This window comes from Saccopteryx leptura, chromosome 3 (assembly GCF_036850995.1).
Source record: "Saccopteryx leptura isolate mSacLep1 chromosome 3, mSacLep1_pri_phased_curated, whole genome shotgun sequence".
NCBI lineage: Eukaryota > Metazoa > Chordata > Mammalia > Chiroptera > Emballonuridae > Saccopteryx > Saccopteryx leptura.
Window position 1 is genome coordinate 241178813 of NC_089505.1, and position 144179 is coordinate 241322991.

The 144179-nt window shown below is 41.5% G+C and overlaps 1 protein-coding gene across 1 annotated transcript; it reads left to right on the plus strand.

The window, feature by feature from the left end:
* The first annotated feature begins 23739 nt into the window (after positions 1-23739).
* Positions 23740-88779, plus strand: EVA1A (eva-1 homolog A, regulator of programmed cell death). The gene is made up of 6 exons (XM_066372707.1): positions 23740-23746; positions 26030-26185; positions 26338-26571; positions 60922-61044; positions 70477-70644; positions 87511-88779. The coding sequence occupies exons 1-6, from the start codon at positions 23740-23742 to the stop codon at positions 87882-87884; spliced, it is 1062 nt and encodes a 353-aa protein (XP_066228804.1). The 3' UTR covers positions 87885-88779.
* Positions 88780-144179: the final 55400 nt, after the last annotated feature.

Sequence of the window (144179 nt, forward strand, 5' to 3'; positions counted from 1 at the left end):
CGTTGTAAACTCAAAATGGCTTTGTTGAGGATCTGGAACTTGCACTTAATAGAGACTCCTCAATCTCCTCCCAAATGGCTGGATCCTGGCGTAACAGTAGGCCATTTCCCCTTATTTTTGCCATCATTTTATATTAAGCAACTTTTATTTCAAAGATGAAAAAATATTTCATTCCTATTTCTCCAATTAATAGTGAGGTTAAACAGTTTATATATATATATATATATATATATATATATATAATTTATTTTTATTATTATTATTTTTTGTATTTTTCTGAAGCTGGAAATGGGGAGAGACAGTCAGACAGACTCCTGCATGCGCCCAACCGGGATCCACCCGGCACGCCCACCAGGGGGCAACGCTTTGCCCCTCCGGGGCATCGCTCTGCGGTGACCAGAGCCACTCTAGCGCCTGGGGCAGAGGCCAAGGAGCCATCCCCAGCGCCCGGGCCATCTTTGCTCCAATGGAGCCTTGGCTGCGGGAGGGGAAGAGAGAGACAGAGGGGAAGGAGGGGGGGTATAGAGAAGTAAATGGGTGCTTCTCCTATGTGCCCTGGCTGGGAATCGAACCCGGGTCCCCGCACACCAGGCCGACGCTCTACCGCTGAGCCAACCGGCCAGGGCCTGATTTTATATTTTTATTTGTATAAATTACTTCTTTAGAATCTTTCCTCATCTCCTATGGGATTGTTTCTTTTTCTTATTAATTTATGGAGTTCCTAATACACTCTGCATATTTGTCCTTTATCTATCATATTTGTCGCAGTTATTTTCTTAGTATGTCTCTTTGAACTTGGTTTGTGGGTTTTATTTTCTAGTTGCCTCATCCCCTCTGTTTTCCATTGGTCAAGTTCTTCTATTCCCTGAGTTTGGTGCCTCTTTTTAATACTGTTAGCTTTCCTCAAATGTTTAATGATTTGTGACTGTTAGTAATTCTTTGTTTTTCCCTGTTAACTGCTCTGCATACATTACCTGCTTGCAAGCCTGTATAGGATAGGGTGAGAGGTGGCAGAGAGGCCTTGCTTGCTGCCTTGCTTGTGTGCTAGTGTGCACAGGGAGCCTAGGGAGAAACAAACTGCTGTTAGGTGTGTTACTCTGATAGTTAAGCTCCTAGGTAGGAGAGTTCCTCATATTTTCAGGGGGTGATAAGTTGACCAAGGCAAGTGTCTGCTTCTCCCTCCAAGCACATATGTTCATGGCTCATGTTTAAGCAGACAGCTTTGTTGTTTGCTGCCGGATCCAAGTAGAAGATGGGAAAGAGGAAGGAGAAAGGATTCCACACACCTCTGGTTCTTACTGTGGAATCACCCTGTCAGTGAGCTCAGGGCCCCTCCTACTCTACTGGCTTGTACCCAAGGTTGCTGGCGTGAGCAAGGGGTCTGTCTCAGTTTAGCTTGAGTCCTCTGGTAAAGAGATGTTATGAGAAGCAATCAATGAACAACTAAAGTGACATATGATTTGATGCTTCTCATCTCTCTCCCTTCCTGCCTCTCTCTCGTTTTCTCTCTCTCAAAAACAACAACAAGAAAAAAAAAACAAGTCTTGTCATTTCATCAAGGTTGTAAAATTCTCTGAGCCATCGAAAGCCTGATAAATGGGGTCTCTTAGGATATATTTATATCCCAAAATTCTTTTTTTTTTAATTGAATTTATTGGGTGATACTGGTTAACATAATTCTACAAGTTTCAAGTGCCCAATTCTAGAACACATGTCTGTGCACCGTACTGTGTGCTCACCCCCACCCCATTCACCCCGTTTCAAGTCTTTGTCACCATTTAATCACTCTGTACTGTTCTCCACCTACCCCGCCCCGGGGCAATGACCACACTATTGTCTTTGTCCATAAATTTTTTTTTCTCTTTTTTTGCTCAATCTCTACACCTCCCTCAACTAGCCCCCCCATGTCCCAAAATTCTTAATCTGAGAACAAAATTCAGTGAACCTCTCTGACAACATTAAATAAAATAAATGTTAATTCTCTGCTTCTACCAGTTCTAGTATTCCTCAAAGTATAGTCCCAAAGCAAAATTCAGCCTTACTCACTCTCTTTTTCCCATAATGTAAGAAAACCTTCATCGAGAAAATATCCTGATAGAAGATTAACAGAAACTGGGGTCACTCATCTTCTCTGTTAATGTAAATGTGGGTTCCAGTTGTCCTTTTAATTGCAGTGGCCCATTTGTGATGTGTGGACTAAATTTATCCAAGGTATTGTACATATTAGTAGGGAGGAGCCAAACCCAGGAGGTATCACTCCAGGATCAAATAACAACAGAAATTTACTGAGATAACAGAGTTGATCTTTTTCATCCTTTCCCATTCTCATTGGTGGGAGAGAGTATCAGAGAGTATCAGAGAGAGGTATTAAGGGCTGCTTGCCAAGGCCCACCTGCAGCAACGAGAAGTTACAAGAGCACATATTTGTAACAGGCATGGGAAACTTATAAAAATATTGCCCCTGAGGCACGAGCCACAAGCCACAAGCCAAGGCTGTTCTGTGAGAGTTATGGCCAGTTTGTTTTCACTTCATTCAGCCAGGTTTGTTAGAGGACAGTTTTGTTCTCAGAAGACTTATTAGTGAATAAGGGCTATAGTCAGGTTGCAACTTGTAAACTGACTAGGATATGAATATGTAAATTATATTCTAACACAATCGAAACATGCAGCTCATAAGTCAGATAGGGCCTTTGGGGAAATTCCAGTCAACAAAACTGTCAGAGATAAATTTGAAGATAGATTTTTTTTTAATGCTCTCTGGATTTCTTCCTTTTATTTACCCTCTTTATTGTACCTAGTTAGCACAACTATGGTTAGATAAGAATATTTACATTAATGAAACAAACCATCTAATCTTCCTCTCTTCTCTATTACTCAAGAGAAGCATTTACTATCCCAGAAATATCAGACTGAATAGTGTAATATAAACCAGAAAGGAGGACTTATCTTCTGAGTCAGGATGGCTGATAGATTTCACTGGGCAACCTCTCCCTTCACTCCAAATTCTTAAGAAGGACAATCTACTCTGGAAAACAAGATATACCCTCAATGGACCAGAAACCAGGGAGGGAAATCACTAAAACATGGCATACATATAGAATTGAATTGAAGAAGAAAACCACAACCAAAATGCACATAGGAGAGCAAGCAGCTACAGAAGCTAAATAAAGCCAAGACAGGGAATAGAGTAGGAGGGGAGTAGAGTGATTTTGAACCTGGGATCTCAGCGTCCCAGGTCAATGCTCTCTATCCACTGTACCACCTCTGCTCAAGTGACAAGACATTTGAACATGTTAATCTTGAAATCGCAGGGGAGAACAATTCAAATACTTCTAATTTATTTATTTGTTTGTATTTAGAGGAAATACAAATTTGTGGAAATTGTAGATATTTCATGGGAATGAATTCTAAATATTAGAAGAGAGCCCTAGATTTTTTTAGTGCATACAAATCATTCCTTAATAGGAATGCTCTTGGAATGAAAAGTTTAGTATATTTAGAACTACAGAATATCATCTCTAACAGTGTGACTGTTGGGGTTAAAAGTGTATTGTATCCACTGGGAAGAAGATAATTTGAAGTTTTAGAGACAGCGATATGCCTAGTAGACTAAACTAGGAATATATATACACCATAGGTTTAATAACAACAAAGCCTGTTGATACTAGTTCTATAATTAAGAGGGAAAAGAATTGAACTGAGACCAGTATCAGGCATATAAATGTTTTATAGAAGCAACATTTATTAAAATGTTTTTTAATTTCCTTTGGTGTTAGAGGTAAAAAGCCCACATTTCAGGCTTGCAAACAGACTATCAGTAAAACTTACATATAGTCTATACACATACATGGTTCATTACTGGAAAAAATAAAATGCCCAGCCTGGTGGAGCGTTACTGATTCCAGGCTGTGTCTGCAATAGCCAGTATTACTAAAACCTGAGGATGATTGTGCAAGATGGACACAGGTGCTGGTATCATTCATCAGACTACTTTTCCTCATCAGTGAGATGATGCTGTCTTTTGTGCAGGTGTTTTTCAACCAGTGTGCCGCGGCACACTAGTGTGCCGTGAGACATGGTCAGGTGTGAGTATAAATACATTTAGAAACTATATTATTAACTATATGTGTAATATATACTGTGTTAGAGTGTCATTTTGTGTCATTTTGGTAGGTGGTGTGCCCCAGGATTTTGTAAATGTAAGAAATGTGTCGCCGCTCAAAAAAGGTTGAAAATCACTGCAAGGAACACTTGTGGAAAGAAAGGACTGGCTCATCTAAGTGCAGGCTCTCTGGGATACAGTGCAATCCTGTATACTCTGTGTTTGGTGTTTTGCCTGTGGCATTTCAGCTCCCTATCATGGATTTTTTCTCTGCTCTGTATTTGACGATTGCATGAAGCATTTTTGGTAATGAGACTTAAATCTTTGTTTTGGACAAATGCCACCATCCTTAAGTATATGTTTTTCAGCTTGGATTATTGCCACACTTATTTTATGAACATTTGTCTGCACTAAGATGTAATTTTGTTTTTTTGTCTAAGGTCTGTGACAGATTCTAATCCTTCCCCCTCTGGCTTTATTTTTTGTCTTTATATATGGAACACTCATCAGTGGTTGAAATATCTTTGGCACACTCTTAGATCTTGATGGCTTTCTTGCCTCTAAGCCATTCGTGACTGCTTGGAAGCACGTAGACAGTTTTTATTCCTCAGCTCTAATGGATTAAGCCATAGTTCATATTCTTAAAAAAAAATCCTTTTGAGTTACTTTATGCTGTGCTGTCTTCAGAATTTTATTCTCAGTTCTTTAACTTTCTATAGTCAGGCAAAGCCTGGGGGGAGAGAAGAGTGACTGACCTCTAAACTGTTTACATAATGAAACTAGCTGAACTCTTTTTATGAATCTCTTTGATTATGAAAGTAATATATAAATATGCATCTACTAAATAAAGCTAGAAAATAGAGAAAAAGCTAAAGAACCCAATATCCAGAGAATATGTGTATTAGTTTTAGTGTCTTTTTTTTTCTAATCTTTTTTTATTTGGTTAAACTGCATAATTGCTTAATAGCAGCTGGGGTTACAACTCAGATTTGTAACCAGCTTTTAAATTTCATATTACATCATAAACAGTTCCTCATGTTGATATCAACTCCATAAACATTTATAATTGCTTCAAGACACTAAATCATAGAGATGTAGCATAATTTAACAACTCCTATATTGTTGAACACCGTGTTCCAAATTTTCACGAGTGTGCATAATGATGTAATGATTATCTTTGTGCATAATTTGTGCATTGTTTCCTAAGTTGGTAGTTTACTGCCTGGAACTTGACTCAAAACTTCAGAAGAAGCCTTGCCAACACAGTGTTCAAATATTTAAAGTACAAAAACATGGAAATCTGAATAAACATTTACAGAACCATGGTATATTTAACAAAACTAAGAAAATTGATGTGGTGTCATAATTGACTCAAGTATAGATAGATTTCACCCAAATTGCCCCAGATTTACTAGTATATTATTTTCTGTTCTAGGATGCAATGAAGGATACTAGATGGCATTTAGGGTTAGACTTTTAGAACATAATATAATGACTGTCATTTTTTCAGCAAGGGAGCTGCATTGAATGTTTTCTGGGTCGTTGCATTGTTATGTCTTCCTCTTACCCTGACTCATAAATGGCAGCCTTGCTGTGCTGTGGGACTCTTGAGTCACACTTTCCAACCTGTCTTCCTCCTGGAAATATTTGACTATAATTATCATGTTCCTTACACATTCTTTTTCTTCAGTCTTATCATTCTGAACCCCTTGAATTTTTCTTCTATGATCTGGTTCCTCATGTGATCTGGCTTCTCGTGTGATGATATTTTGCAAGGCCTCATAACTGATTGTGTGCAGCTTGTCAGAACCTCACTGATGGTCTGCTGCCTAGAACTGGATCAACACTCAGGAAGTCTCACTGACACAAAGTGCATTAGAATTTTCACTACTATTATCTCCAGTACTTGGCTTTTTGACACAGCCCATGGCTATGATGCTTCCTTTAGTAGCTGTATTTCTTTGTTGACTCAACACTGAACGTCTTCAAATAAAATGTTAACACCAAATAGAAAGTTGATATTAGTATGAGGAAATGTGTATGATGGAACATGAATTTGAATATTCCTTAATCAAATGAAATAAAGTGTGTGTGTGTTATTTATCCCATTCTTCATCCATGTATTCTCACTGGGAGTGATTAGTGAAAAAATCCTCTGCCTTACAATGGTTTGTGGCTCTCCAAAGCTTGGACTTACCAAACAAAATCTTATTTTTTAGTATTTAATTTCTCTCAGGGAGAAATTAAGTCAAATTAAAATGTTCTTCTTAGGGGAGGTGATAATAAAAGTTACACAGTTATTATCAACAAGTCCCAATCTGACAAAATAATTTTAATTTTATGGAGACTTAAATGTACAAATATCTTAACTATGAACTGATCCAAATCATCAGTAAACAATAAACATATTAAAGAAGGAAGCACCTTGGTTATAAGCACCTTGACTATTCTCAAAATTGAGAGAGTTAGTGGTTTAGTATGATTATTCATAAATCAAAGATTCTTCCTCATGGAAAACATGGTATTGTTTTGAGTTCAAAAATACGATATAATGGGGAGCCATCCTCAGCGCCTGGGGCCAATGCACTCAACCAATCAAGCCATAACTGCAGGAGAGGAAGAAGGAGAAATAAAAAGAGGGGGGTGGGTGGAGAAGCAGATGGTTGCCTCTCCTGTCTTCTCCTGGGTGCCCAAACTAGGAATCAAACCTGGGACATCTGCAAGCCAGGCCAACGCTCTACCACTGAACCAACTAGCCTGGGCCACTTATACACTTATATTTCAATAAATCTTTTTTAAGCAAAAAAAACCCAAAAACAAACAAACAAACAAAAAACCCCAATGATATAATGAAAGACTCTGATAAAATGTTTTAATAAAATAAAGACAGATTAAGGTCAATAGTATTTCCTTGGTTTATCAGTTTAATAACCAAAATTAAATGAAATCAGTTTGAAACAGCTATTAATAAATCTTTCCCAGTTCCTAATGCTTACTGAATTCTCTTTGGAAGCTTATAATTTCTCATCATCATTGTCATCGTCATCATCATCACTACTTTTTATTGAGCAGTTAGCATGTGCAGGTTCATTGAAATTGACTTACTTTTGTCACCACTTTTAATCTTCACAAATACCTTCCTGTGAGGTAGGTATTAATATCCTTATTTTACCAAAAAAGAAACTGTTGCTAAGTAAATTTTCAAGGCCATATTTCCCTTAAAGGATGGAAGTAGTATCAGAGGCTTGCCTGATTCAAAAACTCATGTGACCATTGCCTCTCATTCATACTTTTATTTTTTTCATAGTTACTAATATGTCCTAGACTTCATTGAATTGGTATAATCCCTAGGATCTATTACTTTATTCCCTATTTGAAAATTTGGATATTATTTTATTAATCTCTACTCTGATTTCTTGAGAAGTACTACTTCTTTAAACATATTCTGCATGTTCCTTCAGCAAATTGGTCTGGTATGGATTTGGGCCTGGAGAATAAACCTGGCCAGGGTCAGTGTGTGAGGTAGGTAGACTTTGGGAACAAGAAGACGCCTTTAAGGCAGCTACTGTTAATAGGTTGGTAGAATTCAGGATGGCTCTTGCAGGATATGGAGCCCTCTGACCAATCTGGGCCACCGACTCCATCATGGCTGTTTTCTCTTAGAACTGAGATTTCTAACCCTGTCTGGTTAGCTCAGTTGGTTAGAGCATTACCCTGAAACACCAATGTTGAGGATTCAATCCCCAGTCAATCTTAAAACAGTGAATCTTAAAACAGAAAATCATTAAAATATTTAGATGGATTCACATGTTTTGATAGAAAGGGCAATAGCTCTTTGACTTTTTTAATTGGTGGAAAAATACAAAAGTATAGAGAATAAATATCAATGTACTCAATGCCAAAAGTAAATAAATGCCAACATTTTATCATATTTGCTTTAGTTTCTTTTTAAAGTACTAAAACATCACAATAAAGTTGAACAGTACTTTGCTCACTTCCCCATTTAATTTATTTCCTTCCCTCCCCAAAAGCAAGAGCTATCATGAATCTGTCGTGTAAAAGCATAAATACATATATATTCACAACCAATACATAACTGATATCATAGAATGTACATAAATGATATCACATAAATGATATCATAATCTTCTGTGCTTTTCTTCCACTCAACATTATGTTGTTAAAGTTTATTTTTGTTGATATAATAAAAAAATACAGTTCAGTCATATAAATTGTGTTATGGTATTATATAATACTTATATACCAATACTTACTTACCTGTTTTCCTTCTGATGGACATTTGGGATATTTCCAGTATTTTGTGATTACAGACAGAGCTTCCTTCTAGAGCATAGGCTAAGAATATCACCAGAGTTATGAACCTAGAGTTGGAGCTTCCAGGGTTCCAATTATTATGTTGGGCTGTCCACTTCCAGGGTCCAATTATTATGAAACAGTTCTCCAAAGTCATTGAACTAAATTATCCTTGTATTTACAATGTTTGACAATTCCTGTTTTCCCTTATCTTGGCCAACAGGAATGTCCAACTTTCAGTGTTTGTCCTGCTGAGAAATGTTAAATGGAAGTTTAGTGTGGTTCTGTTTTATTTTCATGTACTAATTATCTATTTATGTTCTTCTGTGAATATAAATAAGAAACACTTGTCCTCTCAGTAAAGTGGCCTTACTTGTACTGATGTTTAAATTTAGTCAAATTAATCAAGGCTTTATAATTTCTTCTCTTTGTATCTTGTTAAGGAGTTCCCCTTTCCCTTCCAAGGTCATGTAAATACTGTTAATTGTTTTTTTCAGTCAATCGGAATTTATTTATTTATTTATTTATTTATTTATTTATTTATTTATTTATTATTTTATTATTATTTTTTGTGACAGAGACCAAGAGAGGGACAGATAGGGACAGACAGGAAGGGAGAGAAATGAGAAACATTCGTTGCGGCACTTTAGTTGTTTATTGATTGCTTTCTCATATGTGCCTTGACCTGGGGCTACAGCAGACAGAGTGACCCCTTGCTCAAGCCAGTGACATTGGGCTCAAGCCAGTGACCATGGGGTCATGTCTATGATTCCACACTTAAGCCAGTAACCTGCACTCAAGCTGGTGAGCCCATGCTCAAGCCAGCAACCTCAGGGTTTTGAATCTGAGTTCTCTGTGTCCCAGTCCAATTCTCTATCCACTGTGCCACTGCCTTGTCATTCTGGAATTTATTTTTTGAATGATATGAGGTTACAGCCAATGATATTTTTCAGCTATGGAAATTTCCATATGGGAATTACATTGTCACAGCTCCACTTATTGTATAGTCTGTCCTTCCTCCAATGATTTACAATGCCTCAACTACTTTATATCAAGGACTCATACTTGGGTCAATTTCTGGTGTTTTTAATCTATTCCATTGATTTATTTGTCTATTTCTGGACTGTATTATCTATCTTACTTGCTATATTACTTTATAGTAAGTCTATGTAGCTTGTAGGATAAGTTTTTTCCCCCCAGAATTATATTGGCAACATTGTGGCATTTTGTTCTTCTGATTAAAATTTCATAGAACTTATAGGTTAATTTGACAAGAATATTGTACCATTTCTTCCTTCATATTACCCTTTTTAAAGAAATAAACATTATAATAAAGTTGAATTCTTTTCTTTCTTACTTTCCTAATCTGCAAGGTTGACTTTACCAAAAAATCTTTCCGGATCTTAGTTTCCTGATCTGTAATATGAGAATGATAAGAGTATCATTATAAAATTGTTATAAGTAATTAATATATTTAGTACATAGTAAGTCTCTGTAATAGGCTATTAAATAAATAAATACACTATCCAAAGAATTAAGAGACAGAATAATATCCATAAAAAAGAACAAGAAATTGTGAAATAAAAACAATTTAGATGTGAATCCTGAACATAGAAAAATTTTGACATAGAAAAAAAGAAATCAGAAATCTTGGAAATGTTAGTATATTTCCTGAAATTTAAAGAACAAATCAACAAATCAACATATAGGATAAACACTAGACTGGGAACTCTTTTTTTTTTTTGACAGAGACAGAGTCAGAGAGAGAGAGATAGATAGGGACAGACAGACAGGAAGGGGGAGAAATGAGAAGCATCAATTTTTTTCATTGCAGCACTTTATTTATTCACGAATTGTTTTCTCATATGTGCCTTGATCATGGGGCTACAGCAGACCAAATAACCCCTTTGGTCAAGCTAGTGACCTTGCGCCCAAGTTGGTGAGCTTGCTCAAACCTGATGAACCCGTGCTCAAGCTGGCGACCTTGCGGTCTCAAACCTGGGTCCTCTGTTTCCCAGTCCAACACACTATCCATTGTGCCACCATCTGGTCAGGCTAGACTGGGAACTCTTTATTTATAATTGATGAATTCAGGTATAGAATAGAAGAAATCACATAGAAAGCTATAGAGCTAAAGAGACAAAAATATGAATGAAATGACATGAAATTCAGGCAAAGAGTTTCCAACACATATTAAATAGGAAATAAAAAAGTATGAAATAAATAAAATGATATATGGCAGAAAATCAGTATTAGAGGCAATAATACTAGAATGTCAGAACTATAGAAAAACATGAGTTTTAAGATTACAAGGACATATAAAGTGTTGAACAGGATGAAATAAACTCACAACTAAACATATTAATAGAGATTCTAGAACATGAATAATGAGAAATTATTAAAAGTTAATAGAAAAGTAATTAGATTGGCAAAAGACCTTTTATTAATAATTAAATGCTAAAAGGCAGAATAATACCTTCAAAATTATGAAGGAATATCATTGTCAACCTAGAATTCTATACCCAATTATACTATGATACAAGAGAGAAAAAAATAAAGATATTTTCAGAAATATCAAAAATACGAACATCTACCTTTTATAGACTCTTGAAGAGTTGCTAAAAGATGTACTTTAGCAAGAAGAGAAATACATTCAGAATGTAAGAAAAAAGGCAAAGATAGTAAAATATATTGATAAATCTAATGAATAATTTTAAGAAGTTTAAAAAAATGAAACTTGCCTGACCTGTGGTGGTACAGTGGATAAAGCATTGACCTAGAACACTGAGATCACCAGTTTGAAACCCTGGGCTTGCCCAGTCAAGGCACATATGGAAGTTGATGCTTCCTGCTCTTCCCCCTGCCCTTCTCTCTCTCTCTCTCTCTCTCTCTCTTTCTCTCTAAAGTGAATAAATAAAAAACTAAAATAAAATGATGAAACTAATATAAGAAAGTCATGGATTTTAGTGAGGAGATAATACATGTAGGACTTCCTCTACTTCAGGATGGGAAGGGTGACAACCACTTGGAATAGGGCCAGCAGTGCTCTACTTTAACAAACCATAGCCATAGATGTGGTCTCATTAGTAATCTTCTTTCATGCGGTAAGCCCATCTCTGGATTGTTGTCATACACAGGGTGCTTTTGAGTCGCATCACCCTTCAGGAGTTAAACTCTCTTGTCTTAATCATCTCTAACTGCTATCTTAAAATATCATAGACTAGTCTGACCTGTGGTGTTGCAGTGGATAAAGGGTTGATCTGGAACTCTGAGGTCACCAGTTCGAAACCTTGGGCTTGCCTGGTCAAGGCATCTATCCATGGGAGTTGATGCTTCCTGCTCCTTCCCCCTTCTCTCTCTCTCTCTCTCTCTCTTCTCTCTAGAATAAATAAGTAAACTCTTAAAAATTATATCATAGACTGGTAGCTTAAACAACAGACATCCCCCCCCCCCCATAGTTCTGGAGGCTGTGAAGTCCAAGATCAAGGTGCCTGCAGATTTAAGTCTTGGAAGGGCTGGCTTCCTGGTTTACTGATGGCCACCATCTCACTGTGTGTTCACATAACTTCTTTGTGTGCTCCTGGAAAGAGTGAGCTTTGGTTTTCTTCCCTTTCTTATAAAAACACTAATCCCATTATGAAGACTATAGCCTCATGGACTCATCTGAATTTAGTTATCTCCCAAAGGTTCTACTTCCTAATATCATCATATGGGGATTAGGGCTCCAACATAAGAATTTTTGGGGGACACAAATAGTTTATCACATCCCTTGAGAAGTAGAATTCTTAAAAAATTATATATATATATATATATATATATATATATATATATATATATATATAATTCTAATCTTCTCTGCCCATTTCTTGACCTACAGATTCATGGCTTTAGCACCTGTTCGGTACCATATCATTCCTGGAAATGTTTATCTTGCTTGTGAGCAAGTATTATATTACCTTACTTAAAAATTTTTTAAACTGTTTATTATCATGTTAAGAGTATAAGGATGAATTTCAAGCCAAAATACATAGTATCATGCATGTTTTATTGAATGAAAACCGCCCAACGCCTGGGAGGGATTATTTGTGGTCAGCTCAGAATTACCACCACCTGCTTCCACAAACTCCCTTTATCATTAAGGAGAGGCCAAGAGTAACATTTCCCAGAATCCCCTTCTCTCTATGAGCCTAAGGTAGTGTCATTCAGTGAGAGGCATTAGCATGAGATTAGAAGGCAGGTGGACAGGAGGAACCACACTCTCTGGAAGCAGTGTGGTTCTCAGCAGCTTCAGGGTACTGTCTAGTGAATGACTCTCCTTGTTACTGTAGGAAGCTGAAATAGCCTTTAGAGCAGGGGTCCCCAAACTTTTTACACAGGGGGCCAGTTCACTGTCCCTCAGACCATTAGAGGGCCAGACTATAAAAAAAAACTATAAACAATTCCCTATGCACACTGCACATATCTTATTTTAAAGTAAAAAAACAAAATGGGAACAAATACAATATTTAAAATAAAGAACAAGTAAATTTAAATCAACAAACTGACCAGTATTTCAATGGGAACTATAGGCCTGCTTTTGGCTAATGAGATGGTCAATGTCCAGTTCCATATTTGTCACTGCTAGCCGTAACAAGTGATATGACACGCTTCCAGAGCCGTGATGTGTGCGTCCCGTGTCACTGGAAGTAGTACTGTACAGGAGCGACGCCGCGCTTTGCACCACCAATGAAAAAGGTGCCCCTTCCAGAAGTGTGGTGGGGGCCGGATAAATGGCCTCAGGGAGCCGCATGCGGCTCGTGGGCCATAGTTTGGGGACCCCTGCTTTAGAGAATCTCTCACTCCAGAGCTGCTGGCTGAGATGGGTGGTTGAAATTTCTCAAAGTCTTCTGATATTTGAAGCAGCTTTCAAGTAAGCTCTTCAGAACCTCTTATGATGTCGACGCAAGCTGAGATCATCACAAATGGCCTCCTTGACCTTTGCTCCTAGCCCTGCAAAAAGATTTGAAAGCCTCAAATGTCCTTTAAATCCTATACTACCTGGAGTAGATTGAGGAATGTGGTAGCTGGTCTCCAAGATGCCCCCTTTCCACCCCAAATGATTTCTCCTAATGTTTGTGACTTTGTGGAGTCCCTTCACAGACTGAGTTAGGATGGCCTTGTGTAATCCACAGAATTAGGTGGAAGGGATGGTGTGTGACTTCTGAGGCTAGATCATAAAAGGCATTGTGGCTTCCGCCTTGGCCTTTTGAAAGAAATGCTCTGGGGGAAGCTAGTTTTTAAGACATGAGGACCATTCAAACAGCCCTCTGGAGAGGCCTACCTAATGAGAAACTGAGGCTTCTCATCAATAACCAGCACCAACTTGCCAGTGATGTGAGTAAGCTGCTTAGAGAGGCCCTATAGTTCTAGGACATTCTTCAGATGATTTAAACTCTTCTTGAGGAGTTTGACCTCTTGAGGTACCCTAGGCTAGAATTACCCAGTTGAGCAAATTCTTGGCTCATAGAAACCATGACAGATAATAAATGATTATTGTTGTCATATATCACTAAGTTTTTCGGGGTGATTATGCAGAAATAAATAATACAGTAGCTTCTATATTTTTGCCAAACCACCATTAAAATGTTTTCATTCTCCTTCTTTCCAAACTATCTTATGTACTTATATGGTCACTGAACAAAGGTAGTTCGACCCATTGCCATTTTCTTGCCTGGAATTATTTGACAAGCCCAGGCAGCTAGTGTTTTTCAAACTGGTTGCCAATTTCCAGCTGGAAGAGTTGTTTTTATCTCCTAAGATTAACAGCCTGCCCATGCTTATTCTCTTTGCAAGAACATGACAAGTGTGACCCTGGCCAGTTGACCCAGAGGTAGAGCATCAGCCAGCATGTGGATGTCTCGGGTTTGATTCCCTATCAGGGCACATAGAAGAAGCAACCATCTGCTTTTCCATCCCTCTCCCTCTCCCTTCTCTCTCTCTATTCTTCTCCCACAGCCATGGCTTGATTGATTCGCATAGGCCTGGGGCACGGAAGATGGCTCTCTCAAGCTTCCACCTCTGCTTCAGGCGCTAAAAATAGCTCAGTTGCAAGCAACCCGTGGTGGGCAGAGCATTGGCCCCAGATGAGGCTTGCCAGGTGGATCCTGATTGGGCGCATGCAGGTGTCTGTTTCTCTATCTCCCTTCCTAAACAAAAAGAAAAAAAATGACAAGTTTGACAGTGGTCAGAATGTAATTAGTTGAATCTCATCTCTACAATTTTCTGGCTATAATATCTTGTGCAATTTCTAAAACTTTGTAATTTTTAATTTTCTTGATTATTAAATATGAATAATAGTACTTACCATAGAGGTTCATAGCAAGTTAAAATTTAAAAATATATTTAAACTTACAACACAGGGTCTGGCACAAATCATCCTTTATTAATGGTTTCCATGATGATGACGACGAAGTGTAGACTTTGGTAGTTGGCATTCAAAGCCTCCCACAAGTTCCTTCCTGTTTCAATAATCTATTGTTGTAAAATATATCACCTCAAAAATCTGTATTTAAGAGCAAGCTCACTTATTGTGTCTTACAATTTGGTGGGTTGACTGGGATCATTTGGATGTTTTCTGCTCCATCTGGTATCAACTGTAGTCATCTGGGGGCTTGGCTGAGTTGAAATATACAAGATGGCTCACTCCCATGGCTGGGAGTTCAGTTGGGGCTTTGCTTGGGCTTCTCATAGCATGATGGCTAGATTCAAAGAAGCAAAGTCTCAAGAACAAAAGTTCCAAGAAGCAAGAAATGAAAGATACTGATTCTTTTAAAGACTAGTTCCAAAACTATCACATTATTTTTGCTATGTTCTGTTTGTTAATCAGTCAGGAAACCAGCCCAGATTCAAGAATAAGAGAGGTAAAGTCTACTTCTTGATAGGGACAGTGATAAAAAATTTGCCATTGTCTTTAATCTATCACATTCCCCCATTCCCTTTCCAAATATTTCCCATAGGACCCCTAAGGGCATCCTATGAACCAAAGTAAATCTATTAGCTTTTCCAAAACATGTCTGGTTGTTCCCTGTCTCTCTGTTCAGAGAAAGCGAACCCTCTACATAAAGCTTCCCCTCCCTAACCCCTAGGACTGACTGTCGGCATTAGTCATTGATAAGTGACTCCTATGCAGTTTTATTTATGACAATACATGTACCTGTTATTTGACACTTTCTGGACTTGATTACTTATTCTGTGAGTACTTTCCCATTGAGTAGATGTTATATGTCTTGGTTTTCTGTATAAACCTGGTATAGGTCATACAATTAATCAGTGCTTAGTAAGTATTTTCTGATTTGAATAATACACTGTAGGGAGACAGTGGTGGGAGGGAACCGGCATTTATTGAAAATAGAGTCAAGCAAAACGCTAAATTTACATGCATCATTTCCTATTTTTCATAACCATCCTATAATCAGCATTATCATTCACTAAATGCAGGCCTGTTTGATGCCAAGGCCCTTATCTTTCATTGGTATTGTCCTACTGCAACGCCCTTGAAAGAAAACTATCTGGGTGAAAAGGGGAAACTTATATAACTACAGACTGTGGTTTCTAGAGCGTTTGAACCATAAACTCCCCTCGGAAGAGGGCATGCTAACCCCAGCCTCCCTGTGTGCAGGCATTTACCACGGCCTGGGACCACAGCTAAACATTAACCCACTCGGGCTCTGATTTCTTTCCTTTCCAGCTCCCCTGCTCCTGGTAGCTTTGGTCACAGACTCTCCATTATTATTCCATTTTAAACAGCTCTGGGCTTCAGGATGACATGTTTGGAAACACTGTGGCATATTTGTGGTGATTAAACTTTACTGAAACAGTCCTTGGGGCTCCAGCATTGCCCAGGAGCTCTCCTTAGGCCTCCAGCTGAGGAATCTCAAGAGAGTGCTTGCGGCTCCTTCTCCCCAGCCTTGGAAGGGAGCAAAATTGCTCGCCAGGCATTTCCAGAGAGTTTCGAGGGGATCAAAGAGAGAAAAGCAAACATTGAGGAAAAATGTGCTATTTATTCTTGGAACAAAGTTACATTGGCAGCTTTCTCCTCTCCAGTAATACTAGTGTTCCTGAAAGGATTACACATGCGTTTGCTTCCTCCCATAGGATTTAACCACCGCTCCACTGGTGACCTGCAACTCCCGTCTCCTGCTCCCTCCCAACCCGGTGTGCAGTTTTCTCACAGGCTGGGCAAAAGTTAAAGAGATTAAAATCACCCATGAGAGAAAGTGGGTTAGTGCAGCTGCTGCAAATGCCCACATCAGCAATCCAAGGCAGCAGTCCCAGGCCCAGATAAGCTTGGCCATGTGAGTGGCGTTCTGGGGCCACCGAGGGAGGATCGGAAGTTTTAGGTCACTCTCCCGGGGCAGGAATGAGAAGGCTAAGGCTGATTGAGGAGAGCTGCCAGGAGGAGGTGTCTCTCTTTGGGACAGCAATTTCATTCATATTTTTGTTATGGACGTTTCAGCTTTTCTTAAATAACTGAACAAATTCATTAAAGGTGGTGGGGCTGAGTACTTCCCTGAGCTGTTGTATTGTGGCTTGTTCCCTCCGCCATAGGTACTCTTTTCTTCTCTGCCTCAAGGAGGTAGTAGGACCCTGGTGTGTGTGCCCTTGTCTTTGGGGTTTTGTTGTTGCAGGGCTGAAGAAGGGCTTTGTAGTAGTAGACATACTTATTTCTGATTTTGTTTAGCCACCTCCTATCACTGAGGGGAAGGGCGCTGCACCATGGCGGGGCTGTGAGGTACTGGGAGCGCGTAGCTTTACTGAAGACCGAGTCCCTGAGAAGCAAAGACATTGCGAGATCACTGCGTGTATTCATGAGGAATGAACACATGGACTCCCCACACCTGCCACCTGGGCAAGAGTTGGGGGCGGGGGGAGGGTGTAGAAAAGACTAAACATTAAGAGCTGTGGCCTTGAAAATCTGTGGGAAAAACATCCCAAGGCCTCGGCCTCAGAAGAACCTGCCTCCTGGTTCCATGCCGGCTTGGACAATAAGCCCGGATGAGGCGCTGGTGCAGACAGATCGGAGGGCCCTCTTTGCATGCTCTATATGGTGCAAGCCACCAGGGACCTCCCTCAGACCCTGGGGAGGAGTCATGTTTCAATAATGGCTGAGATTAAATTTCCAGGAAGAGAGTAGAAAGTTCAGGGCAAATTAAATTCAGTTTGAGAAATAAAGGTGAGGTTTCTGGCACCCTACTCAGTAGCACCTACTAGGTGTTAGGCACTGAACCACATTTGAGACCGATGAACAAGCTCCTATTACCCTCACAGGACTCAGATCTAGGTGAAGTGACACAGTGCAGAGCTCAAAGTGTCACAGATGCCAGGGACCCGGGAGGGAGTGCTGCCTCTATCTGGGGGCAGGAAAGACTTCCCAGAATTGCTCACCTTTGTTTTGAGTCTTAAAAGATGAGCTGCTATTCTTCAGGGGAGGAGGGGGGTGGAGTCGAGAACATTCTGTACAGAGGTACAGAAGCATGAACAGCATGGCACGTTTGGGAGACTGTTAAGTGCTGGATCCCCAAAGCGTAAGACTGGTTGTTACTGGATAGGCTGGAGAGGCAGGCAGGGCCAACTGCAAGGGCTGAATATCTTGTGCACAGAAATCTGGACTTGATCCTGAAAGAAAGTAGTTGACCCTTGAAAAATTTTAGTGATGTGAACAGATGTGTTTGTTATGAAGCCAAGGCAGTTAAGGAAGGTCACAAAGAAGGGGTGATCACAGCAGTGGGAGGGCTTTTGGAAATAGGGAAGTCCACAAATGAAAAGAGGACAGTCTGGGGAGAGGCCAACAGTGGAAACACTGCCAGAGGTCACCAACACGAGCTCAGGGGCAGGAAGCCAGTGAATTTTGAAATTTGGAGGCTACTGGTGACTTGAAGGAGGGCAGTTTCAGTGGAGTGTTGGGAACAGAAACCAGACTACAGTAAGTTGAGGACTGAATGGAGGTTAAGAAAGTGAAGATAACAAATACACCTATTTGTTTGAGGTTTGGTTATGAAAAGAAATAAAGATGGGAAATTATCTGTAAATGGGTACAGAATATGAATGATCTATTTAATAGCAATTTATTAATGTGTTTTAAATGATGGGGCTGGTTTTGACACGTTCAAGGTTGAAGGGGAGTAGGCAATGGGAAGATCAAAGACAACGGATGAGGAAGTCTAGGGAGGAAGAAAGGTCCAGCAAGCAGGGGCCTGAGGCACAGAGTAGACCCCCTGACCTGACCAAACTTCCCATGTGCCCCAGGGGTGGCAGGGTTGAGGTCACACATCTGTGTGGAAGCTCTGTCACCCTGTACATCTCATTACAGTTAGTTCTCCCTTATCTGTGGGGGATATGTTTCAAGACCCCCAGGAGATGTCTGAAACTGCAGATAATACCCAATCCTACATATCCTGTTTTTTTTCCTATACATACTTACCTATGGTAATTTATAAATTAGACATAGTAAGAGATTAACAATGAGAACTAATAGAACAGTTATAATGATATCCTGCAATAAAAGTTATGTGAATGTGATCGCTCAAAATATCATACTGCACTAAACACACCTTTTCACTTAAAGGAAGCACTTTGGCACTTCTCTTTTGCATATCTAAATTACCAGCATCATTACTCTTGCACTTTGGGGCTATTATCAAGTGAAATAAGGGTTACTTAAACACAAGCACTGTGATATTGAGGCAGTCAATCTGAAAACCTAGGTGGCTACTAAGTGGTTAATGGGCAGGTAAGCATATACAGCCTGGGTACCCTGGGCAAAGAGATGATTCACATCCTGGGTGGGAAGCAGCAGAACTGCATGAGATTTCATCATGCTACTCAGAGTAGCACACAATTTAAAACACAAATGATTTATTTCTGGGATCTTTCATTTACTATTTTGGAGTGTGGTTGGTCGCTTGTACCTGAAAGTGCAAAAAGAAAAAAAAAAAAAGACTACTGTACCAGTAAATCCTACACTTCTGAAAAGTATAGTAAACCTTTAAAAATAAATCATGCATCATATTATAAATACATTAACCATACTAGCTAATTTAAAGGATTCCTACTGTGGACTTTTTGATGAAGCAAATGAATCAGACTTCCATTTATGACCTCTTCTCCTTATATTTTAGATTGCTTGTTGACATCCAAAGTAGATTTCCCCCAACCCCAGAAAATAAATAGATAAATAAAGTAGCTCCCAAACTCCATCAGCAGTGGCTGGACACAGGAAGCTGACTGGATGTCGGTGGCAGATACCAGTTTCAGAATGGAAATTACTCCAAATTTGGGCACTGGGGTAATGAACAGCTTGCCATTCATTTAGTCTGATTAGATCTAACACACCTGTGCATAGGACACCATGTTCCAGAACTTGTTACCATGAAATTTATGAATCAGGAAACTGATTAAGTGAATGCTCTGTGGAGTTTTCAAAAGTTTCACCCTCTGCCACAACCATCTGTTCTAGTTTGTGCACACCCTTCAGGGAAATGAATAGTTTGGTATGTTTTGTCTTCTCTTCCATGTTTGCCCATTTATCTTTCAGAACAAATCACTTAATTTCTCAAGCTCACAACTTCACAGTTACAGGAAGGAAGTCTCTGAGGTGTTTGGAAGGGTTGCGGGCAGCCTTGGAAGGGAGCACTGAATCAAGACTCAGTTATGCTGTTGGGCTGAGCTACCTTAACTCAAAGTTTATACTTTATTTTGAACTCTAGTGTTTCTTATTCCTGTAAAAAAATAAAGTGACTTTTAATAGTTCGCTTCGCTGCATATGAAGTATAATGTTTAATAGGTCATGGGTGTCTCAATTTTATAAGAATCAGTGGTATTTTCAATTTAGACATAGTTATTTAATAGTGATTTCAGGTCATATATGTTGTGGTAGGGCTCTAACTTGCATTTTCTTGAAGATATCAGCAATTTTGCTGGGCATATTTTAGAGTTCCATTGCCTCAATTTTTTTTTTTTTTTAGGATTGAAACCTCTCGTTTTTACAGTGGCTTCCTGTTGGTTATAGCAGAGTATTTTGTGTGGATGATTTATTAAAGTGCTATTCATGCTTATTTAACCTTGCTGGCCTAGATGAAAAAGTAGAGAAGGTGTCAGCCTGGGCATGAAAACCTCCCTATGGAAAATGAAGGGAACCAAAGAAGCAAAATTTACACTCAGCTATGTTTATAGTTTAACTGGGGAATATGTTTTGATTTAAAACCCGCCATTAATCAGACGTAACGTTGTATTAGGCAGCAGCAACTGGCTAGAGAAATATTTTGATTTCTACTCTATTCCCCCAAGCAAGTTAAAGTGGCTTAGCCAAGACCATTTAGACCTCTGTCTCCTGACCGGGGCCATGAGGAAGTAATTCCATGAAAGATAAGCCTCCACTTCACAATAGATTGAAGACACGCTTAATTGATGCTTGTTCCTCATTATCTCATCTCTTCTGGGCACAAAATATTTTAAGAAAGGTGGGGGAGGTGATTAGAACACTGGGGGGAGGGGGCTGACCTGTGGTGGCGCAGTGGATAAAGCCTCGACCTGGAAATGCTGAGGTCGCCGGTTCGAAACCCTGGGCTTGCCTGGTCAAGGCACATATGGGAGTTGATGCTTCCAGCTCCTCCCCCCTGTCTCTCTCTCCTCTCTCTCTCTCTCTCTCTCTCTCTCTGTCTATCTCTCTCTCCTCTCTAAAATAAATAAAAAAAAATTAAAAAAAAAAACTGAGGGGGGGGGAACTCAGTTGTGCACTTATATGCCCTGAGCTTTTTACTTCTATTAGCATTTTATGGAAACAAGTGAATGGTGCTCCCTAGATCCCCTCATATTCCTCCGCACAGGTAAATAGTGCTCTCTGAAAAGGAAGAGAAGCCTGGTAAACATGGATTTTATAATTTAGTTGTCTACATCTGAAAACTAGAACTTCAGAGGGGGTATAACCATCAACATTGATTTATTTGATGATTAAAGGCATCCATTAGACCTTGTAAAATGTTGGTGAAAGGTTGGACTGTACAGGTGCCTTGCTGCAGTCCACCTTTAGTGTCTGGGGGTGTTAGTAGCTAATACTATCAGATGACTGGTTTCATTTCAGCACACTGTTATGGAATAAATGAATTTAAATGCCACCTGGTTAATGTCTATCCTTGGACCTTAGTAGAAATCCTGTTACTTGGCCAGGGAATATAATAGCAAAAGTGAGACAGTGGGTTAAAAAAGTAAAGAAAAAGAAAAAGCAAGCAAGCCAGCAAGAAAAATAAATTGTTCTTTTTGTCCAAACTAATATCTTAAACAAGTACACATTTTTTTACAAGCTTACTTTTGCTAAGATGAATAAATATGAAATGACTGTAGGGCAAAACACTTTTAAAAAGTCTCAGCCTCTTGATTTTCCCAAAGTGACATCATTAATGGTGACACATTGGTGTCCCTGTCTGCACATCCATTAGCCTCTCCTTGGGCCTTGAGCAATTTCGTTTGTCTTTCATGTTTTGGTTTACATGAGTGCCTTGCTCCATGCTCCTGGAGAGCACTGGCGACTTCTGGAATTCATAAGCGCTGGGTGTTTGAAGGCGCTGGGTGTTTGAAGGCGTCTTGTAAAGAGCAGTGTTATAGGATGAGGGGCAAGGATTCTGGTTTCAATCATTTGTACTTTCTGGGGTGGAACGAGAGATTTCCTACCCTTGACCATGTGGGGATGACCTCACTCACTCAAGGCTAAGTCCAAAAATTTTCGTCAGCTTGGGATTGTCTTAACATACTTTGGACAAAGAAGTGATTTCAATTTTTCTGTTCCTGATGACTTTTGGAGATTATTCCTAGACTGAGCTCCTTACTATTTTGTTAAGGTCTCATCTCATAGGATCTAAGCTTTGTCTCTGCATTTCCTATAGAAGTGGTTCTCAATCCTGACCTGCATGGTTTACTTACCTGCAGAGGTTTTTTAAAAAAAAGCAAAACCAACCTTAGAGATTCTTTGATTTGATGGGCCTGGAGCCCAACTTGTTATTTCAAAAAGTTCCCCAGGTGAGGGTCAAGTGTGACGTGCAGGTTGCCTATGGTGTCTAGAACACTTAAGAAACTTAGGTTGCCGGGACAAACAGATTTTCAATTTATGACGTTTGTTTATTTATAAAATAAGAAAATAAGAGTACTTAACCTGTCAGGATGCTGTGAGAATGAAAAGAAATATATGTGAATAGAGCTGGGGTTTGGCATCTAAGAGGATCTGGTTAAAAGGCAGTGCGTGCACATACATGCGTGCTCACACACACATGCATCATGCACTCATGAAGTGGGTAGCTTGCAGAAGTCCCTTTCCTAGGCTTAGCCATAGCCTATGGGTCCTCTGAGATAGCTTCTGGGACAATTTATTTCTGTAAAACCCTAGAACCAAATTCTAAACCTTTCCTTCAAGGTTGACCTCCATGCCCAGGTGCATGCTTGTGAGCAGTGTTTTCCAACTGCCGGTTCATGGACTGGTGCCAGTAGTCCAGAAATTTTGTGCTTGTCCACAGAGTTAACCACCTGATGTTGTGTAGAGTATAGACCCAATGATATTCTCTCTCTCTCTCTCTCTTTTTTTTTTTTAAAGCTAGAGAAACAGACAGACAACCCGACAGGGAGATGAGAAGCATCAACTCATAGTTGTGACACTTTAGTTGTTGTTCATTGATTGCTTCTCATATGTACCTTGACCAGGGGGCTCCACTTAAGCCAATGACCCCTGCTCAAGCCAGCAACCTTTGGGCTCAAGCCAGCGACTATGGGATCATGTTGATGATTCCATGCTCAAGCAGGCGACCCTACACTCAAGCTGGTGAGCCTGAGCTCAAGCTGGATGAGCTCGCACTCAAGACAGAGACCTCAGGGTTTCAAATTGGGGATCTCAGTATCCCAGGTCGATGTTCTATCTACTGCACCACCATCGGTCAGGTTATACCCAATAGTCTTAGTCGAATTCACTTATGCCCAGTGATTGCCACTTATCAGCCTGTGTCATTAATGAAAATACTTTTGAGGTTGTCTCAGATATCTTTGGAACTTGCAGGCTCATTCAAACAACCTTTTTGCACTGTGTAGAGCATTTACAAATTATGCACAATAGACAAAAAGCATTTGGACAAACTTATTAGTATTCAATGCATTGTACACGTGGAATTCAGAAATCTAGCAACAGCTTATACTGTGCTGCACTATTACATGTGGTAAGATAAAACTTTGTTGTGTGTTTCTGTTTGGGGCTGGCTTGGTTATTGGTCCCCAAGTGTAAAAAGGTTGAAAACCACTACTCTAGGAGAATGACCTGTAAGACCACCCAATGGGGCTTTTTGGCTTCTTGTGTCCAGTTGCACAAGAGGCAGAAGCTGGTCTAGATGACAGCTCATGTCCCTCCATATCTGTGATTCCTGAAACGCGTTGTAGTGCAGGGGTTCAACAATATCTTCATCATTATAATGAAGTGAAGCAATGCTAAGCAAAGCGTTTAGCACAATGCCAGGTGTATACTAAGCATTCAACAAATATTAGCAATTCTTAATAGTAATAGTTTTAAATCCTAGCTAGGTTCATGGGTCAGAGTGCTTCTAAATGTCTTTCCTCTGGTTTAGGGAGCAAATGCATAGGTTCTGGAGTAGGGCCAGTCCATTGGAAGTCTATGCCACCTACAGGCATCTGTGCCCTATTTATTTATTCATTCATTTAGTACACATGTATTGAGCACCAACTGTGTGTGTAGCCGTGGGCTCGGCACACAATCCTTTGACGTCTGATGTTCATGTATGGCTGTGTACATGGCTGGCACCCACAATACACAGGAAAACCCTCTTCTCTACACCACTTCTTCCTTTGCTTGCCTGCTGATAAAGCTGAGAATGTAGGGGAGCTCTGATAATGGCACCTTGCATCCTAGGTAGTAGACTGTAAAGTTAATCAGATGTGTATTATTGTAGATAAGGAAACAAGGCCTAACAGAGGAGTACTGGTCTAAGTTCAGATAGTAATTTAGTGGCCATCTGAGGCTAGAATCTGGTTTCCTGGTTAGGGAAGCAGAAAACAAAGGCTCTTTCCAGCTGACAGTTGCCTCTGTATTAAGGCCACAACTTGTCATGACAGTTTCACCCACACACAGGTGTTCTTTTTCTTTCGAAGAGCTGCAGTTCAGGGTTAAATGAAGTACTCTTGAATAAATCTAGAACAGTGATTCTCTTCTCATGACTATATTAGGTCATCTGGAAAGCATTTAAAAAATACTGATGTAGCCCCACCCCAAACCAATTAAATAAGCATTTGTGGGGGTGGAACAGGGGCCTCATATTGGTTTTTAAAGTTCTCCAGGTGTTTCTAATATACAGAAACTCTAATATACCTTCAATAATATAAACAGCAGTACTTCCAAAATGCTAATGAACATTTGTGTTATCTGGGGATTTGTTAAAATGCATATTCTGATTTAGTAATCATGTGAAGCTGGAAAGTCCTATATCTAATAAGCTTCCAATGAATGTTAATACTACCTGTCCCAGGACCACACTTGGAGTAGCAACTCCAGAGATGATCTGGGATTTTGTTTATCCACTATCACAATGACCTATGTGTTTCTTGGTCAATAGGTCTTATCAATTCTATCCCATTACTTTCTGCTGCTCCTATTCTCTCTCTTTTTATTTATTTATTAGCAAAAGAGAGAGATGAGAAGCATCAATTCTTCATTGTGGCATTGTAGTTGTCCATTGATTGCTTTCTCTTATGTGCCTTGATCGGGGGCTCCAGCAGAGCTAGTGACCCCTTGCTCAAGGGAGCAACCCTGGGCTTCAAGCCAGTGACCTTTGGGCTCAAGCCAGTGACCATGAGTTAATGTCTATGATCCCAAGCTCAAACCCACCACCCTGCGCTGAAGCCAGCGAGCCCACGCTCAAGCTGGTGAGCCCAGGGTTTCGAACTTGGGTCCTCAGCATCCCAGGTGGAGGCTCTATCCACTGCGCCACTGCCTGGTCAGGCTGCTCCTATCCTCTCTTGATCAATTGGTTCAACATTCTTTTCCCTGTTTGCCCACGATCACCTCCCATCCTGGCTATGCTCTCTGTCTGTGTCCTGATAGGGCTTTGTCACTCTTTCTTGCCTCTGCCCAAGCTGTTTTTACCCTAAAGAAAGTTCTTTCAGTCCTTGACCTATCTGTAAGAGACCACAGCTTCCCTGACCTCCTTTCACCCTGCACTAATCACCTATGACGATTGTCTAGGAACAATATGCCCTTCTGGTTCATTTCTGCCTGGTTCGGAGCAGATTAGGCTCTCAATAATCATTGAATTAACAAACAAAACCCCAACTCTGAGTGAGCAAGGCCAAAGACCTCAGCTGCTCTCCTTCCCATCAAAATGAATACCCCTTTGAGATTATGCATCATGCTTTAAACTCCTCACTGGAAAAAAAAAAAAAAAAGGTTGATAGAATTTAACAAAGTAAGTACTTATTTCCTGTCTGGGTTGAGTGGTTTAATACAGGCTTATAGCAGGCAGCGAGAAGAAATGAGAGGATGGATGCTGGCAGGAGTTTAGAGGTATGCTTTTAAATCTGGGCTCGTCCCAGCAGGGGGAACGACCAGAGCACCGGGACAGGGTGGGCACGGCCGACGGGGAGCCTTCCGGGGTGCTGGAGACTGTCGGAAGCGCGGGGAAGCAAGCAGGAGGCTGGGAGCGTGGAACCAACTTGGCGAGAAGGGAGGCGCCGCACGCTGCTGTAGTTCAGGTTTCCCTTCTTCTAAGCGCCCACATGGGCCGCTGGCTTGGGGAAGGGGGCGGGGGAGAGTGAGGGCAGGTCCAGAGCAGAGGGGGCGGAGGAGTGGGGAGACCGAAGGAAATGAGACAACCTTTTCCTCCCACTGACTCGGGCTCTTCCAGCGTCTCCGGGGCTCGGCGCGATCGCTCGTGAGAGCCGAGGCTGGGACCCCGCTCTCCGCGCAGTCCCTTGGCGGCTCTTCCACTGGGATATCTTTCCGAGGCGCCAGCGCCGGCGCAAGCTCCGGGCACCGATTTGTCGCGTCCTCCTGTCGGTGACCCACTCCAGGTCCCCCGGCTCGGCCTGCGCCCCCCGCTCACAGCCCCCGGAAGTACGTGCGGGCGGCCCCAGAGAAGGTAAGCGGCGAGCGAGAGCGCGCCCGGGGCGCCCGGCATCCCCAGCTCGCCCGGCTCCTCGGAGCGCCCCCTCTGCGGAAACACCCAGAGCACTTCTGACCTGAAGCCGCAGCTTTGTTCCCGGCCCCCCATCCAGGTGTTGTAGGCTGGGTCCCCTAGGGAACTCTGCTTCCCCAGCGCTTTTTTCTTTTTGCCTCTTCTTCCTCCTACTTTCCTGTTCTTTCTCCGCCCCAGGTTTCCCCCCAACCCTGATCCAATAACTCGCAGCTCCCAGCCTTTGCAGCCTCGCTTCGGGGACGGGTGCCTTCCAAATCTCCGCGCTTCTCTGCTCCTCGGTCTCCGGGAGCTTAGACTGAACTGGCAGGCCAGCGGCAGTGACTGGCTTCCACCCCGGGCCTGCTTGGTGCGGACCTGCCTGAAATTTCCGTGGTTCACGCTGAACTCATTTACCTGGCTCCTTTTGGAGGCACCCAGCTCGCTGAGCGCTTTTAGTGATTTCCATAACTCTGAAATCAGGGCGGATTGGGGAGTGACAAGGCTGTTGGCGCCCCCTAAGGCCCCAGGGGGACGCTGTGCTGGTGGAGAGAAGTGCAATCAGCTTCTTACCGCGCTAAGGGTCCCCAAGTTTGGGTTGTGGTGGTGGAGGTAGTGAAGAGGGTTACTGGATACCAACGCACATGAGGCGTGGAGGTAATAAGCATGGTTCCTAAAGCGAGGGAGGCCAACTTTATTGTGCTAATTTGCCATTTTGCTTTTATTCCCTGAGTTCTCACATCAAGTCCATGATTAGAAACTTTTACTCCTATTTTGTAAACGGACAAAGTGAGATGCAGAGAGGTTAACTAAGGAGCCAAGGGCCCCACATCTGGGAAGTGGCCCAGCCAGGATATTGGTATGACATATCCCATGCTCAGCCCTACAGAGGTGTTTCTCTGTATAGCTGGAGAAGGAACACACCGCCTCCTTCTGGTTTTTCCTTTTTTTTTTTTTTTTGTATTTTTCTGAAGCTGGAAACGGGGAGAGACAGTCAGACAGACTCCCACATGCGCCCGACCAGGATCCACCCAGCACGCCCACCAGGGGGTGAGGCTCTGCCCACCAGGGGGCGATGCTCTACCCCTCTGGGGCTTCGCTCTGTTGAGACCAGAGCCACTCTAGCACCTGGGGCAGAGGCCAAGGAGCCATTCCCAGCACCCGGGCCATCTTTGCTCCAAGCCTTAGCTGCGGGAGGGGAAGAGAGAGACAGAGAGGAAAGAGAGGGGGAGGGGTGGAGAAGCAGATGGGCGCCTCTCCTGTGTGCCCTGGCCGGGAATCGAACCCGGGACTTCTGCTTGCCAGGCCGATGCTCTACCACTGAGCCAACCGGCCAGGGCCGGTTTTTCCTTTTTGAGTCAGTACATCTTGATTCTATTTAAGAAAAGAATAGAAAGTCTAAAAAACAAACAACAAACAAACAAACCCAAAGGACTTATTTAATACTTCCTATTCTCCCAGTTTAGTGACAAGCACTGAGATTTCACCTTCGAACCTCACTCTTCCTGTCATCAGTCCATCACCAAATCTATAATTCTGCTTCAGTAGGCTGGGTTGAGTCTCTCTTCCTGAAAGGCAGTCAAGTTGGATGGCTAAGAGTGGGGGTCCTGGAGCCAGACCCCTGGCATTTGAATCCTGGCTGATGCCTTTCTGTGGCTGAATTTCCTCATCTGTAAAATGGGAATTGGAGGTTTTAAAGCAGTGGTTCTCAACTAGGGTTTTGATTTTGTGTCCCAAGTGACATTTGGCAATGTCTGGAGACATTTTTGGCTGTCTCCATGTAAGTGGCGGAAGATGCTATTCAACTGGTAGGCAGAGGCCAGGGATGCTGCAAAATTTCCTGTGATGAACAAGGCGGTACCCGCCCCGCCCCCTGCCAACAAAGGATTATCAGTCCCAAATGTTAATGGTGCTGAGGTTGAGAAACCCTGATATCATGTATCAGTTCATGAGGAGTGCTATTATTCCCAACTCTCACCCTCTTATCTGCTCCAGTTTGGTCAATTATTCTAGCTTCTGTCCCCAAATCTCCCTTCATTCCAGTGCCAGAATTCTGTTGTTAACACTTCAGCCAGCCATGCTATTACTACAGTCCCTTAACACCCTTGTTGGTTTCCAGAGCTATCAGCAGGGATGGGAATCTACACCTCTTTTACAAGCACTGAAGGTAGATCCTGTGCCTGTTAAAATGAAAACTTTTACAGAATCAAATCTCACCTCTGATGTTGGCACACATGGCTGTTCATGATTGGCCTCAAGTTACCTGCCCAGCCTAACTTTATGCAATGCAAGTTCCTCTGTTTGCCTCCCCTACCACCCAACTCATTATTCTTTCGGTATTCTAGGTTCTGACTTCTTGGAATGCCCTTCTTCCTTGACTGGCAAATTCCTCATCATTCTTGGGGATTAGAACTTAAGTCCCCTTCTGGGTGAAGCGTTCTTCAGGTCCTGCTAACTGATGCTCCCTGCTACACCAGCCCCAGCCCTTCTGCCTCCCCCCCCCCCTTTTCAATATATCTCTTCTGTAGTGAGTACTGCACTGTATAGGGGTCCTTTGTTCATCTCCCTACAGCTCTTTATGTACCTAGAAACTAACACAGTGGCATGCTTATGGTGGTGCTTAAGCTTGTGGGCTTTGGAGTCAGGCTGCCTGAGTTCAGATCCCAGCTCTGCCACTTATTAACTATCTGACCTTGAGCAAGTTGATTCGGTCTCTCAAAGCTTTATTGGTAAAATAGGAAGAAATAGTCTGCTTCTCTGCAAAGTAGTGTGACTAACTAAAGGGATAGTAATTGTTCATTTTAGTACTGAGTGACTACTCTTTGCCAGGATATAGTTCAGGTTTAGCATTTTATGCCTTTACTCATTTAATCCTCATAACAATGCTTTAAAGTTAGTATTGGTATTACCCTATTTTCTGGATAAAGAAATGAGGCACAGAGAGGCTAAGCAGTTTGGCCAAAGCCACACAGTTAATGAGGGGTAGGGCCAAGATTCATATAGACTTCTGGACTGCAGAACGCACACTCTTGACACTATGTGGGTAAAGGGCATAGCTGAATGCTCTGCATGTAGTAAGTGCTCAGTAAATATGAGTTGGGATTTGTTATGTGCATTAATAAAATCTGAAGTCCATTGGGTTTTCTGCCTGCACCATACTTGTGATCTAAGACTGTGCCAGTATTCTTAGAATTCCTGTCCCTTTCCTCTCCTGCTTACTCTGCCCTCAGCCACAGAGTGACAGGACACTGGAGTCAGTGCCTTGTCACAGTGCCAATGAACTTGTTGCTAATTGGAGCCTTATATTTGCCTGGTCAGGGTCAGAACAGCGTCAGAACAGCGTTAACCCTTTGGGGCTGGGGTGTGAAGTCAACAACATCTGCCTGGAGGAGAGAGAGGTGCAAACTTGGGGTCAGGAACTATCTGACTCCAGCTTTGTCCTTTCCAAGCACATGGCCTTGTCAGTGTGCACCTAACACATAAACATGGTGAAATCAATCAGTGGATGTGGGATGGATGGATGAATACCACCAGCTGGCTCTCCTACCTTATATTTGATCAGGTGCAGAGTATGCCTTCTCTCCAAATGTTATGAGGAACATTTATATATTAAAGGTAAACCTTGTTAAGAGAATTTAATGATCCATATGGGGTTTTGGAGAACAAAGTTTGGAACCAGTCACTGACTCGCTGTGAGTTGTGTGTGACACCGGATGCTAGGTTATGGCTGATCACTTCACCAATTTGGAATCTTTTATTTCCCTGAATGCAGCCTTGGGCTTTGAAAGCTAAGCCCCGCCCTTGCTGGTCCCTTGGCCACTTGTTGGGTAGACCAAACTGCCTTGCACAAAACCCTGCATATTTCTTCCACAGCTGCTCTGCCCAGCTGTGATCCCCTGAATTTGCTTATTTTGGCAGATTGTCCCCAGACTTCAGTGGGATGAGGTTACCTGGTGTGTGTAAGGCCTTGTGGTTTTGTTAGAGGTTGCAGAAATACTCTAGTAAGACTGCTTTTCTGGGTGGACAGGATGAGAACTTCCCTGACCATCAGCATGTCAGAGACCACTCAGACCCCCTGACTGCCTTTCTCCTTCAGACCCAGACTCTTGCTGCCTGCTGGCATTATCCTGAGTTTCCTGAGTCCCCAGCTGCCTGATCTCGGAAACAGACTGCCCCGATGGGCTAATGCCTGGAGTATAAGTCAGACCCAAGATCTTTGGGCATCACTTGCATTTCTACTGAGGCTTCTAAACTCGCCCAACAGGGAATATTGGGCCTGGTGCCAGGTGTTCAGACCTCTGATGTCACACTTTGTTGGCCCCTGTCTTGGGAAGCACCTCCTAACTGACCAGATTCTTAATGAAGCCGGTTTCTGCTTATGTGTCTGGTGCTAGGGAGAGACACTTCACCCTGTTAGGTGTTGAGTTGTGTTTCCTGTGAAATATTCCTTTGTTATTTGCCTCTGTGAAATCTGTGGCACTGTAAGGGGCATTTGGTCGAGACCACACTAGAGTGGTGACGGGATCTTCAGATGTTAGAGTGTGCTTGGAGTACACGTGGGGTGAGTAACTCTATGCTGGTGCCAAAGGCTCCAAGATGGAGAAGATGTGGGCCTTATAATCAGGGTCACAGTTCAAGACATGTGATGGACATGTGAACAGGTCTTTGGAGTGTATTAAGTGGAATAGGAAAGATCTGAGCAAAGCACTGGGAGCTCAAAAGAACCAGCCACCATCTCTGATAGAGGAGTCAGGAAAGGCTTCAGAGATCTGGCTCTTAATGCAGGAGCTTGCTGTGTTTGGAAGGACTGGTGATCATGGCTGTTACAGACAGGAAACTGCATGTACACTATGCAAAGCCAAGAAAGGGCCAGGCAAATGAGGAGGTCAGGGTGGGACTGGGGGGGGCTAGAGATGGACCTGAAAAAGCGGCTTTGACTTTTCAGCAGTCCGAGAGTCTGTTCCTGCAGTTGGGAGACAATGGGATCACGTTTAAAGCTCAGGTGTGCTGAGCTCTTTAAATGGTGGCTCTGCCTCCAGTCTCTGCTGGCCTGCTCCCTCCTGGGGCAGCGGGACCAGAGCCCAGGGGCCAGCAGAGGGACATTGTCTCCAGTAAGCAAAGAAACCCAGTCACAAAGCTGTGCTCCATGGTTTGAGTCTGCTGTTTTGTTTACTTTTCAAAGCCCTGTTTGATGAACTGTGGTGGCCTCTTCTGAGTTTGGAGTTTGGAACATTACCTTGAGCATCCAAAAGTCTGGATGAATTGCTAAGTAATTGATAAGTTTTTCAGGTCTTAGAGGGAAGGAGGAAGAGAGCGATAGAAGGGGGAGGGAGGAAATGAGAGAGAAAGAGAAACACACAGAGAGATTTACACACAGATAGATACTGATCAGATCTGGTCTTAAATAAACTCCGCATGTGAGCCAGCAGATCAGCTGTGGCTCAGAATGTGTCGTCAGAATGGACACATTTCTTGGGACTCAGGCTCACATTTGCAGTTCTTCTCCTTGGACCCAAAGCCTTTGCATAGGTTTCACCACAGGTGATGGGGACATATGCTTGTTGATTGAATGATCTATACAGGTGTTCCTACAGGTTGTTCCCAGACTGCATTCATTTACTCACCACTTAGGGACTTCTTGGTATATAGGAGGCACTTAATGTGTGACAAATGAGTGAAGGAATGTTCTAACATGAAACTCACATTCCGACACCCAAGGTGCTGATGGCCTGAATAGGGAGATAAGAAAACAGTCTGACACAGCACAGTGGGCGGCTAGTGCTATGACGGGGCAGATACGGGTGCAGAGGAAGACCCAGTCTAGCCAGGAGTCAGGAACAGAGGCAGAGAGAAGGATGGTCTCTACTGAATATGCTCCCTCCAGGAATGTGGCCCCACAGGTGGTTCCTAGTGTTTGATTATAGTAGTGACACTGGAGGCAGGTGTCAAGCCCTGTGCTAAGGGCTTTTGCATGAATCCCCACAGCCAGCCTTGGAGGTCAGAGTTAGAGGAGGAAAAACGGTTCCACCCACAGCTACAAGGGACCTGGGACCAGACTCAGGCTGCTGGGCTCTGAGCCCTTCCCCATTGACCCAGACGGTATCAGGATGGTCATCATGTCATCAGAGCTGCTGTTAGAAATTCTAGTTTTCAGAAGGGAAAGCACAGGTATGTGGGCTGCTGTGGCCAAGGAGGGAATGGCCATTTCCTCCCAGTTTCTCCGCTTTCCCTCCCCCTGCCTGATGTCTGCGGCCCTGCCCCGGGCAGTTAGCGCTCTGCTCCCGGGTTCAGCACCTCTCCCTTCCTCCTCTCACACCCCTTTGATCACTTAGGCAGCTTGCACTTTGTCCTCCACCGTGAGAGGAGGCGGAAATGTCGCTCAGCTCAGGGAGAAGTCAGCACAAACTTGAGAGGAGAAGAAGGCTTTTTACAGAGCACCTGTTGTAATTTAAGCCTCTCCCCTTTGCCCTGTGCCCTCCTGCCTGTGTCATTCAGTCAGGGCAGCCGCTGCAGGGAGCAGGTTTCAGGGGATCTTGTTTCTGCACGGGGCCCCCGATCAAAAGGGCTGCCTGAAGCCGTCTTGCCCTGGGCACGGACACAAACACGGCTGGCTTGTCCTTTCACTCGCTCATCTTGTTAAGACAAGACCGGCCACAGCCGCCTGTGGGAGGGGGCGGGAAGGGCTCTCTACTGGAAAACACGTGCTTCCCTTCACGGAGCTCCTGTCCTGTGTGCCACATGGGTGAGCAGCCTCTAACAGCAGCTTCCATCTTGCTGCGTGAGCAGGATGAGCACTGGACGGGGTGTCAGCACTGCCACTTGCCTGCTGTGAGGCCTTGGTCCCTCCCTCTCTCAGCAGGTCAGCTGCATGGGCAGGGATGGTGGCCTGGAAATTCACCAGTGTTAGAGCCTCTGCATGTCCAAGCTGCAGGGTGCACTGTGAGGACCTCATGGATGTGCAGAAAACGACTTGGACATTTAGAGTCTGGAAAAGCCACACATGAAAGTGGAGTGTCCCTGTAGGTGGGCTTGTGTGTCTGCTCAGCTCAAGCTGTCAGTATTTACTGACAGCCTCATGTGTTAAGCACAGTTCTAGGCCCTGAGGACCAAGATACTCTTCCTACCCAAGAATTTTAGCAATCCAGTGTGGAGACGGGAATCAGATAATAACACAGCATTTTACTGTCCATCTCGCTTTTTAAAGTCTGTTCTCTAAAAGCAGGACATACATCTTGTTGATTCCCGAGTCACTGGAGCCCGCTGGGTCTCTCGCAGGTCATAGGTGTTCAATCAATGAGTGTTCCACCACCTAAATTGCTGTGCAAGAGGCCACCACAGAGCCATTGGGCATCCAGACAAGCGACACCTAACTGAATTCATCTTAGGCAGCGGGTGGATCCAGGAGGACATGCATCTTGGAGGCTGAGATGGAGGCATCCGGCTGATGAGAGAAGAAGAGTATCCCAGGCAGAAGGACCGTGGGAAGTGTAGCATGGCTGGGGAGCAGGCATGGTGTGTTCCAAAAGAGGAAGGGAGCCTGACCTGTGGTGGCGCAGTGGATAAAGCGTCGACCTGGAAATGCTGAGGTCGCCGGTTCAAAACCCTGGGCTCGCCTGGTCAAGGCACATATGGGAGTTGATGCTTCCAGCTCCTCCCCCTTCTCTCTCTCTGTCTCTCCTCTCTCTCTTCCTCTCTGTCTCTCCCTCTCCTCTCTAAAATGAATAGATAAATAAAAAAAAATTAAAAAAAAAAAAAAAAAAAAAAAAAAAGAGGAAGGGAGGGAAAAAGGCCTGGGTGGAGAGAAGGCAGGCAGATCTGTAATGGACAATGTGACCACATCAGGAAGAACCTTGCTGAAGGATTTGTATTTTGTTCTGCCAGCATTGGGGAGCTACTGCAGGATTTCATGCAGCAGAGAGACTGGGTCAGAGTTTCATGGTCAAATAGACCTCTCTGGCAAGAGAGTAGATATTAAAGATGAGTAAGATCGGTGGCAGGAAGGCCAATTAGGATACCATTGCAGTGTATAGAGTGGAGAAAGCGGATTTGAAGTCAGACAGACCACAGTGCACATCCCAGCTCCACAATGTCTTTGTGTAACTTAGGTAGTTAATCAAATGTCTCTGAGCCTTGGTCTCCTCATCTGAAAACAAGGACTCTAATTCCTCCTGCATGGATGGTATGGGTAGTGCTCAGGATTATGTATGATGAGGTTTGTGAAGTGTCTACCACACTGATTGATCTGTAATTGGTATGTGATGATAGTAGCCATCATTACTTTTGAAATTATGGTTACTTATTATCATCCAGGTGAGAAATAATGAGATTCTATTGAAGGCACTAGTAATAAGGGTGGAGAATTGGGCACAGAGTCAAGAAATACTTTGGTAATAAAGTCCACCTGATGTGGTGACTCACCGAGCAGCGGAGTAGGTGAGGGGCAGGAGTCTGGCTTTTGGTCTAGGCAACCAAGAGGCAGGACATACGGTGGGGCTGTTCCCTGGGAGAGGTGACGGAGGAGGAGGAGGCAGCAAAGGAGCAGCATGTGCAGGAAAGGATGATGCACTCAGTTTCAGACACGCTGAATTTGAAGCATCTCGGGGATGGCCAGGAAGACGTGTCTAGTGGGTGGCATGGTTTTGTTGGTTTGACATTTGAGAGGTTCTTGAAGAAGATTCACATGCAAACTTCTAACGAGTAATGAAATCATGACATGGCTCAGTTGCTCAAAGCAAGGGTAGAGCAAGGGGAGAGGAATTATTATGGCTAATGCTAATTGAGTGTGTTCTGTGTGCTTTAAGTCCTTTATGCTCTCAGTATGCATTGCCTGGAAAGACTATAATTATGTCCATTTTTCAAATGAATAAACTGAGGCACAGGGATGGTAAGTAACTGCCTATGGTCATACAGATAGATATAAATAATGGGCCTAGGATTTTAGCCCAGGCAGTCAGGATCCCGGGCCTGTGCTATCGGTGTCTGAGCCAGACTTCCTCTGGGAGTGGTGGCTCAGGTCCTAGCAGTGACCTCTTACGGAAGGGAGGAAGAGGACCCGGTGGAGGCAGTGGGGGGAGGGGCTGGATGGGGGGGGGGAATGGGAGACTGGAATACGGGAGAAAAGAATTTCCAGAAGTGGGGAATCGACAGCATCATGTGATTTGGAAATCACTAAAAAAATCAAAAGAAATAAAATATCCCTGGATTTGGGAATTAAGAGGCTATTGGTGACTTAGTGAGGGTAGTTTGAAAGACAAGGTAGGTTGGGGAACGTGGGGTGAGGAAGTGGAAACACCAGGCATAGGCAATCCTTTCCAGAAGCTTGGCTGTGAAAGGATCAGGGAGAATAGATGGTAACTAGAGGTGTTCGGCGGAGGGAGTATTTTGGAATTGGAAAAAGCTTGTTAATATATAAGTGGGGAGGGACTGAGCCAGAGGAGGCCTCGTGAAGGGGCCACAAGCGCACTGTGCACATGGGGAGGAGTACCTCAGTGTTGACCTGCCTCTTCCACAAAGATTTGGAATATTTCTCCCCATGTTCTGGGTGGCTTTTATATTGATGGTTAGAAATCATTAAGAAGTCTCTGTTAGGTGATTTGTATTTTCAGCTTTTGTTAGGTGGAGAAGAGAAAATTTTTTTCACAATAATACCCAGCTGTGAATCATCACATGTTGTTAGATCCAGACCATGTCAAAGTCATCTGCAGTACTCTCTCCTCTGAATTTGTCTTTGAAGGATTCTTGAGAAAGCAGTGTGCTGGCACTCCATGTCACACACTAGGAAGTAGTGTCTGCTCTGTAGACATCGGGGTGCTAAGGGGAGTGGGGGGCACAAAGCCTGGAGAGAAGAGAAAGGGACACCCTACAGTGGGGTGGGGGTGGGTAGAGTGGAGGGGACACTGGCTTTGAACTGGACATAAGACACTTGATCCTCTGAGCAGAAGGAAAGATGATTGGGCAGAAGGTAAGTCTATAGAAGATGGATGCGTGGATCTTACAGGAAATGGGAGACACATTATAAGGAGGTTTGCTGGGTGACAACCCTATGCTTACAATGACTCTAGATGATTTGGCTACTGCCATTTAAGCTCTTAATAATGGAAAAGACTGACATTTCCTTATGAATGCTCTGTTGCCAGGCTTAAAGGACACAGGTCCAACAGACTCTGAGAAAATGTATTTATCTAGAGCCAAAGACAATCTCTGTTATTTTAATACATAACATTCTTTTGTTGTTCAGATCAGAGGTAGATACCATAGAGGGTTAATGTTTGACTTAAATAAGAAACTCAGTTTTGCCTTGGTTCATGGTGCTGACATCCGTGAGGCTCAGGGCTAGAATTAGGGTTTGGCTGCCAACTTCATATATTTGCCTTGGTGGAAAAGGCGTCTTTGCGCTTCTTGGAAACATCTAATGAAATGCACCCACCTCCACAGAGGGCCTTTATGGGTGGGTCTCTCCCAATGTGACACTCTACAGAATCAGAAAGGCCACTTAAGAAATGGCTTTGGGAAATATATAGATAGATACTTTCTACACAAAGCTGCAACTCAAATGAATTATTTGCTTGATCTTGAGCTTTCAGTATCAGAAAAAGTGAAGAGTACATCTTTCAAAGGTCATATTTCAAGCTTGAAGTTTCCCTTGGCACTAGACACTGTGAAGCAAGGGAGGATCATTCCTGCTTAACCCTTTCCAACCCCATCTTGCCAAGGTGTCTCACCTGGATGTGAGCATGGTGTGGAGTGCCTTTGGCTGGGTGTGGGTGTGATGGACAGACAGGACACTCTCCTTAGGGAGAGAGGGGTGAAGCTGCAGGAACCTTGCCTACCTTTCCCCAGTAGACAGGAGGAGAAGATATCCTTCTCTAGGAGGGCATGGCTGGGGCGTTGTGTGGTTCAGTGCAAGCATGGACTCAGTGATATAATCCTACATGTGGTTTTATTCCAATTCCATGAGGTCTGAATTTGCTCTCATGGGAAAGGGCTATGCAAGCACTACACATTGATTTCAGGAATGAGTGACTAGAGCTGTATATGTGCTCCAGAGTTATCAGTGGTGCTTATGCCTATCCAACCTTCTGGACCATGGGCCTGCAAGAGGGTCTGAGAGGCAGAATTTGGCATGCTCAGAAAATAACAGCTTTGATGCCTTAGTTTCTTTCATTTGTATTTGATTCATTCATAAAATTATTTCCCCCCATTCATCTAATCATTTGTTCATTGAACAAATTGAGCACCGACTCTAGACCAGGTGATGGTAATGTGGTGATAAACCCAGCATTTAGTTCCTGCCTTCTTGGAATTCACAGTTGTTAAGGAAACACATAAAAGAAGTAAATTCACAGAGAAATACATGATTACAAACTGCGGTAGGTACTATGCTGGTAAAGAACAGGGTGGGCCAGGAGAGTTAGAGTAAGGGTGTCTAGCAAGAAAGACAGATTTGTAGACCTGTATCTACTGTATATGACGTACCATTTATTGGTGGAATATCACTGCTTAGGAGGGAGTTCCTGAACCTTGGGCTGAGGGGCTAATTCTGGAAGGCTTCAAACCTGGAAGAGTGGGTAGACATTTTTGGTGTGGAAAGGGAGTAGTGGTGTTCTGGGTGGAGGGAACCTGGTGTGTTTGCAGGACTCATTCAGCAAGGATGGAGTTAGGCTACACGTAGGGGAGTAGTGAGAGGTGAGCCAGGAAGGCTGGCAAAGGCAAATGAACTCAGCTCAGACATCATTTGAGAGGCCAGTCACTGGATGGACTGATGAGCTACCAAAGGGAGTATTCTAGAACAAGTTACCAGGGGTCTAGCAAACCTTTTCTGTCAAGGATAAGATGGTATCTTTATTATATGCAGCTTAAGTGTCTGTTTGTCGCCGATAGCTTATTGGTTACTTGCGTAACTGTACTAGCCAATGGGGTGAAGTTGCCACGGCATTCAAATAGTCCCGCCTTCTGGCATGCTACCTCACAAATTGAGGTTAAAGATTGGAGCAATTATTATGCTGTAAAGAAATCTTAACACCAGAAGGGGTCTTTGCAATGGTACAAGACTAGAGGTTCTCCAATTGAAAAATAATGTCATAATAGCTAAGTCTTTGACTGGCTCCTCTAAAGGTGAAATACATGTCATTCCAAGAATTGATTTGGCTCCATCTCAAACAGGGTTGCCGTTTCAATTGAGATGTAGACAATTTCCTGTAAAACTTGCCTTTGCTATGACCATCAATAAGTCTCAGGGCCAAACGCTTAAGCGTGTTGGCATTTTTTTACCTGAGCCTGCATTTGGACACTGTCAACTTTATGTTGCCTGTTCAAGAGTTCGTGAAAGAACGGACGTAAAATTAAAAATAATTGATGGTCCTCTGCAAGGTGAGCTTAAAAATGATGGAAAGATCTACACAAGAAATGTGTACAAAGAGATCTTTGACATGTGAATTAACATTTTATTATTTAAATCACCTTTATTTATTGAGCTAGCGGTGGCTCTTAAGAAATGTACCGCCAGTGGTTTCCTTCATTGCACTCTACTTTAAGCAATTAAGCAAGTAGAAGGGGGAAACCCCGTGGGGCAGTAAGCAAAGGGGCGTCCTCGCCGCCTGCCCTGGGTAATTCAGTTTGAATTAGCAGACACCTTTGCACAAATCATTTTAATTACAATTTATAATATCTAGAACAGCGGTCATTTCATATGACTGCTGGGCTTTCTAGTATATATATATATATATCTTTGGCCCTAATTACAGTTTAATAAGGAATAAGAGAAAAATGAAATGTGGAATTCTTCACAGGGATTTTCTTGAGGGAAAACGCAACAAAATTATCACCTGTAATGTTTAAAAAATGCTTTTTATTGTGGGATGTTACCCATATAGTGAAAAATCCATCAAATAATTATGCATTTTCATGAATTATTGCTATTTGGCACATAGCCACTATCTGGGTCAACACATAACATGGTAGCACGGCAGAAACTCCTCCTATGTCTCTTTCATCCCACTTCCTTCATGCCCATTAAAGATGATCACAATTTGGATTTTCAGAACTTACTTTTGAATCATTTGCTAAACTTTTATAAACAAAAATGATGGCTTTAAAGAACATATAATTTCATGAAGTGGAAGCATCTTGATGATTTTCACTGGCACAGAGATAAATATAGCCATGTCTTTTATTATTATTTATTTTATTTTATTTTTTTTGTGACAGAGACAGATAGAGAGACAGAGAGTGGGACAAATAGGGACAGATAGAAAGGGAGAGAGATGAGAAGCATCAGTTCTTTGTTGCGGCTCCTTTCTTGTTCATGGACTGCTTTCTCATATGTGCTTTGACTGGAGGGGGGCTACAACAGAGCAAGTGACCCCTTGCTCAAGCCAGCAACCTTGAGATCAAGCCAGTGAGCTTGGACGTAAGCCAGTGACCTTGGGGTCATGTTTATGATCCCATGCTCAAGCCAACAACCCTGTGCTCAAGCCAGCAACCTCGGGGTTTTGAACCTGAGTCCTCTGAGTCCCAGTTGGATACTCTATCCACTGTGCCACTGCCTGATCAGGCGAGCATAGCTATATCTTAACTAGAAAGCCCGGCGGTCATACGAAATGACCACTGTTCTAGATATTATAAATTGTAATTAAAATGATTTGTGCAAAGGTGTCTGCTAATTCAAACTGAATTACCCAGGGCAGGCGGCGAGGACGCCCCTTTGCTTACTGCCCCATGGGGTTTCCCCCTTCTACTTGCTTAATTGCTTAAAGTAGAGTGCAATGAAGGAAACCACTGGCGGTACATTTCTTAAGAGCCACCGCTAGCTCAATAAATAAAGGTGATTTAAATAATAAAATGTTAATTCACATGTCAAAGATCTCTTTGTACACATTTCTTGTGTAGATCTTTCCATCATTTTTAAGCTCACCTTGCAGAGGACCATCAATTATTTTTAATTTTACATCCGTTCTTTCACAAACTCTTGAACAGGCAACATAAAGTTGACAGTGTCCAAATGCAGGCTCAGGTAAAAAAATGCCAACACGCTTAAGCGTTTGGCCCTGAGACTTATTGATGGTCATAGCAAAGGCAAGTTTTACAGGAAATTGTCTACATCTCAATTGAAACGGCAACCCTGTTTGAGATGGAGCCAAATCAATTCTTGGAATGACATGTATTTCACCTTTAGAGGAGCCAGTCAAAGACTTAGCTATTATGACATTATTTTTCAATTGGAGAACCTCTAGTCTTGTACCATTGCAAAGACCCCTTCTGGTGTTAAGATTTCTTTACAGCATAATAATTGCTCCAATCTTTAACCTCAATTTGTGAGGTGGCATGCCAGAAGGCAGGACTATTTGAATGCCATGGCAACTTCACCCCATTGGCTAGTACAGTTACGCAAGCAACCAATAAGCTATCGGCGACAAACAGACACTTAAGCCGCATATAATAAAGATGTGAGTCACAAAGAATACATAGGAAGCCCAGTGTATCACCATTGAGATATTGTTACTTGATAAAAGGCCCTGTTAATCTTGCATCTCATCACCCATCTAATCTAATCAGATGATAACTTAATCACCCACCCATCCTAACATCTGCTAATCTAATCTGTCTAGCCACTGGTTGAGTGGCCCCTGCGAATCTAATCACCTGGATTAATCAAAATCAGCCACAAATGTAATTGGCCCACAAATGAATTGGGGCTTTAATCAACCGCCTGATGCCTAGATCCTTAATCTAATCAACTGCTTAGTCTGACTGAGCCATTCTTCGATCAAACGCTTTAATCTGATCAGCTGCTGATCTGATCAATCATTCAAATGAATCAGCAGCTTTATAAATCACTCCTTGAACCAATCAGCTGCCTAATTTAAGAGCGCTGATCTAATCTGTCTTTAATCTAATCAGCCGTGGATCTAATAGCCAGCTATGTAACTGGTTGCTAATCTTATCTACCACTCCCTAAAACAGGGCCTGATTTAATCCAGCTCCCGCCGCACTTCCAGAAGGGGAACCTCTTTCATTGGTGGTCAGTGAGAGGAGCTCTGTATGTGGTGGCCCTCCAATGGTCTGAGGGACAGTGAACTGGCCCCCTGTGTAAAAAGTTTGGGGACCCCTGGGATTGACTTAATTGAACCCTTAATCCAGTGGTTCTCAAACTTCTTGAAGTTGGGGCGCCTTTAAAATCCTACAAATAATTGTAGGCACACTATACACAAATTTCTGAGAAATATGTTATAATAATTAAGTCAAATATTAAAGAAAAAAATATAAAGTCCAAGCGTGCTTTTATGGTAATGAAACAAAATAAATATGACAAAATTAAATTTATTCTGATATTAAAAAGCTTTTTATGTTACATTTTTTGGAGTTATGCTTTTTAGAATTCATAAAAGGATTAAAATAATAAGATGACAAAAAAGTTATCTATATCTATCTATCTATATCTATCTATCTATCTATCTATCTATCTATCTATCTATCTATCTATCTATATACATTCTTAGTAAGGTTTAGTAAATTTGGCAGGTCCCGGTGTGAATGTGTTTAGTTTTTTCATTCTTGTGTTTATGAGAAACAGGAGCCTGATGTGTCCTAGCAATTTCTTCAATGTTTGGACATATATTTGAAAGGCAAACTCTCATTTCCTCGTCAATACGTTGAAGAATTCCTCTCTTTTTACTCTTAATTGTGTTGAGTGCAGAAAACCCCCACCATACATATCTTAACTTTACATCAAACAGAATAGAAGAAACTTGCCTCCAGTCTTTCCAGAGAACATGGGGGTTAGTGTAAACAATCCAGCACCACAGCTTAACAGCCTTTTGCAACCTAATCAGGCAAGTGAGGTGGGGGGTTGGGCAGACTGTCAATTTACAGCCAATTCCCCACACCTCTGTCCCCCAAAAATCTAAACTCCAAAAACCCTGTTGGATTTTTGTCCCCAACAGGCACATATTTCTCTGGAATACCATAGGGCGCACCTGGAAACCTTCTAGGGCAGTGGTCCCCAACCCCTGGGCTGTGGACCAGTACTGGTCCGTGGGCCATTTGGTACCGGTTCACAGAGAAAGAATAAATAACTTACATTATTTCCATTTTATTTATATTTAAGTCTGAACTATGTTTTATTTTTAAAAAATGACCAGATTCCCTCTGTTACATCTGTCTAAGACTCACTCTTGACGCTTGTCTCGGTCATGTGATACATTTATCCGTCCCACCCTAAAGGCCGGTCTGTGAAAATATTTTCTGACATTAAACCGGTCAGTGGCCCAAAAAAGGTTGGGGACCACTGTTCTAGGGCACACTAGTGTACCCTGGCATACACTTTGTGAACCACTGCCTTAATCTGATCGGCTACTAATGTGATTGGACCTTGATCTAATCAACTGTGTAAACTAATCTGTCAATCATTTTTTAACTGGTATTATGGCGCAAGAATTTTTAAACATTCAATACCTGAGTATTTTTAGTCATGGGCAGTGACCTCTTTTCCTTTAAATTGTAAAAAAAAAAAAAAAATGATAACAGCCAAATCAAAGACTGTGAATGTTCTGTCTTAAACCATAAATATATAGACCATGTAACAAAGAGTTGTGTCTTATTGAGCACATCACATAAGGTTGTGTCTGAGTCTTGGTAGGATCTGTCTGCCTGCCTAATCTAATCCACCCAATCTAATCGACCTCTTAATCTAGTCAGCTGTTCAAGCTAATCGGCCACTAATCTAGCCAGATGTTAATGCGACCAACCTTTAGTCCTATCAGCCACAAATCTAATCAGGCTGCTAATCAGCTGCTAATCTGAGCCTACTGCCTAATCTAATAACAGGGGATGCAGCCACTCAGTTGTGCCACTGTAGTGCAGGAGCAGCCACAGACAGCATGTAAATGAAATGAGTGTGACTCTGTTCCAATAAAACTTTATATACAAAAAACAGGCCCTGGGCTGGATTTACCTGTGAGCTAGTTTATTAAGCCTTGCTCAAGAAGGATAATTGTGGTGGCTCAGTGGAGGGTTGGATTGGAGGATGAGGCGAGAATGGAGGTAAGGAGGCCAGTTAGGACACGTTGCTTTAATTCAGGGGAAGTAAAGGCGAGATCATGGGGAGGAATGGTTTGTGACATGCTTCCACATTGAAATAACAGGACTATAGGACCAATTTTCTGGGGACATCTCTAGTTGTTTCTTTAATGTTTAGTGGATTGATTCTTCCAGTAAAGAAAAAAAAAAATTGTGGCTGCTCTGGATGTGTGACTCAGAACCACCCGTACAGCTCAAGAGATCACCTGCTGGTCACAAGACACTATGCTGGGTGCATTACATAGATTACCTCATTATTCAGCAGAATTCTCAAGGATTATAAATTGAATTTGCTATTTTCCAAACTCAAGTTTAGAAATCGTAAGTCATTTGCCCAAAGTTACATAGCTGGTAAACAGTGGAGCTGACAGTGGACCCAGGTCTGGTGTCAAAGCCTGTGCCATTCCTAAAATGTAGTCTTTCTCCCATCTCATCTGTGCAGCTCCCTCCTCTGTTTCTGTTCAGACCCATCTAGCCTTTTAAGGTTCTCAGAAAGTCTCTGGCCTAGCAAGAACTGAACCTGTGTTTTAGCTTTAAAACTGTTAGGTGTGTACTATTCTGTGTTTGATGAAGGACATACAGACTTGGTTACAGCTCTAATCTGATGATTTTGTTACAGCTCTAATCTGATGATTTTGTTCATGTGACAGTATGGAGAACACAGTGTGGTATTAGGTTATGTAGGTTATGGATTAGGCAATCCCTGAATTTAAGTGCCTAAATTAGAACATTGTCTTATTTACTGACTAATAACAGAAGTACAGGAGATATTTCTCAAGTTGAGGTCAAAGTATCAGACATGGAGAAATTTGTAGGTTTAAACTCTGGAGGTAAAGGTTAGCCTCTGAAAGGACCAATCTAACGAGTGTCAAGGAAATCAATTCAGTTACCATTCTCCAACAGGTTGTTTAGTAACCCCACTGATTATTAATTAGTGTCTATCTAGGTTCAAATAGGGACTGTCTCTGTGCCGAATATTTCAAACAGGACTTTAGAGACAGAAATATTCAAGAACAAACTGAATTATATCATGGATACAGAGGTCCTTTTAGTGAAACCTGTTGGCCAGGATTGGGTCACGGTAAACAGAATGGCAAAGAGACCCCAGGATTGATCGAATCAATGGCATGACCTACGCCTTGGGCCAGGAAGGATGGAAACACAACAGAAGTGGAGCTCGTCCGGCACAGATGAAGGGGAATGAATGCCTGTTGTGGAGATAAGCATCAGTGTTTGCCATACTTGTTGATCTGTTTTGACTACCAGCCTGTATTAGTTTCCCAGGGCCGCCATAACAAAGTGCTACAATCTGGATGGCTCAGTAACAGAAATTTATTGTCTCTTAGTTCTGGAGGCCAGAAAAGGGATCAGCAGAGCTGTGCTCCCTCTGAAGACACTAGGGAAGGATCTGTTCCACATTTCTCCCCTGGCTTCTGGTAGTTTTAAGCATTTAGTCTTTCCCGAGTGGGTCTTTGCATCATCTTCCCTCTATGTGTCCCTGTGACCAAATTCCCCCTTTAATAAAGACACCAGTCATATTGAAGGAGGGCCCACTCTAATGACCTCATCTTTACTTGGTTAATCTGACAAGACCCTATTTCCAAATATGGTTACTTTCTGAGATACTGGTGTTTAGGATCCCAGCATATTTTTTTTTGAGGGGCATAATTCAACCCATAATACAGCCCTTTCCCATGGAGAATTCAGACTGCTTTCTCAGACTGAGGTGACTCAGTGGGACTCAGTCCAGATCCTACTTCAGGGTATTTTCATCTGTGGTCATTCTTCTGTCTACTTCCTCCATATGATGTTTGGGAAATGGGGATTCTCTCTCTGTTTACTCATAGTTTATCACATTTCAGATGATTTCCTGTCCTAACTGCTCAACCAGCCTTCTCTCGGCCATACTCACTGCATTAGTTCTCCCAGCTCTCCTGTCCCTACTTTCCACTTTGCTTATTCACTTATTAGTTCACATCACAGGAAGTGTTGAGTTCGTACTGTGTTCCAGGCATACACTAAGCTCCAAGGATATAAAGATGAGAAAAGGCGAGAAAGGCAGTTCCTGCTCTCAGGGAGTTCTGGGAGGCCACACTAGCAAATCGTGTGAAACAATTGGACAAGGGAGTATGCATGCAGGTTTTTACTGTGTTGCTCTCACCCTAGTGTCTCCCTTGGCTCCCTGGTGTTGACAGGGGAGAGTACAAGCTAGCAGAGAGTACTAGGCCCCTTCAGCAGCTTCACTCTTGCCATTCCTTCCCTTTCACTTTGTGCTATGCCCGTTTTTGATCCCCTTGCTGCTTCCCAACTATACGGTTTTCTGTCTCAAATCTTGTCTTCCTACACAAACACTCTCTCTGTTGGAATGCATTCCCCTTCACTATCCTCAGCTATTCTCTACTTGACTAACTCCTATTTCTTCTTAGAGACTCATCCTTGGAACTGCCTCTGCCAGGGAACTGACTATGCCTCCAGCCCATCCTCTCCTAGCTCCCCGGTGCTCCCCTCCCCAAAGACACACTGACCAAAGCTCATTATCGTCATGACTGCATGATCTAGTGTCTTGCCTGTATTAACAGTGCTCAGTCAATGAGTAAATGAATGAGTCCAAGTCTGTGCTTGGCTTCTGCTCTCCAGGTTGTACTTTTCCATTGGCCTCTTTCCCTCAGAATCTATGTCTGGTCACTACCATTTCTCTACCCCCAATCCAGAGACCCCACCGCTCATGACATTCTTCCTGTTATGTGACAGCTCAGCTATGCTGGCTCTCATGGCCTGTGGTCGCACATGGTTACCCACGGGCCATCATCCCTGGTCTGCCCTGCTCTGCGCAGAAAGGCCTGCTTACTTACCCGTGAAGATGGTTCCCATAGGAAAAGCAAGACTTCCTCTGTGGCCTCTCCTGTCTCTCCATTTCCAGTTCCCCATCACCCAATTCCAAGAGCAAGGGACACTATTTCTGCTTGACTGATTAATTCAACAAACATTTGTTTTTTGAGCTCCAAGATTACACCTGGGGCCATGTGAAGCACAGTGCCTGACATCTAGATTCTTCCTTTGTTACCAAAATGACCTGTTTCTTTTATCCTTTCTTGCTTAATCTCTTGGGTTTCTCCTGTGTGTTGAAAAACAGTGATTTCCTATTTTTTAGCATTAAAATTCTTGAAATGAAGTCTTATGTGGACTCTTAATGAGTAAAACAGAAGAAGCAAATATTTTTGTATGTGTTATTTTATTTGATAATTGGAATTTATAATATACAGTTAATTAATGAAAACGATGAATATGAAAATTTGAAATTGAGGGTTTGGAATGAGTATTGCAGCCTCATAACATCCTCACTGTATCCCTGTAAGAACATCATGCATCCCTGCATCTTAGTGTCATTGTATATTAGCTGGACAGCCTGAGAATGTGGTGACAGCTAGACATTGGAGGTGATATAGCACATTAAAGCAGGATACTGTGTGGACTCAGGTTATTCTGACTAAAATGTTCCGGAAACTTGAAAGAGGAATATAGCAAAATTTGGTTTTAAAGTTGACTCCTTAACACTATGTAACTGTTTGCATTCCTTAATTATAAGGCATCTAATTGAAAGGAGTAGATGAACAGGTTCTTCAACCGAGTTTTATCTTCATTTGACAGAAAATGCGTCCCCCAAATATACATGCCATTATGAATTGTTAATTATATAATTTAAATTATTTTTCAGAACTTTCAATACCTGTTTCTGTCTAGTAATCACTTAAAACTAGTAAAAAAAATTTAATTTGACATGCTGATTCTAAACTCATCATGACACTCTGTGGGAGGGATGGTAACAGCACAGCCCTGCGTTCCTGAGATGGTCTTGTTTGGATTTTTAAAAGCCCACCAAACCCCCTGAGGATAAAACAAGCACAAAAGCTACCAATAATACTTATTATCGTGCCACATGTTATGTGGTCACTTATTACTGTACAGTTTATTATTATATCTTTATACGAGCGTGGGGATTCCTGAGGCTTGCCTGGCATTTAGCTGAGTGTGGCCCGTGTGAGCCAGGGCGGTGGAAACGTATTTGATCATACCGTTTCACAGCATGAGAAGACTTGTATGGATCGGAACTGTTAAAAGACATTTTTGGAACTACAGCTTTCCTAATTAATGACATACCTCCATGTGTTCAAACACATTCACGGCGTTGGCAAGAGAACCTTTATTTTGAAGTGGATATGAATATATTACCCTGTGGTTCATGGGGTCTGTGGTTGTTCACATTTGGCATAGCACACACTTGAATGTTTCTGTTTAAAAAATATTTTTAAAAATGTTATTTAAATCAAACATTTGTAGAACCCTTGAAACAAATGGGTTCAACTCCACTGTACCAGATAAGGTGGAAGACATTTGTGGATTTGGGGACCCTGCAAAGCTGACTTGATGGGGCCTCCCCGTCAGAATCAGAATAATGTTTGTCTGGCTCAGGGCTTCCACATCCCAGGTGCTCAGCAGCTTGTCGTCACTGAATTGGATTGGCACAGAGCAGGTCCTGTGTGGCTGTGGAACTAGCTCCCCCTGGTGTGGGGCTATCGGGAGGGTCTCAGATGGAAGCTTCCTGCCTCTCCCCACCCCAAGAATACACACAGTGCCCTCCAATGAAGGCTGCTACCTGCTACCTAGCAGAATTTCCCTTTCCTCCAGCTCCATGAGGGGCTGCCCTGGGCTTCTAGACCCTGTAGTCAGGGATTTTGATCCATCTTTTGACTTCCTCAGGGACCCTGTGCTCACGCTCTGGTTTTTATTATTGCAAAAGACTTAGAAGTCATCATGGGACCTGTAAACCAAAATGGAAAAGGTTAAGATGACTTGGAAGGCTTCTTGTTCCCCTTTGTGTGTTCCTTGATTGGGCATTATTTCTGTGCCTCAGATATGCTGGACTTGGGTGGGGTGGGTGGCTCGCTGGTGGTAGCTGGAAGCCTTTGCTTAAATACTGGATAGGAATAAAATGCAAGTGAATCGCTTTTTTAATGGCCTGGGTTAAAGATCCATAAGTTTCTCAACATCCTGCCTTACTTGAAATTCTGGAGAGAAAGCCACACAGGATTAGGTCAGAATTATTCTAGCGCGTGTTGGTGTGGCTGACCAACAAGGCTGAAATTCTCTTCATGCCCAGTATGGTAAGAAGGCAGTGATTCTGACTGCTTCCTGCCAGTCTCCATGACACTTCCTTCTCTGACTGAGAATGGCAGGCTGTTTTTCTCCGGGGTCCTGCCAATGGCCTTTTCATTTATATTTGGTGTTCTTTGTCAGGGTTACCTCATCTATTTTTTTCCTTTTTTTTTTTTTAGATATTATTTATTGATTTTTGGGGAGAGTGAGAGAGTGGGGGGAGGGAGAAGCAGGATGCATCTACACGTAGTAGTTGCTTCCTGTATGTGCCTTGAAGAGCAAGCCCAGGGATTCAGACAGGCGACCTCAGTGTTCCGGGTCGATGCTTTATCCACTGCGCCACCATAGGTCAGGCCATCTGTTTTCATACTTCAAATGGTGGCTCTGAATTGCCTTTAATTATCACTCCAGGATCTCAAGATGATTCCTATCTTTCTTTCAAAAGTTTTGCCCCTAAACTTTATATTTCTTACAAGCTGGCCAAACTCAGAGTTCTTGGTTCGGCCTCCTCCTCCTCTGTGAAGGAGAATCAATGTAAGATCCCTATTGTGAAAGAGCTTATGCAAATATATAAAAGGTATCTACTTTTACTGTCTGAAAATGATTGGTGCACAGGATTATGAGCATCCAAAGGAGGGAGCAAGTATGTATGCAGGGAAGGATCAGAGAATGTTCTTGCAGGAGGGGACGTGACATAGATCTTAAAGGAAGGATAGGACCGAGAAGTTCAGTCATGTGGAGAAGTACATTCAGCAGAGCAAAACGCAGAGGTAGAATCATATGAGAAGTATGTGGAGAAGAGAGTGACTCCATTTGCCTGGACATCGTTCTGTGTTGGAAAGGTTGGGAAGAACCCATGAAGAGCCTTGATCTGCAGGCTCACATTTGAATTGTACTCTGTAAGGTGACAATTTAAGAACAGAGTAGTGGTATTATTAGAACAGGTACTGAATGGTCCATCTGGCACCAGTATATGATATTGCAGTGGGCGGGGGGGAGGGGAGGAACTCCTGAATTAGGTGAATGGTAGTGGGGATAGAGAGTTAGAATGGACAGAAGATAAAATTTTAAGGACAAGAAAGAAGAGTTTGTGATGACCCTCCCTAGTTTAAACGTGAGTGAGTGGAAAGCTCAGGATATTTTGAACACTGTGTAGAGCAAAGAAGTGGATTGGTAGGGGAGTAGATTTAGAACACTTTGGGCTGGAGAGATCTCTGGCAAACCCGGGTCGTCTCCCATCTCCCCCTTGTCCACCCTGTGTTCTGGACTCCCCTTTTGGGTGAAGATGGTATGGTACCCTGCCAACTCCTTCCAGCTAGGACAACCCCACCTTATTGGCCAAGTTTATTTGACCTGAAGCACTAAGTCCTTGAGACCTGACCCTGGGCACAGATTCAGGGCATTGGTCCTGATGGGCCAGCCCAAGGCCTGTCCTGAGAACCTTGCTGCCCTCGCCAACTGTGTGCTTTGCCTCACAGTACCAGGTTGGCTTGTCTCCTCTTCCAATTCATGTCTCCTTTCTGATGTTTTACTTGTAGAGGCCTTGCTGGGACAGAAACCCCTGCCCCAGGCTGGTGCCTGGGCTTTGATAACCGTGGACAGATCCCAGAGGCGGAAAGCTAGTGTATAACTTCCTGGGTTTTCTATCTGTTCCACCAGTATAGTGGATGACTATGGCTTCTACTCATTGATCCTTTTTGAGACCCATAGGGTTGGCTCAACTCTGGTCTTCAAGGCCCAGTCTCCAGTACCTGTGTCACCCTCAGGGACGGGCCCTGGCCTTCTCCTTTCTCTCAGGTGCCACTTCAAGCCCAACACCAGCACCTCACCAGGAGCTCCCAGGAAAGGTGAGGTGTCCTGCAGGTGCACAGCAAACCCTGCACCTTGTACTTATGCATGGCCTTTGATGAAAGCGTCTTGCATCCTGCCTTCCAGGTTTTGAGCATTCCTTTGGATTCGCACCCCTCCTTCTGTCCCTACCCTGGTTGTTCTTCCACACTGGACATCTGACCTTCACACTACACTGGTGCTGATGTTTCCTGTCTGTTCCCTGGCTGTGTTTGCTGCTGGTGGTACCGCAGTTCTGACAGTGCCATCATTCCCTCCAGGGGAGCTTCCTTGTGTTTATGGGTTGGGGACTGCGGAAATAAACCGAAACCAGGGAGAGAGCTAGGAGCGTCCAGAGCCTTTGTGATTGAGTCAAACATCTTCAACCACTTTTTTCTTATTCTGAAGACTTCACATAATTAAAACCATTCCTGGCCAACACTAAATAAAATTTGCACATGCTGCTTGAATTACTGTGCAGTCTTACCCCGGTGTGGCTTTCTCAGAGATTAATATTTCACTGGAACTATTCCTCTGGGTAGGTTGAAGCCAGCAGCTGTGGAAACTCAACATTTGCTTTATACAAAGAAACTTTAGGACAGAGCTGCTTTTCACATTTCTCAGATACGCTGCTCATTTGGGGGGGGGGGGGAGGGGAGCATTCTTGGCAGAGTCTAATTCGTGCTATGAGCCAAATATCTCAGCTTGGGTTTCTATATGTTTGGATATATAGTAATGAGAAAATGTGGTTCAAAATGTCCCATCATGTAACTTTGGCCCATAAAAGTTAGAATTACTGTTTATTGAGCACCTACTATGTGCTAAGCATCTTACATAGTCTGCATCCTTGCAAAACCCCTGTGAGTGCTGTGGTCCTGGGTCTGTTTGCCTCTGACCCCTGCTCTGCTCTTTCTCAGGCTCACAGGTGCTCTGGCTTCCTGCTATGTTTGGCTAGTGGAGGCACTAGTGGCATATTGGGGTAGAGGAATGGAGGAAGCCAATAGTACATCCTCCCCCTTTCTCTTCATCAAGCATCTCCTTCAGATGTGACGGCATCTTTTCACGGTTCCAGCACCCACTGTTTGAGTCCTCCATGCTACCTGGTGGCCCTGGCTGCTGGGGTAACACTGCCTCCTCCCTTTGTCCTGGTGATCTTGGTTCTCAGGTAACACTGTCTCCTCCCTTTGTTCCTTCAACTGCCTGCTGCTTGTTGTTGCTAATCTGTTGATTACCTCATGGTCCCATCCTGTATGACCTTACTCCAACTAATTTCACCTTTTGAAAGTTAAACCAGTTTGAGATATTTAAACTTGATTTTTGTCATCATTGCAGCAATCTGCAAATCTCAGCCTCTCCATCACCTGGAACATGTAGTTCTTTCTTTGTCACTGCAGCCAGTTCCCCACGTTACATTCCTTCTGTTGCAAATACTGAAAGCAGTTTCTGTAGACACTGATTGATGGATTGGGGTAGAAATCATAAGCCTTGTTTTAATGATGAGGAAACAGGGTCAGAGTGTTAACTGACTCGCCCAGTCTTAAAATATAGGAAATAGTGGAGCTTGGGTTTAAGCTCAGGCCTGATCAGTCCTGAAGGCTTGTGCCCTTTCCCGTACATCAGCCTGTCTGTTTCCTGGTGCCACATGAACCAAGTGTAATTTCTTCTGTTTAATCCTTTCATATTCTGGGGAAAAAAAACTCTCATAATCTCCTTCTCCAAGATTTCCCAAGATTAAATGTCCTCTTCCTTTCAACTATTTCTTATGAAAAAGAATTTTGAGTTTCTCCTAATATCCTGGTTAAGTCTTCTGATTAATGCTGCTTAACCTTTCACATGAAGATTATGGTTCAGGGTGACTCAAGATCATGCATCATTGTTCTCAATTAGACTTTTTTGGGGGAGAGATAATTTCAGATTTACATGTATTTGCAAGAAGAAATACAGAGATCCTATGCTGCAGTTAATCAATTTTTCTAATGGTAACATCTTACTAGCATACAATATTACAGCCAGAATTTGACCTTGATATAGTCAAGATCCAGAACACTTCCATTGTTACAAAGATCCTCTGTTGCCTTTTTGTAGTTACACTCACTTCCCTTCTGACCCCGCTCCTTCCTTAACCCCTAGTTTGTTACCAAATTAGAAACCATGAATTTGTTTTCATTTCTATGATTTTGACATTTCAACAATATTATATAAATGAAATCATAGAATACACAATCTTTTGGGGTTGAGTTTTTTTCACTCAGTATGATTTTCTAGAGATTCATCCATGTTGTGGCACGTTGTTAAAAGTGTGTTCCTCTTAATCTTGCTGAGTAGTATACCATGGTGTGGACGTACCACCGTTTATTTAAACACTCACCCATTGAAGGAAGTTTGGGTTGTTTCCAGGTTTGGGCTGTTACAAATAAAACTGCTATAAATATCTATGTGGGTTTTGTTTGTTTTTTGTGAACATAAATCTTCATTTCTCTGGGATAAATGCCCAGAACGGTAGGATAATCACATGTCTAGTTTTTTTGTTTTGTTTTGAGAAAACGCCAGACTTTTCCAGAGTAGCTGTTTCACTTTACATTTCTATCAGCAGTGTACATCCTAGGCAACATTTGGTGTTGCTAGTTTTTAGGTTAGCCATTTTGATAGAAGTGCAGTGCTACCTCACTGTGGTTTTAATTTGCATTTTCCTAGTGGCTAATGATGTAGAATATCTTCTCACGGGCCTATTTGCTATCTGTATATCTTCTTCTGTGAACTGAACTGCTTCTTCATGACTTTGTTCCTGGTCTAAATAGATTGTTCACTTTTTGACTGTTGAGTATTGAAGGCCCTTTATCTCTTCTAGGTCCTGGCCTCTTCAGTAGGTGTATGATTTGCAAATACAAGAGTGGACAAAAGTAGGTGTACAGTTGTTCGTCTTGAAAAAGACATGCAGGTTATACTTACTACAACAGCTTTATTAACTGTGTTTCAGTTAACACAGAGTTGTAAACCTACTTTTGCCCACCTTGTATTTTTTGCACTCTCTAGCTTGTCTTTTTCATCTTCTTAACAGAGATGAAATGCTTTTAGTTTTGATAAAATCCAAATTATCCTCTTTTGAATTGTGATATTGGTGTCAAGTCTAAGAATTCTTTGCCTAGCCTTAGGTCCAAAAGACGTTCTCCTATTTTTTTTTTCTATAAGTTTCATAGTGTTGACATTTTTACATTTGGGGCTGTGGTCCCTTCTGAGTTCATTTTTATGTACAGCGTGAGGTTTGGATTGAGGCTCACTCTCTTGCCTGTGGATATGCTCCAGCACCATTTCGTGAAAAGGCTGTCTTTCCACCACTGAATTGCTTTTACATCTTTGTCAAAAATCACTTGGGCATATTTGTGTGGGTCTATTTCTGTGTTCTCTGTTCTGTTCCATTAACTCTGTGTCTATCTCTCTGCAATAACATGGTCTTGATTAAGAGAGCTGGTAGTAAGTCTCAAAGTTGGGTAAATTAATTCCTCTCACTTCATTCATTTTCAAACTTGTTTTAACTGTTCTAGTTCCTTTGCATTTTTATATATATTTGAGCATAATCTTATCTATATATACAAAAAAAAATCTTGCTGATGTTTTTGATAGGAATTACATTATACCCATTTTATCAGTTTGGGAAGAGTTGGCATCTTGATTATGTTGTGTCATTCAGTCTGTGGCCACAGTATGTCCCTGCATTTGTTTAGATCTTTCAATTCTCTCTGTTGAGTAGTTTTCAGTGTTCAGTTCTGTACATATTTTGTTAGATTTATATTTATTTCATTTCTTGAGCAATTGTACATAGTATGTTTTAAATTTCACTGTCCACATGTTCTTTAGTAGTATGTGTGTGTAGAAGTCAACTTGATTTTTGCATGTTATGTTTATCTTGCCTCTGACCTTGCTGAACTCACTTATTAGGGTTTTCGGTTTGTTTTTGCTTTTGTGGATGCCTTGGGATGTTCTATGCAGAACACCATGTCATCTGCAAATAGGGACAGTTTTATTCCTTTCTGAACTCTATCTGCCCTATTGCTAAGGTGTCATTTTTCTCAGGCTGCTATCAGGATTTTTCCCCCCCCAATTGTTTATTTATTGATTTTTACAGAGAGGAGAGAGACAAAGAGAGAGAGAAAGAAGGTGGGGAGGAGCAGGAAGTATCAACTGTAGTTGCTTTTCATATATTCCTTGACTGGGCAAGGCTGGGGTTTTGAACCAGTGACCTCAGCATTCCAGGTCAATGCCCTATCCACTGCATCACTATAGGTCAGGCAAGATTTTTTTTTTTTGCTTTGTTTTTGATTTTCAGGAGTTTAATTATCTTGTTTGGGATTTGCTCAGCTTGAATCTGTAGGTTTATGTCTCTTGCCAATTTGGGGACTTTGCAGCCATCGTTTCTTTGATCACTTTTCTGTTCCGCCCATCTCCTCCTCCTCTCGGGCTTCCATGGCATGAGTGGCAGATGGTTGATTATAGTCTCACAGATCCTGAGGGCTCTGCTTAATTTTTTTTTTCAGTCTATTTTCACTCTGTTGCTCCATTGAATACATTTTATCTCCCAGTTTACCAATTCTTTCCTTAGTGCCTTCCATTCTTCTATTTGAGCCCATTTACTAAATGTTTTATAATTTTAATTTTTTTTCTTCATATCTTCTATTCTTTGCTAGGATTCCCCCCCTCCCCAGGATTTCTTTTTCTTTCTCATTTGTTTTAAGCACATTCATAATTGCTCATTGAAGTGTTTTTTAAATTATGGCTGCTTTAACATCTTTGTCAGATAATTCTAATATCCCTGTCATCTTGGTGTTGGCATGTATCAGTTGGCTCCTAATTCCTGCTGGGTGAGAATGGGACTTCTGGACCGCATCGGTTCTCCACTGACATCGTGTTGGTGGTGATGGGGCTTGTCACCATTAGAGGTGATGAGTGTCCTGACTCTGCACCGGGCTCCTCTGACACAAGTGCAGCAGGGAGAGAGAGGGACACCTAGTTACGGCCGAGTGGGGGTGGAAGTTCAGGCTTCCCACGTGCTCTCCACTGATACTGCCCGGGAGGGTGGCTCATACCAGCTGTCTGGGATGAAAGTCCCATCTTCCAACTTGGCTTTCATGGACATCAGCCTAGTGTCTTTCCCTTTGCTGCCTACCCCTTTGCTCCAGACACGCCACATACTTTAACTCCTGTTCTTCCTTCTCCTGCCAGTGTCTTTCCTCTGGGGACATTGGGATGACTTGTTATAGTCTTCAAGGTTAGAGGTCTAGGCTTCCCACATAGCCTTTGCTTGAGGGCCACAGTTTTTCCCATGATGTTTGGCTGAAGTAGAGTGGTTATTGTCTATGTATTTTCCGTCTTGCTCGGCTGTTCCTTTCCTGGTCCTTGGCTGGAGAGCAGGCTTTTTTTTGGCAGGGGAAGGTTCTGTACCTATTGGGTTGGATTTGGGTTGCCAGCTTCTTCAGACCCACTTGGGGGCTAACTCAATAGTCCAGATAAATAATTAATATTTAAAACTAATGTTTAGTTATCCCAGAACCATTTCTCAAAAAGACTAACCTTTCATTATTGTATTGCCATATCCATTCTGTTCTAAAGCTGGTGTCTGGCCACCTTAGCCCCACTTACTAAGTCCTTGACTCTCATCTTGGTGACAGAATTTGTTTTAAAGAATTTATGTGCCAGACACTGTGCTAGCCAGTGCAAATGGAGAGGACATGAGATCCTCAACAGCTGAGAGCTCACAATCTCCATCCTGGAACCCTTGTTAGAGGCGCAGACCTGACAGTTCCATAATGTCTCCTTACCAACAGATACTGTGGAGGATGGGCTGGATGTGAAGCCAAATATTTGTGGACCAGAGACTGAATGATGGTAAAGAAGTGGGGAAAGGAAATGTAAGTTTTTGTGAAGAGAAAGAAAGCAGTGACAAGGACCTAGAGTGGAGGTTGAGCAAAGTGAAGGTCATGTAAGGATGGGAGCAATTAAGCAAGTTTATTGTAGATAAGGAGTGGATAATACCAGGAGACTGAAAGAGATTTCTAAAATGCTTGGGAAAGAATAAGAAAATGTTTGAGAGAGAAGGAGAGATGGATGTATATACATATGTGTATGTATGTACAGATATATACATGTATGTTTATGCATATGCACACCTCTGTGTATATATGATACATATTTCGCATACATACAGAATGAGGGAGATAAGGGGAGAAGGAAGGGAGAGACTGAAATTTTTAGAGAGAATTATATAAATTTCTTCTCTTTGTCTATCAAAGCTTTCTATCTATCATCTATCTATCTATCTATCTATCTATCAATCAATCTAATCTATCTGTCTATCTTTCTGTCTACCTGTCTCTATAGACAGAGGTGGAGCTCAGTCAATAAAGAAGGATTAATCAGACTGACTAGGCAGTGGTGCAGTGGATAGAGCATTGGACTGGGATGCAGAGGACCCAGGTTCAAAACCCTAAGGTGGCTAGCTTGAGTGTGGGCTCATCAGCTTGAGCACGGGGTTGCTGACTTTAGTGTGGGATCATAGACATGACCCCATGCTTGCTGACTTGAACCCAAAGGTTGCTAGCTTGAAGTCCAAGGTCACTGGCTTGAGTCCAAGATAACTGGCTTGAGCAAAGGGTCACTCGCTTTGCTGTAGCCCCCCTCCCTCCCGTCAAGGCACAAATGAGAAAGCAATCAATGAACAACTAAGGCAGTGGTTCTCAAAGTTTTTGAAGTCGGGGCATATTTAAAATCCTACAAATAATTGTAGGTGCACTATATACAAATTTATGAGAAATATATTATAATAATTAAGTCAAATATTAAAGAAAAGAATATAAAGTCCAAGCATGCTTTTATGGTAATTAAATGAAATAAATACGACAAAATTAAATTTATTCTGACATTAAAAAACATTCTTATGTTACATTTTTTGAGTTATGCTTCTTAGAGTTTGTAAAAAACAGGGGTTGAAAAAAGTTCTTTATATAGATATATTCTTAATAAGATTTAGTAAATTCAGCAGGTCTCGGTATGAATGTGTTTTTTTCATTCTTGTGTTTATGAAAAAAAATGATCCTGATGTGCCCTAGTGATTTCTTCAATGTTTGGGCATATATTTGAAAGGCAAACTCTCATTTTCTCATCAATACATGGAAGAATTCCTCTCTTTTTACTCTTAATTTTGTTGAGAGTAGAAAATCCTAATTCACAAAATAGGATGTTGAAAATTGTAGTAAAATTTTCAAAGCTTTTTTAGATGTTGCCACATATTCTTCTATAGAAATCCAAAAGGCTTCAAGAGACAATTCCTTATGTTTAATCATCAACCCACGATCAGTGGATATAGCTGCCAGTTCTTCTTCTGTTAAGGTTAAACCAAAATCACTTGAAGCTTCCATGAATGGGTTTCTAATCCAATTGTATTATTCAGTGTTAAGTGATGGAAAATGCTATAAATTAAATTCTGTCTGTCAGCCTTCAAGTCTTATTTTATTTACACTTAACTTTTGCTCACTTCCAGAATCAAATTCTTCAATATCACACTTCTTTTTGAGAAATCTATCCATTTTATTTGGGTATATTTATCTAAAAATAATATAATTATGTATTAATCATAAATATAATAATGATGTGTTAACAAAAAGAGCAGTATTTCTGTAATGAAATGGTATAATAGAGTAACTATATTTATTATTATATCTGGGCACATGCCACAAACCAGTGCAGCTAGTAATTTCAGGTCCCAAGTGGGAATGGTGCAGAATTAAGAAAATATGGGGTCAGGGGGGCCCTGTAATTGCTGCTGACAAGAACAAAGTGCACCCCAAAACCACATCTTGCTTTATTTAGAGGGCAAAGTGGGCCATTAGCAGATCAATGAGATCTTTGATCATGTTTCCAAGGCAACCCAAGAATTTTACCAAGTGCAGAAAACCCCCACCATACATATCATCTTAACTTTACACCAAACAAAGGATAGAAGAAACTTGCCTCCAGTCTTTCCAGAGAACATGGGGGGTAGTGTAAACAATCCAGCACCACAGCTTAACAAACAGCCTTTTGCAACCTAATCAGGCAAGCAAGGTGGGGGGTTGGGCAGAGTGTCAGTTTACATCCAATTCCCCACACCTCTGTCCCCCAAAAATCTAAACTCCAAAATCCCTGTTGGTTTTTTGGTCCCCAACAGGCACATATTTCTCTGGAATACCATAGGGCACACCTGGAAATCTTCTAGGGCGCACCAGTGTGCCCTGGTGCACACTTTGAGAACCACTGGATTAAAAGCACAGGTAGAATCTCTCTTAGAGACAGGAGGGAAGAAGGTCAGGATCAGGTGGAACTGAGGGAAGTTACAGTTAATGTAGATTTTCTCTGGGAAGATGGAGCACATAGAGAGGTGAGGACAGAGAACGGGACTGGAAGAAAGAGGTAAAACTTTGGTACACTTTCTCTTGAAAATGAGGAAGTGCGATGCCAGGGACATGTAGGGTTTCCTAGCAACATGGGCCTCCCTGAGGCTAGAAACCAAACCTTTGCTATGATGCTAATAGGAATGATTTTTTTTCCCAGAAGCACTCAGCCTGTGGGCAGGAAAGCAGGCTAAGGGTTACAGTGGTCCTGTGATTAGACTGTGGGTGGTGGAAAGGTTACAGTGGTCCTGTGATTAGACTGTGGGTGGTGGAAGGCAGCAGAAGGTCCTGGTTAGAGCTGAGGGTAGTGTAGTTAACAGCTGCCAGGCTGTGTGTGTAGAGAAAAGTGAGTGTAGGAAGAGACTTGTGCCCTGGGTGAGCTGGAGAGTATAAGAAGCCAGAGGTCTCTGAGTGGTCAGGGGCACTTTTATTTTGAGTGAAAGAGATAGAAGCATAGAAGATGCTGGTTGGAGGGTGGGATTTCTGAGTATAAGTCATTTATCCAACTGTCCCCCAGTGTGAGCTCTATGCATGTGTTGTGGGAGACTGGGGACAAAGAGAAAAATGAAAACATGGTCCCTGTCCTTAAGGAGTCCACAGCCCAGGTCTCAGAGTCAGCACTTTGCAGGTGACCACGAGGTCCAGGATCCGTCCCTGGGAGTGGTTGCTGCCATAGGTGGAGGGGAAGGTCGACTGAGCACAGGAAGCCTGCAGCTAGCGGGCCAGCATGCTGCCTGTCATCCACAGGTGGTTGTCAGTCCCACAGAGAAAATCGGGATTCTCTGCTCAGTCATTTCGCAGGGGCGAAATTGTATGCTCTTTGCCTCTGGTGATGTGGGAGCTCTGTTTCCATTGAAGCCTTTGCATCTCAGACTGTGTGACCACGCTGGGGTCAGTCACTAGGGTGGTTTTCATTCATGTCGAGTGGAGGGTGAGCGCGTCTCAAAAGAGCTACCTCCACACTTTGGTGCAGGAGTTTCTAAAGAACTCCAAGTTCTGTGCTTCAAGTTTCCTTCCTTAATTTCTTCACCAGCAGAATGGAGATCAGAAGGGGCCACAAATCCCTGTGAGTCAGAGGCAGCCGGGATAAGTATCTGTAAAGGCGTAAATAAACGAGCAGCATTCGGATGCTGCAGGAGTCAGCAGGAAGTGGTGACAACAAATGAATGAGTGTATCTGCGTGGAGCAGAGGGACTGCTCTGGGCTCTGTGAGCTCTGTGACAGATTTCATCCTTTCTACACACTTCTCACTGACACATAAGAGGAGCTGTGTGGGGTCCAGGACTCTGAGGCCCCCACCAGCTTCCCCAAGCTGGGGAAGCAGACGCCCTGAGACTTCGGGATGAAAGCGACAGGCTATGGGAATCCACACATCAGCATTTCCAGGTTTTTTGTGCCCACAGACTTCATGAGACCTCATTTCATGGCCCATCTGGGCATTGCTATCTGGGAACCGAATCCCCTCCCTTCCTGTTTCAAACAGGCTGCACTGGTGAGGGGCCACGGGGACACATCTCACACTAGCTGTTTTGTAGGTTTTGGCTGACAAGAGGGAAGAGGAAGCATGTGTCTTTGATCTTTTCCCCTTTGCTTCCCTTTCTGCTGTGACCTTGGGAGGTTGGTTTTTCTGGCTGTCTCTGGTTCAAAATCCAGATTAAACTCTGACAGTAGGCTTTGCCCTCTTAAGGGATGGCACTGCGTCTCTTTAGGGGTCCAGACAAACATCACCAAGGCTGCTCTGCTCAGTGGTTTATGACGACACCAGCTCTAATGTATGACATGATCTCCTGGGCATGCGATGCTCTCTGATGGTTTTTGTACCATTTCTTTTTTCTTTCAGAGCCTGATCAGCCAACAGGGACCAACCAAGTTTCAGGACCTGTACTACTTGGTACTAGCGTCACCAGAGATGAACTCTTCTTACCAGAGGTTCCTCTGCTCCTGACAGCACATCTCTCCCCAGGTAGCTAAGGGGATAATGAGATTTCTTACTCTCCTCTGCATACTATGTCATAAGATAGTACCCCTGCACGGGGGCTTATATACCAGGGATGCTCATTGCTGATACCGTACACCTGCTGTATACCTATTATAATTTAAGGTGAAATGTATTATCACCGGACACATGTTATTTTATACATTTAGTGATTACACTCAGTATAATTGGGTTCCAGGGAGGATGAATTTGCAGCACTAGAACTGAGGTTACCTTTCAAACGAAAGCCAGTGAAAACAGCATACAATGCATGCAATTAGCCATTCACTCTAGGAAGTATTGCTTCTAAGACAGGTTGTCATCTTCATCAAGAGACCAGCGTGTGTTCAAGAAGGCAACATTCTGACATGTAAGTCATGGAAAGGATCTCTTTTCAATCATGTTGCAGTTTGTCCATAATTAGGCAGAAGAACTTTGGGTCACAGATAAGAGAAAGCAGTTGGAGAGTAAGATTAATAAGAACTGGTAGGTTCTATCCAAAGGGAGTGTGCTGCGATGCTGTTTGACTGGCCCTAGAGTGTCCCCTATACATGGTTTTCCCCTAGAATAGCATGGTGTTTATTCCAATAGTCCATCACGAGAAGAAAGCCCCAGCTTTGAAAATATATAGCCCCTTAGTCCTAATTTTGCCCTTACCAAGATAACTCCTGGGGTCAAATTGTCTGGAGGAGCACCTGATCTAGATCCTGTAGCAGATGGCTCTCCAGTTATGAATTAATAAGCTGGTATTGGTTGATGTTACATTCTCTCGAGGGCTTGGTTCATGTGAGCTGTTCTCTGGAGCCAGTTCACTTCTGGTCACTGGGAAGGGAACATTGAGTTGCTGGCCCAGGGCTTAGATTTATGATGTCCTGATTGAGGCTGTTGGGAGCTGCCAAGCAGCATGTCTCTGAAACATTTCTGAATGTTTTGGTGATGTGCATGAGGCTCACAAACATGGAGAGTCACTTAGACTGGTCAGTGAATTAATGATGTTTGTTCTGGAATAGGATTTCTTTTTTTTTGACAGAGACAGAGAGAATCAGAGAGAAGGACAGATAGGGACAGACAGACAGGAAGGGAGAGAGATAAGAAGCAGCAAGTCTTTATTGTAGCTCCTTAGTTGTTCATTGATTGCTTTCTCATATGTGCCTTGACTGGTGGGCTACAGCAGAGCGAGTGACCCCTTGCTTAAGCCAGCGACCTTGGGCTTACGCCACCAACCTTGGACTTCAAGCCAGCATCCTTTGGGCTCAGGCCAGCGACCACAGGGTCATGTTCATAATCCCACGCTCAAGCCAGCAACCCCATACTCAAGCTGGTGAGCTCGTGTTCAAGCCAGATGAGCCTGCACTCAAGCCGGCAACCTTGGGGTTTCAAACCTGGGTCCTCTGCATCCCAGTCCGACGCTCTATCCACTGCACCACTACCTGGTCAGGCCAGAACCGGGTTTCTTAACCTCAAGACATTAATATCTTGGGCTAGATGGTTCTTTGTCAGGGGGTGGGTAAGCATTGTGCATTATAGGATATTTAGAAGTCTTGTTCCTACCTAGTAGACGCCATATCACTGCCCCCCCCCCAAACTGCAACTGTAACAGCCAAAAATGTCTCCAGACATTGTCAAATGTCCACTGAAGGTCAAACCGCCCAAAGTTGAGAATTGCTGTTCACTGTTTTAGTAGCTGGCCAGCCATAAGGAGCTTCCTTGAGGAACAGAGCACAAAACTGAACTCTGGGGTAGATGAGTGCTTCATGCCCTTTATCTTTGTATGAGTATATCTATATATCTAAATCTATATCTATATCTATATCTTATATCTATATATATCTGTTGGAGATTGCAAGCTGACAGGGTCCTTGCCATTTAGATTTTTGAGAGACAGAGTTGTGGGGGACTGGCAGTCTGCCCAGCCCCCCACCTCACTTGCTTAAGTTTCTAAAGGCTAAGTTTTTCCCCACACCTCCATGTTAGCTATGATGCTGGAGTGTTTCTTTCTCCTCCTCCTATCCCCACTTGTTTAAATTGTTAGAGGCAGTTTACATGCCCTTCCTCTCACCTTTTGTTCTGATGTTGGTTGATTTCAGTTATGCATGGTGGGGGGATCCCTGTTTCCACCTTAAATGGATTCCTGTTTATGCCTCAGATGTGTGACTTTGTATCGGAGACTTTCTTATTTGCATATGGCTCTGCACTATACAATAAAGCAGACCTGGGCTTTGCTTTTGCTCTGGCTTTCCATCAGCTTACAGAGGCTTCCCGATCCTTTTTTCTTTCTGAGTTTATTTCTTCATTCTACACCATTCTTACTCAGGACCTGGATGGTTAGTAACCACACTGGTCTGTGGCAATATCTATCTATCTCTATAAGTACATTTATTATAAGGAAGTGGCTCACATGATCATGGAGTCTGAGAAGTCACAGGATCTGCCATCCACGAGCAGCCAAAGCCCAGAATAGCTGGTGGGCAGTTCAGTCCAAGTCCGCAGATCTGAGGACTGGGGAGCTGGTGGTATAAAGCCCAGTCTGTGGGCCAGAGAAGATGAGATGAGATGGGCTGTCTTAGCTCCAACAGCGAGGCAAGAAAAAAGGGGCAAAATCCTTCTTTCTCTACCTTCTGACCTATGCCAGCCCTCAGCTGATTGGATGATGCCCACCCACATTGGAGAGGGTGATCTATTTTTTGTGAGTCCATCAGTTCAAATCTTAATCTCATCTGGAAATACCCTCACAGACACACCCAGAAATAATGTTTAATCTGGATGCTCCATGGCCAGTCAAGTTAACTCATAAAATTAACCCTCGCTGTAGGAGATGTGGTAATGTTTTAGTTAGAGGGCAAACCAAACCACTGGTAGAAAATGCCCAGACTTACCTGGAGTTGCTCCTTCACTGTTAGGGAGAGCTCAGGGAGGAAGATGGGGGCTTAGAGTTTGGTGCTGGGGTTCATCAGTTCTCTGACTTCTGCAGCCCTTATCTCATTGACAGCTGTTCTGAACAGGATCTCCTCTTCCAAGTCCTGCCCCTGGTCATGGTGCCCTCACTAAGGTGCCCTGAACCACTTGGAGAACTGACTGTGCAGCAGGGCCAGCGAGGACTGCTCTCCAATTCTAGGTCACAGATCTACTGGTCAAACCCTACTGGGCATCTTGTAAAATGTGATTTTGATCTTAAAGGTCAGGGGTGGTGCCTAAGATTATGCCAATTTAACAAGCTCTTAAATGCTGTCCATGCTGTAGGTCCTTGAATCATATACATTTTGAGAAATAAGAACTAGGCCTGAGGTCAGGAGACTATGGTCCATGGGCCAAATTGGGTTCACCACTTCTTTTCAAAAACAAAGTTTTATTGGAACACAGCCACACATTCATTTACGTATTGTCTGTGATGGCTTTTATACCACGATAGCAAAGTTGAGTAGTTGAGACAGACTACACGGTCCTCAAAGCTTGAAAGACTTACACTCTGGCCCTTCCAGTAAAGCTGTCTTGACCCTGCTCTAGGCAGACTTGTGCCACGTGGACCATGGAGGGTCTTCTTGGTTGCCCTTTAGAATAGACCACCCAAAGGTTGTCTTTCTTCACCTCTGACCTTCTTTGTCCCTCCTCCTCTTGACTCTGGCTTTGAAGCCCTCTCACTTAGCACCTGGGGCACGAGGAGATGCAGGGAGGATATCTGCCACAGTACAGCATCTGTCTTGCATGTGGTCCTTCCATAGTCCTGAGGACGTGCTCTGCTTGGATCCTCATTCGTAGCCAGTCAGCCATGGTGTCCTTTTAGACTTCATGGTGGCTCACCCTCAGACCTGTTCGGAAGTATTCTCTGAGACTTAAGCATCTAAAGCTCATGCTAATTGTTCTTTTTGTTTTCCAGCCAGTCAGTCAGAATTTACTTAGAACCTCCTTTCTTTAGGCACCAAATTAGGTGCTTGGGTAACAAGGATTATTTATTTATCTATTTATTTTGAGAGAGAGAGAGAGAGAGAGAGAGAGGAACAGACAGGAAAGGAGAGAGATGAGAAGCATCAACTCATACTTGAGGTGCCTTAGTTGTTCATTGATTGCTTTTTCATATGTGCCAAAGACCAGGGGGTTGCAGCTGAGCCAGTGACCCCTTGCTTAAGCCTGTGACCATGGCATCTTGTCTATGATCATATGCTCAAGCCAGCAACCTTGTGCTTAAGCCGGAGACCTCAGTGTTTGAGCCTGGGTCCTCAGCACCCCAGGCCGACATGATGTCCACTGCGCCACCACCTGGTCAGTGCTGGGTAACAAGGATTTATAAGATGCCTCTTCAGTGTGGAAGACAAACATGTAAACTGATCTTTTGAATCCTAATGCCATAGGTGAAGTGTTAGAAGGCTATCTGGATGCTTGGATAGCCAAAAAAGAGTCTGGAGGATTTGGAACTTCATTGCAGTAGACTTTTTAAAAATAATATACTTTTATTAAATTTTACACACACACATTTTTGCATTTATTGATGTAATATATTTTTTCCTGTTAATCTATAAATGCAATAGCTTATAATTACTTACTATCCAGGTTTTGATAAGTGAGATAATATTTTTACTAAAAATTATACCATATTCATAGTGTGATATAAGTTAAAATTTTATGAACTTCCTTGGCTAGGAAGAATAAATATAATCAAGATGGCTATATTACCCAAAGCAATATACAAATTTAATGCAATTCCCATCAAATTTCCAATGACGTTTTTTAAAGAAATAGAGCAAAAAATCATCAGATTTATATGGAACTATAAAAAAAACCCCGAATAGCCAAAGCAATCCTAAAGAAAAAGAATGAAGCTGGGGGCATTACAATACCTGACTTCAAACTATATTATAGGGCCACGACAATCAAAACAGCATGGTATTGGCAGAAAAATAGACAATCAGACCAATGGAACAGAATAGAAAGTCCAGAAATAAAACCACATATATATGGTCAAATAATCTTTGATAAAGGGGCCAACAACACACAATGGAGAAAAGAAAGCCTCTTCAATAAATGGTGCTGGGAAAACTGGAAAGCCACATGCAAAAGAATGAAACTGGACTACAGTCTCTCCCCCTGTACAAAAATTAACTCAAAATGGATCAAAGATCTAAACATAATACCTGAAACAATTAAGTACATAGAAGAAGACATAGGTACTCAACTCATGGACCTGGGTTTTAAAGAGCATTTTATGAATTTGACTCCAATGGCAAGAGAAGTGAAGGCAAAAATTAATGAATGGGACTACATCAGACTAAGAAGTTTTTGCTCAGCAAGAGAAACTGATAACAAAATAAACAGAAAGCCAACTAAATGGGAAATGATATTTTCAAACAACAGCTCAGATAAGGGCCTAATATCCAAATATACAAAGAACTCATAAAACTCAACAACAAACAAACAAACAATCCAATAAAAAAATGGGAAGAGGATATGAACAGACACTTCTCCCAGGAAGAAATACAAATGGCCAACAGATATATGAAAGGATGCTCATCTTCTTTAGCTATTAGAGAAATGCAAATCAAAACGGCAATGAGATACCACCTCACACCTGTTCGATTAGCTATTATTAGCAAGACAGGTAATAACAAATGTTGGAGAGGCTGTGGAGAAAAAGGAACCCTCATACACTGTTGGTGGGAATGTAAAGTAGTACAACCATTATGGAAGAAAGTATGGTGGTTCCTCAAAAAACTGAAAATAGAACTACCTTATGACCCAGCAATCCCTCTACTGGGTATATACCCCAAAAACTCAGAAACATTGATACGTAAAGACACATGCAGCCCCATGTTTATTGCAGCATTGTTCACAGTGGCCAGGACATGGAAACAACCAAAAATCCCGTCAATAGATGACTGGATAAAGAAGATGTGCCACATATACACTATGGAATACTACTCAGCCATAAGAAATGATGACATCGGAACATTTACAGCAAAATGGTGGAATCTTGATAACATGATACGAAGCGAAATAAGTAAATCAGAAAAAACCAGGAACTGCATTATTCCATACGTAGGTGGGACATAAAAGTGAAACTAAGAGACATTGATAAGAGTGTGGTGGTTACGGGGGGGGGGGGGGGGGGGAGGGAGGAATGGGAGAGGGAAAGGGGGAGGGGGGAGGGGCACAAAGAAAACAAGATAGAAGGTGACAGAGGACAATCTGACTTTGGGTGATGGGTATGCAACATAATTGAACGACAAGATAACCTGGACTTGTTATCATTGAATATATGTATCCTGATCTATTGATGTCACCCCATTAAAAAAATAAAATTATTATAAAAAATAAAAATAAAAATAAAAAATCAAAAAAAAAATTTTATGAACTTCAACTATAATATCACTATAAGATAATTCTGCTACCATTCCTGTTAACATCCAAATTTGATTTCAGGATTCTCTATATGAAGTAATCTTCAAAATTTCCTATTGTACATCATCAACACCTTATTTTAATATTATTAATTTTAAAAATTGTGATAAATACATGCAACATATGATTTACTATCTTAACCATTTTTAAGAGTATAGTTCAATGGCATTAAGGACATTTACATTGTTGTGCAACCACGATCCATCTCCCAAATACTTTTCTTCTTGCAAAACTGAAACTTTGTACTCTGTACCTATTAAACAATAACTTCCCCATTCTCCTCTGTCCCCAACCACAGACAACTACCATTCTACTTTCTGTCTCTATGAATTTGATTATCCTAGGTCCTTCATATATGTGGAACCATACCATACTTTCTCTTTTGTGACTGGCTTATTTCATTTTGCACAATGATCTTAGGGTTTATCCATGTCGTATCCTGTGTTAGAATTTCCTTCCCTTTTAAGCCTATGAATAATATTCCACTGCATGTATATACCACATTTTGTTATTTCTTTGTCTGTGGCTTGACACTTTGCTTTACTCTACCTTTAGGTTATTGTGAATAAGGTTTCATTATAATGGTGGACAAATATCTGTTTGAGTTCCTGTTTTCAATTCTTTTGTATACATACCTTGAAGTGGGATTGCTGAGTCATATGTAATTTTGTTTTTAATTTTTTGAGAAATTGCCATACTGTTTTCTATAATGCCTCCACAAATGTACCTTTCTACCAACAATATAAGGGGTCTTTTAAGAGTTTTATAGTTTTAGCTCTTGGGTTTAAGTCCTTGATCCCTATTTAATTTTTAACATATGGTTTAAAGAAAGGGTTCAACTTCATTCTTTTGCACGTGGCTATCCAGCTTTCTCAACTCCATTGTTGAAAAGACAGTGACTTCATTATTGAATAGTCTTGGCACCTTATTGAAGATTGCTTGACCACATAGGTAAGGGTTTATTTCTAGGCTCTTTATTCTGTTCCATTGGACCATATGTTTGGCTATGCCGGTTCTACACTGTTTTCATTACTGTAGCTTTGAAATAAGTTTTGAAATCAAGAAGTGTGAGACTTTTAACTTAGTTCTTTTTTCAATATTGTTTTGGCTATTTGGGATTCCTTGAGATTCTATATGAATGTTAGTATGGATTTTTCTATTTCTGCAAAAGAAGTCATTGGGATTTGGGGTCTGCCATAGGACTTTTGAATTATCTCTTAAAGGAAACATTTGCCAGACAGGTAAGGGGAGGTGGGCATTTTAGGAGAAAGGAAGAGCACAAATGCATGAAAAGATAGAAGGTGCTGTATTTAGGGTGCTAAAACTAATCTGATATTGTTGGCACATTAGGCATGTTTGTGTGTCTGTATCTGTGTGTGTGTGTAAATTGGGGTGGAAGATGAGTTAGAAGCTGAGGTAGGGATCAGATATTGTGGAAGTGGGTGTGTGTTGTATTAACAGGTTTAATGGGGAGTAGTTGGAGGGCCGGGCTGTGGAAGGGAGTGATCAGATTTGTACTTCATAAAGATGAGCTGTTGGTTAGAGTGGGTGCTAGATTGACCAGGAAGTAGGTGTTGGCAGAAGGACGAGGGAGGAGACTTACAAAACTTCCAGGAATGAGACAATGAGATATACTCTATGATAGAATTAATGGGGATAGATAGGAGGGGATGGATCTGAAATAGCTTCGTCCCCCTACATTTTCAGGTATTTTGCAGGGGCTTCACTCTCTTCTTGGGGCCTGCAGTCTTCAGACCTGTCGAAAAGTCTCTGAACTCAGGATGGTGGTTCCAACTATTCACCTGTACAATCCAGTTGTTACCTTTTAAGAACTGAAATGGCTGTTGAAGGAGACCCTATGTTCCTGCACAGAGTAGCCAGGTGTAGTAGCCAGCCCCTTCTCAGAGCTCCCAAGCCCCCACTCCTTATCCTGCTACCTCAGGGCATCTGTCTGCGCTAAGAACCTGTGGTCATTTCTCTCTTACCACAGGTTGGTCTGTCTTCCCTGGTTTTGGCTTCCCCTGAGCACACTGGAATCGGCCAGACTGAGAGTTGTTCTTTTCTGTTGTGACCCATTCCATCTACCTGTGGAACTGCAGCTCTCAGGCCCCTAAGTGTGGCCCTTGCTACTGGTGTCAGTGATCCACCTGAGAACCCGTTTCTTCTACAAGGACTGGAGCCACCTGTTTTCTAGCTTTCCCCATCCTGACATCCTTCCACGCTCTATGACTTAGTTTCCCACCCTCAGCTCAGAACAACATTGAACAGGTGTCATCAAGATGTTTTCAGCTTCTTCCCCCTTGCAGAGAGCTCCTCCGAGTGAACTGAGTAATAGTTCCCTGCAGCTGGGAAATAATGTGAGTGCCTGATCACTGAGAAGCTGAGTCCCTGCCCTCTACTCCGGAAGGAAGGTTCTGCCGATGGGCAGTCTGTGGCAGTGCATGTGTATTTGGTTGGTGTGTCACAGTCTCAAGTGGAATCATGAAACTGGGGACAGGGAGTAGGCTCACGCTCCCAAGTTCTTGGGGGCTTCAGAATGGGAACCACCCAGCAGGTCTGGAGAAGCTAGCTCAGACCCATTGCCAGGACACATATTTGGTGATCTGTGGGATGAGGTGAGCTGACCAAAGTACACAGATGCTGTCAATGCAGGGGAAGCTGAGCCAGGCGGAGAGCCAGCTGGGCTTGAGGTTACAGTGCAGTGATTACAGTGACCATGAGCTTTGCTCAAAGGCAGACACGGAGAATACAATGGGAAGTACTGGAAAGGTGAGGGAGAAGTGCTCAAATGGGACACTGGGAGGACACGGGGAAGAGAGAAAGGCCAGGAAAAACAGAGATGCAAGGACGTGCTCTTCCTTGAAAGCCAAGAAGCTCGCCGGAGCAATGAGGGCGAGACCCCAGATCCCTGGCCGGGGAGGCTGGCTGGCATTTAGGAGACTGGCTCTTTGTCTTGAGCCCAGTCTACCTGGGACACAGCCTCAGGAAAGTGGCATGTGTTCTCATCATTCACTTTGTGTTTCCAAACAGAGGAGAAAAAGGGAGGGGCCACCCTGATCCAGCTGGAGTATCTCCGGGAGGCGCCTCTGGATGCCACGTGGAGGCGGCCCTTCCACCGCTGCACGGAGCCCCTGACTGCCCAGCGCCTGGACATGGCTTTACTCAGCAACATCCTAGCAGCCTATTCCTTTGTCTCAGGTAGTTGTCTGGTTTTGGCTGGGCTGGGCTGGCTGGGGCTGGGGCTGGGGCCGGGGCCAGGGTGCATTCAGGAGAGAAATACTATGTGCTCTAGCCGAGGAGCTCTGCTGTTCTGAGTTTTGAGATGAAAGGTCTTTTGGTTTGAGAATAAAGCCTGGCAGTCTCTAATTTGGCTGATGGGGGCGGTGTGCTAAGAGCTTTATCTGGCTGAAAATGTTTGGTTTCCTTTTGGGCTTAAAAGAGAGAATGAAGTAGCCTGGGGCTATTGTCTGCTTCTGTCATTATGCGTTAACTCTGATGTGACAGGCCAGGAGGGAGTATCCTCAGCCTGGTGTTTCTGTGCCCTGGTTCTCAGCTCACCAGCTGTGAGTGTGTGTGTATTGTGTGTGTGTAGTGGTGTGTGTGTGTGTCCCATGTTTGGGGGGCTAGATGAGGTATGTGATAACCTTCTGGGAGACATGGAGGTAGAAGGTGTGTGAGTCTGGGAGAGAGTGCTCTTTGCCCCATACTTGTCAACATTGTGCTCTTTTAGGAAGATGGCTGACTTTCTCTTCAAAATTATTTCTTGAGAACAGATGCTCTTCATATTAGAGAAATCATTTAAAAATACATGAAAATATTCCTGGATCAAGCTGAAATTTATGAAAATGCTTACTGGTTTGATTGACCAAACAGGTTTTCTCCTGGTTGAGTGAGTTTTTAATTTTTGATAGTTTGTTTACCTAATGTCTCTGGATGTTATATAAAAAGGAAAGGACTGAAGTTCTGACTAGATATTCTTCGGGCAAGGACTGGTTTTGCTTTTGAGTCTCTAGCCAGGATTGATAGGTGGTGACTAAAGAGTTCAGATGCAAAACCTGACATTTCTGTTTACAGTGGAAAATCTGAGCCAGGGGCACATGCGTCAAGTCTAGGCTTCTCCCTCTCAGCTCAGCAAGGGCCCAGGTCCTCAGTCAGCTCCTCACCTCTTTCAGGAAACCCGGGGCCTTGGGCCTTCTTCCTCTGGTACCCACACATCAGAGGAATCTCAGCTTTGCTCTTTCTTAAAGGCTATTCTTGAGGAAAAAAACACTGCAGCTGGAAGAGAGGTGTTTGAAACTCTGGTGTCATGTTTTCACAAGCAATTGAATGATGGTCCCTCAAGTCTATAGTGAAGACCCCTAAAATGAATTGGGTGCCGGAGAGGGTCTAGAGCAGGGGTCTCAAACTCAACTCAGCATGTGGGCCGCAGAGCAAGATCACAGCCATTCGGCGGGCCGCACTAGGTCTACAAAAGGCAACTGTTACGCAACACTTTTCTCACTGCAGTTGAAAACAAAAAAAAATCAGTACAACAAGCACAATCGTACATGCAGTTTACTCAGTGTCACAAAACGACCAGAAACTGTAGTTCGCATCACAACTGCTGTTAACTAAGCTAATATCTAGCTAGGATGCTAGAGAAATGAAAAATACAAGTAGGCCCCTAGGCTTACTTAATTTTATCCAAAATATTTTGAACTTCGTGGATTAGTCTGCGGGCCGCACAAAATTGTTCGGCGGGCCGCATGCGGGCCGCGAGTTTGAGACCCTTGGTCTAGAGTTTTCAAAGCCTCAAAGGACACTTGCAAATCAGTTGTTGCAAGGAAATATCTCTGATGAGCGCAAACAGGGTCCTGGACTTTGGAACTTTGCTCGGCACAGGAGGTACCTGGCCGTTTTCCATTCTGGCCAGCGTGACCAAGTTGTGACTATTGAGCATAGTAACTCATTGAATGGTCTGGTGTTTGCTGGGTGTCTTGTGATCCTGTTAAGACTGAAAGGGTGCATGGCCCTGCTTTTCTCTCTCTCCAACTTTTTTCCTTCCCACCCCATATTCTGGAATTAAATATTGCTTGGGATGCAGGAAGACAATGCTTCTTTTAAATAAGTACTGTGTTTCCCCATGTATAAGACAAACCCTTTTTCAGAAAATTTGGGGTCTAAAAACTGGGTGCGTCTTACACAGTGGTTGTAGTTATTTTTACTTGCATTTCCTTCTTTTTCATGTTTGTTGTCTTTGCGCTCATTGGTTCACACTTGTTACCAATATATTACAGTAGGTTACATTTTGCCACGTTCTACCCAGAAATGGCTCAGAAAAGTATTTTGTACAGTGCTGAATTCAAGTTAAAAGTGACCCAGTTTGCAGAATTGAATGAAAATCATGCTGCTCAACATAAGTTTGGTCCCCTCCAACTGAGAAATCAATCTGAGACTGGCTACGGGAAGAAGAAACCCTACTGAAAATGCCACCGCAGAAGAAAGCCATGAGAGGCAAGTCAGAAAAATGGCCTGATTTAGAGAGGGAATTGAAGATATGGATTGAAGAGCAAAGGGCAATTGGAATTCCTGTGTCCACAAAGATGGTTCAGCATGAGGCAAGAAGAATTGCTGATGAAAAAGAAATTACTGATTTCAAAGGAGGACACAATTAGTGCTTCAGGTTCATGAAACAGAATGGACTAAGCATGTGTACATGCACCAGACTTGCCCAAAAGGTGCCTGAAAAATATGCACAGAAGGTCCTTGAATTTAATTATTTCATCATTCAGTATCAGAAGACACATCAGTTTGAGTTGGGACAGATTGCAAATAAGGATGAAGTCCCCCTTCAATTTGATGTCGCAAGTAACAGAACTGTTGCTAAGAGGGGGGTGAAAACTGTAACTGTGAAGACAAGTGGACATGAAAGGAGCCATTATACAGTTGTTCTAGCTGTTGTGCCAATGGAATCATGTTGCCTCCTATGCTGGTTTTCAAATGCAAAACAACGCCAAAAGAAGACATTCCTCGATGAGTGATTGTCTACATTCATGACAAGGGTTGGATGGATCAGGATGGGCTGAAGATCTGGTTTGGAAAAGTTTAGAGAAGGAAACTAGATGGGCTCTTATGCAAACCTGCCCTATTGGTGCTTGATTAGTTCAGGGCACACACAACAAAAAACACAAAGAAGATTGCTACAGAGCAAAACACAAAACTTGCCGTCATACCTGGAGGCTTGACATCCCAGCTCCAACCACTTGATGTCAGCATTAACAAACCCTTCAGAGCTGTAATGAGAGACAAATGGAACTAATGGATGAAGTCTTCTGGGGACAATTTGACAGCAGCAGGAAGAGTGAAGAAACCAACTATAGGAGAAGTTTGTACCTGGGTGAAAAGATCCTGGGATAATATCAAGATTGAGACCATTATTAAGAAGTGTGGCATTTTAAATGCCATAAATGGAACTGAGGATAAGACAATATATGAAGACAGTGATTCATCATTAGACACAGATGAGGACAAGCTAACGAATGGGAGTTTTGACAGTGATGAGGAGTTGTATGAATTTTATGATGAATAAAATTTGAGTTCAGTAACTTTATGTAATACATTTTTTAAAAATTTTGGGCCCCCAAATTAAGGTGTATCTTATAATGGGAGTGCCTTATGCATGGGGAAATATGGTATGTGCTATGATAAAAAGAGAATGCAAGAAATTGGGAAGTAGAGCGGCTAAAATTAAATGTGATCAATCCAATCAATAGCTAAACATTGATTCTGAGTGTGATGGGGAATGCTGGCTGTGACTATACAGGAAATAAATATGTACAGTATTAAATGTAAAATATGAAGGTAAATATAACAGATACAAATAATTTTTGCTTTAAAAGAGGAAGATAGAATAAATGGATCAGAAATAGTAAGAAAAATTTGATAAAAAGAATTTGTAGAAAATTTTCTAATCTTGTAGGTCTCTACTGTTTTTATTTTGCTGTGTCTGGATGTCAACTACAGGGGCCCCTGACCCTTTCCAGTGCATTACTTCCTTATCTTGTCCCACATGACCCACCATTTCAGCAACACACTTGCTAACACATATAACTCTCTTATTCCTTTTCCAGCTTCTGATTAAAGCAAGAAAATACAAACGCTAAGTGAATCTAACTTTCTCCCTGTTCTCCCTCTGCACACAAATAACCAAATGCTGCTACAACTTTGCAGAATGGAGTCATTAGAAATTTATGCTATCCACCTGACCAGGCGATGGCACAGTGGATAGAGCATTGCACTGGGATGTGGAGGACCCAGGTCTGAGACCCCGAGGTCACCAGCTTGAGCGCAGGCTCATCTGGTTTGAGCAAGGCTTGCCAGCTTGAGCCCAAGGTCGCTGGATTGAGCAAGAGATCACAGTCTGCGTTAGCCTCCCCCATCAAGGCACGTATGAGAAAGCAATCACTGAACAACTAGGGTACCACAGCAAAGGACTGACGCTGCTTCTCATCTCTCTCCCTTCCTGTCTGCCTGCCCGTCTGTCCCTGTCTCAGACTCTGTCTTTGCCACAAAAAAAAAAAAAAAAGAAAAGAAAAGAAATTTATGCTATCCCACCTCAGCTGAGCCATTCAAATAGGGCTTCAATCTCTCTATTTGCTTTTGGATACTTCTTGTTCTCATTCTTCATAGTAGCCCATTTGAACCATGAGCAAACCAATAGTTTTAAATATCTGTTCATCAAAATGTACTCTAGAAGGTGCTTGCTAGCGTTGATGAAGGGTTAAAGTTTATAACATATAAAGAGCTCTTACAAATCATTAAGAAGTAAGTATACCAAAAGAAAAGTAGACAAGGACAAGAATCAGCAGTTTGCCAAAAAAGATAAATTGTTGATAAAATATAAACAGCTCAAATTCTAGCAATTAAAAAATGCAAATGAAAACATCATTGAGGTTAACATTTTATTTTACAAAATTCTTAAAGATTTGAGTGATTAAGTACATATATAATAACAGTTTGGGGGAAAGTGGGAGGAGATGAGGACTTGCATACAGTGCTGCTGGGATTGTAAATTGCTGCAGCCCCCCTAGAGAGTGATTTAGAAGCGTCTGTCAAAAACTTTAAAACACACAGATTATATACGAGCAATTCCACATCTAGGAATTTATCCTAAGGAAATAATTAGGGATATGGGCAAAAATTTTACTGTGAGGACAGTTGATCTCAGAACTTTTCATAATAGTAAAAAAAAAAAACAACTAAGAAAATGGATGAATATTAATTGAAGTACAAAGATGTTATGATATGCTGTTCACTGAATAAGCCAGTTTTCATTCAGCATTTGCAGTGTGATATCCTTTCTGTGTGTGTAGTCACATGTCTGTGTAACCACATTTAACTGTAAATTAGACCTGGATGCTGAGGTTGTATGAGTATCTGTATTTTTAATTTTTTTTTTTTGCTTAACTATATTTTAAGTATCCTATACTTCATTGATATTACTTTTGTAATAAGTGATATTATTTGCATTTAAAATTTTGAATTCTATCATATGTCTGTTTTAAAAATTGCTACTATCTAACTCTCTCCTGACTTTTAAGCTGTGGAAATGCCTTTAACATTGCCACTTGGATGTGCTATAAGCACATCAAGCTCAACCTAGCCTAGAATGGAATATTGTTCTTCTCTTTGAATATGTTCCTTCCTTTGTGTACCATAGGGCATCCTCTATACTAGAAATACAATTGTTAGCCTTCGATACATCTTCTTCACTGCCCATATCCATCCAATTGCTCAGGGCTGGTCCATTTTGCCTTTCAGAGTCTCTCAAATACGTCTTCTCCACTTTATTCCCATTACCACTGAGACGGTTCAAGCCCCTTCGTTTTCTATCTGTCTTGCCATTATGATGTTTTTCATGGTATCCATCTCCAGTCTTGCTTCATAGACTGACTATATTTTGAAATAAAATGATCATTCCAAAGTGTAAGTGTGATTATTCAATTCTTTTTATTTTTTAGAATCTTTAGTGGATCCTCACTATCTCCAGGATAAAATTAAAAAAAAATTTTTGTGCAATTTCACAGTTAGAATTGTTTTCAGCTGCAAATAATAGAAAAACCTCAACTTGGTGGCCTAAACACACAGGAGTTAGCTCACCTACAAAACAGGAAGTCTGGAGGTAGGCGCTTGCTGGCATTACTCCATGGGCTCGTAAATGCAGGGGCCGACATTTCTGTGATTTTCATGGCCTTTGTTTTATGTTTATCATTTCATGGCTGCAAAGTGACTACTGTTTTTCTTGCCTTCATTCAAGATTAAAAGAATGCAGTAAAGGAAGGATTTTCCAGTATATCTACTCTCATATATTTCATTGCCAGAACTGCATCACATGACCATCTTTAGCCACAAGGAATGCTGGGAAAATGAGAATTTTAGTTTTTTTAACTCCTCACCAGTGGTTCATCGTCACATGACCATCTCTAGCTGCAAAGGAGGCTGGAAAAAAATGAGAATTTTGGCTTTTTTAACTTGCAAACCAGTGCTTCATAACCAGGATGATTCTGTCATACAGGGGAATTTCAGTCAATGTTTGGAGACATTGTCGGACGTCACAGCTGGAACAAGGAGGGGTGGCTGCTACTGATACCTAGCAGGTGAAGAAACATTGTACAACCTCCCACAACGAAGAATTAACTGGTTTAAGATATCAATACTGCCAAGGTTGAAGAAATATGCTGTAGAGTAGAGGCAAGCAAGAGAAAAGGGACTTGAGGATCATTTAAAGTACTTTAATCTAGTTTCTTATGTGCCTTCCAAGAGCTTTTAGTGTCTGACCTTGACATTTCCATGCCCTTATTTAGTTACAGCCCTTCCTGACCGAGTTCTCACTCAGGTCTTTTTAAACTACTTACCAGACCTTTTCTCACCTCTTTGCTTTTGCACAATCATTCCCCCCCCCCCCAAGAATTCCTCCTCCAAGCCTGGACTGGCTAACTCCCTTCCAGTTTTCAAAACTCTCGGTGTCATCGTCTCCTTTCACTCCCCAGCAGGCTTGGGTGTCCATCCGTGTTCTCACACATGTTTTGTTTCCCTCTGTCTTAGCGCTTGGATTAGAGGAGTTAGTATGTCTTGTTTCAACTAGTTGCAAATGACCCTTTGGGATCATAATATAATAATTTATAATGAGAGTGATAATCTCATTAATAATAATAATCACAATATATCTTCTAATGGGGTTGATAGAAAGATTAAATGGAATGGTTGCTCTTTTTAATTTAATATTTTGAATTAATAATACATTCTCCAGGCTCACTCTCCCATTTCCTTCAGATTTTTCCTTAAAAGTCACGTCCTCCCCTCCAGCATATATTCAACACTTCCTATCTTCCTTCCCAGTTTTCCTGTTACCGCCTGTCATCACCTAACATACTACCTGTTTTATTTATTGACCTTATTTATTTTCTATCTCCTCTACTAGAGTGTAAGCTCTCAGGAGCACAGAGATTTTTCTCTCTGTTGTTGACTACTGTATCCTTATCATCTAGAACAGAACCTGGCACCTGTTAGAGGCTTAACACATCAGTGCATGAACATGGCTCAATGAGCAAACAATGTAAAAAGACACATAGTGAGAAGTCTTACCCCAGAGCTTCCCCCTCCATCCAGTCCCCAAGTTTGTCCCATCTTCAGGTTTCTCTGCATTCTCCCAGAGTTCTTTATGCAGATATAAGAACTATATGAACTATATAATCTCATCCTTTCCCCTTTTATGCAAAGATAGCATAGCTACATACTTTTTTTTTGGTCTTTTTTGTGTGTGGGTTTTTTCTTTCCTTTTTCCTTTTTTTTTTTTTTTTTAAGTAAGAGAGGAAGGGGTGGAGAGAGAGAGGAACATTGATCTGTTTTTGTATGTTCCCTGACCGAGGATCGAACTGGCAACCTCTGAGCTTCCAGCCAGTGATTTTCAACCTTTGTTTCTCACGCACTCATAAACTAATTACTAAAGAAAAAGGAGCCCTGACCTCTTCTTCCTTAGTAACTAATTTATTTGTGCCATGAGATGAAAATGGTTGTATTTAGTCAGGGGCACTGACCTTAGTAATTAGTGTGTGTTTGTGCCATGAAAAAAAAAAGGTTGAAAATCACCAACCAAGCTATTCGGCCAGGGCCCTATATACTGTGTTTTACTTTGCTTTTTTCACTGAACAATGTGTCATAAAGATATGTCACATCACTGTATAGAGAGCTCCCACATTCTTTCCTACAACTACATGTTTTTATATTGTATATATTAACTATAGTTTAGCTAATTTATTATTGATAGCCAGCGAGAATAGTTCAGATCTCTTCAAACAGGGCAACAGAGTTGTTGCAATAAATAACCATTGCAAGCATACATGTTCAAGTACTTTTGAAGAATAAATTCCCAAAAGTAGAATTGCTAGATCAGAGTGTATATAAATTATTAATTAAGGTAAACATTACCAAATTGCCATTTAAAGAGTTTTATCAGTTTGCTCTTTATAAGAAATATGAGGCCTTGCAATAATATTTTCAGACTGTTGGATTTTTGACAGTCTGATAGATAAAAGAATAACATACAAATACCATTTTATATGTGTTTTTCTAGGTCACAGGTCAGCCAACTTTTTCCATAAAGGGTCAGATAGTAAATATTTTCAGCTTTGCAGGTTGTACCGTCTCTGTTCTTACTATTCAACTCTGCAGTGCAGCTCAGGGCAGAGACAAAACATGAATGCTCATGACTCTGTGCCCCAAACAGTAGCTGGCCAGGTGTGGCTAGTGAGCTGTTGTTGTGCCAATCCCTGCTTTAGGTGAGCATCTTTTTCTAGGTTTAGTGCCATTTGTGTTTATAATTCTGTGAACTATTCATATCGTTTGTGCATTTTCTTTAGTAGTTGTTGGTCTTTTTCTTAATGCGCTTTCTAGGTGCTCTTTACATATATATTAGTCCTTTGTTTCTGTTACATATTTCAACTATTTTGTCTTTTGACTTTGCTTACAGTAATGTTTTCTAGTGCAGAAATTTTAGGGGATCATTTTTAAAAATTTAACCAGTATTTGCAAGTACAGCATTATAGACTGTGGAGCAGTTAGACAGAAAATGAATCACTTTTCCTATGAGCTTTTCATGCATGAAGCAGTCTCTCATCAGCAGCAAGTGGTCCTAACCCACCATAACTCAACTGATAGTCACAGATTTGGGAATTTTAGAAAGTACTGTAATTTCTGTTTTATGTTATTCCCCTTTATACTTGGAATCCTGTGAGGGCTGGGAACCTTCATGTTTATAGCCCCAAAGGCATTGTAGTCTCATAGTAAATTTTTGTGGCATAAATAAAGTAGCCATTTAGTGACCTATAAAATTTGAAAAAAAAATGAACAGTTGAAGTAGTCCCTCCTGGAGAGGGTTTCATGAAAGTGATGCTCTCACACACAGCTGATGGCGAGATAAATGAATGTACCACTTTTGAAAAGCCACTTGGCAGTATGTATCAAGAGGATAAAAATATGTATCCCCTTTGACACAGAGATTTCCAATTATAAGGCAGTAAATAAAAGAAATAAGCAAAATTGAAAGTAGTGTTAAGCACAAAAATACTTCATCATTAATTTTAATGAAAAAAAAGTAACAATCTAAATATCCAAAGGTAGAAAACTGTTTTTGTGAATGCACTTGTAGAATAGTATGGAGCCATTGCAAGGCCTGATTAAGGGGAAGATGATGAAACAGTAAAGAAAGATGTCATACTTTATATAAAATGTGAATCTTTGAGGGGAGGGATGAATAGGTGGAGCACAGAAGAATTTTAGGGCAGTGAAAAGACTCTGTATAATAAATCATTATACCTTTGTCTAAACCCATAGAATGTACACACAAAAAGTAAACCTTAGTGTAAACTAAACTTCCGTTGATTATGTTGTATTTTAGTATATGTGCTGCCGAAGCGAGCACGATTATGTTGTATTAATGTAGGTTCATCAATTGCAACAAATATATCATGCTGGCAGGGGATGTTGATAGTGGAGAGGTATGCATGCTGGGGCTGTGAGTATATGGGAAATCTCTGTATCTTTTTGTCAAATTTTCTGTGAATATATAAAACTGCTCTAAAAATAGTCTTAAAAACAGGCAAAAGTGTATTATCCAGACAAAAATATGTAAATGACTATATAACCCATTAAATATAAATAAATATCTACATACTTACATGAGAAAAAATAGAATAAAAGAAAATTTACTACATATTTTGTTTGTGAGATTATGGTGATTTTATAAATGTTCCCATCCTACACTCTTTTAATGTTATACTATTATATATATGGGTGACATATATAATATATATGCATATACATATATATACTTACATACATCTATAGACATATTTATCCACATATAATAAACTAGAAAGCCCGGCGGTCATATGAAATGACCGCTGTTCTAGGTATTATAAATTGTAATTAAAATGATTTGTGCAAAGGTGTCTGCTAATTCAAACTGAATTACCCAGGGCAGGCAGCGACGATGCCCCTTTGCTTACTGCCCCACGGGGTTTCCCCCTTCTACTTGCTTAATTGCTTAAAGTAGAGTGCAATGAAGGAAACCACTGGCGGTACATTTCTTAAGAGCCACCGCTAGCTCAATAAATAAAGGTGATTTAAATAATAAAATGTTAATTCACATGTCAAAGATCTCTTTGTACACATTTCTTGTGTAGATCTTTTCATCATTTTTAAGCTCGCCTTGCAGAGGACCATCAATTATTTTTAATTTTATGTCCGTTCTTTCATGAACTCTTGAACAGGCAACATAAAGTTGACCGTGTCCAAATGCAGGCTCAGGTAAAAAAATGCCAACACGCTTAAGCGTTTGGCCCTGAGACTTATTGATGGTCATAGCAAAGGCAAGTTTTACAGGAAATTGTCTACGTCTCAATTGAAACGGCAATCCTGTTTGAGATGGAGCCAAATCAATTCTTGGAATGACATGTATTTCACCTTTAGAGGAGCCAGTCAAAGACTTAGCTATTATGACATTATTTTTCAATTGGAGAACCTTTAGTCTTGTACCATTGCAAAGACCCCTTCTGGTGTTAAGATTTCTTTACAGCATAATAATTGCTCCAATCTTTAACCTCAATTTGTGAGGTAGCATGCCAGAAGGCGGGACTATTTGAATGCCGTGGCAACTTCACCCCATTGGCTAGTACAGTTACGCAAGCAACCAATAAGCTATCGGCGACAAACAGACACTTAAGCCACATATAATAGAGATTTATTAATGGGAAACTAAGAAATTATGTATTATTCATGATTTAATTCTATAATTAAAGAGATACACTATAAGCAAGGCATTGTGCTGAATGCTCTGGAAATCCTTAGTGACTCATGGATTTTGCTTTCAGATTTGTCACTGTCAATGTGGGAAAAATAATGGTTACATAACTAATTATAATACAGCTACATAAAGTGCTGCCAAGTTTGGAGGGGCTAATTAAGCACATTCTTCCTCCCTTCCAAAGGAGCCAGAAAAGCATCAGAATACATACCAACTTCTGCAGAGGTTAAGCCAGATCAATGAATGGGTCAGGGTCTGCCTAGTTCCTCTTGAGTCCTAAAGTGTCGGTCTGTCCCACCGCAGGTAAAGAAAAGTGGGCGGTATGATTAGGATGATGGTAGAGTAATGGACGGCTTCTTTTGGGGGACTTATTACTGGGGGGTGAGAGGTGGATATAAGGGAAGAGAGGGGAAGATGAAAGAGGTGAAAGCAAAGGAACATACACCAGAGCCCACCTAGTGGGGACAGTGATTCTCCATTAGTCCTTCCTGAGAAAGAACAAGGCAGTGATGAACAGAGAAGGAAGGCAGCTTCTCCAGCACTTCATAGAGGGCAGAAGTGTTAGTGTGAGTCTTCACTTTTCGATGGAGAGGGGCAGAATCTCATGAAGAGACATCCTACAGTGCCTTAGAAGTTCAGAGAAGAGATTATGCTGAATATTTCCCAGTTCCACACAAGCCCCAATTATTATCTTTAAGGCCTATTTTTAAAACATTTTCCTTTTCATTGAAGGGATTGCAAGCTTTGGGGACAAGAAGAATGTCCAGGTAGGGTAAAGGTTCCACTAGCAAGAAGACCAGTGGACCTGGCCTAGACTGGTGTTGCTCTCTGTCCTGTGGAGTCTGCGGGGCATGATCTGACCTCCAAGGGTGCAAATGAAATTAACCTCAGGACCTCCACATAGAGTGTCTTCCTGCTCAGGAAAACAATGACCCTGTAGGAAGCAAGATATAGCAATACATTTATTTTTATTTACTGAGGGAAAACAACTCACAATAGCCCTCCCCATTCTGCTTCCTGGGCAATTAACAGCTGTCTGGATCTGTTCAAGACCAGGAGGGTAGATCAGTGGCCAAGAGGAAGTGACCTGGAACAGAGAAGAGAAAAAACAACCACAATAGAGCTACAGTTTTGATCTTTGCAGATGAGCGATGCAGAGAAACAACATAATTTATATCAGCTCTGAAAATCAGCCCTGAGTCACCTGTTCAGGACCTGGTGAGGCCCAATAAACTCCCTCGCCCTCCCTGGTTGCTTTTACTGGGCTTCTCTGGGAACTCATGTCTGAGATTGTTGTAAGCAAAAGAGGATGTTTTCTGATCATGTAGCAGGAAGGGGTGGACTAATTAAGCTACAGAGTGAACAGTGGTTTTCACAGTTCAGTTCAGCAAACATCTTCAAAGGTAACCTGTGTCACAGGTGGGGTGAGGACAGGGTATGAAAGAGACAGAGACAGACACTCAGTGGGACAAGCGGGTAGGATGAGAAAAGGAAGGAAAGTAGAGAGGGAGAGAAAGGAAAACAGACTAGATGGATGAATGGGAGGGAGATACATGATAGATAGATATATAGATAGATACATAGATAGAAAAAGAGAAGAAAGAAAGAGAAAAGAGGAGAACGGAAGGAGGAAAAGAGGAAGGAAAGAAAGAAGAGAGAAATGAAGAAGAAAAGGCAGGAAAGAAAAAAATCAAAGTGAGCTACCATTCATTTAATGCCGCTCTTTGCCAGGCTCTGGGATAATCCCTTTACCAAAATTCAGCAGAGTAGGTAGGTAGTGTTACCTTCTTTAAAAGATGAGGCTGAAGGAGGCTTCAGATGCAGGTCTGCCTGATGGTTTTCCACTCTGGTAAAAGCATTGCTTTGCAAATCTTTTCTAGAATGCCCTCTCAAATCTTCATGCCTCAACTTGGCTTTTCTACTCACATCTGTGTTTCCGGAGATCCCTCTTTGTGCTTCTGTTGGAGTACTTCCTGTGGTACTGGACCTGATGGGTCAGCTCCCCTCCTGGAGTGTTAAGCTCCTCAAGGAAAGAGCTCTCTCAATTCTCCCAGTGTTTGCTAAATATCAACTGGCCAGAGGCAGTTCCAACCTCTTTCACTGCATTCATTCATTCATTCATTCATTCATTCATTATTTTTGTTGAAATAAAAGTGACATGTAATACTGTGTAGATCTATGGTGACGTGTTGATTTGATACATTTATGTATTGCAATATGAGTACCATTGTCACAGTAGCTAGCACCTCTATCATGTCACATAATGATTATCACTGTTTTATGCTGAGAACAATTAAGATCTACTCTCTTAGCAACTTTGAAGTCTATAATACAATACTGTCTATAATCACTATGCTATTCATACGATTTCTAGGACTTATCCACTAGTTGCAAATGTGTGCCCTGAAATATCTCCCCAATCCCTCTCCACCCCCAGCCTCTGGTAATCAGCATTCTACTTTGTTTTTATGAATTCAACTTTTTTAAGTTCCACATATTAGTGTATGATACAGTATTTGTATTTGCTAATTCATCTCAATTTTAGCATAATGTTCCACAAATCTACCCATGTTGTCACAAATGGAAGAGTTGTTTTCTTTTTTTTTTTTTTTGGCTGAATTTTCCATTGCATAAGTATCATCAATGATGTTGTGGCACCTTAGTTGTTCATTGATTGCTTTCTCATATGTGCCTTGACCGGGGCGGGGGAGGGACTCCAGCATAGTGAGTGACCCCCTGCTCAAGCCAGTGATCTTGGGCTCAAGATAGCAACCATGAGTTCATGTCTATGATCCCACGCTCAAGCCAGCGACCCCGTGCTCAAGCTGGTGAGCCCATGCTCAAGCCGATAACTTCAGGGTTTCTTCTGCATCCCAGTCTGACACTCTATCCACTGCACCACTGCCTGCTCAGGCTGTAGCAGAATTCTTAAGCTTTTATATGTCTTTTCTGTTTTTTACAACTCACGTGGCTGGCTGTGAAAACCTCCTTTTTGTTTTCCAGAAGGTGCTACTGTGGATCAAGTTTCTGGTTTCTGTCTTACCCACAGAGTCTATTCTGTTTTTCTGATAGCACTCCACTTGCTAACCTTACTTGCTGCCAATGTTGGAGAGTGTACAAGGAGCCACTGCAGAGTGGAGGCAGATGTGGGTTTAGCACTTGGGTTGTTGGAGGTGTCTGCCAGCTGGTAAGAGATCTTTGTCTGAGGTCTCCCAGAGGCTCCTGGGTGAACTTCCTGCTGAACTCCTGAGTTCAGTCAGCAGTAACCCCATCCCTTTCATGCCCTTTGATATTTCCCCTGCCTTTCCCAATCTTTTCCCTACCTCCTGCCATGGATGTCCTGTTTCAGTGCTCTGGGTGTTGCTGGAGAGGAATGGGTTTGTCCTGAAGCACCCACCCAGCACAGCTGGGGTACTGGGCACTCACACACTGCTTTCCTCCTCCCCCTGTGGAGAGGGCTCCATGGGATAATCAGTCCTGTGCTTTGTCACTTGGGAGAGGGGACAGTGCTAGAAGTTCCTCTTCCGCTTTTCCTCTTTCTGCTGAATCCCAACTCATTTGGTTTGTTTGTTTGTGTCAATGATGTGCTGGAATTTCCTTTCTGGAGGTATCTTCCCAAGTCAGCACTCTCTAGGTTTTCCCCAACTGCTCTGGGAGGGGTTGGGGCAGGTTTGCTGGCTCTGATGGCTCTGTAGCCCAAGCTGAGGTCTGTTTGCCTACTACCAGATGAACAGATGGGCGAGACTCCTCGTGGTCCCTTGGCACATGTTGTTGGAACACACAACTAACTCCCACAGAGAAACTTTTATGTGTGGATGGATGCCTAATTAGTTGTTAAAGGGGGAGCAAAAAGTGGAGATCACTTACATTCCATGATGCTGATGTCACTGCCTTCTTACTGCAGTTACATTGCTTGTTGATTATTCTTGTATCGACTGTTCATGTTTTATATTTTCCTCTCTACTCTTATCTTTGTGCTTGTAAGTTTATTTATTCTATTCACATCATTTTGGTGGGGGTTTCAGAGAGAAGTGATCATAAACATGTATATTCAGTATTCTGTGTTTAGACTGATAGAGCCTTTTTGGGTACAATATAACATGCATAAAATAAAGTTTCAAAATGCTTATGCCTTTGATGCAGCTATTTCTAGATAACTAACCTGTAGAAATAATTCTGCTTGTGCATAAAAAGATGTATACAAGGAATTGACTCTAGTGTTGATTGTGATAATGAAAAATTAGAAACAATTTATATACTATCAATAAGGAAATGGTTAAATTAACTTTGATAGGTATATACTATGGAACACCATACAACAGGCAAAAAGAATGCCATTGACATGTCTGGAAATCTCTCTAAGAAACTTTCTTAAATTTAAAAAGCAAATGTGTATCATATGTGATCCCACTTATAGTATTAAAAACCCCCACAAAACAATGTACCGGTATATTTTAATTTGTACTTACCAGTGAATATAGATTACGGAACACTAAGGTGCTGGTGTCAGTTGTAGGTCAGATTGACCATACTCTGTGACTGAAGGCCAGCTGTCCCATGTTCTCACACTTACCTAGAAGGGGAAAGCTCTTCACTATGTTGAGTGCATCAAACAATGATCATCACCAGTCTCACTAGGCACGTTGCTTATGTATAGAATGATCATTTTCTTCTCTCACCAAGGTAAAGCTCAAATTCCTTCTCAGAAGATTAACCCAATGAGGTCATTCCAGAATGCCTATACTGAATTTCAATATGCAGTTTTATATGATCTCTTGCTGCATAGCAAATTACCTGAAAACTTAGTGATTTAAAGCTAAATACACTTATTATCTCTCAGTGTATGTGGGTCAGGGGTATGGGTTAGGCTTGGCTGAGTTTTCTGGTTCAAGGTTTCCCACAGGTTGCTGCAAGGCCAGGTCTGTGGTCACCTCAAGACTCCACCAGGGGGATTCACTTCCAAGCTCACCTACATGATTCAGTTCACAGGCTGTTAGCCAGAGGCCATGCTCAATTCCTTGCTGTGTGGGCCTCTCGGTGGGCAGCTCACAACATGTCACCTAATCTTAGACTCATCCGTTACATTTGCCATGTTCTGTTTATTAGGAGTAAGTCACTGGGTTTAGCCCACTAGGTCCAGCCCTCAGAGAGTGGCTTTTATAAGAGTGAGACTCTCAAGAGATGGAGGCATCTTACAAGCTGTCTACATTTGTTGATAAGGCCCATGACAGTATATTTAGAATAAAGGAGACTGATTGCCCTTGGCTTTATTTACAAATTTGTTGGATGATGAGGAGGAGGAGCCTACAATGTGAATAATAGGTTATTCAAGGAGTTGTGGAGCAAATTCAAAAGAAAAGATTTTTCTAGTATAGGCTAAATAAGTTTTAGACAGAAACATCTCTTAATCAAATGACATCTAAGCACAGTAGCTTGCTAATAGTAGGTGCTAAATATTTTTATGTATTTTAACTTTTCATTTTGAAATAATTTCAAATTTAATTTCAAATAAATTCTCTTACTATGTAAGCATAGTAGGAGAATCTCATACACTCTTTACCTACAGTCACCACTGATGGATAATTACATTTTGAATACATGATGCTTTTTGTCACAGGGGAAGGCAGTATGTGTAATTATAAAAGCTTGGGGTCTGGTGAGAGATGTGCAAGTTGGACTGAAGTTGTCATCCGTAAAATGCTCTATTCTTCCTCCTCCTCCAGAAAATCCCGAGCGAGCAGCTCTGTACTTCGTCTCTGGCGTGTGCATTGGACTGGTCCTCACCTTGGCTGCCCTGGTGATGAGAATCTCTTGCCACACAGACTGCAGGAGGCGTCCCCGCAAGAAGTTCCTGCATGACCAGGAGAGCAGCAGCGACAGCAGCGACAGCGAGGATGGCAGCTCGGACACGGCGTCTGACATCTCGGTCAGAAGACATCGCCGCTTTGAGAGGACTTTGAACAAGAACGTTTTCACGTCGGCGGAGGAGCTGGAGCGCGCGCAGCGGCTGGAAGAGCGGGAGCGCATCATCAGGGAGATCTGGATGAACGGCCAGCCCGAGGTGCCCGGGACCAGGAGCCTGAACCGCTACTACTAGGGACAGGGGCAGGACCCCGTGCCCCATTGGAAGCCGCTGGAGGGGAGGAGGCCTGCAGGGAGGGTGGGCACAAGAGAGATGGACGCAGTCTGCAAAGGGCACGGCGGACACCAGAGATCAGCAGGGATACCCCGTTTACTAGTCAGGAGGACTGATTTCTCCTTTTTTGACTAACTTTATGGAGAAGTAGAAAAACTAAGTCGGTTCATCAATATGTCCAGGTCTTGGAATGGTGCTGAAGAACCCTCTCCAACAATGTGCATGGAGATAAGAGAAACAGGACTGCAGTTTCTATTGATTTCTGAGGATCTCAGAAGTGTCTGCAGACTTCATAGCTATGTGTTATTCCTTTGCAAAAGGAAAGCTGATCATAGCCTGAGCGCTAGGAACAGCAGGTGCACTTAACCCAGTAAACGCAATTTTCTAAATGGCTCGATGCAATGGAGGTGATTCTGATCCAGATAGCATGAGCCATGCTTATTATTTAAGGCTGATTTTTTAAAATCATGTGTTGCAATGGCAACCTTGTCCATTTTTAACTGACACCTCAGGGATTAAAATCCTATTTTTTAGTATAGTTCCCACTTCATTCATGAAAATGAATAGAATTAATTATTATGGGAGATGTGTCAGTGAACTTAGTGTCAATAACCTCAAAGGATGAAGGGTTTTATTTTAAATAGTCTATTAAAAAATATATATTAACATGGATATTTGAAGATGCTGCATAAGAATAAAAGCTGCGTTTTCCCCCTTTTGGAGAAAAATTTTGTAACTCTAGATAATCATGATTTTAAAAATTTTGTTTAAAAAAAAGTTTGCATTTCCAAGAAAAGAGTTGGAATGAATGGGAGGTAAGAAATAAAGCCAAAATTAGGATGGGAGAAAAAATAAATGTTACATAAAATCTTTTGTGTGTGTGTCATGTTTGTCTCTGTGATTATCTTAAACGGCAGCCCTTTAATGTATGTGGGTTTGGTCTTTTGTGTGGGCCTTCAAATAACTGGAGAATTGATAGAAATGGAAAAACTGAAAAATGGAGAAATAGCCATTCTGTGTGGTGAGGGGCTTTTCATTTTCTGTCTGTTGTATGCTATGGTTGCAATACAGCTGAGTAATTGGTAAGCAGATAAACAGACTCAACTAAGGCTAGAAACAAGAGGGTGGCCCCATATGGAAAGGAGAAGTTGGTAGGGAAGGAAGAGAGGCAGAGCTGGGCCGCATTTAGAAATAGATTAGAGGAGGAAGCAGCCTCCTGCAGCCTGATAGGAATAGTGAATTCTGTCTGTCTGCCTTTCCACTTCCTTCTCTTGCCATGCAGAGGGTCTTCAGAGCCTTCCTCCTGGGAGGATCTCCCTGTCGTCCATTGGCTTCGTCACCATGCCTGAAAGGACGGTCAGGAGATTTCCTCTGCCGGGGTCTCTACTGCTTTAGCAACCTCCTCTTTGAGATAGGGGGCTTGCAGGCTGTCACTTTAAGAAGTGAACAATCACAAATCTGTATTTGCCAAGGACAAAATACAGTTTGCTGAAGCCCTCAGTGGCTGGCCTGATTATATCACTCTGGGTGGCCTCTTTGGCTAGTAACAACTGCCACAGATCTTGTTAAATCAGTCTCTCGGAATCCGAGTTCCCAGCCTTGTGGTTTCAGTCCCTCAACAGCAATGCAAGAACAATCCTGTTCTCCTGAGTTTTGGAGGAACATGGTCTATCTTGGTCTCCAGCTCTTAGGAAACAATGGGGAACTGCCTCAATCCCCAGAATGCATCCAAAGCTGGCAATGGGGGAGGAATACGAGAGGCGGATTTAACGGGGCGCACTGGGTGTGCGACCTGGGCCCTGCAAAACCCCAGCTTTACACTTTTTTCTAATGACAAGGGCCCGATATTTCCTTCTGCACCTGGGGCCTCAACCAACCTTATTCCGCCTCTGGATATGACCCTTGCAGTAGGGGCTACTGGGACTGCAGTGGTGGAGGTGTTTGGGGAGCTCTGGGGCATTTGGCTTTCCCAGCCCTTCAATATCCTGATGCCTTTCTACCAAGTTCATAAAGTTTCCATTTTTAGGTCCTTGAGGGCTTTACCTGAGGTAAGATGCACTAGGAAACCATTGATCCACTGAGGTAAGATGCACTAGGAAACCATTGATCCACTGAGGTAAGATGCACTAGGTAAGATGCACTAGGAAACCATTGATCCACTGAGGTAAGATGCACTAGGTAAGATGCACTAGGAAACCTTTGATCCACTGCTTTACCTGTATATACCAGGAATTCCAGCTTTTCAGCCAAGGACAGGAAACCTCCACTGTTACCTTTCCTATCTTGACTCAGTTTCACCATTCAGGTCTGTCACTCACTCCTGGTTCCAGTTTCTGTATTAGGACACTTTAATTTGCAACAGAAAGATACCCAATTTAAGAGCATTTTTATATAACTTGGAAGGGCAGTTAAAGATTTGAGAAGATGTTAGGAAGTGCAGGTGCCTTTGGAAGCGCCCACCAACTTCCCTTAAGAGCCTCTTCCTGTGCCGCAAGGCACAGGTGGTCATTATCAACTCATGGACATTTCTGGGTTTTACATCATTCCAAGATAAGGACAAAAAACGAAAGAAACATTTTGCTTCAAGTTTCAAAATTAAAATTGTAGGCAAGAACTACTTGGCCTATTTTGTAGAGTGTGGCCATCCACGGACCAGCCATTGTGGTCCAGCAGATGGGTCTGTCTAAGGAGACAGTGGAGATTCTTTCCTGGTTTTTCCTACTATCTCTTGCTTTTCTACATTTTTGCTTCCTTAATGTTATCTCTTTTCCATACTCCTTTCAATGTGAGTCTGTGCTTCTAATCTTGATCCTCTAATCTCATTCCAAATATCCTAAAACATCTCATGGATTGCAATGGCTCTAATGACCTACATACTGATGATCTGCAATATCGTTCTAGTCCTGACTAAGTTTCAGACTCATATATCTCACTGTTCCTCAACCATCTCCAATGGGAGATAGTTGTCCTTTAGGCAATATTGTCAATGTCAGACATTTTCGTTGTCACGTGGGTGAGTTAAATGAATTTGTTATCTTAAAATTTTTATTTATTGATTTGAGAGAGACAGGAACATCAATTTGTTCCTGTATGTGCCCCGACAAGGGATTGAACCAACAACCTCTGCATTTCTAACCAGCCGAGCTATTTAGTCAGGGCTGCATTTGTTATATTGTAGGTAGAGAGCCACTATTGCATGATCTTATTTATATTTATCATCTAAAAAAGTTGAATTTATAGAAACAGTAAATGGTTCCTAGGGTTGAGGGTGTGGGGAAAATGGGGAAATGTGTCAAAGTACACAAAATTTTAGTTATAAAATGAGTAAGTTCTGAGGAACTAATGTACATAATGGCCATAGTTAACAATTCTGTACTCTATACTTGAAATTTGCTAAGAGAGTAAATCTTTTTTTTTTTGTATTTTTTCAAAGCCAGAAACCAAGAGGCAATCAGACAGACTCCCGCATGCGCCCGACCGGGATCCACCTGGCACGCCCACCAGGGGGCGATGCTCTGCCCATCTGGGACGTTGCTCTGTTGCGACCAGAGGCACTCTAGCGCCTGAGGCAGAGGCCACAGAGCCATCCTCAGCGCCCAGGCCAACTTTGCTCCAATGGAGCCTCAGCTGCGGGAGGGGAAGAGATAGACAAAGAGGAAGGAGAGGGGGAGGGGTGGAGAAGCAGATGGGTGCTTGTCCTGTGTGCCCTGGCTGGGAATCGAACCTGGGACTCCTGCACGCCAGGCCGATGCTCTACCACTGAGTCAACCGACCAGGGCCAAGAGAGTAAATCTTAAATGTTCTCACCACACACACACACACACACAACCGTGAAGGATGTGTTAACTAACTTTATGTATACAAACTTTTAAAAAGAAACTAAAAATAGTAAAAGAAGATGTTTCCCAAAATAAGAGGCTTACTCTGACCTATAGAATTCCCTCTAAAGATTTAGGATCTATTTTACTCGTGAAGAATGAAATAAGAGTAAGCCTATCTAGAAATAGAAAGAATTTCTCTTTCTGTCCGGCTTATTCCACTTAGTATGATGCCCTCAGGGTTCATCCATGTTGTCACTAATGTCAGGATTTCTTTTTTATGGCTGAATAATTTTTCATTGTATATACCACATTTTCTTTATGCATTTAATCCATTAATGGACACTTAAGTTTATTTATTTATTTAGGAAGTTAGGTTTAATAGTGTGACACTGATCAACAAGGGTACATATGTAGATTTCAGGTAAACATCTCTACATCATTTAAACAGTCGATTATGTTGTATACCCATCACCCAAGGTCAAATCATTTTCTGTCACCTTATATTTGTCCCTCTTTACACCCTTTCCCCAACACCCTCCCCCACCCCTCCTCCACATCTACTTCCCCTGGTAACTACTGCACTTTTATCTATGTCCATGAGTCTCAGTTTTGTATCCCACCTAGGTGTGAAATCATATAGTTTTTAGCTTTCTCTGCTTTACTTATTTCACTCATTATAACGTTCTCAAGGTCCATCCATGTTGTAGTAAATGTCACTATGTCATCATTTCTTATGGCTGAGTAGATTAAGTTGATTTCATGACTTTGCTATTGTGAACAATGTTGCAATGAATGTGGAGGTACAGATATCTCTTCTAGATAGTGACTTTATTTTGGAGGGAGATACAGAGTGGTGGAATTCAGCTCGTTCACACTGGCTCAGCAGAACTGATACCTAATTTTTTGTTGAGTTTGGCAAACCAGTTGTTAAAATAGCACTTGTAATTAACGTTCTCTCTAAGGTAGGCTCTGGGCAGCTGCCCAATATAGAAGTCACAAATTTACATTTCTTACTCTTTTTTTAAAAAAAATTTATTTATTTATTTTGTGGCAGAGACAGAGAGAGTCAGAGAGAGAGACAGACAGGAAGGGAGAGAGATGAGAAACACCAGTTCTTCATTGCAGATCCTTAGCTGTTCATTGATTGCTTTCTCATATGTGCCTTGACCAGGGGGCTACAGCAGACCGAATGACTTCTTGCTCGAGCTAGTAGCCTTGGGCTCAAGTTGGTGAGTCTTGCTCAAACCAGATGAGCCCGCACTCAAGCTGGCGACCTTGGGGTCTCGAATCTGGGTCCTCCACATCCCAGTCTGATGCTCTATCCACTGCGCCACTGCCTAGTCAGGCCATTTCTTACTCTTTTTTAATGTTCATCTGCACAACAGTGTGTTCTAAGTGCCCGTAGTAATGTTGATTCAATCCATAGGTAAAAAAAAAAAAAAAAATGCAAGTAACAGTTTTATTGGTTTTTTTTTTTTTTTAGGTATTATTTAATATTTTTTCATTAATATTTTAAAACTTTTATAACATAATCTAGTTTTGTGTACTTGCTTTTATTGTTTTTATTTAAATATTAAATGTATGAAATAATAAATTACCTATTGGTATTTTTTTATACTTAAAACAGTCATTAGGGCAGAGAATCAGTTGTTAAATTATTTGAATCCCACCACTGGGTATATACCCAGAAGCAGGATTGCTGGGTCACATGGTAGTTCTATTTTAACTCTTTGAGGAACCTCCATACTGTTCTCCATAGTGCCTATATTAGTTTATATTCCCACCGACAGTGTACAAGGTTTCCTTTCCTCTTTTGTCATTTGGATAATAGCCATTCTAACAGGTGTAACATGACATCTCATTGTGGTTTTGATTTGCATTTCCCTGATGATTAGTGATTTAAACATCTTATCATGCACCTGTTAATCGTTTGTATAACTTCTTATTTATTTAAATCCTTTGTACATTTTTAAATCATATGACTTTATCTGTTTGTTATTGAATTGTATGAGCTCTTAAAAATATTTTAGAGATTACCCCTTATCAGGTATATGGTTTGCAATGTTTTCTCCCATTTCATAATTTGCCTTTTCATTTTGTTGATTTTTTCTTTCTGTGCAGAAGCTTTTTAGTTTGATGGAGTGTTGCTTGTTGTTTTTTTGGTTGTTTTTTTTTGCTATTGTTGCTTATGCTTTTGGTGTCACATCCAAAAAATCATGCCAAAGCTCATGCCAAGGAAATTTCCCTATGTTTTTTTCTAAGAGTTTTAGTATTCCAGCTCTTACATTTAAGTCTTTAATTTATCTTGAGTTGAAGTTTGTGAGTGGTGTAAGATAGGGATTCAATTTCATTCTTTTGCATGTGACTATTCAATTTTACCAACATTCTTAATTGAAAAGTCAATTCTTTCCTATTGAGTATTCTTGACTACTTTGTCAAATGTTACTTACCCAGATATGCATGGATTTTTTCCTAGGCTATTGATTCTGTCCCATTGGTCTATTTTTATGCCAATTTCATACTGTTTTGACTACTACAGCTTTGTAATATAATTTGAAACCAAGAGGTGTGATGCTTCCAGCTTTGCTCTTCTTGCTCAAACTTGCCTTGGCTATTTGGGGTCTTTTGTGGTTCCATATGAATTTTAGAATTTATTTTCTATTTTGTAAAAAATGCCATTGGAATTTCCATAGGGATTGCATTAAATTTATAGATGGCTTTGGGTAGTATGGATATCTTAACAATATAATTTTTTCATTCTATGAGCACAGGGATTTATGTATGTATATATGTATGTATGCATGTATGTATGTATTCTGTAGTTTTTTCAACAAAGTCTCGCAGTTTTTTATCTACAAGGTTTTTACCTCCTTGGGTAAATTTATCCTTAAATATTATATTGATAAAAAGTGCTCTATGGCCATACCACCCTGAACACGCCCGATCTCGTCTGATCTGGGAAGATAAAAAGTGCTTATATATATGGAATAATTTTCTTTCTTTTTCAAATAGCTGTTAATGTACAGAAATACAATGGATTTTTTTGCCCCTCTCCTCCCCCACTCCCTCTCTCTCCTCCCCCCCACCCTGTAACCCCCACACTCCTGTCCATGTCTCTGAGTCTCATTTTTATGTCCTACCTATGTATGGAATCATATAGTTCTTAGTTTTTTCTGATTTACTTATTTAGCTCAGTATAATGTTATCAAGGCCCATCCATGTTGTTGTAAATGATCCGATGTCATCATTTCTTATGGCTGAGTAGTATTCCATAGTATATATATACCAAAGCTTTTTAATCCACTCGTCCACTGACGGATGCTTGGGCTGTTTCCAAATCTTCACTATTGTGAACAATGCTGCCAGAAATATGGGGGTGCATTTGTTCTTTTCAAACAGTGTTAAGGTGTTCTTGGGGTATATTCCTAAAAGTGGGAATAGCTGAATCAAAAGGCAGTTCGATTTTTAATTTCTTGAGGAATCTCCATACTGTTTTCCACAGTGGCTGCACCAGTCTGCATTCCCACCAGCAGTGCAGGAGGGTTCCCTCTTCTCCACATCCTCGCCAGTGCTTATTCTGTGTTGTTTTGTTGATGAGCGCCATTCTGACTGGTGTGAGGTGATATCTCATTGTGGTTTTAATTTGCATTTCTCTAATGATTAGTGATGTTGAGCATTTTTTCATATGCCTATTGGCCATCTGTATGTCCTCTTTGAAGAAGTGTCTATTCATTTCTTTTGTCCATTTTGGTTTGGATTTTTTGTGTTCCTGGTATTAAGTTTTACAAGTTCTTTATAAATTTTGGTTATTAATCCCTTATCAGATGCATTGTCAAATATATTCTACCATTGTGTAGTTTGTATTTTTATTCTCTTCTTATTGTCCTTAGCTGTGCAGAATCTTTTTAGTTTGATAAAGTCCCATTTGTTTATCCTGTCTTTTATTTCACTTGCCTGTGGAGACAAATCAGCAAATATATTGCTGTGAGAGATGTCAGAGAGCTTACTGCTTATGTTTCTTTCTAAGATGCTTATGGTTTTATGGCTAATATTTAAGTCTTTTATCCATTTTGAGTTTATTTTTGTGAATGGTGTAAGTTGGTGGTCTAGTTTCATTTTTTTGCAGGTAGCTGTCCAATTTTCCCAACACCATTTGTTGAAGAGGCTGTCTTTACTCCAATGTATGCTCTTACCTCCTTTGTCAAATATCAGTTGTCCATAAAAGTGTGGGTTTATTTCTGGGTTCTCAGTTCTGTTCCATTTATCTATATTCCTGTTCTTATGCCAGTACCAGGCTGTTTTGAGTACAATGGCCTTATAGTATAACTTGATATCTGGAAGTGTGATACCTCCCACTTTATTCTTCCTTTTCAAGATTGCTGAGGCTATTCATGTTCTCTTTTGGTTCCAAAGAAATTTTTGAAATATGTGTTCTATATCTTTGAAGTAAGTCATTGATATTTTAATCGGCATTGCATTGAATTTATAAATTGCTTTGGGTAATATAGACATTTTAATGATGTTTTTTCTTCCTAACCATGAGCACGGTATATGCTTCCACTTGTTTGTATCTTCCCTGATTTCTTTTATCAAAGTTTTATAATTTTCTGAGTACAAGTTTTTAATCTCCCTGGTTAAATTTATTCCTAGGTACTTAATTTTTTTGGTTGAAATGGTAAAGGGGATTGCTTCATTGATTTCTCTTTCTGACAGTTCATTGTTAGTGTATAAAAATGCCTCTGATTTCTGAGTATTAATTTTATATCCTGCCACCTTGCTGAATTCATTTATCAGGTCTAGTAGTTTTTTGAATGCAACTTTAGGGTTTTCTATATATAATATCATATCATCTGCAAATAATGATAGCTTTACTTCTTCTTTTCCAATTTGGATGCCTTTTATTTCTTTTTCTTGTCTGATTGCTATGGCTAGGACTTCCAGAACTATGTTGAATAAGAGTGGTGAAAGGGGGCACCCCTGCCTTGTTCCTGATCTTAAGGGGATTGCTTTTAATTTTTGCCCATTGAGTATGATGTTGGCTGTGGGTTTGTCATAGATGGCCTTTATCATGTTGAGGTATGTTCCCTGTATTACCACTTTGCTGAGAGTTTTGATCATGATGGGTGCTGGATTTTATCAAATACTTTTTCTGCATCTATTGAAATTATCATGTGGTTTTTCTCCTTCCTTTTTTTTATGTGACAAATCACATTGATTGATTTGCAAGTATTGTACCAGCCTTGGCTCCCAAGAATGAATCCCACTTGATCATGGTGTATGATTTTTTTCATATATTGCTGGATCCAGTTTGCTAATATTTTGTTGAGATTTTTAGCATCTAAATTCATTAGGGATATTGGCCTATAATTTTCTTTCTTTGTGTTGTCTTTGCCTGGTTTTGGAATCAGAATTATGCTCGCCTCATAAAAGGAGCTTGGAAGTCTTCTTTCCTCTTGAATTTTTTGAAATAGCTTGAGAAGGATAGGAGTTAGTTCTTCTTTGAATATTTGGTAGAATTCACTTGTGAAGCCATCAGGCCCATGACTTTCCTTTTTTGGGAGTTTTTTGATAACTGTTTCAATCTCATGTGTTGTAATTGGTCTGTTTAGGTTTTCTGATTCTTCCAGATTAATTTTTGGAAGATTATATGTTTCAAGGAATTTGTCCATTTCATCTAGGTTGTCTAGTTTTTTGGTGTACAGTTCTTCATAGTATTTTCTTACAATATTTTGTATTTCTGTTGTGTCAGTTGTTATTTCTCCACTCTTGTTTCTAATTTTATTTATTTGAGTCCTCTCTCTTTTTTTCTTGGTGAATCTGGTTAAAGGTTCATTGATCTTGTTTATCTTTTCAAAGAACCACCGCCTGGTTTCATTGATCCTCTGTATTGTTTCTTTAGCCTCTATGTCATTTATTTCTGCTCTGATCTTTATTATTTTCTTTCTTCTACTAGCTCTGGGCTTTATTTGCTGTTCTTTTTCTAGTTCTTTTAGTTGTAGGGTTAGGTTGTTTATTTGGGCTTTTTCTAGGTTCTTGAGGTATGCCTGTAATGCTGTGAACTTCCCTCTCAGGACTGCTTTTGCTGTATCCCATAAATTTTGAGTTGATGTATGCTCATTATCGTTCATTTCTAGGAATTTTTAAATTTTTTCTTTGATCTCATTGTTTACCCATTCTTTATTTCATAACATGCTATTTAGTTTACAAGTATTTGAGTATTTTTCAGTTTTTCTGTTGTGCTTGATTTCTAGTTTCATGCCATTGTGATCAGAGAAAGTGCTCGACATGATTTCAATCTTCTTAAATTTGTTGAGACTGCTTTTGTGCCCTATCATGTGGTCTATTCTAGAGAATGTACCATGAACACTTGAAAAGAATGTATATTCTGTTTTTTGGGGTGAAAGGTTCTGAAGATATCTATTAAATCAAGTTGATCTAGTATGTCCTTTAAGTCTGCTGTTTCTTTGTTAATTTTCTTTCTTGAGGATCTATCTAGTGATGTTAGTGGGTTATTGAAATCCCCTACTATTATAGTATTGCTGTTGATCTTGCCCTTTAAATCCATCAAAGTCTGCTTTATATATTTAGGTGCTCCTATATTAGGTGCGTAGATATTTATAATGGTTATGTCTTCCTGTTGGATTGCTCCCTTTATCATTATGTAGTGACTTTCTTTATCTCTAATGATAGTCTTTGTTTTAAAGTCCATTTTGTCTGATATAAGTATTGCTACCCCAGCTTTATTTTCATTTCCATTTGCGTGAAATATTTTTTTTCCATCCTTTTATCTTTAGTCTATGTGCATCTTTTGTTTTAAGGTGTGTCTCTTGTAGACAGCATATGTATGGGTCCTGTTTTCTTAACCATGCAGCTACCCTATGTCTTTTGATTGGATCAGTTAATCCATTTACATTTAAGGTTATTATTGATATGTAATTTTTTATTGCCATTTTATTCTTTAAAATTGTATTCCTCTTTTGCTATATTCTTTTTCTCCTTTGATCTGTTTACAACAGGCCCCTTAGCATTTCTTGCAGCTTTGGTTTGGTTGTAGTGAATTCCTTGAGTTTTTTTTTTTGTCTGTAAAGCTTTTTATTTCTCCTTCAATTTTAAATGATAGCCTTGCTGGATAAAGTAGTCTTGGTTGCAGGCTCTTCATTACTTTGAATATTTCTTGCCATTCCCTTCTGGCCTCAAGTGTTTCTGTTGAGAAGTCAGAAGTCATCCTTATGGGGGCTCCTTTGTAGGTGATAGTCTTTTTTTCTCTAGCAGCTTTTAATATTTTCTCTTTATCACTTAGCTTTGGTATTTTAATTATGATGTATCTTGGTGTTGATTTCTCTGGGTTTCTCTTTAATGGAGTTCTCTCTGCTTCTTGAACATGGGAGATGTTTTCCTGCCTTAACTGAGGGAAGTTTTCAGCTATGATATGCTTGAACAAAGTCTCTATCCTTGTTCTTTCTCTTCTTCTTCAGGAACCCCTATGATGCAGATGTTATTTCTCTTCATGTTGTCACAGAGCTCTCTTAGAGTTTCCTCAGACTTTTTGAGTCTCTTTTCTTTTTCTGCTCTGCTTCCATGCCTTTATTTATCTTGTCCTCTAACTCGCTGATTCAATTCTCTGCTTCATCCATCCTGATTTTAATTCCTTCTATTGTGTTCTTCATTTCTGATATTGTATTTGTCATTTCTGACTGATTCTTTTTTATTATTTCAATGTCCTTTTTTATATGTGCTATCTCTTTATTTAGGTGTTCGCAATGACCATCTATTGTTGTTCTAATATCTTTGAGCATCCTAACAATTGTTATTTTAAACTCTGCATCTGGTAATTTGGTTATATCTGATTCATTCAGGTCCTTTTCTGGGGATTTCTCTTGATTCATTTGTGTTGCATTTTTCTGCCTTCTCATTTTCTCTGTGTAAAGGAAGGTTTTAGTCACTGGAGTCCACTGGGTGTGGCCTCTGTTCCCTAGGTATGGTCTGTCTGCAGGCCTGCCACCCCCCCTGCTGTTGCTGCCTAGGGCATTTGGATATGGGCTTTTCCGGTGCCTGCCCACGGGGGCTGTTGCTGTGGTTTCTGCCTCTCTTTCATGGGAGTGGCTGTGATCACATGCTCGGGTGTACAAGTCTTGGTGGCCTTGGCCTTTGCTCCGCTACCATAGGTGGCGTTATGCTCAGCCCTGAGGGCAGTGGCAAGCACCTTTGCTCAGCTGCGGGTCTCCACCTGTTTCCGGGCTTTCGTCCCACCCTTGCAGGGGGAGCTCGCTTGTGGATGGCAGCAAGCCTTGGCTCCACAGGCCAGGCAGGACTCTACAATGGATTTTTGTATTTGGTTTATGTCCTACAACTTTACTAAACATTAATTCTAAGAGATTTTTGGTGAAGTCATTAGGGCTTTCTATATATAAGATCATGTCATTCTTCCATTTCTATTTCTATTATGTTTTTTCTGATCTAATTTCTCTATCTAGGACTATAGTACTATGTTGAATAGGAGTGGTAAAATGAGGCGTATTTGTCTTGTTACTGATCTTAGAGGAAAAAGTTTTCAATCTTTCAATATTGAGTGTGAAATCAGCTGCGGGCTTGCCATATACGGCCTTTATTATGTTACTTTTAAGTTCTTATGTTTTTTTGAAGTTACATATGTTCATCAAGAATATTTATCTATCTCTTTTTGCAATAATTCATATCTTATTTATGCTTGACATGTTCCTTGCCTTTCTTCTCTTCATGCTAAGTATTTTAAAATTTATTTTTATCTTTCTCATGGTACCTCATCCTTTTTGCCCCATATTTTATTTACATGTAAACAGTTTGTATATTCACTTTGTGGAAGGCAAATGTGTCAGGCAGTATTTCCTGCCTTTTGTCACTGAAGCTTTTCACAAAAGCTTCAGCATTATTTTTATTAGAGTGGCAGTTCTGAGAAAGCCAGTTAAACTTGCTCTTTTAATCAGCTTTGGGCAGAGAAAAATTAGCCTCATTGTTATGTCTTTCTTCATCTTCTCTACCTATTTTTAGATTACACAAATTGAAAAATGGACTCCTCAAAAAAACCGGAGTCAGAAAAAGGGTGTTAATCTTCTATTGTATGCCTCCACACCAGTCTTTATAGATCAGGATACTTTATTTTCTTGCCCTAACTATTGGATTTAACATTTAAAAAATATAGCATAGTAGTATCAGCCTGCAAGGTGATAGTCTCCTCAAGTATTCTTGAAAATCTATATCATGACTTTGCTTTATCACTAATTAGAGATTTAAAACTTCATGAATTTTTTAAAGTTTTAAATTAATAAAGTAACAAAGACTCAGAAAATGGGAAATGTATGACCAGTAGTCACTGCTGTCATGGCCATGCACATGCAGGTTCTCACTGAATTCGGAGAGATGGTAAAGAAACAGTGGAGCCAAAAAATGGTGGGCCATTCTTTCATTCAAGTCTTGCACCATCTGATGAGCAACACACAGGGAAAACACTTCTTTTTCACTCACAGCTACCAAAACCACTGACACATTCTCCAGTTCCATAACCAGGAGAATCTTCACTGGTTTCTCCTAGAATCAGAGGCCCTATCAGTCTCAGCAGAGCTCACAAAAGCCCCTCACCTCTGGTTCCCCATCTGTACACCTTCTACCTTCTCTGCTGTTGGGCAAATGAGTTTGTAAAATCTGTATTTTCTGGTTTTGCTCACTTTTATTGTTAAAAGTAGTGCTGTCCACGTGAATGGCTGTCAACTAGGTGATACAGCTGATTGCCTCCTGCTTAGGAAGGGGCTTGGTTATGCTAATGTGTGGGCTTTTGCACTGAAAAGTTTTAAAAGGAGGAGCTAGGAGGCCAGTTTGGCAGGGAGGAAACCACGATGTTGCAGGGAAGAGAGGCCACGTGGTGGCTGGAGAGAAAGCAGCAAGATGGAGGCGTGCTGAAGGGGAACAGAGGTGAGGAGCTTTGTGAGCTCCACTGAACTGGTGGTAAGAACCTTTGATTCTAGGAAAATTTGGATATGTCAGTAGCTTTGTGAGCACTGAGGGAGTAGGTTTTGGAGCTGTATGGCCATGGGCCACCATTACAGCCACCTGGCCCGTGCAGGTTCACATTTGATTCAGACAGACAGTAATGAAACAATGGAGCCAAGAACTGGTGGGCCATTACCTTTAATCCTAGCTTGTACCTAGAGGGTGAGAAAATACACACAGTGGAAAAATACTTCCTTTTCCATTCAGGGCTCCCAAAGCCACTGACTCATCTGAGTATTCCTAGAATCAAAGGCCCCACCAGCCTTATTCACCTCTGTTCCCCATCTCCTTCTCTCTGGACATACTCTGCATAAACTGGCTTCTCCTTCAGCACTCTGTCATCTTGGCTGCCTCTCCTCTGCAATGCTAATGGCAGGATCTGAGCGAGCAAAATCCCCTGGTTGGCTTCATTTTATAGTGTAGAAAATAACAGTCTTTAAGCCAATATACAAATAAGGAAGTCTCTGATGCAAAGCCACTTATCTGAGGCATAAATGGGATTCCTCATAAGAGTGCACCACCCCACATCATGCAACAGTCAAGGGTGTGGGGAAAAACTTAGTTTTGAGAAGATCTTAGTATTAGAAGGATGTTGAAAAGATCTTAGTATTAAAAGGGTGGGAAAGGCTTAGTCTTAAAACTAAGCCTTAGGCTATAAGGACCTTGCCAGCTGATAGCCTGTCTCCCACACCCAATGCAAACTACAGTGGTACCTTGAGATATGAACAGACAAACATATATACAATTTTTTTTTAAGATACAAGCTGCGACTCAGTCTGTATTTTTGTTCGAGATCTGAGCAAAATTCTGAGATATGAGTCATGATTCGGGAAGCTGCCACTAGTTGGCATGTTGGCGCACGGGTCCAGTATTGGCAGTTTGATATACAAGTTGACTGATTTATGAGCTCGGTTACAGAACGAATTAAATTCGTATCTCAAGGTACCACTGTATAAGTGAGCAAACATATATATCATATTTACAAAGTTATTTGACTAACAAGAGCCCAGTGTGTTTGTGTGTACTTGCCTGCAGGGTGAGAGGCTAGAAATAAAAGATATGGCCCACCAGTTCTTGGCTCCGCAGTTTCATTACAATCTATCTGAATTCAGTGCGAACCTGCATGTGCCAAGTGACTGTGATGGCCGCAACTTCTGGCTTTACATCTGCCAAAATGGCTTCTCCTTCAGCCCTTTGCATTCTCTCTGCTCTCACTCTGCAAACATGGCTTCTTTCTCTGCTTCTTCTTCTTCTCGGCTCTTTTCAAAACTTTCTGTGGCAAAAACCTCTCCTCCAGCAAACATTAGCAAAACAATGGCCCTTCCCAAGTAGGAAGGTAATTTGCAATTTCACAGACCACTATACCTGGCGCTGCCCAGCCCCCAATGCAAATTATAAGCCAGTGAACATAAAAATCACATTTTATGAACTTATTTGACCAACAGGAAATAAGGCCTGTAGCAGTGTGCTGTTCTATAGAGCCTTACAGCTTTAATTATTTGTGACAAAGATGATTTTAAGTTGAAGAAGGTCTGCTTTCTCTGCTTTAATTTATTGTCTTCTCTACTGTTAATCATTTCCTTGTCTCTTTCAATTAAAGAGTCATCCATCTTCTTCTACATTAGTTCATATGACCAGGGCTTCAGCTATCAGTGTACTTTTCAAGTTCAGTTAAGTATTAAGAGTCTTACAAAGCTCTTACAGGTTTATAAGGAGTGAATGTTCCTTCTTAAAATCACAATGGCTGTTCTTAACATCATTGATGACTAATTTTCTAGTCGCTCAGGCTTGAAGAAATAAAGGGAAAGTTTTAAAGCTTAACCACTGGGAGTGTACCTTTTGTGCTTCCAAAAGAGTCACATCATACATCCTTGATTATTCCTACTTTCAAGAGCATCCTAGTTTCACTTGACCAGAGGCACTTGACCCTCAGATACCTTTAAAATCTCTTTATTGGAAAAGCTATCATTCAGTCACTGTCAGAAGGAACTGCCAGATGAAATCTATTCCTTTATGTTTTGTTTTTTTTTCAGCAGTAGGAAGAGATCTGGGCCTAACCGTGACAACAATAAAATTTAAAAAAATGACCTGCACTTCCAACTCCCACGTGAAAAACACAAGGAACTCTGAAGCTCTAAGAAGGAGGATTTCTCGGGCCTGAAGCCAGGCCCTGTATTTGGGAGTACATTCAGACTCAGAATTGCACAACCAGCTCACATAATCAAAAAGATGTGGTGACAAACTAAAAAATTTTCTCTTCCTGTAATTTGCATTGTTTATTCGTAGTCTCTAGCTTTTTCACAGAGAGTATTCGACACCTCATACTGTGTTGTGACACCAAGTCTTACATTCATCTTTGGAATGGAAAACCTTACCACTCTGTGCATTATCTATATATTTGTGAGTGAATTCCTTGAATGGAAAGATTGCATTCTTGAATTAGCAACTTTTGATAGAAAGGAGAGATGCATGAAGAGAAATATATTTGCTCTCCTTATGTTATTAAACATTACTTTACAGAATTAGATATTTGCATATTCAGGACTCAAGAGGTTGTTCCTGCTTTTTTGGAACCTCTCCAAGAAAGTAGTTCATCAATATGTATGACAGTCACAGCATAACTGTAAGTGACAAAGGCAAGTTAAAATGGAGGAGATTTAGTTGAAAGGCACGAGTTTCTAAGAAAGTATTATATAAGTAAGGTGACCAATCATCCTCCTTTAGGGAGGACAGTCCTTCTTTCGTAAATTCCATCCTCCTGTGAAAAGTGTCCTCTTACATGTCCTCCTTTTTGATATCGGAAGACTAATTTGTAAATGTCCATATTCGATCCATATAGAGCAGGGGTCTCAAACTCAACTCAGCATGTGGGCCGCAGAGCAAGATCACAGCCGTTCGGCGGGCCGCACTAGGTCTACAAAAGGCAACTGTTACACAACACTTTTCTCACTGCAGTTGAAAACAAAAAAAAATCAGTACAACAAGCACAATCGTACATGCAGTTTACTCAGTGTCACAAAACGACCAGAAATTGTAGTTCGCATCACAACTGCTGTTAACTAAGCTAATATCTAGCTAGGATGCTAGAGAAATGAAAAATACAAGTAGGCCCCTAGGCTTACTTAATTTTATCTAAAATATTTTGAACTTCGTGGATTAGTCTGCGGGCCGCACAAAATTGTTCGGCGGGCCGCGAGTTTGAGACCCCTGATACAGAGTCAATCCATTGCGTGTGATGTGATATACTTGTATCTAAATGAGTACTTTTTTCTTATAATTATTATTAAAAATTAATAGGCATGTAAGCATAATTACAATATAAAATATCACAAATATTTTTATTATGCATTTATCATATTATAGTGTATTATTGTTGCAATGAATAAAATGTTTCTTTTATTTACGATATTGTTTCCTTCAATTTATTTTTTTCCTCCTTTTCATTGTAAAAAAGTTGATCATCTTAGTATAAGAGACTGGAGAGCAGAATTTGGCAAACAATAGCTCATGGGCTAAATCCAGCCCATCACCTGTTTATGTATCACTTGCAAGCTAAAAATGTTTTTTATTGTACATCTTAAAATGATTACATTTAAAATGGTTATACAAGTGCCTACATGATAGCCTCTATTTTGCCTCAGGGCCCACAAAGTCTGAAATATTTACTATCTGGCTCTTTCTGAAGAAAGTTTGCTGCTGAGACCTGTTGTAGAGCAATGGCCTGGAAATATCAATAGAGAATAAGGTGAGTGCAGAATTCTATCCCTCCCCCAACTGTGGTAAGGGGAATAACAACCCCAAAGGTGTCTGGCCCTGCCCAAATCCTTGGAACCTGTGAATATATTGCCTTACATAGCAAAAGGGACTTTACAGATGTGTTTAAGTTAAGGCTGAGATGTGATATTATTTCAAATTATATGGGTGAACCCAATGGAATCACAAGGATCCTTTATAAGAGGGAAGCAGAGAGGTCAGAATCAGACAGGATATGTGAAGATAGAAGCAGAGCTTTCAGTGATGGAACCATGAGGCAAGGTACTTGCGTAGCTTCTAGAAGCTGGAAAAAGCAAGGAAACAGTGCCCTCTGGAATCTCCAGAGGGAAGCAGCCCCCCCCCAACACCTTAATTTTAGCCATATAAGAATTATTTTTGACTTCTGAACTCCAGAACTATAAGATAATAAACCTTTGTTGTTCTAAGCCACAAAAATGTGTGCTACTTGGTTACAGCAGCCATAGGAAATTTATATGTTCAGTAGTAGCCTTGTGCTCCTTAGGCTGTAGAAAAATCATATGCTTTACCACAGACTCTCACAAAACATAGTGAGTTTCTATAGGCAAGCTGAGTAAGAGGGAGAAGTAAAATTGAGAGAAAGAGTTTAGAGTATAAGACATGTAGCTAATTGCAGATTGATGGACTAGAGAGAATTAAGAAAAGGCACCCAAAGAAGAGCTCAATTGTAATCCATTAGAGAAGGAAGAGCTGCCCAAGGGAATGTGGTTGAAAGTCAAGGGGAGGTAGATGATTGAAGGATCATGAAGATGAGACATAGTTGCATTAACTAGACTCAGATTTTGAAGGGACTTCACTCAGGTATCTATCTGAGCTCTAATGGTATCTCCACTGGAAGAAGAAGAGAAAAGAAGAAAGCCCTTAAAATTATCAGGGTGTATTTTTGTCAGCCACATAAACCCTGTGAGTTCTCTTCCAATCAGAATTTATTTCCACCTACTTCTTGAGTTCAGATGAATTCTCCTCCCTCCAACTAAGCATCCATCTGTTCATTGTCTTTCTGTAATTTTCACACAGTGGTATCCTTAGCAACCAATCATTTGTTGCATATACAGCACTTACAGTTCAAAATTATGTTCTTATTCTAAAAGCTAATCACTAAATATAACAATATCTAATATATATAATATATATATAATTTATTATTTTTTTTTAGGTGAGAGAAAGGGAGATAGTGAGACAGACTTCTATATATGTCCTGACCAGGATCCACCTGGCAACCCTGTCTGGAGCCAATGCTCTAGTATGCAGCTATTTTTAGCACCTGAGGCTGATACACTTGGATCAACTGAGCTATCCTCAGCAGAAGAGAGAGAGAGAAAGTGTGGACAAGGCTCACTGGGGGTGAGGACGATGGAAATGGAGAGACCCGACTCTGGGGACCAGGTTCAGTGATGCAGATCCGCTTTATTCAGGAAGTAAGCTAGCTTATATACATGGGTTCAGCCAATAGAATGTTATAGTAGGGAAGATGGCCAATAAAGGTCAGGAGGCTGCCTGGCTGGCGCTGAGCCATTTCTGTATAGTGGGTGAGCTCCCTTCCTGGGTGTGCCCAGGAGGCTTCCAGGAGCTGGAGTATTCTCACAGCATTGCGTCAGTCACAGCTGCTAGGTAAATGCTCTACGCTCTACCTACAAGAAAGGGGAGAGGAAAGGGTGGAGAAGCAGATGATTGCTTCTCCTATGTGCCCTGACTGGGAATCAAATCCAGGATGTCCATATGCTAGGCCTATGCTTTACCTACTGAGCCACCGGCCAGGGCTGAACAATATCTTTTAAGACAACGTTTCTCAAATTATGTCTTGCAGATCACCAATTATCATTTCTTGGAACCAGGAGTTCATAGAACACAGTTTAAGAAGCACTTCCTTAAATCATTAAGACTGAATGCAAAACAAATATTGAACCTGAAATTTAAAGAGAGTTCCTGCTTCTGTTCCAGACCTTAGAAGAGATACCAGTACATGGAATTCCTGAAGCTTTTCTAGAAATTTTCATCTATACTGAAACAGAGCCTATAATTCAAATTATTTATGAACAATATGAATATGAAGGCTTGAATATGAAAACTATTTTTGGAGGTTCTCTCCAGATATCTGAGTAGTTTTTATACTTTCTGAACCAACTTGCATATGGGTGCAATAACCCGCAATGTCCCTTTTCTCAAGATGCCTGCAGCCCATGATCACCAGTTTCTTCTAGGTGATGAAGACCATAAGCAAGACTTCTCTAGGGACCAAGGAGGCAGCAGGTGCTGCTAAAGGCCTCCTTGACATGTAACATACCCAACACTGCTCATTTGCTTAACTTTGAAAGCGTGAAGGTTTGTAAGAATGCTGGTGTTTTTTTGGTTGGATATGAAACAAAGCCCCAAGAATCATCCTTGACATATTGGAAGTAGAGAGGCAGGCAATTTGTCTACTGAGTTTACTGCTTTATGCATTCAGTGCGTAAGGGATACTGAGCAGGTAATTTCTTTTTTTTATTTCTTTTCTTTTTTTTTTTGGTAATTTCTTGTTTAAATGATTCTAAGTTTTATGAGGTCAGTAAATTATCAAAGTCCTTTGTAGGTAAATATGTGTTCTCAGATATGAGAGAAACTGGATTAGAAAAGTTAGAGTTTTGTGAAAAGGGGTTTGGGTAGAAGGTTTTTGCAATAGTTTTGTTATAGAATCAAGAAGATCTGACAACTGGTTAAATGTTGATGGGAGAGGAAGAAGTGAAGAGGGATGGAGGTATTGAAGTCTAAATTAGATGATAAAATTTAGTTCACATAATGTTTTTACATACACTATGCTTTTTAACAGAAAGAAGTGAATCAGTGGAGAAAATTTATTTTTGGAGGGGAGATGGACTGTAATTAGTATCTGTTGCTTTTGTCTATTCAATGTACTTTCTTCTTTTTCTCAATTTTTCTGTAAAGAACTAAAGTTTATGTGATTGAAGCTAATCCATAGCTTCCAAGGATTAATAATTAGCACATTTTCATCCTTGTAGAGGTGGTGTTAACGATGGTCACTGAGATTACGAAGATTCCTGGTATTTCTCAAATTATGTATGACAACCTGAAAGCTCCCAAGGGAACTACTGAGTGGGCATAATAAATTTTTTTTTAAATTAAATATAATAATAATAAGTAACATATTTCCACATCTTAGTTATGTGATTAGTTACAGGATAGTCAGTGTCCCAAGTTATCCCAGCTGTAGGATTTTTGATGGAGCTGTTGGGAAAGAGAAGTTTTTTGATTCTCTAGGTTTACTAAGGCAGTGAAAGCAAGCCTAGTGCTCAAGACAGCTATAATATGAACAGATAATAATAGGGAGACCCTGAGTTAGAAAGAAGGAAGTTAACACATACACACACAGAGAAATAAGAGAGGGGTGTGAGGGAAACCAGAGAAGAAGGGCAGATGAGAGGAGAGGAAGAGAGGCAAGAGATTCAATTTCAGATAGTTTCTGGATTGAACTCAGGACTCCTATGGTTACAGAGAGAATATTCCTTATCCCCCAGTTAAGCTACTTTAAGTTGGAGTTTTCATTTGCAATACAAAAGATCTGGTAAATACAATGATGATGTGTTTGACTTCAAATATACAGAATTCATTTCCAGAATAATATCTTGTGGTCTCTAACTCAGAAAAGAAGCTATAACCAGGGATAAATATTTGAGACTCATTTGCATGAAAATGATACTAAATCTCTGGTAGTGACTGAGGTCCCAAAGAAGAATAATGTAGAGAAAGATGGAAGAAAACAAAGATCAGGATAATGCTTACTCACAGGAACTGACACAGAGGCAATTAGAGAGAGAGAGAGAGAGAGGAAAAAAGGTCCTTAGGGTTAAATAAAGGTCAAATAAAACGAAGATTGCCAGTGGGTTGGCAACTGGAAGTGATTGACTATCATTGAAGAGGTGATATTTAGGGTCATGATCTTAAAAATGATTATGAGAGGATTTGGATCTCTCCTTCTATAGCACTTTACTTTATTCTCCATTGGCATTTGTTTATGACTTGAGTAAGACATTACTATCTTATCCATCGTTAACACTATGTGTCTGGCACCCAGTAGGTGCTCATTAAATGAATTCATAAAATGCAGATGTATGCACAGGATGTTTTACTTAATAAAATGCTTTCTGTTAGGAAAAACATGCTATTTACAATGTGCTTCAGTTTGAAATCTGAGACTATGCCTCTGGCATAACAACAACCATGATTTACATAATGACATAGGTAGTTGGGAGTTATCAGCCTAGTTCACTGCAGAGCTTGGTGAATGTGAACAGGTCAAACAACACGAAGACTTGAGTTATAAACTCAAACATACAAAATAAACATTGCAAAGGGATGGAACCATTTTGTACTTATGACAAGAGAAGGGAAGAATACAATTGATCCTGCACCATTAATTAGGAGGAGTAAAAGCTGGTTCCTAGATCATTCTCTGTTTTACATTTTCCTCTTGCTTTAGAAAGAAGGCATTTTGGAACATGATGGAAAATAAGCTTAATTATATATATTTGACACCAGCCAAATGGGAGTGATGGCATGGATTTCTGGGAGGAGTATGACTCCATGGAAAACAATTGGTGGCTCTGATTGATTCTTGATGTCTGCCATGGGCAGATAAGGGGGAAGGATCTCTAACTTTATTCAGATCTTTGCTCAAATGGTGCCTACTTAGAGGGGTCTTCCTTGGTTATTCCATCTAAGATTATCTTCTTATTTTTCTTTATAACACTCAATATGATCCAATATTACAACATGGACACATATTTTATTGTCTGTTTTCTCATCACTGGAGTATAAGATCCACACAGAGTTCACTGCTATATTCTTAGTCCCTTAAACATAGCCTCCTCAACAAACATTTGAATGAAAAACTGGTTTTCATGCTCTGTATTAGTCAAACTGGGCTAAGATAAAATTTATCTTTGAGAGCAGAGAACTCACAGGACAGTGCAGTATACAGACAATTGCACTCCTTTCAAAAAATTTTTTGCTGTGTTTTAGTGAAAGGAAAGGAAAGTAGAATACCTATAAAGCATGTGTACAAGTACCACTGTTCATTGAAAATTAAGTTTTAGGATAAGATAAACAAGCATAACTTTCTTTCCTTCCCCTTTTCAGAAGCAGTATTTGGAACACAGGCAGGACCACCCATAGAGCCCGAGGCTTGGGTTGTATGTGTGTGTGTGTGTGTGTGTGTGTGTGTGTGTGTGTGTGTGTTCTATGCTGGCTCTTTTACCTTAATGGAAGAGCTCCTTAAAAAAAAGAAAAAAAACAAACCACCAGACTCTTGAGAAAGAGTTAGAGCAATGAATCATACCATTGTAGTGACACTAATTTAAGACTCAAAAGGTTTGGGAGGCACAGCTGTCAAACAGCAGGATGAATGATGCTGGGTTTGAAAGCCTTAGTTATGAATGAGTGAGCACACATCTACAAGCAGCAGGACAGAAATACACAAAGGGAGACCGTGGTGAAGTTATTACATTGCTTGGGGTTAGGAGCCAGGGTGTAAGTCTCTGAACTAAGTTCCACTTAGGTCCTCCCAACTGAATGCTTGATTTCCCTGGGAGAATCCTTTGTGGAAAGAAAGGTGACTCTGATCCCATTCATGTGGAACGGGTGTCATGGGAGCCAAGATCTGGGAGACAGAGTGAGGCTTCAGAGCCAGGAAGACTGCTAAACACTAAACTTAGGGCTCAGGGCAGGAGTGGGAGTATGAAAGCAGGGCCAGTAAGTAGAAATCAATGAAAAAAATGAAGAGGATGAGAGGTTCTATGACCATGTTGGTGTCCGCAGTGAATAGTAACAAAGGATTATTACAGACACTGGGGAAAGGCCAAAGGAAGAGGCAATGTTTACATGGCAGTGTGACTTATCGTCACTGGAGAGTTAAGGGATTGCTGGGTGGGAGAAAATGAAAACATGTGTTCTATTTATTTGCAATTTATAGCTGCATAAAACTTCCAAGAAACTTAAGGCAGCTTTCTAGAATACAAACAACTGCAGTACAGCTGTTAAAATAGAAATAAAAATTTATATGTTTTTAAACAACAAGAAGAAACAGGAAACACCTCTACAAAATGTCTAGTAAAATCTGGTTATTTTAATTAGACATTTACTTTAAAAAAAAAAATTAAGTGAGAGGCAAGGAGGGAGAGAGACAGATTCTTGCATGCGACCCGACCAGAATCCACCTGGCAAGCGCACTAGGGGGAGATGCTTTGCCCATCTGGAGCTGTTGCTTTGTTACTCAGCAACCAAGAGGCCATGGTGTCATCCTCAGTGAGGGGGCCAACTTGCTCAAATAAGCTATGGCTGTGGGAGGGGACAGAAAAAAAGAGAGAGAGGGAAGTGGAAGGGGGAGGGATGAAGAAGCAGACGGTCGCTTCTCCAGTGTGCCCCGACCGGAAATCAAACATGGGACTTCTACAAGCCAGGCTGACTGTCTACTGCTGAGCCAACTGGCCAGAGCTGGACATTGACTTTAGTTCTGAATTTCCTAGTAGCAAAAGGGGAAGGAAAAGAGGAAAAGTTCCATAGCTGCCAGTCAAAGAAGAGAGAGCAGAAGACTTAGACACCATTTAAAAATATTATTTCAAGGCCCTGACCGGTTGGCTCAGTGGTAGAGTGTCGGCCTGGCGTGCAGGAGTCCCAGGTTCGATTCCCGGCAAGGGCATACAGGAGAAGCGCCCATCTGCTTCTCCACCCCTCCCCCTCTCCTTCCTCTCTGTCTCTCTCTTCCCTTCCTGCAGCCAAGGCTCCACTGGCCCAGGCGCTGAGGATGGCTCCATGGTCTCTGCCTCAGGCACTAGAATGGCTCTGGTTGAGACAGAACAACGCCCCAGATGGGCATGCCAGGAGGATCCCGGTCGGGCGCATGTGGGAGTCTGTCTGATTGCCTCCCCATTTCCAACTTCAGAAAAATACAAAAAAAAAAAAAATTATTTCAAATTCAGAGAATAAAACCTGTCTACAGGAAGAGGTAAAGTCTCAAGACGAAAAGCAAAAGGAATGTCGAGGGTTGAGGTGAACAGAGCCACACCACACTGACGTCTTTCTCCCTCAGACACTGGCTCTGCACTCACACTTATTTCTGACAATAAAACTTACACCCATGGCCTGTCTTCTTTCCACCTGTCCAGCCACTGGATGCACCATAGGGATGTAAACTCCTTACAACCTCCTTTCTGCTGTGCTCTGAGTAAGCTTCATTTTCACTTTCTGGCTTTCACTGCTTGTTATTCTGGGGTGGCTTCAGATGCCATGAGACTGGGAAAGTGGCCTCCGCTGACATTGAAACATAAATGGGCCTGACCTGTGGTGGCGCAGTGGATAAACCATTGACCTGGAATGCTGAGGTCGCCAGTTCAAAGCCCTGGGCTTTCCCGGTCAAGGCACATACAGGAAGCAACTGCTACGAGTAGATGCTTCCTGCTTCTCTTCTCACTCTCCTTCTCTCTCTCCAAAATTCAATAAATAAAATCTAAAAAAAATGTTTGAAATGTAAATGGTCCCAGACTTCTGTCCTCACTTCCTCATCCTGTGGATGGTCTATAGCTCTCTACATCCTGCTGTGTCCCTCTGTTATTCCCGTGGGGGAGATGCCCAGTCTGCCTCCCACCTCTCCTGTCATCTGAGCCTTCTTGGGTCTGAGAGTGCATGAGCTCCCATGGGTCTGTCTTAGGGCGAGGTGGGGACACATCTGCACCTGCATGATACATATGAGCATTCTGTCTCTTTGTGCTCTTCAGATTAACATTCACACGTATTTTTCTCCCCATCCTTTGTCATAATACTCTTCATGCTTCATTATAATTGCTTATTTAGTCTGCCAAGTCTGCTGCTCCCTACTAAGCTCCCCAAATACCCAAGGCCAGGAACCAAATGCGCAAGCCTGGTTGGCAGGGCACCCCCTGCATATTGGCCAGGTTCTGCCACAAAGTGAGCGTTCAAGCAACATTTTATTTAACAGACATTTATTAAGCAACTACTATGTGAGTACTCTTCTAAAAATTTGGGATACATCAATGAACAAAATAGACATATCTGCTTTCCTCGTGGATCTTATATTCTCATGGTTTTGGGAAGCAAATGACTAAAGGTCATGGAGGAAATGAACACTCTATTTTGGAGAAAAGACAGTGATCAGGACATTCTAATAGTCGTTCTCAGACTGGAATGTGCCAGAAAGCGGATGGGGTGGGGGCCTTGGTAAACACTCCTAGCAGCCAACACAGTGTGGAGCAGGGTCGCTCCTGTGGGTGGGCCTCAGACCACACTCGGAGAAGTCTTGCCTGGCCTTCTGGTGGGGGAAGCTTGAGAGGAGGATATTGATGCATGGAGTCAGGCTTCACATTCAGGTCAAAACTGACATTCTTCACACAGCACAGCTGTCAAACGGTTTAAATATAATAATAAAATCAGCTGAGGCTGACTTTGGTGGCAAAGGAAAGCCTCTGGCTGACTCCTGCCCTGAGTCACCTCAGGAACTCCCACCCTGCATGTCAACCGAAGCCCAGGCCCATACGGCCACCCCTCCGCTGGGCACACAACCAGGCAGCAGAGAAGTCTATGGGAGGACGCGGGAAAAGGCCTGGCCATACTTCACTGACAGACTAGCATGGTCCTACCGATTTCTGGCTCAAATCTCCTGCTTTCTATTCACACATGAAAGTGGATAGGGAGCACATCTGTTTGTGAGCTATGTTCTTTGGACCCTGAGACTTGTGGGTGGATGGACCAAAGACACCCTTTTCCCCAGGGCTTTCTCCACCTGACACAGCTTTCCTGTCTCACCCTCAGTCTTTCATGTTATTCTTGGTAAGAACATGCACACATTGGCAATGCAGAGAGAACCATCCCACACACCTGCTCCCTCCCCCTTTCCACTTGGCCCATACCTCAGCCTCTGAGACCAGATGTGCAATCTGGAACCTCTGCCTAAATTAGCCAGGACAAACCCAGGTGAGGCAGAAGGGCAGTGAGGCAGGCACCTCCCCTCCCCCGGCCAAATGCCCCCAAGGCCTGTAATGCAAGCCCTCTGGTGGCCACTTGGTGCGGCCTCTCCATCCCATACAGCCCTTGTGTTCTTTCTTCTCTCCTTCCCAGACCTTTCTACTATGCCTTATGGAAGTCCCACTGTAAGGCAACAAGCAGTTTACCCTGTTCATCAACCTCTTTCTGGAGGCTTTCTTGCACATCTTATTGGAGTGTAAACCTAACTTCTTTTCTGGAGCCTCTTCTTCCTGCAGCTCCTGGGTGGAGGCTGCCTAGCCCCCCAGTGTCAGGAAGCACCGGATGGGGAAAAGTCTGCCTTCTCCAAGCTTCTTGTTACTTTTTAAAACCATTCTCATTCTTGTGTAAAAGCCCCATCTTCTTTGATGGCTATGCCATCTGGTTGTGTACCAGTCTGAAGAAACCCAAAAGTTTATTTTTTTTATTCTAACATATAGACCACTGATTAAAAACAAAAATCACCTGAGTGTGCAGACTGGTGCTTCGACAAACTTCCATTCTCCATGGTGTCCCACAGTCTTTATAACTAACTGGCACTAGCTAGATCTCTCTCTCTTTCTCTCCTCCTCAACCTCATTTTAAACACTTCCCAGATCAGTTAACCCACTAACCTGATTCACTTCACTCTCAGCAGATGAGTTCATCCTCTACCACGAGGTAGGAGCTGGAGCCTGGTGAGAAGTAGGGGCTGCCTGAGTTGAACCTGGACCCCTAGGCTTCTTGGCTGTTTAGCTCTGGGCACCTTTTTGCTTCTCTGCTTCAGCTTTCTTCAATAAAATGACAATGATATAATTTATTTTACAGGGCTATTCTGAGGGTCAAATGAGTTATGCATAGGAGAATAAGAATAGAGTCTGGAATAGGATATAAACTCAACCTTGTTTATCATCCTCTTAAGTGTTTCCAGGACTCCTCTTCTCTCAAAGACTGTGGCCTCCCAGACATAGAAACCTCAAGGTGGAGGGCAGAGATGGTTCATGTTTGCAGAATACTACGAAGATTTATCTACGCTTGCATTTATGCACTTGTCACGAACAGGCCACGTGAAAGCTCAAGTCCAGGACAAGGGAATTTGCACGGAAGTTTGTATAGCTAATAACCTCCTTCCCCATTGCATAATCTCCTGCCAGTTTAACTCTTTTCTATCACTGTAACAACTTATGTCCCTTAATAAACAGAAGAGAAATTTTTAGGAAAGATGGGAAGTGTGTCTATATATGCAGTTTTCTGATTCAGAATTGCTTCCCCTCAGGGTATAATTTTGGCCTTTTGTGGCATATAGGACCTGCTCACAAGCTCTGAGAAACCTATCAGGTCAAGCCAGGGGCTTCTAACATCTCTGTACTAAGGAAGATTCTTTTGCCAATGCCCAGGGAATACTTAGGAAAATGTATCCAAGTCATGAGAGGAGATCACGGTGCAGAGCTAACAAAGGCTCTATTCTAAAGGGCCGAGGGACGCACTCAGGTGGGTATGAGCTATTGACTGCAAGAGCTTTGGCTCTAGAATTGAGAGCCTAGTCCAGCTCGCCTTCACTTCAAGAGCACTGGAAATTTCTATAAACCTTTCTAACACTGGTACACGTTGTTCTCACAAGAAAGTTTTTATATTGCACACTGAAGTGCAATAAATTCCAGACGGTCCAGCTGGGCTTCAAGGAAGACCAAAGTGCTCCACAGGGAGGCACAAATAATGGGGCCCAGATGTGGGGATAACGTGGCTGCAGCGTGCGCACACCTGGACGGAACACCATCGGCTGCCTCACACAGAGCACACCAGGACAGGACACCTGAGAGAAAGCAGACCGGATGCGCCCAAGGGGAGGAGCACCGGTGGGACCCAAGTATCTGACCTGCCAAGGGAAAATCTAACCTCTTAATGAAAAGCAGGAAAGAAAAAAAGACTATGAAAAAAGTGTTATTTAAAAATAAATCCCTCCTTGCCATTTTTCTTTCCATGTAATTGCAACTATTTTGCCATTGTTCTCCCTTTGGTTGCTGGCAGTGTAGATCCACTTGAAATTTTTTTTTCTATCTTCTTGGTCCAGGTTCGTTGCCTCTTCCAGTATCTTGTCCACATCCTTTTGCTAGGTAACAGTTAACAGCGTCAGAAGGTTCCAGGTCCTTACCCCCACCCTCAGGAGCTCTGAATCCCATTAGCAAGAAAAATTGGAGTGTTGTATACTGAATGCAATAGGACAGATGGTGAGAACCCTTGGACAATGGTCCCAATGGAAGTCTGAACTTCATAGGGGTGACCAAGTTTTATAGAGGATTTTCCTGGTTTTATTACTGCAACCAGTCAGTCTCAGGCATATCAGGACAGTTAGTCACCCGAGAACTTTCAAATACCTGTGTCCAGGGCCCCTCTCCAAACATTTTCTATTAATTGGCCTGCGGTGGGCTGGGCGTCAATGCTGTTTAAAAGTCCCCCTGGCATGCTGATGCTCAATGAAGGCTGAAGACCACACATGGCTTTAAGAGATAATTAAGGAACTTGCATCAGGCCAGGGAAAAAAGAATTCTCTTAGGACTTGATGTGTCCTGTGATAGATTTTTCACCTGACCCCAATTCTCAGAGGCCTTTGGGAAATTCAGGTACTTATGGTTCCACACTCTCCCAGTCCTCAAAAGTTAAAAAAGGGACAAACAAGGAAATGAGAAAATCCAGTAAAATCAAATATCTAAAGTCATCATAGCGATATGCCTGACAGCACTTAGATAACTGCCCAATTAGATGTGAACAATTTTTAGGACACAATATTCCCTGGTCTCTCAAGAACCCAATGCCAATAAGTTAAAAATTCAAACTGAACAGGCCATCACGCAGGCTCAACTGACACCCCCGGGGTATGCACCTTCCTCTACTGACTGTAGCACCTGAGCCACTGACCCACATCTGCCTCATATTCAGAGATCTCTCAAACATGCAAAACTATTCCAGGAATACTTGGCAAACCCAAGGGTGCTTTTCAAGGAGAAAAATCAAACCAAATTGAAAAAACAAAACCCCAAAAGAACAAATAAAACCAAACCAAACAAAAATAATCAAGAGCCGTTTGATGACGTCAGAGTAATGGCGGGGTAGGAAGCGATACCAATAAATCTCCCCCAAAACTCAACAAGATCTTCAACCAGAAACAGAAAAACCTATACTTGGAGCCTCCAGATGCTTCGCAATACACCCAAAGGTATGGTCGAGTGAAAAATTGGCTAAATATATAACCAAACCCCGAAGGAAATAGGGAGTAAGAAATGCTCCGCCTTCCTCACTAACCTAAACAGGGCGGCTTTCTCTGGTAACTGTGAATATAGAAACTGAGGCGGGCAAAGGGGGTGAATAGATCCAGGCCGCGGCACAAATGGCCGAACCAGGCTGTGGCACGGAGATCCAAGCCAAGGAAAAACTGATCCTGTGGCAACCCGGGCAATACAAGCTAACACTCGCGCCAAACCCAAACAAAGAAAGACAAGCGGGGCAGCCATTTTACCCGGTCTCCTGGTCGGCATGCGCGCAGTTAGTGGGCGAGAGATTTCTTCCTAGGCCCCTGGAGTGGGTGCCCGTGTTGCCCCACGGAGAGGCAGGGTCAGAGGCCTTTCTGTGGGCCGAGGGCAGAGTCTCTGGGCAGCCCCAGCGCCCTGGGAAAGCCACGCACGGGAGGGAGTGAGAACTAATTCCAACGGTGGAGATTTTCCATGCTGGAGGGGGTTTCACTCAGAGGGAAACGCGGCCGGCCTCATATCCTGGTCTGCGCACGCAGATAGTGAATGAGAGATTCCTCCGAGTGCCTCGGCAGTGCGTGCCCATGTTATCGCACAGAAGGGCAGAGTCAGGGGCCTTTGTGTGGGCCAAAGCAGAATCTCGGGCCGCCCCAGCGCCTTGCAAAAGCCGCGCATGGGGACGGAGCGAGACTCAATTCCAACGCTGCAACTTTTCCCTGCGGTTGGGGGTTTCACTCAGAGTGTGAGACTGCTGGCCGGATATCCGGGTCTGTGCGCGCAGACAGTGAGTGAGAGTTTCCTCCAAGCGCCCCGGAAGTGGGCGCCCGCCTGTGTTACCGGACAGAGTGGCAGAGCCAGAAGTCTTTGAGTGGGCGGAAAGCCCGCCTGATTATGCTAGCAGCTCTGACTGACTGAGCCTTACCCAGAGCCCTGTGCTGAGTGGAAATAGAGTGGGGAGTTGCCAGCTCTTTGAGCCTCTTACTATCCAGGCAGAGGCAGCAGCAACCCCATAGCTGGATTATCAGGCTACTAATTGAGGAAGGAAAGACTAGGAGAAAGGCTCCAGGAACACGGACTCTCTCACTGTCGGAGCATATAAATGCTAATGAGCCTCGACTGCCAACGAGACTAAAGCACAATACATGACATTGCCATAGAGACTTATCAACTGCAAACCTCTACCTGAGCGTGCCAAAGGGGCAGAACCCGGGGTACAGAGTCACCGACCAGGAAGAGGGAGAGAAAAGAAAAAGCAAGAAGATAACCTCTCAAAATCAAGAATAATCTGCAGACTTTATAACCTATCCCATTTTATTATATTTGTTCGTTTGTTTCTCTTATCTTAATTCTTGATACTTTTTTTCTTCTCCAATTTGGCCGATTAACTCTCTGCCGGTCTTACTCTCTCCTCTCCTTGAACTACACTACCCATAAGTGTTACATCTCCCATTATCTTTTCTCTTCTCTTCCTTTCTCTCTATGAGGGTTGCACTCCAAAACCCTTAACTCTCTCTCTCTCTCCTTTCTTTTTTCTTCTTTTAGTGGTTCCCTCTTTTTTTCTCTCTCTCTCTTTCTTTTCTCCCTCTATATTTGTTTCTTCCTTTCTCCTTTACATCTCCTCTCATTCAAACCTCAATAACAAACAAATTATCTTATCTGGGACTCAAACTTATGTTTGTGGCATTTTGGGGTTTTTTTACTTCACCTTTTTAACTCACTAGCAGTGCTCCCATCCCTGGCTCTCCATTTTATCTAGTTCTTGTTCCACTAAATACAATAGTAATTTTTTAATTTGTCCCCCCATTTTTCCATTTTCCTCTTATTCCTCTCATCATAACTCTTAGACAACCAACACCTAAAAGCAAATCATTTTATTCTTTTTTTTTTTTTTTTTTTAATTTTATTTATTCATTTTTAGAGAGGAGAGAGAGACAGAGAGAAGGGGGGAGGAGCTGGAAGCATCAACTCCCATATGTGCCTTGACCAGGCAAGTCCAGGGTTTCAAACCGGCGACCTCAGCATTTCCAGGTCAACGCTTTATCCACTGCGCCACCACAGGTCAGGCAATCATTTTATTCTTGACCCAAATTTTTGCCTTATTTGCTTTTTGTGGGTCCATACACTCTTTTTTTTTCTTTCTTTTTTTTTTTTTTTTTTGCCCCTTTATTATTTTTCCCCAATTCAGGCCCTCCATCACAGGCATTGTTTGTTATAATTCACAGTTCACCACAAGATTTTCTCAAGAAAGAGGGGTGAGGAGAGGAGAGGAAAAAAGGAGGGGGGGAATAATTTCCTTTTTTAAAATTTTTATTTTATTTTATTTTTCTTTATTTCATTATTAATTTTTTTTAAAAAAAAACAACTCTTTTCGATTTTTTATTTATTTTATTTTTTTAAAATTTTTTTAACTTTTTATTCTTTATTAAATCTCATTAATACTATCAACAAAACCACCCTCAGATGCCATTAAGGAAGAGAAAATCGAATATCATGGATACAAAAGAAAGAGAGGTAACACAGCTAGATGAGGAAAAATCTATGGAGAAAAAATTTAATATATTGGAAACCTTGGAGCTAAATGACAGAGAATTCAAGATAGAAATCCTAAAAATCCTCCGAGATATACAAGAAAACACAGAAAGGCAATTTAGGGAGCTCAGAAAACAACTCAATGAACACAAAGAATATATGTCCAAGGAAATTGAAACTATAAAAACAAATCAAACAGAGATGAAAAACTCAATTCACGAGCTGAAAAATGAAGTAACAAGCTTAGCTAATAGAACAGGTCAGATAGAAGAGAGGATTAGTGAGATAGAAGACAAGCAACTTGAGGCACAACAGAGAGAAGAAGAAAGAGACTCAAAAATTAAAAAAAAATGAGATAGCCCTACAAGAATTATCTGACTCCATCAAAAAGAATAACATAAGAATAATAGGTATATCAGAGGGAGAAGAGAGAGAAAATGGAATGGAGAACATACTCAAACAAATAATAGATGAGAACTTCCCAAGCCTGTGGAAAGAACTAAAGCCTCAAGTTCAAGAAGCAAACAGAACTCCGAGTTTTCTTAACCCCAACAAACCTACTCCAAGGCATATCATAATGAAATTGACACAAACCAACAGCAAAGAAAAAATTCTCAAGGCAGCCAGGGAAAAGAAGAATACAACATATAAAGGAAGGCCCATTAGATTATCATCAGATTTCTCAGCAGAAACTCTACAAGGTAGAAGAGAGTGGACCCCAATATTTAAAGTCCTGAAAGAGAGGAACTTTCAGCCACGAATACTATACCCATCAAAGCTATCCTTCAAATATGAAGGAGAAATAAAAACATTCACAGATACAGAAAAGATGAGGGAATTTATCATCAGAAAACCCCCACTCCAGGAATTACTAAAGGGGGTTCTCCAATCAGATACAAAGAACAAAAAAAAAAACCAGAGCCACAAGTAAAAGCTCCAAGAAGAACACAATAAAACCAAATTTAAACTGTGACAACAACAAAAAGAAAGAGGGGGATAAGATGGAGATTAACAGTAGCAAAGGATGATGGAATGCAAAAGTACTCACAAAATAGTTCGCTACAATGAACAGGGTAGGGACCCTTTTCATTACTCAAAGCTAACCACCATTGAAAAAACCACCACAGAAGCACATGAGATAAAAAAGATAGCAACAGAGGAAAGATGTATGGAATACAACCAAATAAAAACAAAAGATAGAAAAACGAAAGAGAAGGATCAAACAAGACACAAAACTAACAGAAAGCAAGATATAAAATGGCAATAGGGAACTCACAAGTATCAATAATTATACTAAATGTAAATGGATTAAACTCACCAATAAAAAGGCACAGAGTAGCAGAATGGATTAAAAAAGAAAATCCAACTGTATGCTGCCTACAGGAAACTCATCTAAGTAACAAGGATAAAAACAAATTCAAAGTGAAAGGCTGGAAAACAATACTCCAAGCAAATGACATCCAAAAAAAAGCAGGTGTAGCAATACTCATATCGGATAATGCTGACTACAAGACAGGAAAAGTACTCAGAGACAAATATGGCCATTTCATAATGGCTAAGGGAACACTGAATCAAGAAGACATAACAATTCTTAATATATATGCACCAAAATATATAAGACAGCTACTTATTGATCTTAATACAAAAACTGACAAAAACACAATCATACTTGGAGACCTCAATACACCGCTGACGGCTCTAGATTGGTCATCCAAACAGAGAATCAACAAAGACATAGTGGCCTTAAACAAAACACTAGAGCACCTGGATATGATAGACATCTACAGGACATTTCATCCCAAAGTGACTGAGTATACATTTTTCTCCAGTGTACATGGATCATTCTCAAGAATTGACCATATGTTGGGCCACAAAAACAACATCAGCAAATTCAGAAAAATTGAAGTTGTACCAAGCATGTTTTCTGATCATAAAGCCTTGAAACTACAATTCAACTGCAAAAAAGAGGAAAAAAATCCCACAAATATGTGGAAACTAAACAACATACTTTTAAAAAATGAATGGGTCAAAGAAGAAATAAGTGCAGAGATCAAAAGATATATACAGACTAATGAAAATGACAATACGACATATCAGAATCTATGGGATGCAGCAAAAGCAGTGATAAGAGGGAAGTTCATATCACTTCAGGCATATATGAACAAACAAGAGAGAGCCCAAGTGAACCAGTTAACTTCCCACCTTAAGGAACTAGAAAAAGAAGAACAAAGACAACCCAAAACCAGCCGAAGAAATGAGATAATAAAAATCAGAGCAGAAATAAATGAATTAGAGAATAGAAAAAATTAATAGAACAAGGAGCTGGTTCTTTGAAAAGATCAACAAAATTGACAAACCCTTGGCAAGATTTACCAAGGAAAAAAGAGAAAGAACTCATATAAACAAAATCCAAAATGAAAGAGGAGAAATCACCACGGACACCGTAGATATACAAAGAATTATTGTAGAATACTATGAAAAACTTTATGCCACTAAATTCAACAACCTAGAAGAAATGGATAAATTCCTAGAACAATACAACCTTCCTAGACTGAGTCAAGAAGAAGCAGAAAGCCTAAACAGACCTATCAGTAGAGAAGAAATAGAAAAAACCATTAAAAACCTCCCCAAATATAAAAGTCCAGGCCCTGACGGCTATACCAGCGAATTTTATCAAACATTCAAAGAAGACTTGGTTCCTATTCTACTCAAAGTCTTCCAAAAAATTGAAGAAGAAGCAATACTTCCAAACACATTTTATGAGGTCAACATAACCCTCATATCAAAACCAGGCAAGGATGGCACAAAAAAAGAAAACTACAGACCAATATCTCTAATGAATACAGATGCCAAAATACTAAACAAAATACTAGCAAATCGAATACAACAACATATTAAAAAAATAATACATCATGATCAAGTGGGATTCATCCCAGAATCTCAAGAATGGTTCAACATACGTAAAACGGTTAACGTAATACACCATATCAACAAAACAAAGAACAAAAACCACATGATCTTATCAATAGACGCAGAAAAGGCTTTCGATAAAATACAACACAATTTTATGTTTAAGACTCTCAACAAAATGGGTATAGAAGGAAAATATCTCAACATGATAAAGGCCATATATGATAAACCATCAGCTAACATCATATTAAATGGCACTAAACTGAAGGCTTTCCCCCTTAAATCAGGAACAAGACAGGGTTGTCCATTCTCTCCACTCTTATTTAATGTGGTACTAGAGGTTCTAGCCAGAGCAATCAGACAAGACAAAGAAATAAAAGGCATCCATATCGGAAAAGAAGAAGTAAAGGTATCACTTTTTGCAGATGATATGATCCTATACATCGAAAACCCCAAAGAATCCACAAAAAGACTACTAGAAACAATAAGCCAATACAGTAAGGTCGCAGGATACAAAATTAACATACAGAAGTCAATAGCCTTTCTATATGCCAACAATGAAACAACTGAGAAGGAACTCAAAAGAATAATCCCCTTCACGATTGCAACAAAAAAAATAAAATACTTAGGAATAAACATAACAAAGAATGTAAAGGACTTATATAATGAAAACTATAAACCATTGTTAAGGGAAATCGAAAAAGATATAATGAGATGGAAGAATATACCTTGCTCTTGGCTAGGAAGAATAAATATAATCAAGATGGCTATATTACCCAAAGCAATATACAAATTTAATGCAATTCCCATCAAACTTCCAATGACGTTTTTTAAAGAAATAGAGCAAAAAATAATCAGGTTTATATGGAACTATAAAAAACCCCGAATAGCCAAAGCAATCCTAAAGAAAAAGAATGAAGCTGGGGGCATTACAATACCTGACTTCAAACTATATTATAGGGCCACGACAATCAAAACAGCATGGTATTGGCAGAAAAATAGACAATCAGACCAATGGAACAGAATAGAAAGTCCAGAAATAAAACCACATATATATAGTCAAATAATTTTTGATAAAGGGGCCAACAACACACAATGGAGAAAAGAAAGCCTCTTCAATAAATGGTGCTGGGAAAACTGGAAAGCCACATGCAAAAGAATGAAACTAGACTACAGTCTCTCCCCCTGTACAAAAATTAACTCAAAATGGATCAAAGATCTAAACATAAGACCTGAAACAATTAAGTACATAGAAGAAGACATAGGTACTCAACTCATGGACCTGGGTTTTAAAGAGCATTTTATGAATTTGACTCCAATGGCAAGAGAAGTGAAGGCAAAAATTAATGAATGGGACTACATCAGACTAAGAAGTTTTTTGCTCAGCAAGAGAAACTGATAACAAAATAAACAGAAAGCCAACTAAATGGGAAATGATACTTTCAAACAACAGCTCAGATAAGGGCCTAATATCCAAAATATACAAAGAACTCATAAAACTCAACAACAAACAAACAAACAATCCAATAAAAAAATGGGAAGAGGATATGAATAGACACTTCTCCCAGGAAGAAATACAAATGGCCAACAGATATATGAAAAGATGCTCATCTTCTTTAGCTATTAGAGAAATGCAAATCAAAACAGCAATGAGATACCACCTCACACCTGTTCGATTAGCTGTTATTAGCAAGACAGGTAATAGCAAATGTTGGAGAGGCTGTGGAGAAAAAGGAACCCTCATACACTGTTGGTGGGAATGTAAAGTAGTACAACCATTATGGAAGAAAGTATGGTGGTTCCTCAAAAAACTGAAAATAGAACTACCTTATGACCCAGCAATCCCTCTACTGGGTATATATCCCAAAAACTCAGAAACATTGATACGTAAAGACACATGCAGCCCCATGTTTATTGCAGCATTGTTCACAGTGGCCAGGACATGGAAACAACCCAAAAGCCCATCAATAGATGACTGGATAAAGAAGATGTGGCACATATACACTATGGAATACTACTCAGCCATAAGAAATGATGACATCGGAACATTTACAGCAAAATGGTGGGATCTTGATAACATGATACGGAGCGAAATAAGTAAATCAGAAAAAACCAGGAAGTGTATTATTCCATACGTAGGTGGGACATAATAGTGAAACTAAGAGACATTGATAAGAGTGTGGTGGTTACGGGGGGGTGGAGGGGGGAATGGGAGAGGGAAAGAGGGTGGGGAGGGGCACAAAGAAAACAAGATAGAAGGTGACAGAGGACAATCTGACTTTGGGTGGTGGGTATGCAACATAATTGAACGACAAGATAACCTGGACTTGTTATCGTTGAATATATGTATCCTGATTTATTGATGTCACCCCATTAAAAAAATAAAATTATTAAAAAAAAATAATCAAGAGCCAAAATGCAAAAAAAAGAATAATATATAATATATATTATATATATATAATATATATTATAGGTATACAACATAATCGACTGTCCAAACAATGTGGAAATGTTTTCTCTAAATCTATGTACTCTGATTGACCAATGTCACCCTGTTAAATTTAATTGTCTAAATAAAAATTATATATATATATATATATATAATTTTTAGTATTTCTCCATAAGTTTTAGTACAGCGTGGGTGAGTTTTCCCTGATTTTCAACTCTCTGCCTTAGAAACTGGATAGGAACCAGCATGAGGCCATGGGAAAGGAGTCCACTCTGGTTCACCTCTCCAGATAGCAGGAGACTCCTGGCATCTGATCTAGTCAATGACCAGGGCTAGAGTCTCCCATGAGGGTTTGGACTCAGGTCAATAATAAAGGGATTCTTGACTTGGCGCCGTCTTCAGGGCACTCCTGGATACTCATCAGCTGGACCAGGAGGGAACAGCATAAGCATGTTCCACATTCTGTGTCCCAACCATCTCTTAATCCTCATAGTGGAGACCCATCCACTTTTTGCCCAGCTAAGGAAAGGGACTGATTGCAAGCTGTATATTATGAGACTGGAAAATCATTATATTAAGGCAAGAGAGTAATGTAGGTTATGACAGACACTCGAGAACTTACATTTAATATAGAAGATTAACTATAAGTAATAAGTTGCTATTTAAAATATGATGACTGTTAGAGCTCTGGAATTCAGTACAAAATTCTGCTGCTCCATGCATCAGAGGTACCTGGAGAATGGAAAATATAGGGGTCCTCAGGTTAAGACAGTCTCGACATAGGACATTTTGAGTTTACAATGCTCACTCCCATAAAAGCTTTTAAAAATTGAGACTTGAGTGTTTTGGCTTATGCCGAACAAACTTAAATGATGTGTGGAAAAACTGTGTCTCCAATTTGCATATGACTTTCATTGCTTTGAGGAGCCAGTGGAGGCTATGATAGAGAAGGTTGTTGCCATGAGTAAAGAGCTTAATTAGGAGGTGGAGGCTGAGGATGTCACAGAACTAATGACATCACATGGAGAGGAGCTATCTGCTGAGGACCTCATTCAGCTGGAGAAGCAGCTGATTAAAGAGGAAGAGATAGAAACCCCAGAGCCCAAGAGATTTACTACCAAGGATTTTGCAGAAGGGTTTTCTATGGTAGAGGATGGGTTGGCAAAATTTCAGGCTGAGGACCCCAGAGATGACAGATTCAATAAGGTCTGCAGAGCTGTTACAGATGCCTTGCAATGCTATAGGCAGAATTTGGAAGAGAAGAAGAGACTAGCCTAGAACAATTCTTTAAGAAGGGAGAGAGGCCTGCAACAGATACTGTACGCTTTACATCAGTGGCTCTTGAGCACCCCCCCCCCCCCCCATAAACAGAAACACCGTAGTACAGGTAGAATCATCTCCCGGGTCTTCTTGTCTCCTGCTTGTTCCTTAGACAATCCTGACTCACCTGACCCAGTATTTCCAGAACCTTCTGCAGGTTTTCCTGCCTCTCCAGCTTCCTCCTCCCGATAGGTCACTCTCTCCCACCCTGCAATGCCCTTTCCAGTGTGCAAGCCAATAACAAGATTAAAGGTAAGAAATTTTTTTACACTTACCTTTTGTCATTTTTTCTCTTACTACAGTACAGTATATTTATGTCCTTTTCCTTTTTCTGAGGCTTAGTTGTGTTTTTATGTTCTAGATTATGATTTTACAACTGTTTTAGGATAGGTAAGTGACTTGGGCTAGGGTGTATTTCGACTTACACCGAAATTCAGGTTACATCACTGTCATAGGAATGGAACTGTGTCGTAACCCGAGGACCCCCTGTTTATGGATTGTGTGGCCACAACGCCACAGATCTCAAATCAATAACCTGGTGTTGGGACCCAGGACTCTCTATTTTGAAAACTCCGCAGGTGAGTTTTGCACACGCCAGGTCTATGAGCATACTCTGTAGGTCTTTTTCACTCCCATCAGCTGTGTCTTTGAGAAGACTAGAAAACCACAGACCTATGTTCTAAATTGACATGATTCTCAAAAAAAGTGAGAACCTTGGAGTCTTTAGTTTTCAGATACAAGATCTATTGAAGAGTAAGTAGCTGTTGTTACTGTTCTTTTAAACTTCTCCCATGTCTTCCTCTTCATTTACCTAACGAGCTCCTTCTGCCTTACCAGGCAAACCCTGGATGGGTGCGCCTTGTCTGGCTCATCAGGCAGAGCAGCTGAAGGTGCTTTACTATTAGGGTGACTGTCTCACTAATGTTCTAAACCGGGGCACTTTGAAAGTGAAGGAAGGCAGTATTAGTAATAATGCCGGGCAACAGGCATAAACAGAGACTGTCTAGGGTAAACCTGATCTATCTTGATTCTGTTACTTTTCACTAAGCCCCTAGCACTGCATGGCAGCTCCCTATTCCTTAAATCTGTCAGTTAGTGACAAAATCTACCTGAAACTTCTTCCTCCCCCACCCCCTACAAAAGCTTTGAACATCCCGGCATTTGATTGAAGGTTTATGGTCTTATGTCTAATGCTTTTCTTCTGTTCAGTCCTTTTTGTTACAATATAGTTCCTTCCCCTTGCTGGCCCTCCTGCCCTCACCAAAGAATCAGCATCCTGAATTAGTAGTGTTCCTGCATTTATTCTTCCTTCACATGTTTTACTATACATCAGTGGTACCGAACCTTTTTTGGGCCACGGACCAGTTTATTTATTTTATTTTATTTTTTTCTGTATTTTTCTGAAGCCAGAAACAGGGAGAGACAGTCAGACAGACTCCTGCATGCGCCCGGCTGGGATCCACCTGGCATGCCCACCAGGGGGCGATGCTCTGCCCACCAGGGGGCGATGCTCTGCCCCTCCCGGGCGTCGCTCTGTTGTGACCAGAGCCACTCTAGCGCCTGGGGCAGAGGCCAAGGAGCCATTCCCAGCACCCGGGCCATCTTTGCTACAGTGGAGCCTCGGCTGCGGGAGGGAAAGAGAGAGAGAGGAAGGAGAGGGGGAGGGGTGGAGAAGCAGATGGGCGCTTTTCCTGTGTGCCCTGGCCGGGAATCGAACCCGGGACTTCTGCACGCCAGGCCGACGCTCTACCACTGAGCCAACCGGCCAGGGCCCGGACCGGTTTAATGTAAGAAAATATTTTCACGGACCGGCCTTTAGGGTGGGATGGATAAATGTATCACGTGACCGAGACAAGCATCAAGAGTGAGTCTTAGACGAAAGTAACAGAGGGAATCTGGTCATTTTTAAAAAATAAAACATTGCTCAGACTTAAATATAAATAAAACGGAAATAATGTAAGTTATTTATTCTTTCTCTGAGGACTGGTACCAAATGGCCCACGGACCGGTACCGGTCCACGGCCCGGGGGTTGGGGACCACTGCTATACATGAATGAACCGTAATAATGTCTGGCATTGGTCTTGCTGTTTTAAAGTGGTATGTGCTATTTGCAATCTGCCTTTTCTCATTAACCTGTTTTTAAGAGATTTCTCCAAACTGATACATGTCACTCTAATTCATTCATTTTAAACATTACATGAAAGTCTATTCTAGTAGACCATAATTTAGGGATTCATTCTCCTATTTATGTACGTTTATGTTTTTCCAAATTTTTGCTCTCTTACAAATAAGGCTTCTATGAAAATTATACTATGTATCTTCTTTTGGAACATGTATAAGATTTTCTCTAAGGTACATTCTTAGAAATTAAATTTGGGATGGTAGGTTTGTGTCTCTTCCACATTAGCATATATTGCTAAATTTCTCTCTAAAATGACTAGATTGGCTTACAATCTCAGCATCTGCATTGGAAAGGTCCCCATCCTTGCCAACCCATGACATTATCAGCTGTATTAATTTTATCATTCTGGCATATGCAATGGCGCCTTGTTATTTTCAATTTCATTGCTCCAAGGACTAGTGTTTTGAACATCTTTTCACATATGTATTAGCCATACAGTGTTTCTCTTCTGTGAACTACTCATTCATATTCTTTGCCCCTTTCTCTCTCTGGGTTGCTTGGCTCTTGCTGATTTGTGATAGTTCTTTACAAATTATGGATACAACCCTTTGTTGGTTTTAGGCTTCATAAATCTCTCAGTACGTGACTTAAATTTTAATTTTGTTTGTGCGTTCCTATTAAATATAAGTTTTTATTTTAGTGAACTCAGATTTATGAGTCTTTTTCTTACAGCTTGTACTTTTTGTATGTCTTGTTTATGAAACCGTTCTTTACCTTGAGACCAAAATGATACTCTCTTATATTTTCTTCTAAAAGTTTAAAAATGCTCTCCTTCATACCTGACTTATCTTAGAATTGATTTCACTGCTGAAGCGAGTGAGAGATCTAGCTTCATCTTTTCCCCTAGGGAGAACCAGTCGTCCTAGCTTACCATTTGACTAGTCGGTCCTTTCTCTGGGCTCTCTCTGTTATTTACCAGGAATGACTTTGACTCTTATTTCATCCCATAGATCTATTTGTTGATTTCTGCACCATCACCACAATCTTAATCAGCATAGCTCTATAATGAGTTTTGAGATCTGGCAGATTAATACCCTTAGTTTTTCCTTCTTCAACATTGTCTCAGCGGTGCCTGGTCCTGCCTCTTCTTCCTGTGACACGCTGGGAGTGAGCCCAGGAGCGAGGCTGCCTCTGTGGGTTCCTCCACGCTGTGGAATTTCCACCTTTTCCTCAGGAAGCTTCATGCATTACTTTGTGACACATGACCGCTGACTCACAGACTGAATGAGGGAGCCAACGTCCCTTCTTGTGGTAGCTACTTATATAGCTTAATTTTCTTCTTTCCTTTTTGAATAAAGATATTATAGAAAGCAGTTCAACCATTTTCTTCCCACCCTTTAGTGGATACTTATACTCCCAAAGAATGCAAACTCTGTGTGAAAATCTTTTGTCAAGACTGATGTGCCTCTTCCACTTAGGCAGATACTGCTCAGTTTCATGTCCCTTCCTCCCCACCCTTGTCAGCACATGGCATTATCAGCTCTACTAATTTTACCACTCTGGTCCATGCAATGCTGCCTTGTTATTGTAGATTGCCCTTCCCTGATGACTAGTAACTTTGAGCACCTTTTAACATATTTATTAGCCATCTAAGTAAGGTTCCTCTTCTGTCAATTACCCATTCATATTCTTTTAAAATAATAAATTCTTGGTCCCATCATATGACTAAATTAGAATTTCTGGAGATGAAGCATGAAAATTCATCTTTTAAACCGTACCCTGTATAATTCTGTTGTACTTCCTGGTTTGAGAACTATAGTTAGAATTCAGTTTAGCCAAATGGGTCATGATTCTAGGAGTGACATTAAGTTTTCAGGCCTCTAGGTGGCGCTCAGGGTTCTCTCTTCCCCATCTACCACCTCATCCTCCTGATTTCCAAGTAGGATTAGCTAAGCATGCCAGCCCTAGGGCCAAATCCTGCAGACCTGTCTGTGTATGACTTTATGAGCTGTGAATGGTTTTAAAATGAACTTTAAATGGTTGAAATAAATAAAAAGAAGAAAATATTTTGTTTGCATAAACATATAAAATTCAAATTTCAGCATCCATAAATAAGTTTGAAGGGAATACAGACCGTTCATATCTGTATGATCTGTGGTAGCCCTTGAGCTCCAATGGCAGAGCTGGGAACAGTGGTGCCCCCTCAGCCACAGTTTTGCTTTCTACGGTTTCAGTTTACCTGTGATCAATCATGATTTGGTAATATTAACTGAAAAATTCCAAAAATAAACACTGAATAGTTTTAAATTGCTTGCTGTTCTTTTTTTTCTTTTCTTTTCTTTTCTTTTTTTTTTACAGTGACAAAGAGAGAGTCAGAGAGAGGGATAGATAGGCACAGACAGACAGGAACGAAAAGAGATGAGAAGCATCAATTATTAGTTTTTCATTGCGACACCTTAGTTGTTCATTGATTGCTTTCTCATATGTGCCTTGGCCATGGGGCTACAGCAGACCGAGTAATCCCTTGCTCCAGCCAGCGACCTTGGGTCCAAGCTGGTGAGCTTTGCTCAAACCAGATGAGCCCGTGCTCAAGCTGGCAACCTTGGGGTCTCGAACCTGTGTCCTCCACATCCCAGTCTGATGCTCTATCCACTGCTCCACGGCCCGGTCAGGGATTGCTTGCTGTTCTTAATAGCACAATGAAATCTCATGCCACTGTCCCACCTGGGATGGGAATCACCCTTTGTGCAGCATGTCCGTGTTGTGCATGCTTCCCACCTGTTAGTCACTTAGTAGCCACCTAGATTATCAGACCTACTGTTGCATATCACAGTACTTGTGTTCAAGTCACCCTTATTTTGCTTAACAATGTCCCCAAAGTGAAAGAACAGTGATACTGGCAATTTGGATATAACAAAGAGTAGCCTTAAGTACTTTGAAATGAAAAGTTCCCAAGTTAATAAAGAAAAAGAAATTGTATGCTGAGGTTGCTAAGATCCACAGTGAGAACGAATCTTCTATCTATGAAATCACATGGTTTGTACTTTACAGTTTATCTGAGGTATGCGTGTATAGCAAAAACAGTATATAAGGGTTCAGTACTCTGTGGTTTCAGGCATCCACTGGGAGTCTTAGAATGTATCTCCCCTGCAGGTGAGGGTGACTACTGGACTTGCAACAGAACCTGTATGGCCCCATGCCTAATATATTTACTATCTGTCCCTTTGCCAAAGTAGTTTGCCAACTCTTAGTCTAGGGTGATTGGCAAGGTTGTTATTGGGACATGGAGCAAGGGATGGCCCCTTCCCAGAGGCCCCGAGTCTGAGTGGTGATTCTCTCCAGAGATTCTCACTGCCCTAGTCTCCCCAGGGTCTACAGTGAGCTCTTGGGACTCTTGGGGCCTCGGGGGGAGAACCACTTTAAGACCTTTGTAGTCCCTAGCCCCTCCTACTTTACAACTTCAAACTTTACTAAAATGTACCCTACCTCTCAATAAATGTAATATATATGCAGCTTAAGAATTGTGTTGGAGTGCCGTTTTATCTAGGTGACAGATCATTACACTTTGTAGATATTTACATTCAAAATGCACTACTTAGAGGAGTGCCCTGGCTTAGATTCAGAATCAAGGACTCAGAAACCAGATGCTCAGGTTCAAATCCTGGTTCTACCACTTTCCTGGCAGAGTGATTGACTACTATGTGCCTCAGTTTCCCCACTGTAGCATGGCAATAGAAGTTATAGCACCAGATGGATGCTGAGGAGCAAATGAGTTAGCATGAGAGGACCTTTCAGAACAGAGCCCGGGACAGAGCAAACACTAGGTAGCTGTTTGCCAAAAGTTCCGTTTTATTTTGTACTTCTCTTTTCATATTTCAGAACTTACACAATTTCCAGGTTGGTTCTCATGCACTTTTTAAAACAGCCCTTAAGAAGTCCATCGGGCCTCATGCACTGTGTCTGTAGCTCCTAACGGTGTAGACGAGCTGGGCCTGTCTTTAGGGAGCAGCGGTCTCCCTGCTATTCTGGGTGTGCATTTTCCTCTGGTTCACCCCTTATTTGGTTCACCTTCATTCACCATCAGAGAATCAAGACTAGAAGGCTGAAATTAGGGGTACATCCTTTTTAGGAAAGAACTAGGAAAGACACGAGTCCTGTTTTTGTCCTAAACCTTGGGTGGGGACTCCATGAAGTCAGCTGAATTCATTAGAAGACAGTGGTAGAGTAGTCAGATGAGTAGGCTACGATGTCCTATTGGTTGTATAGGTTCAGAATTCAGGGTGCTAGTCAAGATGTTAATATTAACAATGTTTCTTCACGAGGTATATTCTATAGTAAAATAATGCATTCAACCCTCACTGTGTCTGAGTGTAGGAATCCTCACTTGGACCTCTCAGGCTGGGGACGTGGATCCTTTGCCAGCCGTGTGCTAATTGTCTTCCTGCAGCCGAGGCACTCTGGATGGATGAAAACGTTGCAAGGATCTCCAGGAGCCTAATTGCTGTGTTGCTCTGTTTCCCTTTTCTGTCTGTTCCAGGAAGGTAGACTTCAAGCCAACAATAGCCCCAGCTGGCATGATCTTACACCAAACCATTTTTCAAGTCCTTATTCTCCTTTTTCCCCTGTCAATCTGAGTGCTCCTCTGTATTGAATAGTTCTTTTTGTAAGCAGGTGAGAGACCTCCCTCTGCTGGGCAGATACACAACTGCTGCCCATATTTAGAACAAAGAATACTTGTTTATATATTGAAAAAAAATTAATTTATGGCTTTGGAAAACAATAAACTCATAACAATGCAGTTGATCTTGGTCTAGGATAAGCTGTCACCAGGTCTCTGCTCCTTCTCTGCTTTCCTTTATCCTCTGCCCAAAGCAGCTGAGAGAGTTTTGCTGTGACCCATCACGGTAACAACCAAAACAACACCAGCCTGTTCTCAGCTTTTTCAGGTCAGTGATGTGAAAAACTGATGCAGAACCAGCAGGCAGGACCAAAGTGCTCTTAACTTGGTCATCACAGAGAAATTTATTCTAAAGCCAATTTGATCATAATCTCAGTCTACTCAGGCACGGGTTCAGGACAGAAGGGTGCTCATTGTGTGGCTTCCTAATGCAGGATAGTGTTTCTAATGCCTTGTCTAGGGAGAAATTCTATAGCCTTTCTATAACTTGTCCTCATGACCCCCCCCCCCACACACACACACACCTCTTTTTCCTTATTAGTAACAAGTAGGTGTTGGGCTGGCGGGGCAGATGGAACAGCGTGTTCACGTGTTCACGGGTTGAGAGACACGAACAAGTTGGGTACTTTGTATCCATTTTCCAGTAACTCAGACTAACTAGAACACGAGGAAGCAGAGGAGAAGACACTGGGGAGGTGAGCTGGGCGCAGGCTGAACAGGGCCCTCATGCTGACTTTATCTTGAGACAAGGATCACAATCTTAAAAGCCTACAGGGGTCAGGGAGATTGGAAAGTAACTCAAATTGCTGGAGAGAATTGACTCATTCAAAGGTGACAACTACAATATTACCAGCCAGTAGTGGCTATGTGCAAGTAAAAAAATCTGTTTTCAGAAATTTTGACAATTAATTAACTTCCCCCACACATAGTTTAGGATACCTTGTGAGAAAAGTTAGTAAGCTATTGGAACAGACAGTGATAGGGGCCTAGGCTAGGGTTTGGTCAGTGAAAACTAACCCATCTCTTTTGTCCACTAGCTGGTTAGTTCTCTTTATGCAGATTTTTAGAATGATAGAGTTGAATTTCTAGGCTGGCAGAAACCAGTCAGCATGTCCTCAGTGTGCCTTGTTTAACCATAGAATTAAGTCTAGAGCTTATGACAAACCTCTTTTTTGTCTGATAGTGGGTCAGTAACCCAGTAGTTGCTTGGTTCACACTAAATAAAAAAATTAATGCAAAAGTATTTCACTTTTTCTGATGGAAAATGCAATCCTTTGGATTAGATAAAATTGCATACTTTCCAGTATTGATGACAGAGGGCCTCATTATAGGGTTATAATATAAAAACTTGTCATTTCATGGCTGATTCAATTATGTGCCAAAAAAAGGATTCTGAAATCTATTCTTTTTGGGTGGGAGGAAGGATAGATTGTGAAGAGAAATTTCAGGATATGCTGCCTTGCAGGCTCTTGGGAATAAAGTTCATACTAGGGTATGCAGTACTCAGAGTGATAATGAAGTAAAGCTTTCAAGGAAGCCAAGAGAGATTGTCCTCCAACAGAAGAGGTTCTGCTGTTAGACTGTGCTTCTTGCGGGGACACACTTCCCTTTGATCATGCAATATGCCTTTATTAAGAAAGCACTCTTTTATCAGGTGCTGGAGGATGGCAGCAAGCAAGACCTTGCCCTGTCTCTTATAAGCAGACAATCCTAACAGAATGACAAGTGATCAAGGGAAGGAGCAGCAGGGTGATTGTGGAACTCTTATGAGGGTGGGATGGGAGTCCTGAGGTGTTTTGTGAATGAGTGAAAGTAATCCAAGAGAAGATGCTTTTGAGGGGATGGGATGGGGTTAGGGGCATGTACCAAGAGCAAGGAAGAGTACTCGAAACCCAGGAGGCAAGATTATGCTTAGTCTGTCCCTAAACAGGAACATGTTTTATTTTAGCTAGAGTTTAGAGTGTGAAAGGGAAGTTGTAATTTCTGAGGCTAGAGCCGTAATTAGACTATAGATCCTGAAGGGCCTTGTAACCATGCTAAGGAGTTTGAACTTTATTATAAGAACAAAAGAGCACCATAGAATTTTAATCAAGAAACTCAGCAAGGGATTCACACAGTAATGCTTACATTTTAGAAAGGTCAGTTCTGGGAAGGAGAATGATTGAATTGGAACCGATTGAAGCAGAGGAATCAATTAGGAGAGGGGACAGTTAACGGGACTACAGTAGAAAAGTGGCAGTATAGTTAGAACTACATTGATGTGAAAGGTTCTTAAGAGATAAGTGCCCTCTCCCTTACACACACACACACACACACACACACACACACACACACACACACACATACACCCCCTCCAAAAATTGATTACTGATGGTGGACTAAGAAGAAATCAGGGATAAAGTCATCCTGTGGGTGACACTAGACTCACTGAGATAAGAAATGCTGGTGGAGAGCAGGCTGAGGTGGGACTGGGGGTAAATATGGTTTGGGATATTGAATTTATTTTTTTGTACATTCAAATGGAAGTATCCAATAAGCAGCCTGATAAATGGGCCTTAAATAAGGAGATTTGGCAGACATCAATATTTTGATGATAACTGAAGCTGATGAAAGGATGAACGAGGTATTTGAGTGGATGCTCTCTCATTCATTGTCATGGGCCAGCAGGTGGACAGGTAATCAGAATGTTAGTTAATGTAGAAGACAAGAGGCACATTTGTGTGTAGAATAATCAAACATTGTATGTTAACTGAAAACAAATATATTCACACGACAATATTCTATATAAAATTATAGCTTTTAAAGGTTTTAGGTCCAGTAAATAGAGCTCTATATGGTTTTTCTTGCTTAGCTCATACTTAGATTGTATTATTTGTGATTTCCAGTGTCAGGTTTTATATAGCAGAGTGAAAACCAAAGTACACTTTGAAATGTAGAAAAGAAAGGCTCTTAATATAAGTAATTTTTAGCAGAACTTACTTTCTCCAAAACAAAGACTTTCAGCAGAACTTACATTTTTTTTCTGAAAGACTCCGTACCCCTGGCCTTGAGGTTGGTTTCCCAGGCTAGAGCCTTGGGATAGTTCCACAAGGTTGCAGATGTTCCCAGAACGTTTCTCCCTGAATTAATCTTACAGATAAATACTGTAAAAGAGCTTGTTTCACTGCTTCGTTTTAGTGCAATGCTCCCCCTCCTCCCTGATCCCCAATCACTGTGTAATTTTGTCTTTACTGGCTGACCTCAAACTGTGTTTGAGGCCGCATGATTTGACTGACTTAGGTCTCCATGCGGTCACCGGCTTTGAATAAAAGACCCCTTTAAATTTGAACGTTGGTGTGGAGAACGTCTGTACACTCTCACTGGTGTGTAAGATAATCAAATATTGTATGTTAACTTAAAACAAATATATTCACATGACAAACTTGCAAAAAATATTTGTATATATTCTCTCTAGATCATTGCTTTTTCTTTTGGTTGTTCATAGTTGTCTAAGTAAAAACGAACAATTCATTTGAAATATGTGTTGGAGGAATGATCTAGCAATATCCTGAACAACCTGGACGATGAACAAATGGGTCCTACAGCAAATTAAGTAGGAAACATCACTGGAAGCAAATATCCTACCTTGGGCACATCATGAGAAGACAGGGCTCTTTGGAAAAGACAAGTAATCCTGGGAAAAGTAAAAGGCAGCAGGAAAAGAGAAGCAGCAAACGTGAGATGGATTGACTCCATAAAAGAAGCCACGAGTCTACAGGAGCTGAGCAGGGCTCTTGAAGACAGGACATTGGGAACATCATTCATTTATTTCCCCAGAAGTCAAAGCCGATTCAACTACAGGCGACCCACACAGTCAGCCTAATTCATTATTTTAGCACTTTGTCCTGATTGAATCTTTTTAAAGCATTTAACTTTTTTTTTTTTTTAAGTGAGAGGAGGGGAGATAGAGAGACCGACGCTCCCATAAGACCCAAACAGGATCCACCTGGCAACCCCTGTCTGGTTCTGATGCTCGAATCAACTGAGCCATGCTCAGTGCCTGAGGTCCTGAGGCTTGGTCCAACCAAGCTATCCTCAGCGCGCTGATGCTCAAACCAGTAGAGCCACTGGCTGCGTGCGAGAGGGGAAGAGAGAGAGAAGGGAGAGAAGGAGGGGGAGAGAAGCTGATGGTCGCTTCCCCTGTGTGCCCTGACCAATGATTGAACCCAGGATATTTGCGTGCTGGGCTGATGCTCTATTCACTGAGCCAATCAGTTAGGGCTTTAAAAAAAAAAAATCACATTTTATCAGATTATGGAATATTTGATTAAAGTAACAAGTGGAGTGAGATGAAGAATAACAGCTCAATGGGTGGGGGTATTTTACAGAGTAACTGAGCAGCGTGTTTTACAAAGAGAATGAGGAATACAGTATTGGTTTATCTTCTAGTTGGGACTATTTGAGAGAGTTTCTACTATAACAGATATCTTATATATAAATATAGAGATATTTGTTTTCAAATCCTGAATTGTTTTGCAAAGTCAACCTTTAAAACAAAATGTTCCCCTCTGCATCTATCAGAATTGCTGCTGTTGTTTTTATCCTCATTACGGGAGCAATAGGCATGTATAAGCCTATCTTTCTTATTTTTCAAATAAAAAATAGAATCCCATATTAAAACCCTAATCTTAATGTTACACCAAGCATCAGTGACCAGGAGTAAATTTCCGAATCAAGCGGACCTTTGCCTTTCCTGCTGTTTCTGAAATGTTTTGAACTTTTTCCAAACCTAGTGTTATGTACCGATGGTTGATTGGATCACTGAATTTTAAAATCACTGCTTTGAGCGTGGCATCATCAGCCTCTGTTAGCAGGTTGTGTTCCAACCTGGTGGGCTACTCATCATCAAAGCAGCTTCACGTCTTTCTCGCTGGCTGCCCAGGAGTGTTTCAGCTGACTAGGTTTTACTTCTCAGTCTGCCAACATCTCCCCAGGTTGCTCCTCTTGTGCCTTACTGAGTTCCTCTTTCTTTATTTCTGCCATACGAATTATGAAATAAAACAAGACGTCCAGGGCATTGCTAGGTTAACAAAATAAATTCCTGTTGCAATGACAGACCTCCCTACTGATCTGTCTTGATAGAGGAAAGAAACAGCTTCCTCTTGAATTCAGTATTTCTCATCCCACCTGACCAGCCCCCGCCTGTACCTCCTTCTGTCTTCCCTCCTGTTCCTTCATCCCTTGTACGCCTCTGATCCCACACTAGAACTACGAGTGGCAGCCTGGTCTCTTTTTTCTCTCACACCCTAATTGTCACCACTTGTTATCAATTCTGTATTCTAAATTTATTCCCCCAATTTGCCCTCATTACCACTGGATTTTTTTCACCTGGATTACAGCCTGGGGCTCCTACTTTACTTCTTCCCATGAGATGCCGCCCACGTTTCATCAGTCAGCTACATTAACACCAAACTGATATCTCCAAAATGCAAATCCATGTATATCATTCAACTCCATTCAGTTGCTCATCTCCTGCGAGACAAAGACCAAGCTTTGTATGCTCTCCTGCTGTTCCTGTCAGCTGCCTCTGCACATCCCAGGCTCCTCTGCGTTCCCCAACACTGCTGCAGGGTTTCAGACCCTCTTGCATAGCGTGTGTCCCGCCAGTCTAGATAGCCCTTCCTCACTTGGAAGCATGGCAGACTCCTTCTCATCCTTTAAAACCCATGTGTTGCTTTCTCCCAGCGCTGCCCTGTGCCACCTCTGTTCTCCATTCCTTCCTGTCGTCCCAGAATACCGATCTGCCTTCTGTGTGGGGAGAGTTATTGGAAAGTCAGTTTCCCTATGTGGCTGTGATCTCCATGACCACTATCTCATGCACCCTGGTTTCCTAGCCAAGTGATGACCTCACTGAGGTAAACAAAAATGTATTAATGGTTGGTGCATAAATTAATAAGCATGTAAATGAATGCCTTAGCACAGTTCCCTCTTTTATTCCTTGTAGTAGTGGGCAACAGTGAAGTCCTGAATAGGGGCTACGGTCACTGCACCTGTTCCCAGTGGAATTAAAAGTGAACTAGAAGATATCTCCACAAGAAATAAAACAAGCTGACGGGATGCCCCAGATATTTGTCACTTTGGGGGTTAGACAAAAAGAATGACTGGTCTCTGTGTATACTGGTCCTTCTTCACCCTCATCTTCACTCTGAAAGGAAACTTCACTAGCAGGCTACTAACAGGGGACTTTTTCTGGCAGGCTTTGTGCAAACTATCCCCATAAGGTCAGCTAAACATTTATGGGTAGAACCATAAATGTCACTTTAAAAATGTCTTAGATTTAACGAGCTCTCACAGTGTTATGTGGCAACCTTCGGGAGAGAGACTTAGTGGGTCAGCAGTTTGGAATGTGGGTTTTATCATCCAGGTGGCAAAACCTCTAAATGCCGAGGTGACACGTTCTGTGGAGCAGCTCTCCACTCCCTGTCAGGCCGCGGAAAGGCAACCTATCTTCCAGCCCCGGAACAGCTAGTGACAATTTGAGCCAGTGCTTTCTCACTAAGTCAGTTAGGACTCTGACTCGCTAATGAAATGGCCTAGCTAAACCAGCTTAAATACAAAGAAGATTTTATGATTTTTTTTTACAAGAGTGTAAGATTGTCTCATGGAACCCTAAAATGAGAATGCCGCTACTGGAAGGACTGCGCCCAAAGGGGCTCTGGTTCATCAGTTGTACCTTTTTGCCTCTCAGCAGTTTTAATCTCCACTTTCTTTTGTGCATCAGCCATTCCTCCTTGTGGGTGAAAAAGGTTTTCTTTTTAACAGTTTTGAAATTTTATTTTTAAAAGTATTATAGAGAGTATATATCTTCTTCATATAGACAATGGAATACTGCTCAGTCATAAGAAAAGATGAAATACTGTCATTTGCAACAACATGGATGGATCATGCTAAGTGAAATAAGTCAAATGAAAAAAGTCAACCATATGATTTCACTCACATGTGGGATATGAAGCAAAGCACAAATGAAAAGACCAGATAAACAACCAACCAAAAACTCAAGACGCAGACAACAGTACGGTGGTTACCAGGGGGAAAGGGTCTTGGCAGGGAGGTAGTAAAGGGTGAAGTGAGTCAAATACATGGAGATCGAAGGAGCTCTAACTTTGGGTCATAAACACAATGCAATATACAGATCATAGAATTTTATACCTGAAACCAATATAATTTTATTAACTAATATGGTCCCAAAAATTTAATTTAAAAAATATCATACAGTAAAATTTTCTTTTGAAACATATTTATGAATTTTGTGAGTTTTAATACAAGTATAAATTTGTGTAATCACCCCTACAGTCAGAACCCAAAACAGTTTCATAACTCCCAAAACTGCCTCATGCTACCCCACCCATAACCCCTGGCAACCACGGACATGGTCTTCATCATTATAGTCTGTCTTCTTGAGAATGTCATATAAGCAGAAGAACACAGTATATAACTTTTCAGGACTGGCTACCCTTAGTCAGCATGGCTTCTAGAGATGAACTCAAGTTGATGTGCATGTCAGTAGTGTCTTCCTTTTTCAGTTGCATAGTATTCTATTGTGTGGATGTACCAGAGTCTGTTTCTCCACCTACCTACTGAAGATTGAGATACAGTGTTAACACTTACCTCTTTAATTGCTGGAAACAGACTAACTGATGCTCTTGGTTTCAAATCTAGAAAGCCCCTTCAGGTATTCATAGCTTGGATCAGATTGCCATTCCTGGAGAAATACACTAGAATTGGTGATAAGATGCTAGGATTGGTCCAGCTTGGGCCCATGCTCAACCCTGGTGCCTTACCTATGGTCAGTGGTGCAGAGTCATGAGAGAAAAGGGCTGCTACCACAGAAACCATGAGGATAGAGAGGGAGAGGGAGTGAGAGATGGAAAAAGAATGTATTCTTAACCTATTCCCCCATGAACTTGTTCTTTATCAGACCCTTCCCACATAAATCAGTCTAATAGAAGTGGTTCCCCTTTTTTTTTTTTTTAATTTAGTGTGATGAATGGAGACAGAGAGACAAACTCCTGAATGTGCCCTGACTGGGATCCACCTGGCAAAACCCCCTAGGGCCATGATGGCGAACCTATGACACGCGTGTCAGCACTGACATGTGTAGCCATTTTCGATGACATGCAGCCTCATACCAGAGAGGACGTTTCCTCATGCCGAGAAGGACGTTTCATCCTCAGCTCCTGCACGGTCAGGCGCAGTAGCCGAGGATAAAACATTTGCTGTAGTGTAGACACTCTCTGCCGGAGGTCTGCAGGCCAAAACAACAGAACTCGGGCACAGAGCGTCTAGTTCTGGGACTTCCGGTTAGGCCGTTAGGGGATCTTTGACCTCACTTCCAGCCGGCAGAACAGGGAGCAGCAGAATGCCATGGGGGACGCATCTCCGGGGGCCCTGTGATCACCATTACCAGCAACCACATAACCACAGCAACCATCATCCAATCTACTTTTCTGGGGTGTCGTGGATTTCTAACTGACCATCATTACTGAGATAAGTGAGGGGGAGGCTGGGAGAGGCAAGGGCCTGTGCTATGGGTGCCGTTTCCCACCATTAGAAAAAGCGGCAGCCATCTTAATTTACATAAGATGCAACTTGTAGAATTTCAAGACAGCATGTGGGCTCAGGTGTTTGTTGACTTGAGGTCAAAGCTTGAGAATCTGGAAAGGTGCCACTTGGAGAATCAAGAGGAGTGCCACTATGAACAGGAAATTTGGAGTGCCTGGAACCGATTACTAGACACTTTTAGCACCCTGAAAAATATAGCAATGGCTTTACTCACAATTTTTCCCTCTACATACTTTTGTGAGACCTTATTCTCAGCATTAAATAATATCAAAATCAACAAAAGAAACAGATTGACAGATGAAATTAGTAGCGCTTGCTTGGGCTTGATACAAAATACCAACCTTCAATTGGAGATTTAGTCAATGAAATTCAGCAACAAAAAGTCACTAATAAGCAGGTTAGTTAAAGAATTCCCCACGGCACCCCACAAAAGTTAAATAATATCAAGACCAACAAAAGAAACCGACTGACAGATGAACAAAGAAGTCACTAAGCAGGTAAGTTAAAGAATTAGTTTTTGGTTTATTAAATAGTTATATATTACAATTATACATTTTTGTTATTTAAACTATAAATATCGTGAAATTCTGTTTTTTTTTTTTTCTCGAAGTGACACATCACCCGAGTTTTGGCGAATTTTGACACACCAAGCTCAAAAGATTGCCCATCACTGCCCTAAGGGTTAATGTTCTGACCATCTGGAGCATTGCTCTGTTGCTCAGCAACTTAGCTCTTAGCACCTGAGGCGGAGGCCATGTAGCCATCCTCAGCGCCCATGGCTCCCCGTCCTTAATGCATAAGGTCTGAGACCTGTGCTGCAAACTCAGTTTGGTAGAAACAATGACATCCCTCATTCTCTGGGTGGTAACAGACAAGGGTGGTCATTGTCCGTCTTGCCCAGCTCAGTCACCTTGGCTGGACTGGCCCTGCTTTCTTACCACTTTGACTTGATTAGGTATCCTCAGCAATGACCTGGATTCAAAGAGAAGATGAAAGAAACATTGTTTAAGCCCAACCTGAGGCAGGCATTTTGCTTGCAACTTGTGTTCTCATTCTCTCATTTGTCTTTTCTTTCCTTGAAAGATAAAAGGTTTCTTTTCCTTGTTTTCCCATCTAAGGCATCTTTTTAATCAGCGCCACACTACCTTCAAAATACATTTTCTTAGCCAGTGCACAGTAATGGCTGTGATCGACTGAAGGTTGAAACCAAGCTTTCGCTCAGCTTTGCCTGACATCCATATATCACGTGCATCAGACAGATCTGCCTCTGCTTAAATCCCTAAGGAAAAAGAGAGAGAGAGAGAGAGAGAGAGAGAGAGTGGGAAGAAAAGAAAAAGCTCAACCATTGTTGATCTCAGTCTCAGAGGTGCCTTTGCCTCTGGGGAGTGAGGGGAGACAGAGGAGGTGCCCTCAGGCATAAGGGGCGGAGGGGGGTTCAGCGCATATGATCCCATCAACAAGAGCTGCGCTTCTATGATCTCTGTTATACACAGGGCTTCTGTGTACATTTTATGGGAAGAATGAATTCCAGTGCTGAAAAAAAAATTGACAAGCACAGCTCTAGCCAAACACAGAGCCACAGAGACTTTTATTCCTTATACAAGCCGACAGCCAGTCTTTCTCCTGTTTTACCTCTTCTGCTTTTCTTCTGAGTATTCTTATTCGGTGCCTGTTTCTCCAGGATCTGCCTTGTACATGACCTCATTATCCCTTTCTGGTGTCTTCAGGAAGAATCTTTTGCTTTTTAGTTTTTAACTTA

Bases quoted from the DNA above. Each gene is read 5' to 3' on its own strand.
- EVA1A (XM_066372707.1), top strand. The intron at 26,572-60,921 runs GTAAGCGGCGAG...TTTTTCTTTCAG, and splicing joins TGCGGGCGGCCCCAGAGAAG to AGCCTGATCAGCCAACAGGG. The intron at 61,045-70,476 runs GTAGCTAAGGGG...GTTTCCAAACAG, and splicing joins GACAGCACATCTCTCCCCAG to AGGAGAAAAAGGGAGGGGCC.